The sequence below is a fragment of the Python bivittatus genome, unplaced genomic scaffold (genome assembly GCF_059951505.1).
Source record: "Python bivittatus isolate LINGU-HERP-01145 unplaced genomic scaffold, Pbiv_v1 ctg000080_np1212, whole genome shotgun sequence".
NCBI classification, from domain to species: domain Eukaryota; kingdom Metazoa; phylum Chordata; class Lepidosauria; order Squamata; family Pythonidae; genus Python; species Python bivittatus.
In genome coordinates this window covers 55173275-55301641 of record NW_028277035.1, presented here as the reverse complement: position 1 = coordinate 55301641, position 128367 = coordinate 55173275, and the positions used below count along the sequence as shown (strand labels likewise).

General features: G+C 38.3%; 1 protein-coding gene and 1 long non-coding RNA gene across 3 annotated transcripts; one reads left to right on the top strand and one right to left on the bottom strand.

The window, feature by feature from the left end:
• The first annotated feature begins 8099 nt into the window (after positions 1–8099).
• EFCC1 (EF-hand and coiled-coil domain containing 1) lies at positions 8100–92916 on the top strand. 2 transcript variants are annotated; one of them, XM_088134138.1, is made up of 8 exons: positions 8100–8894; positions 13273–13682; positions 66983–67125; positions 73476–73611; positions 75331–75496; positions 81586–81744; positions 86639–86708; positions 89469–92916. In XM_088134138.1, exons 1-8 carry the CDS (start codon positions 8178–8180, stop codon positions 89600–89602), a joined length of 1935 nt encoding a protein of 644 aa, XP_087990264.1. In that variant the 5' UTR covers positions 8100–8177; the 3' UTR covers positions 89603–92916. The 2 variants fall into 2 exon arrangements, with proteins under 2 accessions (XP_087990264.1, XP_087990266.1); XM_088134140.1 differs by lacking the exon at positions 81586–81744 and having other exon boundaries at positions 8152–8894.
• LOC148216710 (uncharacterized) lies at positions 76931–117050 on the bottom strand. Its single transcript, XR_015794864.1, has 3 exons — positions 117001–117050; positions 87701–87919; positions 76931–81741 (listed from the first exon to the last, which is right to left on the bottom strand). It is a non-coding gene; the product is annotated as an uncharacterized LOC148216710 (long non-coding RNA).
• Positions 117051–128367: the final 11317 nt, after the last annotated feature.

Sequence of the window (128367 nt, the reverse complement as noted above, 5' to 3'; positions counted from 1 at the left end):
CCGATATGTGCAGATTAGATAACAGATGGATTTTTGCATAATAGTTTGCAGAAAGTTCAGAATGGGTTATTATACCTATCTTCCTTTACTTTAATATTCAAAGCATATATCACTTAGTTTAGAGATCCACAGAATGCAAGAACTTAAATACATTAAATAATTGCCGCTTAAGATGTTTTGAGAGCTTTGATGTTTATAGACAGAGCTGCATATATACTGCATAATTGCCACAGAATAACATAGCTACTATGTCAAAATTAATTATTGAATAAAACATTAGGATTTTTTTTAAAATCTGCAAAATATGCCATCAGTTAAGAAAGAAGCCATATATATATACATGATATAAATATGAATCAATTGAATGTTTATGTTAAAAAGGAACATGAATATAAACTTTAATTGGATTACTGTACTCTGCTTTTATAGGCATTTGTTTGGGAAGGCTGATCTAGCTGTTCCGCTACAGGACTCTTAAATTTGTGCAATATCTCAGTGAAAGAAAAAGACACAACCAAAAGGGAAATAAAAAGATTGTATAGTAAAAGTGATAGCTACTCCTTCAATATAATTGCCAACGCTATTGTCAACCACAAAACTCCACTGGAAGAGACATTTATAAAAGATACAATGACAGGATGATGGTGGCCTAATATCCCTGTGACACCATTCATACACACTTTCAACACAAAACAAACAGAAAATAAAAGGTCATGGTACTTACATTGGTGGGATAGCAGGGCCATCAGAACTTAGAGTGTGTGTCATTCAGGAATTCCAGAAAAGAATTTTATTATCTCTCTTAGGAAGCTCCTGACTCATCATTCTTTCCTTCTTCCTTCCCTCCTACCCTTCAATAAAACTAAACTAAGTGCCACTAATGAGAAAACCCCATATGACATTATCCATATAAGCAAATCAGCAAGTTGCGCTCCATAAGAAATCTGCATGCTATAGCAATCCAAGCAACTCAGTCTTTACGTCAGGAACTACTTTGCCTGGAAGTAAAGTATAGATCATCATATCATTCAGCTGGGTCCACAGGCTTGTATTTGGTTGGATAGGTCTGCATGGAAGCACTAACCATCTCAAACATTTATGGCACGCAACATATGTTTTGTTACAGTGGGACCAATAATCTCACACAAACCTAGACTGTTGTTTGAGAAAGCATATGTTTTGCAAAGGAGAGGTCAAGGTATCCATCATAAATGAGAGAAAAAAGGAAGTCCACAAAAAAGAGCAATAAGAACCACCTGATACTATAGTGAAACATTGAGATGAAGACAACATAGGTTTGAACAGAAGTTGGTGACCTCTGCAAGGCAAAGGCAAAAACAGTATTTGATGCAAAAGATAGAAATCATGAGGGCAACTCAGGTTTCCCATTTACACAGGGCATAACACAGAAGACAGGCTCGCAATAGAGTCTAGCCTACAAGGGCATCAACCATGTAGCTCACAAGTTAAACATACATATTAGAGGAGAGAGAATGGATACCATGTAGCCAACCATAGAACCATATGAAGATTCAGCATACAAGGCTGGAGCCTAGTGGTACAGCACAGGCGTAACTTGCAGGAGCTTCAGGTTTCAACCTCTGGCTATAATAGGAGAATCAGTACATTTGGGCTGAAACTTGGCTTTAACCCACAAGAAAGGATATCAGTTCATTTACCAGCAGGAGCAATAAGTCAAGTGAAGCATTCAGAATTAACCAGGCAAACAATGGTTGTGCTCTCCTTTACTTGCTCTTGGGGAAAGGAAATGGATCTTAGCTGAGTTTGAATTTTGGATTTTAAAAAATGGAAGCAGTGGTTCACAGCTTTTATTATGCAATTGCCCTGTCTCAAACACACAATCATGTGGAAAAATGGACAGCATTAATAGATGTGTTCCATTCATAGCCCTTGTAAGAAGAAATGCATATAAAGCCAGAATTGAGAAGACAGCAACAGACAGCAAATGCCACCTCTGCAAAGAAGCTGAAGAAACAGTGGACCATCTAGTTAGCTACTGCAAGAAGATCACACAGACTGACTACAAACAACGGCATGACAAAGTAGCACCAATGGTGCATTGGAATATTTAAAGAAAAACCATTTGCCTGCAAACAAGAACTGGTGGGACCACAAAACAGACAAAGTCATAGAAAATGAAGAAGCTAAAGTGCTCTGGGACTTGAGAATTCAGACAGACAAGCACCTGCCATCTAACACCCCAGACTTAACAATTGTTAATCGGAAAGACAAAAAAGTCTGGGTAGTGGACATTGCAATATCTGGAAACAGCAGAACAGAAGAGAAAGAACTGGAGAAAATCACAAAATATAAAGACCTGCAAATAGAAGTAGAACAACTATGGCAAAATAAAGCAAAGATAGTACCAATAGTAATAGGTGCCTTAGTGCAATCCCAAAACATCTGGAACACCACTTGAAGACCATCGGCATTGACCAAATCACCATCAGTCAATTTCAAAAGGCAGCTTTACTTGGAATAGCTTACATCTTACAACAATACCTTTAACACCACCAAACAACATTTGCTTATCCCAGGTCCTTGGGAAAGACTCGATCAGTGGATAAAAATGCCAAATCCAGTCTAAACATCTGGCTGACTGTGCAACCAACCATAATAATAATGATCAGCACAGAGGTTTATACTAGTGGGCCATTGGCATAAATATAATTCTGAAACTGAAAAGACAAAATTAAAAATCCAGGGGTCAGAACAAAAAGGGATCCAAAACTGAACCCAGGGGAACACCAGCGGGTAATAGAGAAAAAACACAAGAAGCTAGACCATTTCAGCTAATGGAAAATGTGTGACCCAAAAGTTAAGATTCAAGCTAGCCCTGTGCTAATGACCCTAACATTAACTTAATGCTAATTCAAATGGGACAACAACATTTAGTGGTCCAAGGATTCAAAGGAGAAAGTTTCTGACCTTCAATTGTTAGAAAGAAGGCAGATCTTTTGGTTCATACTTCGTGATAAAACAGGCTAGGGACAGCCTGCAAAGCCTGCCTTCTGGAATTTTTTTCAAACCCCCAATAGCAGTTCCATGGCTGGGACAGAGGGGGGCTTAAAGATGGAGTGGCCAGCAGCACTGAGAGCAACTAGGGCACCAGGGGAACATTTTTTAACTCAACCTTTCTTTTGTCAACTTCTCCTGCCATACCAAACTTAAAACCCTTTTGTTCAATTTTCAGAGAATTCTTCTGCTGATGGACCAACAGAGAGGGTCCCAGTTCTCTTCGTATAATTTCTTACCAACATTCTTCAGTCTGGAAAATTAAAAAAAACAAAACAGGAAAAATTGAGCAGCTGTTTATCAGCTCACTTCCTTGTTCATGGTGAGCCGCCTTTCTGCAAAATCCTGGCTTACCATGATGTGCAAAAGCAATGTGTGCACTTACCTGAGAGTAAGTCCCATGACAGTGTCTGAATTCATGAACCCTAACTATTTGTAATATGGTTTGATTCTGCTTAGTCAACCAACTGTGCTTAAGTAAGTTGAAATGTGTGAACCTAATCATTATGGGTAAGCCAGGAAGGAAGGGGCATAATGTATCATAGCAACTGTCTTCTTTTGGGAGAGGAAAAAACAGTGCTGCAAGTTCTCAACTCTGCTGGCTTTCTTCTGGAGAGATGCTTATCCCTCTGTGAGCCAAGCCAGTAGGATTTACTTCTGAGTGAATGTGTATAGCTTTGTTCTTCTAAGAAGATGTAACACTTGTGTTGCTTTTTTGCTTTAACAGAACTAAATAATGTAGCAGTTTTAGTTAAGCTGCCTTTTCGGAATCTATTCTCTCACCGAAATATACTTATTTTCCCCTGAAAAACATATTTTCATTTCTAGCAACAGCTTTCCTTCTTGTAATGCTAGAAATGGACATATAACTGCAAGAAAGTATGCCTTCTTTTCTAACCAACTCCAGCAATGAACATTGGAATCATCCACTTTGATCTTTCAACCAAAATACTGATGAATTTTATTGTGGTTTTGAGCGGTGCTGCTCAAGAAGTTTGCAAACATTTTGGTTTTAAATGCTTGCTTTTATATATCAATCCCACTGAACATTTGAATGAGGTTGCCAATAACTGAGAATGTTTATATTTTCAGGAGTAAAAGGTTTTTTTAAAGGTCCAGTTAAGGAGGCTAAGAGGCACTACATAAATGCAATGTAAGTATTTGTCTCGTAAGCACATACTTACAGTATCTTTACAATTATAGAAAGGGATATACATTTTTATCTGAGATACTGGTAGGTTCCTCCCAGCAACACACAGTAATTATAATGGACAAACTGTATACTTCTGAGAGATTCTTCATGAGAAGATAATCTGGAAATAATGCTGGTTACCTCCTAAAAGATAGTTTGCTTCCTTTCTTCTCGTGCACTATATCCTGTAGAGTGGGCTGTGTATATTCAAGGACAACCTCTCAATTCTCACAAAGAGGTACCATAAATATGGGCTAGGTCCCATGTGACTGATGTGCATACTAGATTATACACCATGCTGAGCCAGCAGCCACTTCTGTGACTTAGCAGTAAGGCCTGGTTTCCTTAACAGGCAAGTCAAGATAGAAAGAATTCTCTGAAGATGTTAAGTTAGAAGCTCTGCTAGTTTTCTAATGCATAGTTTCCTCTATGCAATAAGTACCCTCATAAATGTATTGGACAAGATCTGCGAAAGTTGTTCATCCATGTAGTGATTCCATATTTTCTGAGCATTCAACATAAAATTCTCACAAGCAGCAGATTCCTTATTATATTGGGATTCTGTGTGAAAGATGCTATCTTTGGGAATCTAGGAAGTATTACCATTGATGCAAAAAGGGAACAGGTGACTCTTTTTTTCTTTCAAGATTTTTCCAAAAAGGAAACAGGTGACTTTTTTTTTCTTTCAAAACAATGCAAGAATAATTAGAAGCTGGGTTCTAGGTGTTATATGCTGACATACAGAAACAGTGCTGTGGCCTCTTCTCATGTTGTCATTCCACTACATGCAATTCCATTTTGTTTTAGAACAGCTTGTACTGGATGGCTATAATTTCATGTAGTCCAATATCTTATAATCACTTGCTGTTACTAAAGACCTTACCTTGGTGATTCCATTTTGTTTGTATTTTATTCTGGGGGAAATGGGCTTATTGGGAAAGGCTGGGAGAACCATTCGGAACAAAAGGCGTGATTACTATTATCAATACATCCCCGAGCATAATGAAATGAAAGGGAAAAGAATACTTTCCTCCACTGATTAAATTGACTAGCAATTCCGCTGAGAGAGTCTGCTAATGAATTGCCTGTCAGATTTAGAGAAGCCACATTGCCAGCAATAGGAAAGAAACATTTGCTTGAGCCAATCCAGGGTATGATGAAAAACATACACAATTTTGAAACATACAATGGATACAAAGATCACAGCAATATTTGAGTCACAGAAGAATTCAAGCAATCCCTGTTGTCATCAGTGGGCTGCCTTTTGAGAAACAAGCAGGTGAACATCTATCTGTATTTTTTCTCTCTAGACCTAACTTGGGTGCAGCCAAGACTCATTAAACTTTTTGAAATATTATTTCCCCCAAATATACAAGTAATCTTAAGTCTTGCAGGCCTAAAACTTTCCATTCATTTAGTTGGCTCAGCAGAGTTTCATTTTGCTCTTTGTGATTTCCATGGCCAGAACCCTCTCTTTTTTCTATGACCTGCTTTGATGCCTTGGTTGCATTAAGAATATTTTACCCCATTAAAAAAGCCACTGGGCTGCCCAGCGCATGCTTCCGCATTTGGAGTGGCACAGCTGCCAATCTTTTTTGCACTCTCATTGTTTAGCAGCAAACTTTGTGTCAGTTTCTGAAACTGAGACCAATAGGTTTTAGTAGCCGGTTAAGGAACCCACCACTGGGCAGAACAATGCCACTTAACACCTCAGGCTGACTGTCTCTACCGGCTCTTTTCAAAGCTGTTTGCCCAATTAATTTGGGCCACTGCCCTCTGTGATAACAGCTTTGGTGTCTCTTCAGTCTTCTCACCATCATAGCCAGATTTATTCTTGGGAAACTATTTTCTTGGCTATTCCTGAACAGCAGCATTCTGGATTGCGCCCACAAATCTGGGGGCATTGTTTAGGTGCTTAAAGAACCTTAAATTTAAGGTTCTAAGATAGTAGCCTATGTATAAACAGCATTTTCCAGTGACTTATGAGTAATGAAGCACTTTTCCTCTCCTTTTTTTTTCTTTTTTTGCAGTTATTATTTCTGTCTTAAATCTATCAGGTTTTTTTATTTGCATTCATATTCTACCTTTTCTCTAGAAAAGTGTGGTGCAGAACATATGGGAGATGCAGCAATATTATCTCTAAACCAACAATCTTGTGTTGTCCATTGGCTGAGAAAAATCAGCCCAAAGCCACCCAGGGAAACGTGCAGTCAGGTGGGAATGTGGAACTGGATCTTTGATCTTTATTTGATTTCCATAGTCATCCAATACAATACTGTATTCATCCAGCACCTTCTTCTCCATTTTTGGTAAATGCTGTTTCCTCCTGGGTTTTTTTTTCCTATTGTTAGATTAGAAGATTTAAAATTATGTGTCAGTCTGCATGCTTTCCTCTCTTAAAGTTAATTATTGCTTGTCCTGTTCTTTTGTAAATTGGTGAATCTCTTTGAAATGTAAAAAGCAGTCATATCTGTACTGAACCATAAAGGGGGAAAAAATCCAAATGCTGTAACTGATAAATGTATTATCAGGACCAAGGAAGATGTAACAAAATAGTATATTACCTTTTAATCAGGACAGATATTACAAAAACAAGGAATGATGTCACTCTTGCCAGAATGTAATTTTCATTGTTTTTTAACATAAGTGCATGTTAATTTGTGAATTCTGAGAGCCAGTTTGATTTCCCCCACATTATTGAATTTTTTAAAAAGCTGTTTCCTAAATAGCATAGACATTTGCTGTGTGTGTGATATGCTTCAGATCAAATAACAGCTAGATTAACTAGCCCATGCATACCTGGGACTCTAGTGAACCTGTGATTCAGAAAACTCCAGTATCTTAAGTGACTGAGCAGGTCTTGCGGAGCAGAAAAATCTGAAAAGTGAAAAAGAATTGTTTTATAAAAAGATGTTTCTTCTGCAATGCTACACATTTAAAAATTAGATCCTGCCCTTGAACAAAGAAAGCATGCCTGGTGAGTAAAATTGCAGGCACAGTGCCAGATGTCTTGAAATATAAAAACTACTCTAAACATACTTTGTTTCTTCATCTGAATGCCAAACATCTTCCATGCTTGAAAACTCTGTGTGTGATGAATTGTCTTACTTTTGAATATTTTTTTAGTTTTTGAAAAAGGAAATAAAACTTTGAGAAAGTCAAAACTCTGAGAAAAGCAGTTTTCCTCTCTTTATGAAATGTTCCAATTACAAACATCGCACTTCTGTACAACTGGCAAACAGGCAGCTACTGAAAAATACACCTGCACGCGCACAATTTACAGCAAAAGCAGCACGTGTTGGCTATGCACGAAGGCTCTTGTTATGTTCTAATGTGGTGCTTCTGATGTTTGCCCAACATTTCTTCATTAGGTTGTCACTTGTATTGACTTTCTTAATTAGATTTTATGGTGGCGGCTGCTACTGTTATGATCGGGGCTACTCTCGGAGACGCGTGTACAAATGGAGCCAAAAAGTGACACAGAAATAAGGCAAAGACTTCTTTCAGTTCATCCCCGCTCCTAGAGACGGCCTGGACTCAGCCATGCCGTTTTCTTAAACAGTTCGCCACTGCGCTTTTCTTCAGTTTTTTTACCCGCTTCCCAGTCTACCCTACGGCTCCGGTTTTCCGTTCAGAAATTCTGCTCATTTTCCGAGCCTGGAAGAGACCGTTCCCTTAACCCATTTACACCGAAGAAACGCGACGCATGCTCAGTCGCGCCTCCAGAGCCTTAGAGGAGGCGCCCTCCTACCACCTTCGGTCCTGGGGACGGAGGCGGAGCGAGGAAAGGAGGGCGACGGCGGCGAGGAACCCGAGAAGGGGGCGTGGCTGGCTCGGGGAGCGCCGCCCATCCAGACCCGGGGAACTCGATTCAAGCTGGGGAGAATGGTTGGGGAGAACGGCGAGCTGAGCTGCGAGGGGGCGGCGGCGGCGGCGGGAGCGCCTGAGGATGGATCCGCCTGAGGTGTGGGACCCCTACAGCCGGCCGGCCCGCCGGACCCAGTGGCTGGTGAGCGCTTTGGCTTACCACTACGGGCTGGACCGGGGGGTGGAGAACGAGATCATCGTGCTGGCCACGGGCTTGGATCAGTACTTGCAAGAGATCTTCCACCACTTGGACTGCGAAGGCGAAGGCAAGATCCCCGGCGAGGATTTCCAGACCCTCTGCCTGGTGCTGGGGCTGCAGGACGACGACGAGGCGGCCGCCGACCCGGAGGAATGCGCCGGCCTCTGCGAGAACCTCTCGCCCGAGCTGACTTTCCGGCAGTTCCACGCCAAGCTGTGCGGCTACTTCAGCACCAAGGCCGGCTGCAAGCCGCCGGGCCAGGGCGCCGCGGGGGTGACCAGGCTGCCTCTGGGCAAGGAGAGCGAGCACATCGAGACCCAGATCCGCCTCCGCAGCCCGCTGCGCCGCCGGCGGGAGCAGGCTGCGGCGGGACGCAGGGCGGCGGGCAGGGACTGTCCTCGCAGCAGCAGCAGCGTCCGGACGTGCTCCTCCCCGCCGCCCGGATCGTGCTCCCGGGAGTGCTACGAAGAGATCGTGGCGCTGGAGCAAGCGGAGGATCGCATCGTCAAGCTCGAGGACGAAAACGCCAGCCTGCGCGAGCTAGTGGAGGACATGAGGGCGGCTTTGCAGAGCAGCGACGCCAGGTGCTTGGCGCTCCAGGTGAGCGGACGGGCGGGCGGGGAGGTCCTGCCGCGCCGCGGAGCCCGAAGGGATCGGAGCAAGGAGAGCGCCTTGGAGCCGTTGAGCCTGCCTTGCTGGACCCCCGTGACACGTGACGGTCTTAAGCTGAGCCCCAGCTTCTCGCTGCTGTTAATCAAACGCTTTTCAGACGGGGTTGCAGTGGGGTAAGGGCAACCCTGAATGGCACAGACGCTCGCCCAAAAGTTCCCCCCCCCCGAATCTGAATCCGCTCTGGGAAAGGGCACCTGAAGGCAGGCAGAAGGGAAAAGTGCGTCGGAGAAGGTCCGAAATGCCTTTCCTCAGGCCTACCCTTGGGGCTAAAGGGGCGGCTGCCTCATGAGGCACGTTTTGGGTGTGGTGAACTTACACAGCAAACTATCAGTTACTTCATTTGTTAGCATCGTCGCTTACAGCCGGGGATGGGAGAGAGGCTGCAGCCAATTGAAATGTTCAGAAGAGGGGGGCAAAAAGCCCCCCAAAAAGCACCGGTTTTTCTATTTCTTTTCAGGACAACTTAAATTCAAGAAGGGTGGGGAAATTTTAGGAGGCTCCAGGCTCTTCCACCCAGCCCTCCCCTGGTGGAGAAATAGGCTGTGGGATGGTCTACTGTGTATAAAACATGCACTTTGAGGTAGGTGGGTTTTCCTGAACTGCCAAAGTCAACCCTTGTCACCTTTACATACTAGGGAGTGAGCTTTACTGACTGTAGTGGGATGTTATAAGGGGAGGCAAAAGAGTAAATTGTGACAGAGAATCAGCCCTGTTTTTAATGACAAGTCATATGGAGAATGCAGCTCCTCCATTGCGCTTCTTGTTTGGTGCTGGCATGTTTGGAGTAATATAAATTCTAATTTACTAAGAAAATAGTGGTAATAAGTTCGAGAGTCCTGGTTTCTTTCCACCCTTGAGGGTTAGCAATCATTTCTGTGATGGGAGTCATTCTAAGGAGTTTGTCACTTTTTAATTTCCATTCAAACCTGGTTCGGTTTATATTGCGTTGAATCGTAAAGGCTCTTAAACAAAGGCTGCTTAAAGTCACTGACATTTATTGGCTTTGGGGCTGGTGCAAACAAAGCACAGATATTTTACTTAGCTTTTGTCCTCTCTGAAGTCTTGTTAGTCATTGGCAAAAGGACAACATGGCACATAAACACTATGGTCTTCATACACAGCATAAATTAAGCATGTTGAATGTACTGTACTAGAAATTCAGAGAAGTATGTTTCAGATGGAAGAGTTTAAAATCGCTTGGGTCTACCTGCAAAAATCTGTTTAGAATCTCAGTTGACTTCGGATGTGTTACAAGATCACAACAAAGTAATGAACCTGGTCCAGTCAAAGATAAGCACTTTTGAACAAGTTTCACTCTGAAGCATTCTTACATGGCTTTACTGACTTTGATATACTTCTAAGTGTAACTTTGGTTTCAGTGGGAAATTCATTGACTTCAGTGGGAAAATCTTGCCTATGACTGGATTAAAGGTAAAGTCATAGTATGAAGGGCAAAGATGAAGGAAGAACATGTATTTTTCTATTGAAACAGGATACACTAGGGAAAGTCAGATTGTATTAATATTTTAGGGCTGTATCTCCATTTTCATTCCTGTGCATCCTTTCAATGACAAGGAGATTGACACTTTTAAATAAAAAAAGATTGGGTCCTCATAATTATTTTATTAGCATAGCTTACAGTGATGAATAATTTCATGATTTTAATATAAATTCTACCATCTAATGCAGAATTAAATACACTGATTTTAGTGGGTTTAACAGTGCAGTTCCATATACACGTCCACTAAAAACTAAGCGCTGGTGAGTTCAGTGGTCTTTACTCACAGACAAGTGGGTACATTAGCAGAAATCTGCTTGAGGCTGCTGTCCAATGTGGACTTCTTAACAGTAAGTCTCCTGAATTCAGTAGTCTGTTCTGAAGCTAGGATACCCTGGGGAAAGTCAAATCGTATGACTTTCTTTGATATGTTTGTACTTTACCTTTTGGAATAACTCTGTGACTTACTAATAGATACATAAATAAATCTTTTCCAATGAAAGCCACTTTTTAAATCTAATTTTTAATTGCTTGCTGCATGCATCTGCAGATGCATATATTCGTACCAAGAGTTGAAGAACTAAGATATACACAGACAGATACTTTCACAATGTTTTTGTTGGTTCTTTAGTGCACCTCCTGTCATCAGGGAAGTTCTGTCTTGTGTCTTATGGGACTTCCTGTGGCTCTTCTGTGCAGTTGGTCTCTACTACTTGTAACAGTGTGACTCCTTTAATCTCTGCCCCCCCCATCCCTTCTTCTCTTGGCTGCCTCCTAGGATGGCTCCTAAGCCATCCAAGAGTACCCAAACGGTACACCCACCATGTTTTTGTTATGGGGTCCCCCCTCCAGGCAAAACAGGAAATTACCTTTTATTATGTCCTGTCAGCTCTGTAAAGTTGGCCAGATCTTGTTGCTGTACAGCACCCAGGGATTAACTTTAAATGATCAGTTGAGTCCAAAAACCCCATGAGTTTTAAGATTTCAAGAAACAAAAAGCCGGGAGAACAGGCTGCATATACTGTACGTAGCCAGCTCATAAACAACCCAGATGTTAGCTAATAATAAATACTTAGCTTTCACTATTGGCTTGTTCTTGTGGGACACTATATTATATTACCCTTCTTATGTAATGCTTTAATTTATTTTAGTATGCTATTGTAAGTCAGCATGAGTCTAGCAGATTCAGCAACATACAATTTTGATGCATAAATAAATGAATAAGTCCAACTATAGCATAATGCCTCAACTAAAAGATAGACTCTGTTCTGAAGTCACAATTTATTTCATTTTTTTGCCTTACTGGGAACTGTTGCTAGCTCTTGGTAGCCAGAACAAATTCCTGCTTCTCTTTTCTTTTCATCCACCACCCACCATCCTCCTGATGACCCACCATCCTAACAGCCAACTTTGTTTCCTTAGGCTCCTTTCTGGCAAGGAGAGAGAACTTTAACCTTGTCATGTAGTAACAGCCATTCCTCCTCTCTGAACTCATTACAGTGAATGCCGTGTGGAAGGGAGTGGGATTTCATCTGCTTTTCTTGCTCCTGTCTACACTTAGCCTATTTATGGGTAATCCTGTATGTATACCACCTGTGTAGGCATAGGCAATCTCTGCATGATTAGGCAGTCATTGCCTATGCCTGAACAGTTGGTATACTTACAGGTTACCCACATTCACTTATAGGCAATGTCTGTATGGGGGGGGGGAACAAGGCTTAGAACATGCATGCAGAACAAAGGTTTATACATTCACCTTTACAAGTTAAGTGGGCACATGTGGGAGCAAGGACAGCAAGAGCAATACTTTTCCTCCTCTACCTGCTAACCATAATGCAATGTCCCCTACAATACTCCCTCCCCAGAAAGACCATCCACTCTTGGGTGCCCATGTGGCTTCTTCACTTGCTTTCAACTCTGTCCAGTTTTAGAGAGCTTTTGGGATGGGTTGAAGTCAGCTCTGTATACCCTTTATGTAAAAAAATTAATAAATGCTGAGTTTATGAGTTATGGTGATGTTGGATTGGATGCTGTGCTTTTCATGGTTTGTTGGTGCCTTCAGCATCCCTTTTTAAGGTTGTATAGTAAGACACAGCTTTTCTAAATAAATTATCTTAATTAATAAAAACAGTGTATGTACAAGCAAGACTTGGCTTGTACACCATGCGCACTTAACTATGTGTTCTACATATTAATACTTTCATAACTTCTAGAGCTGTCTTCTCTGGCCTGGTGATCTTCAGATGCATTGGATTTCAGCTCCCATAATAAGTGCAGCACCAAATTAGGTAGGATTAAAATGAAAACTCCTTAATATGTTTCACAATGCCCTATTTTACCAAGAAATTAAGAACCGCTTAAGTCTACAGTTTCTCTTGATGAGCTTTAATACTTATATTGGCATCTATTTTATAATGCAATTTTATGCACGCTGACTCAGAACCAAATGCACCTTACTATGAGGTAACTAGGTGTAGGATCACAGTCTTAATACATGTCGGTGTCACTCAGCCTGGTTTGTTTAATCTGGAACATGTTCCTGAGTTTTTATTGGGAAGCCATTTTGTGTAATCCAGGTCTCCCAAATGGGGGTAAATATCAATTAAGAATATTCACAAAGAATTCCTATGTGAAATAATCCAGACAGAAGAAATTATGGGCGCTTGTGTGTTTGCTTTAGCCATTGGATGATGATCATTCTTCAGCTATTGATGCATCTTTGCTGAAGATGAAACATTAAGAACAAATCTGTTTAAAACTATGACTATTCCCAATTAATATTTTTCATTTTTCTCCTGATGATTATAGGTGGGATTGTGGAAGAGCCATGCACATCATAAGAAAAATGGGACTTGCTTTATAGGCAACCGGAAACAACAGGTGAACAATAGATTTCAGACTTCCAAGTGCCTTCAGAGTGTTCTAAAGGAGGTTGAATTAATCCGGAGTTCTAGGGATGGACAAATTGAAGAAGCAATTAGGTTTAATCAAGAACTGGAAAAAGAACTAAGGAATTCTCATGAAGCCCTCATAGCCCTGGAAGATTGCAACCACAGCTTAAAGAGAGAGCAGGCAGAAATGAGGAAGAAAGTTGAAGAAGCAAGATGTGTTATCCTTAACAGCCTTGGAAAAGTAAAGGAGCTAGAAACTAAAGCCCATAAAGTATCCCAACTGCAGATCTATATCCAGCAGCTAGAATCTGAGCTACAGTATTATAGGTAAGCCTGAATTTCTAAAAGTAAATAAACATAACCCACTGAATGCAAATGTGGTTTTGGAACCCTGGCTGAAATGTCTTCTGAAATGTGGGTAGAGAATTAGCTGCTACTTAGTTATTTTCTTAGTAGGGACTCACTGCAAAGCTTTACTTATCTTCTTTCTAGTTAATGCCACAGCAAATGTGATTTACTAGTAACAGCAGAGACCACCAAAGGAAATCCCGACATGCCATTGACAAAAATCAGCAGATGTCAACAATCTAATTTAAGAGGCATTATTAATGGTATTGTGGCAGTTGATGTTTAGAAAGGGTAATGTGTAATCTAACGGGAGAGGTCTTTTAAAAAAACACAGCTGGTAAGCATTAAGGGCGCTGGTTTCCACAATGCATCTGAGTTTCAAATTAATATTTGCACAACGCTGCATGCTGAGATTTCTTGTGCTTTGGTACTGCATAAATTTTCTTTAAACTGTTCTATAAAATATTTCAGGCCGTATGTCAAATGCTACAATGGTGGTTATGCTATTTAAAGTTTGTAAGGAAACGCTTTGTAGGATAATTTTCAAAAGTGAACAACACTCGTAGGCTTGTCAACTTTACTATCTGCTACTTACACAGTGATAATAATTATGAATCCATTCACATATGTTCAACTTTATGATATAAATCTGATCTGATATGTAGGTATGAGCAATGATTTCTCTATCCAGAGTCAAGATGAAAAAACTCAAAAGTGATACTGAGAAATAGGGTCACAATACTACCTTGGTAGATATATTATATTAGCGCTACCCAATATCAGTTTCAGCTTTGTCTGCTGCCCCTGGTAAAGAATGCTAATACAGGGGGGCAAAAGAGGTCAGATTGAAGAAAACAGTGCTGCGGGGTTATAATGCAAGCCTTACCCCTTTTCTAAGTGCAGCGCAGCATCTCATGTCCCCCTAAAAGGAGCAGAGCTTCCAGCGCAATACCACAATGCTGCTTTTGTCATTTTGATAAAAGCAGCAAGATCCTGTGGACATTGCTGAACAAAAATAGCTTCCACACCTATAATTGAAAAGTAAAAGCAGTAAAAATAAAAAGTAAAAGGATATGTATATTGAAAAGTAAGACCAGTAAATGTCAGCATTTGGTCCTGTTCCATCAGTGAACGTAAGTTCCTATTTTTGCCCATTCTTATACATCTGGAATTGATTTATCTGGAAAAAAAGTAATGCACAATATAAACCATCCATATATATATATATATATATATATATACACACACACACACACACACACACACACATACATACATGTATATATCAATCAGCATTTCTCTACCTTGGCAGCCTTAAGATGTGTGGACTTCAACTCCCAGAATTCCCCAGCCAGCATGCTGGCTGGAGAATTCTGGGAGTTGAAGTCCATACATCTTAAAGTTGCCAAGGTTGAGAAAGACTGCTCTATAATATAAAATGCATACTTGATTAAACAGGCTCCTAGGATTGGACTATAAAGTAGAACAATCAGTAGTTGGTATCCTTCCATTTATGATCTTACCTTTTTAAGGGATTAATCTGTTAAAGTACTTTAATTGTTTCCTTTGGATTAAATTCATTACAATAGGCCCCATCGATGTCAGTGGGGCAAGCACATAAATGTGTGTGAATATGCAACCAATATGCCATGTCTGAAAGAGGTATTTCATAGTTTATTTATTTTCTATCTTTTTATGTGTTATAGGCACGACTAGGTGCTAGATCTGTAAATTTGATGAGGCATGTATTTCTTTCATTATTATTGGCATTGGACCCTAGCCTCTCAGTTTACCTTAAAGCAACAGCGATGGCCAATTATAACAAGTCCATGCCAAGTAATCACTCAATAAAATTTTGCTCAAGATGTGGAATGTCAGAAACCAAAGCCAGAAGTATGATTAAGCAGTTGAATTGATGGCTTTTTAATCTTTGCTATAATGGGGAGCTCACTTTACTGTTTTTTTCTAATTGTGGGAGCAATAGCCAGATTCAGTTGTAAGGAATATGTTAGATCAAGCATGTAACAATACTCTAAGTGGGCACCAATACTGAAATTTCATTCAGCCCTATTCTAGTGAAGCTTGGAAGGGTTACAGCTGCAATAAACCATAATCCAAAATCTGTGGGAACTGCTTCAAACACCATTGACATGTTGTATGAATATTTTGTTTTATTTTTTCTATCTTACTGTGATGTTCAAAAGCAGCACTATAAACACTCTTGTAACTTAAAATAGCCATTTCCTTTGTTAATCTGCTAGTTCCTCTCCATTGGTTTTATAGGATTTCAGAGTGAGTTATTTGCATTGTTAAATCTATTGTGTCTGAAATTGGAGAATGGTTTAAAAATAGCAATCCATGGTAATTATTGCTATTGTAACTGTGTTTTTAAAATTTTATTTAGGGAAATGCAGAAATTAAAAACAACAACAACTAAATCTTACTTTTTTTTTCTCCCATTCATAGATGCTTTTGTCATTGGCATGTTGGTTCTCCTAACTCACATAATTGATTAACTCCATTATTGTTGTTAGAACTTGATTCATATTTAAAATTTCCAGTGGGGATTGAGTAAGAATAACTGCCTTTACATCATGGGGAAGGGAGGATTTATAAACAAATATATAGCACCCTTGGTATTTAGGTATCAGGTTTAATCCTGGATTCTTGCCTACTTGTGTGCTTTTCCAAAGTTTAATTGTGCACGAAGTTCCTCTTTTTGGAAAGGGAGATTGGCTAATTTAATAACCAAATATCGACCCAGGCTCGTCCAGGAAGAACTATTCAGAACAACACCAAGGTGACAATCCATAGCTGGGGAGTAACATGTATAAAGCTTATGATTAAAAGCAATTCCTTGCAATGGCACATCAGTGTGTGTTCAGAGTTCTTTTGGGAAGACTGAGATTTGGAAAATGCAGAATATGGCCTCCAATAATTTAATTCTGTTTTTAGGTATCCTGTAAGCTACTTCAAGTGCTAAGTAGAAAAGAGAGATAAAATTGTTTATATAAATCAAATGCAAAGTCTTTCATTTAATAAAAGAAAGAAAAGCGAAGATGGGGCAAGCTTCTAGTTTTCATACATTGTAGGACTGTGGAAGAAAGTTACAGGAAATAGAAAATGTTTCTCCCTCTATATCATATTTCTTTGTTTATTTTACTTCTAATGTGCCCAGGAGCCAAAGTTAGTGGGGCCCAGATATTTATTTACATTTGTTCTCATTTTGGGAATTCTCTTCCCCCTCTACTCGAAAATAATTTCAACCCATCAGTTTTGGAGTATGAAGAGAGAGAAAACAGGATATATGAATAGCTTACACTTCCTATCTTTTGTGCTGCTTAAGTGTGATGTCCTTTTGTTCAAGAGAAGTATTCAAGCTGCCCTTACATTATTTATTTGTGCATTTATTTCTGATGCAAAGATTATATTTTCAGATATCACAAGCAGAGCAGGCCATGCAAATATCTAAACTTATTTCCAAAAGTCCTCACTCTTGTGACAGCCCAACCTGAGCTTTTCCACAGTAGATCTGTGTGGGTGATGTTCATCTGTAGCTGAAGATTTGTCTATCTTACTTTGTTTAAACTGTCATGAGGTACTGTTTACAGTTAATCTTTGGCTCATTGGTTTGTCTGTAGAGCTTAAATCTGCTTTAGCATCACAGAGATAAGATGAAAGGTACCCTAGAGATTGTTGCAGCCATATGCTAGGCCTACATTGGATGGAAGGCTAGAGAATAAAGTTAGAAGACCTTCAGCTCGTTTTCAATACCATCTGCTGGGTACAATTAACTTTGAGCAGTTACTTCTTTTTCTAAGGAATTATACTCCATAATCCTAGTATTCTGAGTTTGTAATGAGGGATTCAGAGCAGGCTGTTATATTTCTATTCTTGCTGTGGAGTTGTTTCCTTCTTTGAAACCGGCTCTCGAGATTTTCCTTGCTCCTTCAGATCTTGTGTCTTATAAGTAGCTGCAGTAGGAAGGAATAATATCAATATATGACCCACCAGTAAAGTCTCTTGCACTGTATGTTTTAAGCCAATCAGTCATAGGATTAAAGATTTTTTTATAAAACTTTATTAATTTTCAATAAAGAGTAAAATATAAGAAAACAGAAAAAAACAGAAAAAAAAAGTTCAGGAAAAAAAAAAAGATTAAAAGTGCAAAGAAAAAAGAAAAGAAAAAAAGATGACTTCCGGCTTTATCTGTTACAGGTACAAGTATAGAATACATACATCTTTTACTCTAAGAATATAACTAATACAAAGCACTTCTCTAATCTTAAACTCTATTAATTGTCTGACCCCCAAATCAGCATGCCATTTTTGCAATACCAAGCAAAACAGAAAAACAAAAGCGATTTCCAAACAGAAACAAGGATAACCCTCCCCTTTTTAGTCGCAATATAGTCTATTTCACCTTCCCCACTACTTCCATTATTGTTATCTTCCTTTCTTCAATCATGAATATCTCTGTGTTTTACCATCTGTGTGCATATAAAAATCCCAATACTATTATCATATACCATCATCCCTTCCCCGAGATAGGAAAACACTTCCATATTGCTCATATTTCCCACACACGCTAATATTCCCTTATTTAGTCCTAATGACATCCTCATTCAGTCCTAATCAACAAGAAACCCCTCTAATAACTATCAAGATTCACAACCTATACTCATTTTTTCTGATATTCAGTAACAATAATCCTAGTAACATCATCATACAGTCCTGGTCTCAAAAAACACCATTAATCTATCAGAAACCACAGCCTATGTTTTAAACATAATCAAACAGATTTACTTTATACACTTTCTGTTTACTTTTACAGAGTTCAATATTTAGACTAGCAAACAGTGCCCCACAGATTGAATCTTTATCATTTTCTCCTTGTCTTCTTCTTTCAGGAACAACTGCAGAAAGTTCTCTTTATCTCTCAATAATTTAAAATCTTTTTGTGAATCCAAAATAATATCATCATTAGGCTGTTCTAAAGTAACTGTAAGTCCAAAGTAAGTTTCTTTTTCTTTAAAGCCCAATAAGGTACTCAACACTCTTTCTTCTTCCATATCTTTATTGTTGATATTGTTCTCCAAAATATCCAACTTGTCATCAACTTGCTTCACATCAACAACAGTCTCATTTAATTTAGCATCCAGTTTCTTGTTCAAATGATCAAATTTAACCTCCAGGGACTGAATAATTTTTTCTGCAAAGTTTGAAACATAATCTTGAAATGCTCATCCCTGTGATTTCTTAATAGCCATGGTCAATAGTCTTCTCTAGTGTCAAAACTACAAATTACATTTTCTCCAAAGTAAAAAGGGAAAGGAAGAAATTCCAATTATCTTGTTAACATTCCTCTCCAATCAGCACAAAGTAGGAAAACAAAACAGAGTTCACACAGCTCCCATATCCACAGTCCAATAACACAAACCCAAATGCAGATTCTCCATTTCCTCTTGTTTCTTAAAAATTAATTTAAAAATCCAGCCTTTGCCTTTTTTGCTGAATAAACAAATCTACTGTCCCAATCAAAAAAAAAAAAGAGTAAAATATTTCCACAAAATACTGATAATCCCCAAAAGGAGAAAGTATACAGTAGCCAAAGAAAGCCTCTCTTTAACCATATAGAGGTTAAAAAAAAGAAAAAAAGAAAGAAAGTAATCTTAAAAACAAGAGGGTCAACACAAACATTTTCATGGCTTCATCGCAGCTTGGAACCAGCTGATCACTCACCAGTCGATCCCGAAAAATCTTTATTTCGGGATCTTCTTGCTGTGAAGAGCTGTCCAGAGGTTGGGTGGGACAATTTCTGGGATTCTCCTTAACTCAGGAGAACTCTTCAGGCTCCAGGAAGCCTGCCTGAGCCTAAAAGTGCCACAACAATGTCTCTCCGCTTGAAAGGAGAAACTAGCACACTGCCATTTCTCACCGGAAGCCAGGATTAAAGATGATTTCATTAAATTCTCATTCAGGATTCAAAACAATTTAAAGGATGGCGTTGTTGCTGAGGAGCTCAGCCTTGCCAGGTGTACCCTTAAAAGCTTGGTTTCATATAGCCTGGTTAAGACCTTCAATGAAATGGCTGAGAACTCAGAGCGATCAAGACATTGAATACTGGTTATCTCCAGTGTCTTGCAAGCTTCTTTGCTCCCTGTCGGTCTATTCCTTTGCAGTCAAGTCATCCCAGGTACACCTGATTACCCATCCAGAACTCACACCTCATACCAGTATGCACATTTTTTTAAAAAAAGGGCTTTTTATCCCGCCTTTATTATTTTTATAAATAACTCAAGGCCCTTTGGAATATCTTGCCCTCGGAGGTGAGATTGGCCCCCTCACTCCTGGCCTTCTGGAGGGATTTGAAGACCTGGCTCTGCCACTTGGCCTGGGGTGGGGAGGGAAGACATCAAGCGTGGGGATGGCTAGCCCCTTAGAGGCCTGTCATCTGCAACTCTGGAAACCATCAGCCTCCTGGATTTTTTCTTTTTTCTTTTAATAATGTTTTGTACAGTTTTTATGTTTTATGTGATTGTATATATATTTATTGTTTTAATGGGTTATGTGAGCCGCCCAGAGTCCCCCATCAAGGGAGATGAGCAGAGATAAATTTAATAAATAAATAAATAAAATTGCAGCAGGGATATTTAGCTTAATTCATTTGAAGAGGAGAACAGTAGAGCTGGATACTAAATATATCAATAGTGAAGCCAAGAACATTAGAATAAAAGTTATTTTCAGAATTAATGGAACCCCACCAAATAGGCTAAGCACTCATTCCTCCAGTTTAGTGAAAGATTTAATTTTTTAATATGAATTTTATTGAAACTTTTAAGAAAGAAGGAGAAAGCAAAGAGAAAGCAAAAAGTGCAAGAAAAGAAAAAAAGATGAAAAATAGAAAAGAAAGAAAAAAGATACAAAGAAGTGGCTTCCGATATTCTTCATGGCAGTTATAACTACAATTATATTTTAACCTCTCTCTCTAAAGTTACATCATAATACTCTTCTTTCTATGATCTATCCTGTCTAATCATCAAAGCCATAAATCACAAATTTTTTTTTTTCATTTTTACACAAAAAATCCATAAGAGGTTTCCAGTCACCAATAAATGTAGATAGTGGCTTTTCTCTAATCCAAGAAGTTAATTTATCCATCTCAGCAAAATCTGTCAATTTCACTAACCATTCCTCCCTAATGGGTAGTGTTGAATCTTTCCATCTCTGTGCATATAGTAATCTCGCCATAGTAATCATATATTGAAATAACCTTCATGGCTTTTTGCTAACTGTTTATATATTAGTCCTAAAAGGAAAAGTTCTGGCTTCAGTTGAATATTAATCTTTAAAATCCTCTTTATCAAAGCATGTATTTGAATCCAATTTTTTTTAGCTTTTTTACATGTCCGCCAAGTGTGATAAAATGTCTCTTCATGTTGTTCACATTTCCAACATATATTTAAAGTGCCTTTATACATTCTAGATAATTTTTCTGGCATCATATACCAACAATACATCATTTTATAAAAATTCTTTTTATGATCAAAACAATATAAATTTCAATCCTTTTGACCACATCTTTTCACATTGGTCCATCTGTATATTATAACCAAAACTTTTTAGCCCACTTTATCATACATTTTTTAACCTATTCTTCCTCTGTTTCTGTTGTGCAGAGTGATAATCACAAACACTCCTGTTTGTGCAGAGCGCAGCAAAAACTCCAGGAAAATATTAGCCATGAAAGCAAACACATCAACAGCTATTCACAATGCAATATCCATTTCTTGTTTCCCAAAGAAATCCAGTCAAAAAATATATACTAACTGGTGTTTATTGATAAAAATGCAAAAACTCCATAAAATGCAAATATCATACAAAATATAAAGAAAAACACATCTTCTCATTATATTGTAGCATACAAGACTTATTAGCAACACAAGCTTAACAAAATCTCTAGCTACAAACTCTTAGAGAAGAGGTACACTATTTGGTAATTTGTTACAACTACGTAGCCCATAAAACCTACATAGTGGCTAACACTAAAACAACTAACAACTACTCTGAGAGGCTGAACATTTTCCTCTCCTTGTATTATAGCTCTATACCACCCCCACTGGGTACCTAGCATACACACGCCAATAGGTGGCAGTAAATAGCACAATATACAACACACAATACCAGGTGTTTTTCACATGATCTCTGTAGCCAAAATATTATTTGTTATTGTTGTAAAGATAACAGGATGAATCCTTTCCCATGAGAAAGAAAATCCTGACAGTTTCAAATTTCAACAAAAGTTTGTACATTTTAGCAATTACATGTTCATCATCAGTGCACAATTGTACTTCAAATTCTGTCTTACTTTGCTCCACACCATAAATCTTTTTGTCCATTTTGAATCTTCTTGATAACTGCAAATTGGAAAACCATTGACAACTATATCCTTCTGCTATTAATTGTTCTCTTGATTTAATTTTAAATTCCCCTTGATGGTTTTCCAATAATTCCCAATATTTCAACTATTTGTCTTTGTCTGCTGTTTCTCTTCTATGATAAGCTTCTTGAGCTGAGATCCATAAGGATGTTTTTGGGCACAACCTGGGTTTATATCTATTCCATATGCTCAATATGGCACGCCTAATAAAAAGAATTTTGAAATCCACATTGCTTTTAACTTTATTGTACCACAAATATCCATGCCATCCAAACGTCAGGTCATGATCTTCTAACTCTAAAAGTCTCTTGTTTCTCAGCAACATCCATTCTTTCATCCAGACCAAACAACAAGCAGCAAAATACAATTTCAAATCAGGTAAACCCAATCCTCCTCTTTCCTTTGTATCTTGTAACACTTTATATTTAACTCTTAGTTTTTTTCCCTTGCCATATAAATTTAGATATATGTATTTTGCTGTTGTTTAAATGGTACATCAGTTGTCAAAACAGGTATTGTCTGAAACAAAAACATTCTTGGCAAAACATTCATTTTTATCACAGAGGTTCTCCCCAACAGTGACAATGTTAATTTCTCCCATCTTAATATGTCCTTCTTAATTTCATTCCAGGTCTTAACATAATTATTTTGAAACAGCATACAATTCATATTTGTCACAGTAATACCCAAGTATTTTACTTTTTTCTCAGTCTTAAAACCAATTTTCTCCATCAGTTCTATTTGATCTTCTAATTTCATATTTTTTGTTAACATCTTTGTCTTCTGATTATTAATCTTAAAACCTGCTAACATACCAAAGTCCTTTAATTTTCCCATTAATGTTTCTATGCCTTCTAGTGGTTCTTCTAAAATTAACACCAAATCATCTGCAAATGCCCTTAACTTATAAGTTTCTTTTTTAATCTTAACTCCCATAATGCTCTCATATTATCTCATATCTCTATTCAGCACCTCAAGAACTAAAATGAACAAAAGTGGGGACAGTGGACATCCTTGTCTTGTCCCTTTTTGAATCTCACAAGGTTTTGTTAGTTCTTCATTAACAATTATTTGGGTTTACTAAGTAGTATAAATTGATCTTACCCACTTAATAAAATTATCTTCAAGGTGTCAGGTTCAGCCGGCACTGCACGCCTAGGACTTGCCCAGCTGCGCTTTAGTCAATTTCACCGCTCGAGCGCTAGCGCAGAAAGAGGAAATGCGAAACCGCAAGCTAATGAATGGGCCACCTGGCGCCACTTCACTAATCTGGAGCGGATGCGTTGTGTTAACACCAGAGGGCCGCGGGCGCTATAGACAAAGGAGAGAGCCCGGAATTGAGGAAGAGATCAGCGCGGAATTGAGGAAGACAGAAGCCCCAACAAAGGCAACGACCACGCCATAGGCAAAAACAATCAAAGAAACAAGAGAACTGGGCTGAACCTGCCATCCCAGTAGAAGGGGGGGATTACAGGGGGCAATCTGCAATCTAATTTGTAATATGTAACCTAGCAACGGGGCTGCGAGGGGGATTGAGACAACTATAAAGGAGTAATGTAAATGTACCAAGCCAGTCCTGGCTTTGCTTGTATGCATGAGTAAACCTCTTTTGTGAACCACACGTGTCACGGGAGTTTCTCTGTCGAACAGGGCAAACCTTACACAAGATTCATATGTTCCAGAACTCTAAACAAAAAAATCCAATTCAAATTGTCAAAGGCCTTCTCTGCATCTAAGAATATCAGTGCAGCTTGTTTTTCATTAAGTTGCTCGAGGTATTCCAAAATATTCAAACCATTTCTAATATTATCTCATAGTTGTCTTTTAAGTAAAATCCCACATTGATCTTAATGAATAAAATCCCTTAAAATTATCTTCAACCTTTCGGCCAAAATTGTGGTAAACAGATTGTAGTCATTATTCAATAAAGCAGTTTAATGCAAAATTTCAGAAGGTCATCCTGCCCTCTTTTTTCTTTTCATCCTTCTCCCTTTCATTGTTCCTGTGAACAATGATTTGAACATAGTAACAGTGAGCCTCAAACAAAAGAAGAAAAAAATGGAAGAAATTAGAGTATTTATTTTATGACAGGCATATGCATCTCATAATTTCAGTTATTATGGATGTTCTGTCCCTGTAGATCAGTTACGGTGGGCATCTGTGGGAACGATTCAGCTTTGGAATGTCAGTAGTATATAATTATTTGATATCCTGCCTTTTTACTCAGATAAATACTTGGGGTGGTTATCAATGTTTAGAATAATATCTCTCTCTCTCTCTCTCTCTCTCTCTCACACACACACACATACACACACACACATATTAAGATTAACACAAAAGAAGGCCTCAAGTTAAGATTGACTCCTGGTAAGTGCATTCATGCAAATTTGTTGGAGGTGTTATAGAAGTGCTGTACCATTGTCCTCTGGGATTTTTGTTGTTGTTGTTGTTTACTTCCCAGTCTAGCCTACAGTCCTGGAATTCTGCGGTTGTCCCTGATCCAAGTACTAAACAGGACTAACTTGCTTATTTTCCAAGATCAGTAAGCTCAGCTAGATGCTGCTACTTGTTGAGACTAAGACTAATTCATCAACAGTTTGAAAAGTGATGAGTTTTTCCAAATATAGAGAGTCAGGCCAAACACAGTACTTGAGGGAATGTGTTTTGTAGCTGAAGGCCCTCTCTTGCTTGCCAGATAAATGAGCCTCTGACAATGAGGGTATCTTCAGAAGGACCTCTTCTGAATATCTTAACACAAATTTATAATGGCACCAGTCATAGTAATAGATATCAACTCTCCAGAAACTGAGCTCCATATTAAATAATAGCAGAAGCTTCACAGGCTCATTATGGCTAGATAAGTTGCTTTATTGCAGACAAGAATTAGTATTTATTTACCACATTTGCATGCCTTCTATTCCATCTAATGTTTCTCAGCCATAGGGTTTAAATCTTGGGACAACTTCTCCTGCTCTTTCAGGTTAACAGATTTTGGGCTGTTCTTTTTGTACTCTTGAAAATCAGAAACATCTCTTCCATATTTACATGATGATTCTATGTGGTTTGAGAATCATTAGCTTCTGTCTTGCCAGCTTCAACCTTAACACTTAAATAATCAGGCCCTAAGCCTATAGAACTTTCAAGTTAATATTAGCAGTTTACTTTCTGCCTGATGAATAGCTGGCAAACAGTGTACTTTAGACCAGGTGGCAGCCTAACTGCCATATTTTGCACAAATGGCAACTTCCAGGCACTTTTCAAGAGTATGCTGTGGTAGTTAATAGTGGATGTAACAGGGTGTGGATAACTAATGCCAAATCCCAGTGACTCAGAGCAATCAGAGGTGGCATACTAATCATAATTGAATAAATAAATAAGTAAATAATGTACCTGGCCCATTATCACTTTCCAATAATATACCCAGTCTGTTATCAAATTTCAACAGAGTTCAAGGGTACCAATTGGTTCCTTGGATTTAGCTGTAAGTCATAGAGCTGGGTGACCTCAGCATACTGCTGATATCACATTTAAAAATTTTAGTGATCTCCCTTAGTACTTTCTTGTAGATATGGAACAAAAGGAGGGACCCAATGGGATATCATATGTTGATAATGATAATGCCTCCACCAGCTTCTGGCATAAGTCATCCACCAAAGTGACCAAAACAGTTTAAGTGACATAACCAATTATTTAAGCGAATAGACATTTTTAAAAAGAGTACAATGTGCTATATTGACCATTAAGTTTTCAGCTTTCAGGGATTATTTGTTGTCACTCTTACATGTTTAATGTAAGGGCTGCTTGAAGTAAACATTAAAAGTTTTTTCACAATCCCTTTCAGTTTTAAATAATTTGTGAAAGTTATGATTGGCGGTATAGTATCTTTTTGGAAGAAAGCCTGCCAAGCCTTTTGCTATACTCCTTTTTTCTCCTTTGCTTCCTTTTTAAAAACATATTGTGGGATGGCATATTCTTCAGCACTCGGTGAATTGGGAAACACAATAGTATCACCCACAATTCTCAGTGTTCATTGAAGCAGACCTACATTTGCACAGTCTGAGAGATTCCAGAAGCCTGTGTGGGAGCTGTTTGTCGCGCATATTGTAACTGTCACTTAGCAACCAACATTGTGACGCACAATTTATGTAGGCTGAGATAGCAAAGTCTGTGAGCAGTGGAATGGAAAGGAGGGGTAAAACGCCTCCCAGGCCGAAAACCAAAGGGAGTCTATCACAGCTTGGGTGGTAGATTGTTTTACCCTAACAAAGACTCTACAAGGATTGTTTTTTACATGTTACATTTCTATAATTATTGTAATATACATTGCATACCATATGTATAATCTCTTGGAAATGAAACCCATTCCCTCTTACAGCTATGTGGGTTTTTTGTTTAATTTAGAATTTAGGCAACTTAAAGCTGATTTTGAGATTCCCTTCTACACTCTGACATGCAGTAAGGACCAGGTACATTTTTCAGTTCAGTGTGTAGCTTGCCAGGTTTTTTGGCAAAAGATTTTTTTTTTTTTTTCTTTGCATTTGAAGTATTCTGTCCTACCGTAAAAACTGGAATGAAAAGTCATACAGTATTGTCCATTTTGGATTCGTAGCATTCTTTAGCAGCAGCATGTAGTTGCTCCATCTCATTTTGGCCAGGTGGCAGTGATGCAGTTCTAAATGCTAAAAGGGTTAGTACTAGAATACAGTTCTGATATGTGCAGTGTGAGGAGTAGGAGTAAAACAATAGCACACACACAACGCATTTTTCAGTCTTGGAATATTTTCATGTGGCTGGCTTTATGGTATGTGTACTTAGCAAAGATACACATGGTATGTTGACAATTATCCTGCAAATGAGGGAGTAACTGCAGCACTGTAATGCGGGTGATCAATTTTGCATTCCTGTCAAGAATGGATGTGCTATCTCCTTGGTAATTAAATATACCAAGCATGAAATCTATTCAGTTCTCTAAAGTGATTGATCATCAGCATTTGCTACAGAGTGCAGCAAGTATGAAATGTTTAATAGGATATAATAAAGCATGTATATCTCTTCTGACATTTATAGAATTCATTGGAGATTTTCAGTAATCATACACGAATATTGACATTCACTAAAATTTGATGAATGAATATTTAATGATCCAGTGCGTCAGAGGCTGAGAAAAAACAATTAGCTGCTGTTTCAATATGCCACATACGTGAGTTTCCTGGATGTCTCCTTTGGGGATAAAATGCTGGCCTTTTTGCCGAAGGCTGCAGAATGGTTCCGAGGGTCTTGTTCTACAATTATGCTCTACAAATGTTCAGTTTTGCGTAGAATAACAATATTTCCACTAAGAGTTGTTTCTTCAAAACTGTCTTGGAAATGAAGTATCACTAAATACTATTCTGTAATTCTTTGAAAAGCTATGAAGCATATCTGCCTTTCAGCTACAAACTGGCACAAGCCATTATTAATCTTGAATAATGGAGATAGAGAGTCTTAGAGTGAGTGGATGCCACTGGAAAACCTCCCAAAGATACACTTTCACCACGCACGCACGCACATAGACAAAGATTAAGTGTGAGTACCAAGTGTTCTATCTTGACAAAACCTCTGTTTTCACAGTGCAATGTTTTAGTGGATTCTTGTGATGCACATTATTCATAACGCTGAGAAAATGGCATATAAGGAACATCTGCTTGGTTTTTATTCTCTGTACTTGACTTTATGCTGATGCCAAATCTCATTCTATTTGTTAGTAGTTAACCTAACTATAACAATGATAATAATATCAACATCTTAGAGATGTTTAAGACATCATGCTAAGTGATTCACCAACTCGGAGGTAGAATTTTGGAAGCTCTGAGTTCAGCTGCTGACTTCTTGTGGTAAAAAGACTTTGTTCTTAAAAGGATCTGGTCACTATAAATAACATTGTGCCTAACACGAGGCTTAGAAATAGCAATAAAAATATCAACCAACTTTCTCTGACTGCATCCCCTCCAGAACTGTTGCACTGAAACTCCCACATTTCTCAGCCAGCATGGTGGTTTGGCTGTCTAATACATCTGGAGGACACTAGATTGGGGAAGGTTGATGTAAAAGGTTGAACTGTACATAAAGGAAAAGTACTTGGTCTTGTAAATCAGAGAGGACTGCAGAGCTAAACCTGTACTCCACTTGCCTTTTCTCTAAGCCTTCCCCCAATACACTCCTGTTGATATACACTCTTAATCATCTTACTCATGTCACAAGAAAATTGAAAGCACCCACTTACACCAAATCTTGCTTTAACATTTCTAAACAATTTTTTTTCTGAATGCAGAATGGGAATCTCTATTCTAAATTATAATGGCTTTTTCAGTGTCACATATTTAGGCTGTCATTTTAACATTGATCTCTTTCCTTGTGTTTAAGGTGCTTTGTCAATACTGGGTCAATAATTTCCTATCCACCCATTGCTGCTGCTTTTTTACACAGATGTTTGCTAAGTAGAGTTGTGCTCTACTCCTGTAAATTCATGAACATGTCCATGTATTTTCTTAGCAACCCCAAAGAAGTGGGCCATCACTTCTTAATGAGTTGATTTACTATAGTCCTCAAAAGATATGGCTGATTTACAGGTATTATGTTCCCGTGCTCTCTGAAGGGTCCCCTTCCGAATCATGTGTTATCTTAGAAAGATCTCACTAAACTTTTAAAAAATAGATTGAAATACCAATATAAATTAATATCCTTAATATAATATTAAGTTGACAGTAGCATGCATGTGTGACGTGGGAGGTAAGTATGTGTTATATCAAGTCTACAAAAGAACAAGATGAATAGTGTTGATAGAGTTGAGTGTAGCAATCCAATGTTATCTGGTGCATTGGATGCATTTTAATGTAAATGGTGGGTGGACAGTTAAAATATTGAATTCACAGCAGCTAGAAGGAAAGGAAGATGGGGGAAGAAGAAGTGTATCATGCAGTTGCATTTAACTCTTCCCTGAACGTTAAACTATATATTAAATGGATTGTGTACACCAAGATGTTGTTATTTTTAGATCACTGGAGACCTGGGAAAGCCCAGTCCTGACCAGAAAGTTCATCTATCTTTAGGGAAGGCTTCACTTTTCTTTCCCTAGTCACTTGATTTGCAAGTACTCCCCCCTCGCAAGTTGACTAGCACCAAGTTTTTCTTCTTTACAACTTCCACATGGGAGAAGAGGAATTGGCAAACCAAATGTATGTAGAGTATGGCTGTTGATATGCTTCTGGTAAAATCCTGGTGGACAAGAATTAGAATTTTCTGTATTTCTTTGCCATCATCTACCAGCTGCTTGGATTTTGCAGCCCAGATGTGATAGCACTACTAAAGAGGGAAAGTTAAACCTCTTCCATCCATGCTTGGAGATTGTGATGAAGAATAGGCCTCTGAATCTGCTTTTAATCATGCTTTAAGGCTGTAGTGCTATATATACTTACTTGTGACTAAGTCGCACTTAATGGTGCTTATTTTGACATGTATACAGTTTCTTTGTCTTGGTCATGTAGATGATGGAGGCAAGTAGAGGAGTAAATAAGAAAGGGAATGTCTTTTTTTAATGTTTTTGTATAAGTAGTTGCGTGCTGGAGCCAACTCATACAGGCTTGCAAGAGCCAATGGTTAAATTTTCAGGAATTTTGTGAGTCAGAGCTGAGCTATGATGCCTAGTGTGCTGATCAGCTTCATGGTTAGCAGCATGGCATGGCAGTGGCAATGGGTCTAGCAGAGCCAGTTCTTAAACATTTAACAGCATACCACTGAGTATAAGTACAGTATATACGACAACTAGTCAAAGTTGCAAAATATACTTGACTTTCAAGATTTAGCTCCTTCCACCAGACTATGATCCAAATCAGGAGACTATCCTCCAAATCAAATCTGAACTTGATGTAGAATGAGACAATTTAGATTGTTGTTGTTTAATTCACTCCAGGTAGAATAGATGTCTTTAACCCAGTCAATCCCAGTTCAGTATTTTGTGAAGCTACATCACCAACATATATTTCAGAAACTCCAGTATCCTGTAAAGAGTTACAGGTAATCCTCGACTTACAACCACAGTAGGGACCAGAAAATTCATTGTTAAGCAGTGTGGTTGTTACGCGAGGCATCACGTGGCTGCACCCAATTTTATGACATTATTTGCAGCAGTTGTTAAGAGAAACACGCTGTTGTTAAGTGAATCACATGGTTCCTCATTGATTTTGCTTCTCGGAAGCTGGCTGGGAAGGTCACAAATGGCGATCACATGACCCCAGGATGCTGCAACTGTTGTAAATACATGCTGGTTGCTAAGTGCCCAAATTTTCATCATATAACTGTGGGGACACTGTGACAGTCATAAATATGAAGACCAGTTGTAAGTCACTTTTTTCAGCACTGTCATAACTTTGAAGTCACTAAACAAATGGTCATAAGCCAAGAACTATCTGCATGTCATGATAACTATGCCAAAAAGGATCAGGAATAAATAAAAACCTTAAATTTTACATAAATATGTTATGAATTTATGTAAGATTACATAAATATGTTGAATTTATGTAAGATTACATAAATATGTTGGTGAAAAGGGAGGTAAGTACTGAATTCAGTGATCGGTACTTTTATATTCAAGTCAGTCCAGTGACCCTGTGGCCCCACTATTACCTGTTGGATGAGTGATGAACTCTGTGATGTGTGTGTGAGAGAGAGAGACATAGCAGGGGAGGGGGTGTATGCTTACCTTCAGTTGCAATCAACCTTCATTCATGCCTCTTTTCTTTGCTATAGAACTGTCCCTTGTAAATAAACTGAACTGCAATCAACTTACTGTTCTTTTTCGCATTCTCACTTGGCCCTTCTTCAGTTAGTTCTTGGCAATCCAACTTTTCATTCTTTTACTTTCACAATGTATATGTTATTTTGTTTAAAGACAATTTTTCAACGGTATATTACCATTGAAAAATTTGTATATTATATAGTTATGTCTTTCTGTCTTCATTAAAGAGGGACGGAAGGGAAGAACTACACAAACCTGAGAACCATAGTTTTTTCTTGAAGGTGAGGCATAATTTTGCTAATTTATTTATTTATTTATTAAATTTATATGCTGCCCATCTCCCCCAGAGGGTGACTCTGGGCAGCTCACAATTAAAATCAAACATCAAAAGCAGTTAAAAATATAAATATTCACATTAAATTAGCTAAAAAATTCATACTATATAAAAAGACTGTATACATAATTCATGCTCCTTAGCTGGAAACGAGGCAGAACGACTGCATCACAAGCTGATATAAGGCAGATTAGCTGACTTCTAAAGATCAGTGACAGGAGTGGGTTGGCTAGTCCCTGGGCAACTCTACAGTTATATTTCTAAGTGGATACTTTATCTCTCTGTCGCAGATCGGTGTCAGTGTGTAAGATACAGTACAATAAACAGTTGACCATTTTACATAATAAGGAGATTTAGTGATACAGGATATGACAATTATATATTTAAAAGAATAGCTTGATTTTATTGCATTATATTTATATCCTGTTTTTTGTTCAGGAGACAGAGTCCCCTGTCCACACACACCCCTTTTTTTTTTAATCCACAGAGCTGCTCAGGGAGATAGGTTAGGCTGAAAGGTAGTGAGTCCTCCAAGGTCGTCTAATGAGAAATCAGGTGATCAGCTCAGGAAACTCTTGTCTGTGTCTTTCTCCCTGGTCCTAATAGTTATATCTGAGGCAACAAGTTTTTGTCTCCTTACTAGTAAAAGGGTATGCATGTGTGCATGGGAGGGTGAGTGTACGTTTCAGATAATTTTTACATGAATTTATGTTTCTGTTGCCAACATGCTCTGTTCTTTAAAGATGGAAGAAGAATTGAGATCTTGAATTCTAGTTTTGTGTCCTAAGAAGATACTGGTTTTGTGCCTCCAGGAAACCATGGTAGACATTTCTGTAAAACTGAACGTTATTCTTTTTTCCTCCCAAATACAGTTTTGCAAGATCCATTTGGCCTTGAACTAGCTCTGGGTACTCTCCAAATGTGTTGGTATTTCTGGAAATTCTGGGAGCTATAGACCCAACACATCTGGAGTGGGGAAGACAAGTCTGTCCTGACTACCTTGGATGGGTCTCTTTTGAGGAGAAGCAGAAACTGGATAAGGCTGCGGAACCTGGTAAGGGAACTCCTGAAGACCCAGGGCCCAACTCTTAGTTCCTGGAAAAACTGCTTGTGTTGCCACAGTCCTGCAATTGGACTCAGACCCTGAAACAGAGAAGGGGCCATCATACTGAAACTATTAGATCTGAGCTGCAGAAATCCAGTTGTCCATTAGGCAGGAGCAAAGAATTAGACTATTCTGTGTCACTTTGCTGCCATCTAGTGCAATTTAGACCTACCCCAAACCTAGAAGAGAGTTGTTGCCTCTTAAGTCAACACCAGAGAACAGAGAGATGGAGAAGTACCAGATTGCTTGGAAGAATGCCTGGGGAGTAATGCTCTCTCAGATAGTAGATTGTTTCTCCTGAGTAGCCCAGCAATTAAAATCCAGTCTCATCAGCTTCAGCTGTGCTTAAGGGAGGCCCAAAGCATTTATGATAATAGCTTTTGCCATAAACAGGGCTGTGTTGGTTTAGAGGCTGTACTACAATTTGGAGAGGGGTCAGGGTCTTGCCCCTTAAATCCTCAAATTCTCAGAAAAGGGTAAAGTTCAAATTTGGGAACGCCTTCTCTCTGATGGGCATAGGAAGCTTCGGAAGAGGTATGGATGGGCTGCATTTTTTTGTACTCCTACTTAATTCAAAGGTTGGAACAAGGTCGAGGTCACCTTGTCTGAGAATCATGATTTTGCAACCTAGGCATTTGATATATGACAATATTTTGCTGTTATCTTCTGGAACTTTCTATAAATATGATGGTGATAGTTGTTATTGCTGCTGCTGTTTACATTTAACTGATGAGAGGTACCAATAGAAGAGAGATGAGAGGGAATTTATTAAGATGGTTTCTTGTACCATAATTATTTTTTCTCTGCTAGAACGAATAAATCCTTAATCACATATATTAATTTTAAAACAGAACCTATATGAAAGGGTCAAAGATCTGGTGCAATACTCCCTTAAAAGAAATTAAAACAAAGAGAGAAAAAGATTGTAGACCTCAAATGAATGCAGATGTAACTTATCCAGAAGTCTGTAATGAGGCAAAAATTGTATGTTTTCAAAAATGAATGAAGGTTATTCAGTGTGATGTTAAGTTATCACTAACAAATTAATTTTAAACAGAAATACTCTATGAGGGTGACTTTTTTGGACTAGAAATATGTTAACTATTGGGAGGAAGGGGTGTTCTTTCTTTCCTTGTTTTCCACTATCTGGAAAACTTCCCACAACATGCTAAATCATTGTTTTAATCATTGTTGGGCATGCCATAATCTGATGTATGTGCATTATAATGCTAAGCCATGAACCACAGTGTTTAGGTTCACATATCAACCTAATCCAAACAGACAAGCCAAACAAGGGTGCTAGAGGTACAACCCCGGGGCCACAAGTGGCCCACCAGTATTAAGGGGCAAAACAGGTGCTTTATGTCCCCATTCAGGAGCGTGACTCTTGACAAGTTATGAGAAGTCTGGCGCAGCCCTTAAGCTTAGAACGATGTATACATTCTTCTGTCTCCTATTTCCCACTCTTAGAATGTTATTAAATAATGTTCATTGTCAGTCCCATCTTTCTTCTCAAATATTAATACATTTTTATTTGGTGTTTGCTGCCAAGATCCTTTCCCACTTTAGTTCTAGTAGTCTTTCATTTCTACATTCCTAAAATATGTAACAACTTTTCCTTCTGTCAAAACTACTATAAATCCAAAGCTTCATACAGATACATAATTATCTTATTTGTCTACCATATATTAAGCTACTTTAATCATACATGAACCTTGTTTCTTAAACCCATCTCAGTCTACATTTTGGGATTAACAGCACGTCTACTTTGCATTGTACACTGATATGCCACAACATTTATATCACGTAGATCAAGCTAAATAGCAAAGGTCAAATATCATCATTTATTGCATGGATTTCTTTTAGTGATATTGCAATCTTTTGAAGTTCAGGACAAGCGCATGGTAAAAATAAATAAAATGTGGTAAATTCTTCCATTCCTTAATTAAATTGCTGGCCACCTAGGATGCCTCAAGAACAAAAGGTTGCAAAGACTGTTCATATAATTAAAAGTTAATTTAGCTTTACCCTGAGGGAATGGATAGATTATATGGCTTTAAAAACTGGAGTGTCAAAAGAGAATGCAGCCCCATGACTGTTGTAAAAATCTCAGCAGGGTATAGAGACTCTTTTCATCTGGTGAAGTTGTGGCTATTTCCTTTACTCCTTGTCTTTAATTTCCTATGCCTTAGGAATGATGCTAAATTGATATCAACCCATGTAGGTTTATTGCATAATGTGGACTTACATATCCCATCTCTTCTTGGGAATACAATTTGCCACATGTCATCCAGTCTTCACCTCAGTCATCTAGAAAGAAAGATGGTAGATTTGGTGTGAACTGCCTAACCTCCATAGAAAATCAATGTAGCTAAACAATTTAAAGTGATACCTCCATAAGCTGTGTTTAGGTTATACATTCCTGAATAGAAACTGAACACATGAATAGTGGTGAGCAACCTCACCTCTCCAAGTCACAAAGATTTCATGTGTCTGCAAAGATCACTGCAGACAGTCATGCTGCATACACAGAAGCCAGTTCTTCTGTGCCATCTCTAATGGAACTTGGGTAGGGGCTACTCACAACGGTTTGCATGTTCAGTTCTACACACAGAGGAATCATCTGAACAGGACTAGCACACTGAATCCATGAATGGCTGGAGAAAGTGGATGGGGAAATTTCTTTACTACCATGTGTAATTTACCTGTAGAATTTATTACTACACTAACTTAGATGGCTTTGAAGAGGGATTGGATAAATTCATGGAGGACATGTCTATTAAGAGCTAGTCTTGAAAAATCAATGTTGCCTCCAGATTAGGGGTGGTATGTCTCCAATTACCAGTGGCGGGGGGAAACAATGGAAGGGTTCCATCACCATCTTCTGTTTAAGAGCATCCTGGAAGCATCTGGTTGGCCACCAAGAGAAACAAAATAGGTTGGTCTAGGATGAGTCTTGCCTGATCTGACTGGACTAGTCTTACATTCTTACTTTTTGTAAACTGAGCCTTTATGCTATATGTAAACAGGATCTTTGATTATGTGGAGCAATATATAGTTATCTATAATTATATATTCCATTTCTTCATCCTGGCAATCACAGTGAAGTCTTATAGATAGTAACTTGAAAATTTTTACATTAAGTTACAGCAGGGTTGGGTTATCTTTTGATTTTAAAAACCAACCTAATCCAAGATATACGTTCTGAATAAAATAGTAACAGGTACTGATTATAGTAGTTGATAAAAGAGGAATAAATAGTTGTTACAAGTAAACTAAGCACAGTATAGCTGTAAGTCTTTACTGTTGTAAGTAAAACAAAGAGCCAACCTATCCTGAGAGAGAGAAAAAGAGATTTGGATGTCTCCAGCCTGAGATATAAGATCATAGTCTGGGTTATTGTTATGCTAGTGTAAACAGAGGAAGAGGTCTGTCTCCTCAGCTAATAACTATAGACATCTGGCTGTCTCCTGCGTCAGTGTCCCTGACTCAATTGAAGCTGTAAACCAAACTCAACATTGTTCTGTCACCATGCTGCAATGGGGCCACTGTTTTGCAAGTTCCTGCCCACTGCTGTTAAACTTTTAAGGCTAAAAAATTCCTTGAAGGGCTGTATTACCTTAGAGAGAACTGTATTAGTAGCAGATTTTCATGAACTTGTGAAATTGCTAACATAGATGAACTTTAAAATTTTACACAGCTAAGGGTGATAGTGACCAACTGGTTAAATTGGTAACATACTGGCAGCTCTTTCTTTTCCCCAGAGACTTATTTTTTTAGCATTATCAAATATTTGCTTCATATTATCTCCACAAACACTAGATAATTATGCAGCATCATTCTGTACCATTTCTCCATTAGACTTAGTTTATTCTAGTGTCTAATTGGGGATTTTTCTTTATCAAAATATTCTACTGCTCAGCATTGTATCTTTCTTACTCATTGTAAGAAAAATGCTTCATTTTTACAAGATGCCTTTCCAAACCATTAACATAAGATAGAAAGGAATTTTATCTTGGATTGGTTTCTTGTTTAATTCCCATCAAATTATAAAGTAAAAACTCAAAAAAGCAGTTTTGGGGTAAATGATACCTCAAACTACTGATAGCATCTGATTTCAGAAGAAAATAAATTGTTAAAAAAAATTATTTCTCTCTCACCGACGCAGCTGTGCATGAAAGTGTTATTTTGGTCTTTGCTTCCTGATGCTTGTTAGTGCTTTGTTATTTATATGCTTAGCCCTCCTTTGATTGTGGAGATCAGTCTGAACAGTATCTTGCTCTTTTTAATGAAAATAGAAAGAATAAGTTTCGTTTAGAAATGTGCGTATTATTATAATAAAAAGTTAACATTTGTAATGAGAAATGTATTTGTCACATTTATATAGCGCTTCGGTCTGAAAAGACTTAAGTGTCTTCATAAAGAGCAACACTAATACAACACTAGTGCAAAATAACCTAGAATATGGTACAATAAAACATCATCCATGATCATCATGCCCATTCATCAATGGCAAGAACTGCAGTTAACCAGTCTCTGATGGGCTTCTGAAACAGCCATGTTGTATGCAGCTTTCAGAAGATCATGAGAATGGGAGCCACTCTTACCTCAGTGTGTCCCCACAGAGGAGGGAACCTGCCACAGATAATGCCTGCTTTCTGGTCCCCTCCCATCAAATCTCCTTCAGCAGGCATTTTCTGCCCAACTGGGTGGGCAGAAAGGCAGTTTTGTAGGTACCCAGGTCCTGAGCCATATTGGGCTTTACAGGTGATAACCCAAGCTTTGAACTGCACTTGGAAATGATGAGTAGCTAGTGCAGTTCCCATAAAAGTAGTAGTATATAGGGGTAACTGGACTGTACCATAAGAAATGCCACAGTGCAAAGTCTACTAGGACCTAGGAGGAAAGCCTTTTCTGCCATGGCCCCCACCCTGTGGAACATCATTCCCCTTGAGGTGAGGCTGGCCCCAACCCTGTTGGCCTTCTGGAAGGCCCTTAAAACATGAATTTGTCAACTGGCATGGGGATCCCTTGATAGAGGGCGGCCTGCTATATAATAGTTAATTGAATGCACTCTCTTGTATGCTTTTCCGCCATTTTGTTTTTTATCTTTTTAATTTAAATTTGTTCCTTTTTAATGGTTTTTATGTATTAGGACTATTTTATTATATATGCCATGCAGAGTAACTACCTGAGATGAGCAGCTGTGCAAATGTGATAAATAAATAGATACACATATATAGGCAGTCCTTGTTTAACATCAATTCATTCAGCAACCATTTGAAGTTACGACAGCACTGAACAAATGGACTTACAACTAGTTCTCAAACTTCCAGCCATTGCAGTGCCCCTGTTCATGTGAACAAAATTTGGGCCCACCTACATTTATGACCACACCCCTGCCGCTGTTGCCCCCCCCACCCCCATCTGACCTTCATTGTCGTCTTTGCCTGCCTCCCCTCCACTGGGCTCATCCCAGCCATACACGGGGGAGGTGCCATAAAAATATCCTGCAGGCTGGCGGGTGAGAGCACAGGTGGGGAGCGGGTGCCATGGGCAGGCAGGTATGTGCCCTGCTGTGCCACACTACTAGCCAGAACCTTCTTTTGTACACCTTTCATGCTGGTACAGCCGGGAACTTTTGTGCACTGGCCGTGGCTTCTTTTCCATGAAAAAAGGCCCCAGCTGGCATGAAGAAAAAGGCTGGTGTGAAAGAAGGTCCCAGCTGCACTGGTGCGAAAGAACAGGGCAGCAGGGTGGTGGCGGGTAGGTGGGTCCAAGAATGGCTTGGAGCTGAGTGGGTCCTCGCCTAATGACTGCATGGGATTCACTCAACAACAGCAACTGGGACTGCCAGAACTGCCATTGCTAAGCAGGGTGGTCACATGATGTTTTCCTTAATGACCATGTCACTTAGTGATGGAGTTGCCAGTCCCAGTTAGAGTTAAGTGAGGATTATCTATATATATATATACATATCCATATGCAGAATATATACCCAGACCACTTTGTAGCCTTATTTATTTTCAAAATGAAATTCACACCAAAATATAGTAGAAGGGCAGAAATGACATATGGAACAAAACATTTCTTCCTTGGCTTGTATGGTCCAAAGAACAGTTCATACTAAAGATCCCTGAGCCAAGGGAAAGGGGATATAGAGCAGTTAAAAGCTGCCTATCCCACAATGGATGTCATTTTCCCTTATTAGATGTTAGGAACAGAGCTGTCCTTGTGGTGAATTACTGGGTTGCAAGGGGTAGCCTGCTTACAAAGTGCAGTGCTGGAGTAGCTTGGAAGGTGTCCTTTTTGTGTTGAGCTTTAGTTGAGCAACAAGATCTTCCTGAGCTCTGAAGCAGACATGCTAGCATAATATAATCTGAAATCTTGATGTTGTTATTGGTAAAGTTAGCTAATTTTCTTTTTCTTTTTTTTTTTGTAATTTATTAAAGTTTACAAGTACAAAGATAAAAGACTAATGCAAACTAAGAATATAAAATGTGAAGGAAAAAAAGAAAAGTGCAAAGAGAGGAAAAGAAAAAAAGGAAAGAAAAATATATAAAAGAATGACTCCCCCTCCCTCCAGGCAAGTATAAACAACTTCAGTAAGTTAACACCTTCTCTAGTGTTTCAGTAAAAAAAAAAAAAACTTCCCATATCTCATCTCTTATCAATAAATTGTAAAAACTCATCATTCAGTCCTATTCAGCAAGAGTCCATTAAGATCTACCAGAAATTATATATATATATATATATATATATATATATATATATATATATATTAACCGTAATCAAATAAATCCATTTTGTATTCCAATTTATCACTTTTTCTGAGGAATAAAGCAAAAGAAATCTCTCCCCATTCATAAACAAATCTTTAAAGCCTCGTCATTCAGTCCTGGTCAAAAAGAAATTCCATTAATAGCTATCAGAAACCACAACATCTATATTTTAACCCTGGTCAAATAAATTCACTTTGTATTCCTTCCATTTACTTTTTAAAAGCTTGATCTTTAATCCCCTCAAATAATATCCTACAAGTTGATTTCTTATCATTTTCTCTTTGTCTCTTCTCAGGAACAGCTTCAGTAGTTTGACACATCCCTTTTGTAAATCCAAGATAAGAAGGCTATCCAAATCACTCTTCTGATTTATTATTTGCATGTCCCCTTTAGTTATTAAAACCTCAGCCAGTTTCCATTGTGGCATCTTTTTCCATATCACTCTTATAGTCTATCATTTTTAAATCCATTTTCAAATCTACATCATCTTTTTTCATGTCATACTTGTAGTCTGGCATTTTTTAAAAATCCATTTTCAAATCCACATTCAAGTCAGCCTCAGTCTCTATTTTGTCCATTAGAATCTGTTCCTCTTCTGTAGCCTCTGTTAGATCCATTTTTACAGTGGCAGATAATCTTAAAAGTAATTTCTGAGTAGATTGTTCCACAAACAGCCTTAATTTCTTCTATAGGCAGATAATATTGCTCCATTGTATTAATAGGTCTCTTCTCCTTTAATTGTAATCCTTAGTTCTCTCTGGTTCCCGCTAGTCAACTTTCAAAGTCCCCTTTTATCATCTATTTATTTTCCAAACAGCAAAACCTTCCCACTGGAGGATTTCTTACAGTTAATTTCAAAATCTTCATATATACTTTTATAAAATTTTAATCAACCCACAGGAAATATCCTTTCAAGTCCGTATGGTCCCTTAACTTTCCAAAATCAACATTTTAGTCCCTCTTTCACTGTTTTCCAAAAATTAATTTTTTTCTTTTTAGTCCTTAAACTTACATGAAACTTCTTTCATCCAGGATAGAAGGACGCTCTCCTGGCGTAATGAAACTTGCCCTTCAGAAGTTCTTAACGTCCAAAAGATCAGTAACAAGCAATTTCTTAAGGTAATTAAGAACCCAGTGTCCTTTTGAAGGACCTGAACTGTGGCTGAGATGGCTGGTTTTCCCCTGGCTCCCATAGCTTTCACCTAGTGGAGATCGCTATTCTATGATCTCTTCAAAGGGAGCCTCTATATGAAGCAAACTTGAGGGTGATCCTAATCCTCTCCTTAATCTGGAGAGGGGTTCCAAGGAGCCAATCCATCCACTGTCTTCTCTTTCTGCTGTGGCCATCAGCTCCACTCTTACGGAGCCATTTTCAGTCTGCCATTGCTTCCCCAACGTCCAAAAGTTAGCTAATTTTCAAATGGCAGTTCATCAGAAAATAATTTGCCATAATTATCAGGGTTGTGGCTGAAAATGTTGGTTTTGCCTGCTGCTTCTCCATGTTGAACTGGGAGAACTACAGTTTGGAGCATCTTCCTAGTGATGAAAGGGTCTTGTGACCACATGGATTCCTCCAAAACATGGAGAGTTCTTCTTGGTTTGAAACCTTACCAGAAAACAAGGCTCTTCTCCTGATTCTAGGGAACTGTGGCTGAGCTCCAATGCCTGGTTCATTATTGTGAATTGCTTATGTCTCAGTCTTGATCGCCAGAAGGAGCACTGAGTGTCTTCCGAACAGTTTAATTCTCTTAGCCTCATCTACTGCCAGGTTGTTGAAAGGAGAAAATGGGAGGAAGGGAAGCCTAGGTGGTACATGTCTTCCTGAGCATTTTGGAGGGAGGCTGGAAAACAAAAGTAATAAAGACAGCATGTTTTATTTTGCATTCCTTTCTTTCACAACATGGAACAATACGTATGTTAGATTGTGCTCTGGTCTAAAAATAAATGAAATGTGAAGATGAGTGGGTGGATCTCCCAGTGCTGTGTTTCCATGTTTTTCCCTTTATAACAGCCATGCTATGCTTTTGATAAAGGTTTAAGTCTTTGCACTTTCTTCACCCTCATTTAGAAGTATCTGCTCTTAATTTGGAGTTGGGAAATGGTGTCAAGAGAAAGAATAAAGTTCTCCTTCCCTCAGCACCACTACAGTGTAGAAAATTTGGGAGGTTTACCTTTTGAATGTTTCAGCCCTAAAATCCTCATCTTTGCACATTCATTCAGCTTGAATAGATGGTGCACTGAATTCAGATCTGTCACAACATGTTACCTGACAGCTTGGGGAGAGGGCAGAAATAATCACTGCATGAGGTAGTGCAGCTTTTCTTTTCTCTTTCTCTCTGAATATAAGAAATAGTTCTCTTTCATTATTTTTTTTTAATAGTAAAGGGAATTGGTTTGAACAAGGACTGTAGTTTTGAAAATGTATGCTGATAAATGACTTAGGCGTGACATATGGTATCTGGAAAATCCATTTGAAAACAGAAACAGAGCAATGAATCACACTTTTAGCAGCAGGGTTGCAGACTTTCAATGAAAAGTAGCATGTTTCCCTTTTTCTACCCCATTTTGTATTTACAACCTTGGCTGGATTTGACTTCTCTGCTTGTTTCATTATGACTTATTTTTATTGCAGAGGGATAGAAGTCTCTCTCTCTCTCTCCCTCCCTCCCTCCCTCCCTCCTTCCCTCCCTAATAGGGAACCAACGGTTGTCTGAGCTAAAACAGACAGCTTAAATATTGCAATCTTCACAGAGATTTTATCAAAGACATTTAAGAAGCTAACTTGGGGTATGTGTTCAGCGCATTTTGCTGCATATAATTGTACCATCCAGTGTGGAATATGGTACCTAGTTATGAATCCAGAGATTATGGGTTTAAAAAAAAACAACAGATAAAGTTTTAATGGAATAAACCTGAGCACATGCAGACTTGGTCTGCTACACACCGTTAAATGCAGGAGGTTTTGGAAGGAGCTTTATTTGATCAGAGAATATGACTTTGTTCACTGAAAAGAAACCACTTTTTGTAACTGCTTCAACTTCCAACACCAGAAGAGATCAGGTGATCAAACAGCCTGGAGTTGTTCTTGTTTGACCCTTCTGTCCTTATGCCTGGGGAGAAGAGGCAGTACATCACCCAATTATTCACATTTCCAGGAAAACTCTAAACAGTGGAAACTTATCCAAGGTTACCAGGTGATTTTCATTTTTTAAGAAAAAATTAGCTCCAAATTCTCCCAGTCCAAAACTTAACTGCATTGTAAAGTATTTTTGGAGATATTGAACTCCATAATTTTAAGGATAATGAGCCTTCTTCCATCTGGCATGTTGGCTAAGAATTCAGGAAAATAAAATCCAACTCATCTCAACTTCAAGTAATCTCTATTCTCTGATGGCTTAGGTAAGCTATATTGTTAGACTTGCAAATGAATGGAGATGAGTGAATGGCTGTTCCCTGTCTCCTGAGAATTATTCCAGATGCAATAGCCTGTGGTAATCATTTATAGAAGTGATTAATTAATGCCAGAATTTCAGCTATTTCTGTTCATCACTCGCTGCTTGATTATTTCAGGGAAATGGGTTGCAAGGTTGAAATCATGCTTTCAGCAAGCAAAGATTAAAAATTCAGTTAATAATTTGGATCACATTCCATCAGAATAGAATAGGGCTATCAGATCTGGGCTGAAGAAAAACTGGACAGGTAGAATTTGAAAATATAATATGAAGCTTCTTTAAAATAGTAATTAGAATTTCAAACTTAACAGCACCCAAAGAGTTGCATACAAATACAGACACTTTCTCTGCTCAGAAATTAGTTTTCATGTAATTAAATCTGACTTATTAGTAAGTACATATAGGATTATAACTTTGATGACTCTGATTTCTTGCAAGCCACAAGATCTTGGGATAAGGAATTCATAGCAGCTATTTTTCTTTGGAAAGCAGATTTATTTATACTGTCATTTTCAGAAATATTTTGATGTCTAGCAAAATGAGGGAGTGGCTGTGCCGTTCTTTGGATCCTGGCCACTGCTGCTTACTAAGATCCTTTGGGGTTATAGGATTCATTAAATACTAATACTGGGTTGATTCAATGCACAAAGAAGATGCACTAATTGTTACATTAAGTATGTTTAAGATTATAGAATTGGAAACCTTGTCAGGTAAAGAAAAAAAATGCTCCAGTCTAAAACAATTAAACATAGGAATGTGAGCATAGGAAATAAAAGTATACTTTCTATTTGTAAAATGAGGTACCTGCTAAATAGCCTTCAAGTTAAATTCTTGCATGTAAGTTTGCATCACTTTCCAATTTTGATTACAAATACATTCTTTTGGAGGAGTAATTCTATCCAATTGAAAATCCATAGCAAGATTTAGATTTCTGCAAGAATTAAATGATCAAAAGACATAGTAAACAATATTGAAAAAAATCTATGAAATGCTTCCAGATTGTTTTGTAGGGCCGTAAAAGTTTACCATCCCCAAATCAAAATCTGAAGAGAGCAAAAGAGAATCTTGTAGGCATAGTGAAAACAAAATCGGGCAAGGGATCTGACTCTTCAATGTCAGCAGGTAAACTAATTATTTTCAAATGCCTGTATGTTAAATCTCCTTGTATTTTTATAAGATCTCTTTTATTCTGATCAGTATCATTTGCATATGTTTGAATTTTAGACTCAGCTGTTTTTATCCTTGGCTCATGAGATCGTGCAATAGTGTTCTTCAGATCCTCCAGCTCTTGCTGAAACTTAGTATTTCCGGTCTAAATCATTTTCACTTCATTACAAAGAGATTTCATGTTGCTATCCAGAGTAGTTATAATCTTATCCAGTTGACAAATATCCTTATAGAAGCGAATATGTGTAGCTCAGGGTTGAACTGTGGAGTCCTTGGGGTTCTCTGAGCTTGGTTGTTTTCTTGCAGACATTTCGTTACCCGGCTACCACGTATCTTAAATATCTTAAAATATATATCTATCAAGGAATATTACTCCTTGATAGATATATATTTTAAGAGGTGCCCCAATGTTAATTCCAAATAGGTATAAATTTGTGACAAGATAGATCACCATGGATTTCATTAACTAAACTAAGATTATGTCTAGAAGAAGGAAGTTTTAATTTACCAGACATTCAGATATATAATTGGGCTTTATTTTATCATGTATATTTACGTGGAATGAGAATTTAACTGAATATCAAGTTCTATGGGCTAAGGTCTTTCATTTCCTGGCTTACATGCAGCTAGAGTTATTTGGGCTTTATTGGGACATAGATTGGTTTTTGAAAGATAGGTGGGAAGATATTCTCTTGGAAAGTATGGACATACATAGTTACTTTAAATCAATTACTCTGTAATGTTTTTAAGGATTTTCAACAACTAAAGGTAGAATTTTCTTTCCCTAATACACATAAGTGTCAATATAATCAATTTAAGAATGTTTTGATTACTGTGGATGGAGTGAATGCTTTAGCTGCCTCAAAAAAGGTTCAATGTTATCTTTTATGAGGTAGTGTGTTTCTGAATTTAATGTAAAATTATATCAAAAATTGAAAAATGTATTTAAAGTAAAAATTATTGATATCTATAGAATAAATAAATTGTGATATTTAGATAGAGTTGGAATGTCTGATAATGGAATGTGGATTGATCTAAATTATAAAAAATGTTAACTTCTTTGACCTTGAATTTAAAATTAATCTGTTAAAAGGTTTTATTCTGAGTCTGTTTGATCCCTCAAATAATGTATCAGAAAGGATGGACTGTAGATTTCTTTGTTGGCAAAATAAGAAATTTGAAGATGCATTAACTGATACAATTTAGTCATATCCAGCTTTGATTTCTTTTTGGAAGAATATTGTACCAAATATAAGTAACATGTATAAGTAAATGTTTAACATCTGTAACTTGAAAATATTTACCCAATGTTATCCTAAAACTGTGGAAGGTGACCATATTTTAGAAGTAGTGGCTATATCACTGGGGGAATAGCCAAAAGAATTATTGAGAGATTGGAAAAGTATGATTACTATGAATATCAAAGACTGGATTCAAGAAATGAGTAATTTATCCATTTTTAAAAGGGATTTTTTGTACTAATAAAAAAAAGCAACCTAATACATTTGTCATAGATTTCATAATATTTTACAAGAATAGGCAGATTTTTATATACAACTTGATATATTGTTATTACATGATTAAATGATATATGTTATATAGTTAGGTGATTTGTATTAAATTAGTATGCTAATTTTTTTAGTTTTTCTGTGTCTTTATTTTTTAATGTTAATATCTTTTTGTTTCATAACTAATTAATTTGATGGATATTTGTTATTCTTTTCATTTGTTTTCATATTTCTCATTTAAACATTGCCATAAAATTATAAACATTTTAAATGGTTCATTATAGATATTTTATCATTTTGGATGTTTTGTGGCAAGTCAGTCTGCTCCTAGAGTTTTGCAGGAATGATTGCCTTTAAATTGTTCTTTGATCCTGCATGGCCTTTAACGAATTCAGGCAAACACCAGATTTAAGTTCAATGTTTGGGGCTCACATAAACCAATATATGAATTGCTTTCCATTCTTACACTTCCACAAGTGGAGTTTGGAAGTTGAATGTGTAGTCCCAGCTCTTCATATATTAACCAAAGAAAAAATGCTTTGAAAAATTATGAGAGAGTTCAACCAGTGACTTGAGGGATTTTGTGCTGTTTCTATAATATGATCTCTTTTCATTACTACTGGGTGAAAAGAAGCTGTTCATAATCTGATTGGAGCTTTGGTAAGATTAGAGCAGTATTATATAACCGGAATGATGCCTTTAATCTATCTCCTAATGTGGTACTTGGTTTTTAAAGACTTTGAAACAAAAGTCTAAACATTTCATATCAGAATTAAAAATTCTGCAGGCAGAGTGCACATTTCACATTTTCACAAACTGGCCAGTCTATAATCAAGGATACCTGCCAACAAATACTCAACAGAAGTTAATTGTAGCCATGTTGGTTAGTGGCGCCCCATTACCCATAGTAGACAGGATGCCTTCCTTTTAATATTTCCTCATTTTGAGCCAGGACAAATACGAAATGCCTTGCCTTGAACACGGCTGATGGAAACCAGATTTCTGCATGCTTGTACAATGGCTTCATGGATCCTTAAAGGAGATGAATTTTACAGCTGGATTTAATTATAAGCAGTACATTCTGTCTTTGAAATTAAATTGTTTGTGAATTGGAATTTATGTAATATCCCATTCAGGTTGCTTTTATAAGGCCTGCTTGATGGGAAGATGTAGCTGTAAGGGCAAGATCTAAGAATTAATCCCTGGTCCCAGAACAAGATCAGCTTACACAACTGCTATTGTACACCCCATTTAAGATGCAGTAGTCCTATGCAATTTTTATGAGTCAGTCCCACTAACACCCAGAGTTTTCTGATTAAACATTCATAGGACTGCATTGTTGGATTATTTATCATCCCTATTCCTTTACCTTTGCCCAGGTACCCATTTTAACTAAATTCTTCCAATATTATTATCTAATATTTTTAGCCTATTTTTAGCCTATTCTAGTCCAGTCCTGTTCTATTTCTCTTAAATACCATACCATTAAAATACCATTTTCATGTACTCTGTCACCAAAATATGGATATGTATTTTGCAAGCAATACCTATGTGGATTCCTCTAAATTATTTGAAGCAGATGCATAGATTAATGGTTAATTTTTTATGGAAGGAACTGTGGGGAGTTGGAATAAGAACTCAGAATGCATTGATGTAGTATTACATATGTGACTATGCCAGTTTGTGCCTGGTGGTAACTAACTGGTTACAGAGTTTGTGCCTTAAAAGAAAGCAGAAGGTTCAAGGATGTATACTGCTGTGCCATTTATCTCCCTTCTTCCATTGTAAAGTACAGGGACAATTTATTAGAATAATAGAGCCTGATATCTATCTTCTATCGATCTGTCTGTCTGTCTGTCTATCAGTTATTATGTTGCCTATCAAAAAATGTGTCTGTAATGTTTGTGCACCACGAAGGATATTCATGTCTCCTTTTCTGTTATCGTGTCTTCTTCCCAAGTGTAAAGCAAATCTTTCACTTGGGGTCCCCTATTAACATATATACATGCTCAAACAATCCTTGGTCAACTTTCAATATTAGGCCTAAGTGACTCTTGCTCTTGGCTCATCTGTGCAAAAGACCAATGATTCACTGTAACCTGACAGCTCGAGGGGGAAAAAGATCATTTGGATCCTCTCCATTGGGGTTTTTAGATGCGTTTTTCCACCACAGAACAAATACCCAGGATAGAAAAGTTATCATTTTCATACCAATTTCAAAGACCATTCCAGTTGCTTGCCTTGAGAGAAAATACCACTCTCCAAATGCCCCACTGCCTGTCTTTCTTTGACTAAAAGTGCTATGTAGGACCTAGAGATAGAAAAATAAGGAAAAGGAGGGGGTGTATGGAAGCCAGTGTCTTCATTTCCCCGTTTTTTACTGGAAAGAGGAGGGGTTTAGTAGAAATAAAGGAGATTGGAAATCTTGGGCAAAACTATATATACATGGAGGGTGTAAGTATGCTATCTGATGGAGTGCCTCTCTCCCATAATTTATGCTTGCCTCACAAGATCTGGTAGAGCAGTCATGCTTTATGTCCCTTCCAGTAAGTCATCTAGAAGGTGTCCTTTCTCTGTTGCAGCACCTGCCCTCTAGAATACCATCCCCATGGAAGTTTTGCCTGCCCTGAGCCTGAAAGCCTTTAATGACCTCTGAAAACCTGTCCCCCCCACCCCCAGCTCTGGGATAGATTGGAGTGTGTCTGTTTGGTATGTAATGTTTGTTCAGTTAAGATATGTTTGTTTCTATGCTGTGTTCTGTAAGGTTCACTTCTATATGCTTTTTAAGGTACTGCATCTGTTTTTTAACCTGTATGCCATCCAGAGTCAGTTTTGAATTGGACAACATTAGAAATCTAAATGATAAATAAATGTTATTCCATTAAGTTGTCCATGATTACAGGTGATAATTTTTTAAGCCTATCCTCATTTTGATATGGAGAGGTACAAAATTGGTATACATCTTCCAAAAACTGTAACAGAGAACACTGCAAATATTGTATGAGAAATTGATATAATTTCAATATTTTATGGATTATAAAAGGGAATTCAGCATTAAAGAAATCCAGCTTTATCTTCAGAGTAGATAAAAATATATTTATAATGGAAATGGGTTAGGGAAATGGAAATTCATCTCTCCCTTTTTTTCAAAAAGTAATATGCAGTTTCATTGTTTGCTTTTATTTCAAGAGTTACCTGTGATCCGTCACTTCAAGGATATTTATTTCATATTCTCCAATCTCTATGCTTTCCTTTTCCGACTGTTGTTTTTCTTTTCTTATCCTTATTTCCTACCTTTCCTGTGTATGTTCAATAAGGAAGCTACCTCAAAACAGGAAAAAGATGTGTCTGAAAATCTGTGAGCTATCAAAAAGTTTTCTTTCATAATTTCCCAGATAGAAATCCTAGTTTTCTTTATTCATAAACTGAAACTGGGAGAACTACAAAGGCATATTCTTGATTATGTTAAGAATTTGAATGTTAAAAAACAATTGACTTAACATTGCCTATCAGTTGCAACATTGGGTTATCTCCAGTGAGTAATTTCACTGGTTCCTGGTAGATACTTTTCCCTCAAGAGAATTGATTCTTAATACTTTGTGTCTGAGCTCTGCAGAAATTTGCAGTTTAACATTGGGTGAAGCCACTGATCTATGCATTTCTCATGCACATCTAACACAAACATTCATTTAACTATTTGTATTAATATTAACAGACAAGATTCACATCTTTTTTCCAAGTTGATTGTTTTATTGATTATAAAATATGAATAATACATTCTGGAAAACAGATAATAACTGAGTACAGTGGTATTTATACAACAGAAACTGGAAACTGTTAGCACTATGATGAGTTAGATAAATTAATTTCTAAGATGTTAATAAACATAAGGTTGCTTAAGTTGTATAATTAATGCTGAATATGACATTGATAAGAAGTTGCAAAATGCATTGAGTTATTTTATAATATGAAAAAGGGTTATACCTTTAATACTTAATATTGCAGTCTCCACTGTATTATTATTTATTGTTATTTATTAATGTTAAAAGAGAGAAAAAGAAAAAGGGAGAAAAAAGGAGCTGCTTGGAAAAAGCACATCTTGTTCAGTTTGGATTAAGTATGCCGGGTCATTCCTAACTACTGTGGTTTGTAAATCATGTTATTTTTGTGAAGGGTGAAGTGTTAGTCTAGCCAACCACTCAATGGTAATATTAGCATCAGTTTTTCCTTTTGATGCATTTTACTTTGGAAAGAAGCCGTCTCAGAAGCAGGGGAGGGAGGGAGGGAGGGGGGAATCCAGTGTTGAGCTCCTCCTCCTGAAGTTGGGGGTTTCACTCTAACCTTGGAGAAGGAAAGCTAAAATCCTCTGGTTCCAGGAACATCTTCTAAGGGACCACTGGACTGCAGCTAATAGTTCCTTTGGATATCACTTTCTGTCAGTGATTTCCATTCATTTTGTGAATGATAGAAATACTGATTCAATATATCTAGAAGTTGTCAGCCAGGTTTACTACCCATGTTAATCATTAATTCTCACAAATCAGCCACAGTAGGACCAACCACCTGTACTAAATGCATGCGTTTATTTATTTATTTATTTATTCTCCAATTTCTAGACCACCCAACTCCAAAAATGTTCCCACTATATATGAATGTTTTAATGCAAGATAGCATGTGAAAGAAAAGTTGAATGGATGTACTTTATAGCCAGTGTAGATTTTTATTGTACATTCATGTTGTAGACCAAACTAGTTCTCTGTGCAAAAACCAAAGTTACAACATTTAATAGATAAAAGTCATCCATTAAAAACACGTAACTAGACAACAAACATCAAATTTTAAACAATATGCACAGCAGATTGCAACACTTGGCCAGTTTTTTCTGGGCTTGGAAGCTAAGCATTGCTAGATCTGGTCAGTGGCTGGAAGAGACCATCAGATAATACCAGGTTAGCCTAGGAATTAAACAACAAAAAATCGACATCCTGACAGAAGACAATGGACAACCACTTCCAGGCTGCTGCCAAGGAAATTATGTAGACATGTCCATGAAATCGCCAGGATTAGTCCAAAGAAACTTTATCTTTACATGTGGACTGGACACATGGGTTTTCCTACTGATGACTGGAAAAAGGAATGTGTTTTTTCTAAGGGTCTTGCATGCTAAAATAGGCATCCATTAAAAAAGCAGTCATATTTTTTTAATCAGCTGTAAAAAAAAATCATATGATCAGTAAATTAAGATTTCTTTAGTCAGGTGATAGCCTTAGCAACCACTACGTTAGTTTGCATTTGAATGTCGTTGCCTAGTTCACATTCTGTGCTGTGCCAACAATATGTGACTGAAATCAAACACAACTGTAACTAAGCACTGGGAGAAATCACAGAAAAAAGGTCCTTGTCAGAAAAAGATGCACCCTGTAGAAGCTGATATTTACTCTTTTTTTGCTAGATAGCATAATTAAGAGTAGATGTGTTTCTTCATAGGCACATCTGAGAAGTATTATAAAATCTGCCCAGTGTTAGATTTTAGTTATATGGCAAGTATAAAAATTGACACACTGTCTACCAAATGGATTTGACATGAAGTAAGCTCTTATCCAAACCTCTTCTCTATGTCACAGTGATGGTCCACAATAAATATACCTTATACCTTTCTCTATTACCCATAGCTCAAAAACTGCATTTTCATTTGTATTTACAGCTTAAAGTACATCGCCTGATGTGTCCACTGTCTTCACAACACTCAGCCAAGTCACGCAGGGCAAGTGTCCTAGGAATATTAGGCTAAATGTTTTGTGGTTCTTTCTCTGTGTTTTCGCTTGGCATACCCCTTCCTCTTTCAGCTCAAAACAGCCTGAGTGTTGAGTGAGTGGGCATGGGTACTTGTAAATTCCCTCTGAGTTTCTTTGATGAAAACTATTGCTGTTTTTACATGCAGATTTTAATCCTTGTATTTCAGTTGTTTTCAGTTTGAAAGTATCCTCCCACCTGCTTTTCTATCACCAGATTTTTTTAAAAAATTACAAGTGAAAATAGAGCTTTGGGGAAAAAAGTGAGTAAAAATAGTCAGAGGGCAAGTGCTAAGCAAGCTTTAGAGAAAAGAAGTATTAGACTAATAGATATAATAATATACATTTGTAGCAATCCAGGTAAACAGATTCTTGTTCTCAATTTTCCATGGAGGAAAAGACTGAATAAACTTTCATGATTATATCCCAGTTTTCATCACATTTATTTCTAGACAGCAAGGAGCTCTTCCTTCTCTGCTGACCAGACGCATTGCAGAAAAAAACTGAGCACTCTATACACATATGAATAGAAAGAACAGAAATATGTAGTCCTTTCAGGATGAAGACAGTAGTGGACATTTAAAGCTCTTTTCCAATATGATTTCACTGACTGAGTATACATGTAATCAAATTCAATATCTGTAACTGGACTTTTCAATCTAATTAGATTTATTCTTCAATACTTAACGTTTAAGTACCAGTAATATTAGAAGTGCTTTTAAAGGTTTTGTTTCATTATGTTCTCTAGCTGTATTTGTCATCTTCCCTGTTCAAACTTTGAAATAAAAAAAAATTAAAATCATGGGACAAGATTTCTGAAGGGATTCATTTTTAGACATGAAGATATTTCAAAGCCAGGCCCGAAATATATCATAGTCAGGAATAAGGACTTATATTTTTGCAAGCCCTCCCACTTTCAGTGCGCTCTCTCTCTGGGTTATATACAATACGTCTAACTCACATTTTCTTTAATGCATTCTGCAAGATTCATGTTACCACCATCAGTTACAATTAAATCAAACTCTATTCAGAAAATATAAACAGAAGCATTTATATAATTATGGTGGTAGTCAATTTCTGTTCAAGAGAATGGAGGTTATTTTGAGAAAACAAGCTAAAGCTGTCACTGATCAGGCCCCTAGGACAGCTAATGCAATTCTGCTACTTGCAGGTAGCAGAGGTGGTAATTACATGCCAACTGCTATATCTATAAAAGTGATTAGGCTTCTGTTTTATGGCTTCCAGATTTGCTCTTATATAAAACCAAGGCCTCTTGAAGACCATGAGGTATCTATATTTACAAAGATCAGAATTGTGCAAGCTGTGGTATTCTCTCTGATACTCTATGGAAGCGAAAGTTGGACTTTGAAAAAGCAGGATGCAAAGAGTATTGACACTTTTGAACTTTGGTGTTGGAGAAGACTCCTGAGAATACCAAGGATAGACAAGAAAACAAACCAATGGATCATTGAACAAATCGACCCAGAGTTCTCATTCAAGGCATAAATGACCAGGCTCAAATGTTCCCACTTGGACACATTATGTGAAGACCTAGCTCTCTGGAAAAGACACTAATGCTGGGAAAGGTGGAAGGAAAGAGAAGAAGAGGACAACCAGCAGCAAGGTGGATGGACTCAGTTACAGTGGCAATGGGCGCAATGTTGGAAGACCAGGTTAGGGACAGATCGTCATGGGTAAAATCTACCTATGTGGTTGCTAGATGTTGAAAACTGCTTGATGGCATATAATCAATCAGTCAATCAGGTTGAATAAATAAGGGGAGAATATACAGCCTTATCTCATTCCTTGGGCAACCTGCAGCTAGTCTTTTTCACCATATTCTGTCCATATTGTGGCTTCCTGACCTGCATATAAGTTTCTCATGAGGACAATGAGATATTTTGGGATTCCTATTTTTCTGAGCACTTTCCATAGCTTGACATGATTGACATAATCAAAAGCCTTTCTACAATCAATGAAGGTGACTTCTTTTTGATATTCTTTGGCTTTCTCAATTATTAGCATGCATGACCAATAATGTCTTCTTCAGCCTTTTCTAAAGCCAGCTTGAACACCTGGCATCCCTTTTTCCATGTAGGGGTCTAATCTAAGTTGGATGATTCTAAGCATTATTTTGCTAGCATGTGAAATTAAGGATTTTGTACAATAGTTTGCATACTTCGTTGTCTCTCTGTCTCTCTCTCTTTTTGGTATTAGAATGTAGATTGACCTTTTCCAATCTCTTGGCCATTGTGTTGTTCTCCAGATTTGCTGACATAGCTTGGTTAGAATCTTTACTGATTCTTCTTCTGTTGCTTGCCATATTCCAATGGGTATCCATCAGTTTCTATAACCTTCTGACTTGCATATAGCACTCCTTCTGGAGTGCTGAGCTAACTTCATCTTCTAGTACTAAATGTTCTTGTAAGTAGGGAATGTCTTCTAAGGTATCTTGAATATTGGCATCTCTTTGTTTTTTGTACCTTTCACTCATTGTTGACTCCTGGTGACTGCCTGGACAAGTCCTTGCAGTTTTCTTGGCAAGATTTCAGAAGTGGTTTGCCCTTGCCTCTTTCTTCCTGAGGCTGAGAGAAAGAGTGACTGGCCCAAGGTGACCCAGAGGGCTTTGTGCTTAAGACAGGATTAGAACTCATGGTTTCCTGGTTTCTAGCCTGGTGCTTTAACTACTACTCCAAACTGGCTCTATTGGCATCTCTATTCTATAGTATTTCAGTAAACTCCTTCCATTGTTGATCTCCTTTGAATCAGTTACTATCTGTCCATTGGCATCCTTTAGCATACCAATTTGAGGTTGGAACCTCCTTCTGAGTTCAGAGATCTTTTGAAAGACTTTCCTTGTTTTTCCATGTCTGTATCCATCCTCAATGTCTTTACAGAAGTTGTTGTAATATTGCTTTTTGTCTCTTCTAACAGCTCTCTGAAACTCTGTTAAGTTCCTTTCTGAGATTTTTTTTGTCTTTCTTGGCTTTGGCTTCTCTTCTTTTAGCAGTTTGATCTAGTTTGAGTTTGGTCTAGAGCCAATTTGGTCTAGTGGTTAAGGCTCCAGGCAAGAAACAGGGAGACCGTGAGTTCTAGTCCCACCTTAGGCATGAAAGCCGGCTGGGTGACTTTGGGCCCTCTCACCCTCGCTCAGCCCAACTGACCTCACAGGGTTGTTGTGGGAAAAATAGGAGGAGGAAGGAGTATTAGGTATGTTCGCTGCTTTGAGTTATAAAAATAATAAAGGCGGGAGAAAAAAATCTAAAAAAAAAAAAAATTCCATGGTTTGTTCTGACATCCAGTTTGCTTTCTTCTGTTTCTTCATTTTTGCCAGTTTCTTTTCACTTTCATCCTTAATAACTCCTTTAAGTTCATTCCATAATTCCTCTGGTTCTCTATCAACGCAATTCAGGACTTCGAAGCAATTCCTGATGTTGTCCGTGAAAATGGTTGTATATATTCAATATCATAACATGGAAACTGACTGGCTTTCTTCTTCTTTAGCCTAACTTGGATATATGAGAGAGAAAAAGAAATACACATACACACATATATACATACACACACACACATACTATATATGTAGGCAAATAGAAAGTGGAGCAGTAGCAAATTTATCTCCACACAAAGAGTTTCAAATTGCTGTGTTATATGAAAAGTATATAACAAGTTCTTTTTTTCTTTCTAAACGTGACTGCTGGGGAAACTTTTCTGTGTGAAATGATGTTTGTGTGTTTGCAGTGAGGTACCCACAGTTGTTGGGAGTTGAGCAGCATACAATTTTGGTAAATAAATTAGGACTGAACATGCTACATCCTCCTCCTTGAGCTATTCTCTTTCTCTCTCTTTTTGATTGGTAGATCTCAGAGTTCTAATGAAAAACAAAGTAGATCCCAAAAATACCACAATATTGTGTCTGTTTATAGACAAAGTAGAAAGTGTTACTATTTTCTTCAAATTTATTTTATTAGGTTGAGAGCTTGCTCCCCATACAGATGCTTAATGGCAGATAAGTAGAATCAGAGCCTGGATTTCTCTCCATGTTCCCACAGGAATTATAAATGAATTGTCCTTTTTATTCGTTTGTTTTATTGCTGGATGTTTTTATATGTATTTGCTGGGAAACTACTTTCAACAGCCTTTCACAAGGGCATGCTATGCATAACGATGTATTCGTGATGTGAGTGCTCTTCGTTGTGAACTAATTTAGTCCTATTCAGGCATTCAAGTGAACATGGGAAGAGCAAACTGGATAGAGTAGGGAGACATGCAAATTGCCCTGTCCTCTATTCTCCTTGACCCCCATAAATAGAAGAAGCTGGTGGTCTGAAGGAGAGTGGTACCCATGTTTGCATAAAATCAGTTGAGCACAGCTTTCGGTACAATCCAAGGCAAGATCCAAGATCTTATTGAGAGCCATTCTTGCATTCTTCCAAATGCAAGTACAATTCTTTCCTGACCTCCGACTGAATACTGTATATGGATGTTGGGAAGAAAGAAGCTTGCATGGACCTCTTGCCTACCCAGTTTGAGCCTTCCACATATTCACCCAAACAGGATTCCTGAGCGTTTTGTATACTGAGAAGAATCATACAAATAAAGTGACTGAGTGACGAAAAAATGATCACTGTGGAAACTAAGAAAAATATAAATGACTCCATATAAATTTAATCCACAGTAAATGATGCTATGTTTGTAAGGCATATTAATTCTTGAGAAAATGAACTTTGAGAGGGCTGCTCTTGCTAATGAAACTAAGCTAAGGACTAAGGACAGGAGAAGAATGCAAGAAGAAGCTATGTATACAAATCCATATATTAACTGCTTGGAATATCTTAAGATGTATATTGGAAAAGCAATTCAAATAGGATTGCAACATTCAGACAGTATAAACTGTCAGTTTAAGATTAATGAACTATAGTAGAAAATATTTGCATAATGGCCAGATTGTGGTCTGGAATTTATGTCAGTGGTTTTCAAATTATTTTCTGGAAACCTCTTGGGTTCCTCAGAATCTTATCTAAGTTTCTGCATTGAGAAGATTAGAAACAGCAGATGGGGCTGCCTGAAAAACAGCTTGATTATCTCTACTCATTTTATCCTGCAATATTGTGCCCTCAAGGGAACACTTTTAGACAGACCGTTGCTGAGACCCAGCAGAATCATTGGGGCTTTGCAAAACTGAGATCACCTCAATGTCCAAGGCACCCTAAAGTATGCAGAGTTTCCTTGGTGAGAAAAGGAAAAGCTATTGTGCAAAGTGACTCTGGAAAGTAGAGGTGTAACTATGCTGTCTTAGCAGAAAGATGAACAGATGTTCAGGGGAAACAAAGCCCCAAAGCCTATAGATTTTGCATACTTTCTTTTAGAGAATGGCGAGGAGAGATTCTGCATCCACAGAATTATACAATGAAGAACTATTAGATTTCTTAAGCAACTGAGAATCCTTAAAATGTGGGTGCTTATTTTCCCATTAGAAATAAATTCTGTGTTTTCAACACAATTGGATTTAAGATGCTCTTCCTTTTCTATCCAAGTGGACTAAATTATGAGAAACTCATGATGATATTTTGCAACTATTTCCCCATAGGTGTTAATCTTTTTTTTTTTTTTTTAATTTCTGGGAGCTGATAAGTAGTGTTAGAGTAGAGCCAGCAATATTCTGAACACTAGATTGCTGGCCCAATTCCTTCTCTGGAATGGATAATATGCCCTTGTGTAATTAGGTTTTGCAGTTTGAGATGTGGAAATGTTTGCATTCCCCGTGTGACATATTTCCTCAAGATTTCTGTCTCTAGTGGCCCTACCTACCCTATTAGATCCAGCAGGAAGGGCATGCTTCAGGTCCCATCTATTTAAAAATGCCATCTTGTGGGACCCAGGAAGTGTGCCTTTTCTGTCATAGCACCTGGCCTCTGGAACAGCTTACCACCAGGGATCAGAATGGCTCTGACCCCACTGGCCTTCCAGAGCACTGAAAACCTAATTGTTTGCCCACACATGGGGTTTAGACAGTCAGTGAAGCCCAGGTGGGTTAATATTATATCATTTTTAGTCTTGGCTGCTGTTTCTTTCCTGAATTATGTTTTAATGGTTTTATATTATGGTTTCTGTTTAACCTTTCTACACTGTCCATAATTGCTATGGTGAGAGGGGCAGCCATATACATCTAAATAATAAAATAAATAAGATGTACAAGTCCTAGTGAGATATTTGTATACAGAAGGGAGAAGAAACTGATAGGAGAGTCAGTACCACAGAATTAGTTCAACAAGTTGTATTGCCAGACCCCAAAATACTTACGAACGAAAGTTTTCTACAGGTATTCCATTATAGATTTTGCTTGAATACTTCTCTTCATGAAAAAAAATTGCAGAACAGTTTACACGTGAAGAACAATACTAAGACAATACTTTTATAAACCTATATATTCAGATCACCTGGTACAAATAACTTTAGGAAAATTTGAATGTTCCATAACAAATACACCGTAATTAAGATGTCCTTACCCAAATCTTTGACATTAAGCAAAGAAACTATAAAGGAATTTCATAAAAGGTCTATGCAATTTTCTGTTTGTGGCCATTTTCTGAATTTGATCTGACTCAGATTGGATATCTTAGATACCACTTTTCATTTAGGGTAGGAAATGTTGATATGGCATAAACTTTGGAGACTGATGGACATATATGAACCAAACTAATGGCATGTAATCTCACATTTGAGGAACAAAATTGATGCAAAACATAATTGTAATTTGATGTATTGGTACGTCGGGCCTAAATGTTCCTTTGAACTAAATACTGATATAGAGAAGAATAAGCAAATTTCATGGGCATCATTAGCATAGCTCAAAACAAATGTAAGCTATTAGCATTAAACTTGCTGTCTTGTGGGGAAAAATGTTCTTCATAGAGGAGGGTGCTAGTTGAGTTTATGGGAGGATTACCAAGATGGGGAGGAAGTCTGGAAACCAAACCCTATGAAGAACATTTAAAGATCTGGGAATATTTAGCCTACAAAAGACATGACTGAAGGAAGATATGATATCTGAAAGACTGCCACATTAAAGAGAGAGTGAGTTTATTTTTTTTATTAAACCCAAGGGTAGGACCAAAATCATTGGATTAAAACTACAAGGAATCAAGTTCATGTATGCTGTCAGCCAGTGGAACAGGCTGCTGCATGAAGTGGTGAGTTCTTCCTTATTGGAGGTCTTGAAGCAGAAGCTGGATGGTCATTTGTAAGAGATGCTGCAATAGATCCTCCACTGAGCAATATTGGACTAGATTACCTCTAAGGTCCCTTCCAACTCTATGACTCTAATTCCTATTTTGTCAAGCTAGAATTTCAGATTCCAACCTCATATTTATGGCACTCTATGAGAAGCAGAATGATTGACAGTGCTAATGGTTTAATATTTCCTGACCCAAAGCTACAGTAGCTATTAGTTGTGAAGCCAACCTCATACTCATTTAAACAATGTTATTGAGGCATTTTGTAGTATATCCATTTGGATGTGAGTCCCAGCAGGATTTCTTTCCAAGCAGATGGCATCAAATTTCAGTCTTGACCTCCACCTCGAATAGCCCTCTAGAGAAATCCAGCTGATCCTCAGTTTGAGCAAAAGTAAATTTTTATCTCCTGGGTTCCAAAAGATTTGCAGTTTTTTTTAATATATTGATTTATGGATTAGCACATTAGAAGTAACAAATCTTTTCACAACTAACATACCATGATCTATATAAAGACTTCATAGTATGGTTTAATTTAATACACAGACAAGGAATATATTTAGGAGACTAAGAAGAAAAAATCTCGACTTTTCTTTTTCATGATTATTATCTGAGTAATATGCTTCATACTAGACATCTTGGCTCCAGTCAGACAAGCTATGTTTGGAGTTCGGATGATACATTTTAAATATTAGTTATAGAAGGCTATTTCTAAGAAGAATGTACTTATGAATGACTGATGAGATTACAGAAAGCTAATATGTACATGATTACATTATCTGGCTGATTACATTGTTTGACTCTCAGAATAATAAAATGTTTATTCAGTTTCTAATTTTTATTCTAGTATGCTTTCTTTGAGATATTACTAAAAACTAGTCAAGATAGGGAGAGTTTGTCCTTAAGTCATTAGGAATCAAACTTGACTCGTGGCACTTAAGTAATTAACTAAACCCCTCTACAGCATTCACTCAAATTAATATCAGTGGCAGAGGAGACGGAAGGAATATGCTCTTGTATAAAATAGGCATGCATCAGTCTAAAATACTGCATGCTTCAGTTTCATTGTTCAGATATATATATACACAGTGTGGCAACTCAATAGTTTAAATCTGGATAGAAAATAATATTTTTGTCAGTAGCCTAAAGCAGTACAGGTAGTCCTTGCTTAGCAGTTACCAAACTCAGTTGCTAAGTGGAAAATCATGTGACTGCGACAGGCTTATGACCTTACTTCCCCTTCAGTCATTAAGTGAAGTGCCCTAGTCGTTAAACAAAACACCACATGACCACAATTTATGATTTTACTTCCATCTTCTCTGTTAACTCTGCTTGTCACAAGCCAGTTGCGAAGCGTCTGAATGGCAATAAAGTGACCGTGGGATGCTGTGACAGTTGTAAATGCATGGATTGGTCACAAAGCTATTTTTTTACACTGTCATAACTTCAACAGTCACTAAACTAGGCAGTCAGTAAGCGAGGTCTACCTGTAATCCTATGCACGCTTATTTGGGAATAAGTCCCACTGAAAACATTGGTACATACGGCTTAGGTAAATGGGAGAGAATCATGCACAGGCTGTATATGTTAGGTATAGTGAGGTAGTAGCACCCACAGCATGCTGTGCAGCTTTAACAATGGTTCATTGATACATAGATGTGCATAGGTGTGTAAACCCATTTAATTTCAAAGCCACATCCTCCCACAAAACAGTACTGCAAAAGAAAAAGAAAAGAGAAGAAAAAGGAGATGGCTTTTTTTGCCAGGTAAATGGCAGAAAATATTAAGCTGAATCAGTATTAGGTTTGTTCCCTTTTTATTATGGATGTAGGGTGGGAGTTTGGAATTGGGTGTGAGGGGTATGGAAAGGAGTTTAATTCTTTCCAACTTTTCATTATTCTGACAAAAATTATCTCCTTCCTCTTGAAGGCCTTGATGGATAACTCATGGTTGTAACGGAGGCCACATGTCACTTCCAGAGCCCTTTCTTTGCAGACCCCAAGACTCCCAGAATAGAGCTCCCGAAACTGGAGGGCATATATTCTGAACCCTGTTGACACAATTTTCAGCAAGAAATAAAAGGAGCAAGATTTCTTAAATATTTGGGCAGGCTTGGTGCACCTAAAACGGCCTATCCCAAGCAGAAACCCCCAAAGAAAGGAAAACCAGAGATGCTTGTTCTCAGGGGCATTCATGGGGAGGGATGTCAAAAAGTCAAGATGGTGGTCATGACCACTCCTAGGTGCTTGGACTCACTCCTGCAGCCACTCACTATCAAAAATAAATTTAAAATAAATGCATACAGTTCCCCCACCACTAGCAAAAAATGCCTGTCCCTACATTAGGCAAATGGGTGTGTCACTCCTGGTACTAATGACTTTGTGGTGTGATTTTTGTCAATACTGCAAGGAGACAGGAAAAGGTAAGCTCTCTTTCTGGCCCCGTGGTTACCTTGATTGTGTTCATGCCATTCTTTCTCCCAATATATTAATTGTTTGATGCATTAACATAAAAAGTACTCATGCTTCCAATCTTGAATAATTGCTACCACCATTTACTCTGGCTAATGTGGATGATTATGCAATATAATAATCTGGTTAAGTTTACTCCATGCTCCCCCCCTACACCCCGATTTCTCATTTAGCCTTTAGTGTAAAAGCAATTGCTTTCTTCATTTTTTTTAAAAAAAGGTTTTGATCTTTTCTGAACAGGAAAGCTTTGAAATAATGGAATATTTTAGCCTTGCATGATGCTTGAAGGTAGCTTTTTTGGTAAAATGCACAATCTTGCACAGCTCTTTTAGACTAAGGTACATCACATCAATGCAGCACCAAAAAATTGGGCGCCTGATCTGTTAAACTATTCCATGTTCTCTCTCCTCATCCTCCAACATTACATTACATTTTTACATTTACATACATTTATTTGCAACCTTAGGTTTTAGCAAAATCCAACATTAAAATCTGAAGCAACTTTGAGGAAAGTAGGGAAAAAGGTTTCCCAGAATAGTTCCTGCCAGTGAAAAAATGTACAAATAAAGAGTCCCAGCCCCACTGGCCCCATAATGGATTAGGGGACAGATTGGAAATAGAATAAACATGCAAACAGGATATGGAGAGAGAGAGTTTTCTCATTCCTACAAATTTCCCTCACAATTCTAAAATTTCTGTAGGCTTGAAAGTTGCTCTTCCTCTTTCTTTTTCTCTGTTGATTAAGTTCCAAAGATCTATAAGGGAAATGCCAGACTTTGAATTACTTAAATGATCCCAATCTTTCTACTGACAAAGGAGAGTAGCTTACAAAATAATAAAACACAGAAATAAATTATTGGAGACCACACTCTGAGTTCCCAAATCTTAGAGCATGTAAAGAAAACTTTATGAATGCATTCCCCAGGACTCAAGGTCAACGCTAGACCTTCCTGGCTTATAATATCAGTGTTGCTTTCAATTAGGTTCTCAGACTTTTTGTATTATAATGTGTTAGCAGCCCTGAGAATTTGTTTGAGGACAAAGCAGATTAATATACAATCAATTGAATAAGGTTCTAACTAAATTACTGACATTCCAAAATGGATTCATTCCCATTAACTTTGTATTATACATACTGTACCTCTAATCAAAAACATGCCAGAGCAGATGTCCATTGGAGGTGACACCACAAAAAAGCAAGCATCCATTGTAACTGAGGTTACCAGATGCATTTCCATATCATGAAATAGAATCCTTTCTATACATTTTCTAATTATTGTACTTGAGGTTTGCTATTTAATATGTAACTAATAATTAACCCTGTTCAAATCACTGATCCCAACAACCGTGAAAAGAAACAAATTGACAAGAATAGAAAGGGAAGGACAGATGTCTAGAAAAGGCTGGACTTTTTGTGTTAACAGTTGAAATATTACACTAAATATGAGCAATGAGTGCTCCCTTTGGTGGTTTTTCCATTAACTCTGAAAAATATCCTATTTTGAGTGTTCTTTGCTTCACTATTCATATATTCAGTCCCTAGTACCTCTCCTACTCTTTAATTGCTCTCTCTCGCTCTCTATATTTATTTATTTATATTTATTTATATATAGGCTATATTTATATATAGGCTAAATGTTCCTATAGTCTCTACAGTTTGCCAAAAAAAAAAAAAAAAAAAAACCCACAACCCTCTAATGTTTATCAATAAAAAATTAAAGTTGGGCAAATTTAAGTTTTCCCTAAGCTTGGCTCCTGGTTGCTTCACAAAAACATCCATGTGGTTTATGGAAATGGTTTCCTATTGTCACCTTTTGGGATGATGATGATGATGGTGATGATGATGACGACTACCACTTCCCAAATGGGGATACCTGAAACCATCCAAAAAAGATTATGCATATTCAGTGAACTCAGAAAATGTTAGTGAAAAATAATGTGAAAATGGGCAGGATAAACACACTGGGTATAACATGTAGTTGTGTCCATTGGAACAAGGAGACAAACAAGTGATAACCAAATAGATGGCTAATAATTAAAATGGGAAGAAATTACACAGAATCTTGCTGACCTTGGCTGATCTCAAAAAAACTAAGCTAGCACAGGTCCAGTTAGTACTTTGATGGTAATAATTAAGAAATTCTAGGGGTCTAGGATAAGTCCAAGAAATCAATATCCAGGAGGAGGCATTGCCAGGAAAATTCAATGGATGAGCTTATGAAATCACCAAAAGTCAAGTTTGACTAGAAGGAGGCTTTATATTTTATTTTATGGGAAACTGGGTGAAAAGGACTGTTAGGAAGAACAGTAAGCATATGTTATAGAAGGAGTTCCTTAAAATCATTGGAGACCAATAGGAGCAGGAAGGAACTCTATAGGCCAGGGGGAATATTTGGGAAGGAGGCAATGTCAAATCATTTCCAGCTTCTTGCCAAGGAAACCATAGGGATGTAGACATGTAATGAACTCTGGGTTAAGGTAGATTCATGGGAATCTTTACCTTCTGTATAATAGATGTGTGGCAATCACATTATGCAGCATTTTCTATAGCCCTTTAAAAATATATAATGGATTGTGTGTGTGTGTGTGTGTGTGTGTGCGCGTGCGTCTTCAAGGCAGCCTTGACTCCTGGCGACTGCCTTGACAAGTCCCTGCAGTTTTATTATCAAAATGTTGGTAGTGGTTTGCCATTGCCTCCTTCTTAGGGCTGAGGCAGAGTGACTGGCTCGAGGTCACCCAGCAGGCTTCATGCCTAAGGCAGAACTAGAACTCACAGTCTCCCAGTTTCTAGCCTGGTGCCTTAACCACTGCATCAAATTAGTCCTCGCATATAATGGATCATTCCATTACAAAGGACAGCTGAAATCAGTGATGTCATTTTTGTTGATGAAGAATTGTTTTAAAAAGCAGAAAAGATGCCTAGAGTATTATGGCTATAGAAGAAAATATATATCCTGTTGGTCTAGTCAATTTAAATACGCTCACTAAGTTCAGCAAGCTGCATTTGATTTCCTGCTGCAACTGCCCAATTTGTCTATTTCAGATACAGTTTGAAAAGTCAGATTAAAAGTTTAGGATATTATTTATTACTGTGTAAAATGCTAGGCTCACATATGTGTGTGTTCTGTCTCTTCCTCTGCTTCTAGAGTTGGAAAGAAGAAAGGACATAAAGACATCACAAAAATGCAACCATATGCTGTTTAGGGGATGAAGCCATTCACTGTTTGAGTAATATTTACACCAGTTGTGGTTCATTCACTTTCTGCTAGAAGACCAGGTGTTTAAGGAAGAAATGTATTGCGGGGCGGATCTTGACAGGCCACACACAGATGCCACTCCAGTTTTATTACGAGACCAAACTATTAGCATTTTGAAAGTGGCTAGTATAAGCAGAGATGAAATCATGGGTAACCTTTTCCTAAAGGGGTTTTGCATTAAAAAAAGAGATTGACAGCTATCCTCAGATTTGATGTTTGGGAGATGCTGCCATCTAGCCATTGTATTATATAAATTAAATTCACATTACTTACCACTTGCTATATGGTCTGTTCTTTAGAGAATCAAACCAAAGAGCCCTTCAGCTTCATTCTTGCTCCAGTTGGAGGCCTTTGAAGGCCCACAAAGAGCCCATGATGCAGATGTCTGAGGTAGCCGTCCCCTGGCGGGAATCTTTGCTAATTACCCCTGATAGTCCAATTCCCTGTAAACACATACACCTATGTGGAAATACAGGTTTTTATCCAGTCCTGCTAACTCTGCAAACTCTTTTAACTTTAAGTGATAAAAGCCGTTGTTTCAAGTTAATTGTAGTTAAAAGTTTTCTGATCGTGAAAAGAGCCTTAATTAAAAAGCAATTAGTCACAGACATTATTTTGAGGTCACAATCTATCCAGTCGCTCTGCTTCTAGACTTTCTCTCAAGCTTCCTATTATCTTCAGTGGAAAGTCTTTAAAATGAATGTAGTCTGTTGCATTCTCCATGGAAACTTTGTTACAAAGCGTGGTAAGACATACTACTTCCCAGGCTCCTAAGAGCCACCCTCCCCTATAATTTTTGCTTCACACAGATGTGCTGCTCAGTCTTCTTCATCGTTTATTCAATGTTTTATGAATGCTAATGAAAAAGGGCCAAATCCAGAGTAGAAGTTTCCGTGAGATTGACAGCACTTGTTTTTACATCTAAAACAGAAAGCTAAGGCTCTTCGTTAAAACAGAACTACTCTCCTTCCCTTGCAATGAGAGTTTGGAGATAGGAAAACAGCCCCTCTCCCGGGAATATACTGCCCTTCTCACTTTGGAGTAATCCAGAACCTGGTGATTTACCTAGGCTGCTTCAGGCATATGAACCAGGATTAATGTCTGTTGTGAGAGCCTGAACTAGGTCTTGGAAGGACACATACATTGAAAACTATGTAGATTATCCCTCCTTGGAGCTAGTATCCAGCACATATGAACACATCTTCCACTGCAGGGATTCGTCCGTGTGATCGAACCAGATGCATCTCAGATACATTATTTACCCAATTTGTACAAGGCGTTGAATTTAATGTTTTATTATTTATTTATTAAACATATTTCTCTGCTGCTGCAATCAAAACGACGCTCGGCAGCTTACATAGAGAAAATACAGTGTAAAACCTACCCAAGACAAACTAAAAACCCAACAGCGATACAAATTTAAAAAAATTAAAAAAAAAAGATGGCAACATCAAATCAAATCAGGGGAAGGCTCTCTGAAAGACCAGCAAAAAGGGGAGTGGTTTGATCTCCACAGGGTTCCATAGTTCCTCCTCGCCTCAACTCCTGAACGTGGAGGTGGGATTTGTAGCAGTTTCTCCCTAGTAGATCTAATTGGTTGGGCCGAAATTGACTAGAGAAGGTGATCCTGCAGGTATCTGGGGGTCAAGCCATGAAGAGTTTTGATAGGTCAAAAGCAACACCTTAAATTGGAGCCAGAAATCAATTGGCAACCAGTGCAGGATTTGCAAAACCAGTGTTATATGCTTGGGCCTCAGAAGCCCAAAAGTATACTGGTTGCTGCATTTTGGACCAATGGTAGTTTCCAAATATTCTTTAAGGGCAGCCCCAAGTACAGCATATTACAGTAGTCTATGTGGGTGGTGATAAGGGCATGAGTTACTGTTGCCAAACAAATCCCAAAAAACCTAATGTATTTTACCCTATGTTAATCTGCTTGTCCCTTTTTTATTTTGATTTATAAATGAGAGAATGAATTTAAACTAACAAAACCATAAGGATAAATAAAAACAAATGTAAGAGGATAACTGAAAACTTTGTTGTATCCTATGTCCTCACAGGGCTAGTTTCCTTTAAGCATGTTCTAGGTTATTTTCTTAGAATGTTTTTTTTTCTTTACATAGAATTTCTACACCTTTTAACTCCTCTACCTGTGATAAATAAATCTTGTAGGAAGTATTTTATCCACAATAGTTTAAAAATGTAGATTCCTTATCTCAGGATATAATTTGAGATACCTAGTAAAGGATGGACCCAGTCTGCCTAATTATCATTAATTGGGGATACCAGTAATTAATATTTTACATGTGTTAGACTATCTGTATATTTTTACTTATTTACTAAACTTCTACCTGAGTTAGGTTAACAGAAAATGAAGGAAATATTCAGAGAATTAAATTTCAGGCCTTTGAATTGTAATCAAAGATCACACACATGTAAACATGCTGTTTAAACAATCCACAACATACTCTAGAATACTTGAGATTTTTGTTGTGGTAGCATGTTTGTTTGGCTAGCCTGAGTGCTTAATGCTGAAAGATAACTTTCAGACCGCCATGATTTAAAGTAATACAGTATAGTAAATTACATTTCTGAACTATCAGTTGGTTCACTTTGATTATGAGTAGATAAGTAAGTCATTTAAGGGTAAGGGAAGAATCTTGTATTATCTAGATGAAGAAGAGGATTCTTCTCAAGATCCCTGATATATTCACATCTTGGCAGCAAGTGTGCCTGTCCTTCAACTCACCGAGCTGAACAGAAACCAGCAATCACATTGGAGAGGGCATTTTTAGGAGAATAGAAATAGTTATGTTTTTATAGCTTGCAAAGGGTTCAAAAACAGATTAGTGAAAGTGAAGTTCCTTGATCGCTATGGAAGAATAGCCCATACTTAAACTGTGCTTGGTGATTCAGATTTCTTGCTGTTTGGTTAATTCTGTTGGTTTGTTTGTTTTTTTCAGATCAGAGATCTTAAAGTGTCCAGTTCCTTCACAAGGTAACTCAGAACAGAAGACAAATGCAGCTGTGGAAGGACAAGATATCTTATCACTTATACAGCAAGATAGAAGTTCACCAACTGGTGGTGCAGGAATATTGGAAAATGGTAGGAAGGTGACAAAAATCTTCGGCTCTTATAGAGCTCTTTAGGGGGGGAAAACCTCTAAATGTCAAGGGTGAGGATTCTGCCCAAAGAAAACCTCAGGTGGTACAAGTAAATGTCCACTAACCCCTCAAGAGTTTCTTCAGAATATGTTGACTATGTTTTTAATGTCCTCGTGCTATTATGGAAAACTTGGAAATGGTGATGTTTCTTTCTTTCAAATGATTGTACAGCATTGAACATATGTTGCCTCAGCCAGTACTATAAACACAACAATGTGGGAAGACTTTCTAATAGGGAGGCGTGCACTATAGTGCTAATTTTTACTCATGTATTTGGATTCATTTAATCTTCCCTTTGTAGCAGAACTAGAAAGACATAAACATAGTTTCTGGGTGAATTATTTTTATCACAAATTGAAAAGGCACAGCAGTTTTGTTTTCCTGGGCCTGCAAGCATAGAATCCCCTGCAAATGTGGATCAGCCATTACATGATAAAAAGGGACAGTCAACTGAACTTAAATGGAAGAGTTTTACATGGGTCTTTTAAATGGGGCAGTGTTTCCTCTATTGTGTTCCTGTTTGCTCTTTGTTCCTGCTTTAAAAATGGTGAGATTTAAGTGAGTGAGGATAATCAGTTAATCATTTCTGTACATTTGATCTTACAGTAAACACTGTAGACCATTTCCTGTTCCAGAAGACTTACTTCTGGAAAACTACTAGATCACTCCCTGGAATGGCTGGACTAGCACATTCTGGAAGAAAAGTGGAACAAATGTTCCATTTCCAGAACAGGATTTTTTCACACAACTAGAATAACACTGTTACTGAAGTCTTCTGCACAGAAATGTTTGGAATGTTGGCTTTTGTTTCTGTAGAATGAAATCCCAGGCCTGTAGTTTATCCTCCAAGATTATAAAAAAATGTACTCAGACATGAAGTCATAAAGTTGGAGTTTTTCAAACTGATTTAAATTTGACTTTTTCACTTTTTCTGAGTTAAATTTGTCCTTCATCAATCTTTTTTTTTTTTAATGTCATTTCTATGGTGCCTCATCATAAGACTCTGGGCGGCTTATAAAAATAAAAAAAAACAGAAAAATGATAAACAACATAGTAGTGAAAACTATGAAAATGTAATAAATACAACTAATAAAAAAATATAGTGATAGCAGCCCCCACTGTACATTATGACCCAAAGCCTGATGAAAGAGGATAATCTTTCTCCTGAAGATTAACAGGGAGGGGGCCCTTCCTTACATTGAAGGGCAAGCTGTGTTTGTCCAGCTTCTTGGTTCTCTTCCTACTTAGTTGGAAGTGGGAATCCTGCAGCTTGCTTCCCTAGCTCAAATGTATAGCACAGGAAGATTCAGCATGAAGAAAATAGTCCCCAGGATAACTGGGATAACTATTCCAGAAGAGTGTGGCCAAAAACTCAAGCTCTCTTCCACTATCATCACATTAGGTAACCATCTACTTGGGAAGCAGTGGAACCACAGTAAAATAGTGCCTTCAGCCCCCAGTCCTCACAATGTTATCAAAGACTGCTGATAAACCTACCTGGACCAGAAGGGATGTACTCTCCCAGTCAAGGTCCAGGCATAGGTCATGCACAAGAATGATAAGTGCAGTTTATGTCCTATGTTTGGCCTGAAATCTGACTGACAGGGATCTAGATAACCAGTTTCTTCCAAGACTTTCTGAGGCCCTGTTATCTACTCCGAAATCTTCTCCCAAAAGAGAATGTTGGAGATGAAGCAGAAATTAGCCAATACTGCTGGGTTAAGTGATGGCCCGTTAAACAAAGCTATTGGATGGCATTCTCCCACAACAGTGTAGGCTCACATATAGATTTGTACCCATGATCATGTTTGCTCATCATGATTATTGCATTTCTCTCTTCTGCTTCTGCATCTTCTAAATATCCTTGGTGAACCTATTAGCACCCCTTGATCAACAGACAAAGAGGATGCTTGAGGCTATCACATCCAGTGCTCTTTCTGGGTTTGAATTCCAGAGGTTAATGAAGTATGCAGTGGAATTACCTATATCATTAGGAAAATCCACACGTACCTGCAGATTCTTTCACCTGGGACAGACCATTCTAATTGCTCCTACCACTCTGCAGAGGTCAGATGAAAAGTGATTTCACAATGGCAAATTATGGATGGAAATGTCTTCCATTTTCAGCTCACAAACTGACTTCTCTGAGTTGGGCCAGGTATGACCTGGAATAAGCCATGACTGTTACCATGGCCATGAGATCCTGGACCACTCCTTATCCTTCCCCTGGGCATGGAGTTCTCAAGTAATTGCGTATCTTACCCCAACTCAACCTGACCTCTGTATTCCACAAAGTGACTGAAGTAGAACCTTTTCCCAAAATAGTGTTAGGGTAGCTGGGATGTAATGGAGTGTATAGAAGAATCTAGTGATAGTGAGCACATGCAACTGAGTATTTATCACAAGTGTCTCCTATTGCCATGGGTTGAAATACAACCCCCAGGTATTCCAGTTGGGTCACCTGCTCAATGTGGCATCTGTAAGATGTTTTTTTTTAATCTTACTTTAGGGCTTTTGTAATTCACTAACAGCTGTTCAACATTCTTATTCCTACCAGGGATAGTGAGAGAATGAGAACATCCACACATAGCCAAAGATATAAAGGCTTGTTTGCAAGCATGGGATGACTCATAAACTACTTTATTATATGCTTTTTTCTCAGTGCTTTGTAGCTTTTGAGGTTAAATGAACTGACTTAATTATTAATAATTTAATTGCAAAGCAGTATAGCAATGACTAAGTACATCTGTCTCTTTTAGGACCAGCTTTTGTTTAGTATATAAGATACATAGTTTTTCCTGTGGGCTTTCTTTTATATACTAACATTAAAAAAAAATAATTAGATAAGACAGAGTTTGGTTTTAAAAGTCAGAGACTTTAAAAATTAGAGATTTAAGAATACATGCTTCTAACAAACATCTAAGACATATATGACCAAGCATATGACCAAAGTTTCCTTTAAAAGATCATGAGCAAAGACAAAAAAGAAATAGGGTAGATCCACTTATTTTCTTATGCCTTCCTGTATGCACTCCCTACAACTTCACAAGGAGCTTTGGTCTTAGATCATTCACTTCTTTAAGGCTCGTCTTTCGTTTCAGACCTGGGTGCATCTGGGTACCAGCATCCATCAGCGTAACTGAAAGAGACCAGAAATGCTATCTCTGCTGTTGAGTCAAATAACCACCAGATTTAAGCTTAAGGTTTGATGTGGTTTGAACCAGCTCCAAGGCTAGTGCAAAAGCAACATTTAAAAGAGACAATACCACCCCCCCAATCCCCTGTTGTTTTGCTTATTAATATATTTCACAAATCCCATAGTGATTGTGATTCTTACAATTGGGTAGATACAGCATCTGCTTATTAACGAATCATCTGGGACAAATGATTACGTTCAAAGGAAAGCCTTGAAGTTGAAAGCTCATACAAAGAACACGGATATTTGAGACAACCGTGTGAACTTACGTTGGGAAATAAGCGTTTTACTAATAGTGGATTGTCTATTTCGCATAATTAGAGCTAACAACCCACCACCCCTCCCCGCCCCACTGCTGTTATTGTAGAGGAGAAGGACAACTTTTTTCACAAGACCTTCTTTCTAAGCTTGTCATCTGATTGGCATTTTCTTTATTTTTGGTTTTACCACAGTGCCCTCTGCTGGACCAAATGGAAACCATTCAACCATTGTTGCAGCATTAGAAGCAACAATGTTTGTAGAGCAATATTAGAAGTCCCACTTGCAAATTGTACTTCTTGCTAGCAGAGGGTTGTGTCCTTTCACCCTCTTCTCAAATACCTAACCCAGAGCTGACGCAAAATAACATGTCTTCTGATTCAGTCCCTTATATGCTTTCTCAGAAGGAAGACCCAATTTTTCTTAGGAATAAAATACTGGCTTCTGGTTAGAGAGAGATGCCTGATTTTAAAGAGACATCAAAAGAAAATACTAAGCCAGCCAGCTTAGGCAGAAACAGTAGGAATTTAAGCAGCAGCCGATGAACCCATTCTTTTGGCAGCAATTCATCTGTGCGGAGAAATGCGCTTTATTCCCCTAGTGACACATACAGCGATTAACTGAAAAACCTAACACCTTGGCTTGCAAAATAGCTACTTGCAACAAATGTGTGAAAAATAGCCAGCAGCAGTCTTTACAAATGCAGTTTGTAAAGAAATTTGTGTCAATAAAACAGACAATCATCTAAATTATTCAGCCAATATCACTCTCCCTTGCAAACGTACTCTGGAAATGTGATTAAAAAGACTGCCTTAGCCTAAAGCTCTTCATTTTCTCTAGGTGAGAGTTTCAAGTACATGGTATCAGTGCAAAAATAAATCTCCTCTGCCTACATGCCATAAACAGCTAGTAGACAGGACATGTCCTGCAACAACTTTTCTCCCTGAACTTGAGACTCCTCCATGATTTTGCCCCCATCGTCCCTCCATTCTTATATCAGACCCTTTCCTACCTTTGCCTTTGGCTGGCATCTCCACCATCCTCCCTCCTCTGAAATAGCTCAGCCTTCCAATAGAAGAGAATATCTGTAGCTCAGGGTTGGAGTCCTTGGTGCTCTCTGAGCTTGGTTGTTTCCTTGCAGATGTTTCATTACCCGACTAGGTAATATCATCAGTGCTGGTGAGTGTGGTGTTTGCTCCCTGTTTATATACAGTGGCTTGCCCTGCCAGTGTTGGTGGAGGGTGGTTTTCTCCTTTGTAGTTCCTTGATTAGGGTATTGTTTTCTGCTTGATAGTTTGTCTGGTGCTTAGCTCAGCCTTTTCTTTGTGTGTGTGTGTGTGTGTGCGCCTTCAAGTCATTGTTGACTAGTCTCCGCAGTTTTCTTTGACAAAATTTTGGAAGTGATTTGCCATTGCCTGCTTCCTAGGGCTGAGAGAAAGTGACTGGCCCAAGGTCACTGAGCTGACTTTGTGCCTAAGATGGGAGTAGAACTCCCAGTCTCCTGGTTTCTAGCTTGGTGCCTTAACCGCTACAACAAAGTGGCTCTCACTTTTCTCCTTTGCTCCCCCCTTTATTGAAACTGCCTTCATAAAGGCTCTCTCCATTCCTTCCTTTTTCCATTAAGCCTCTGCTAATCCCCAGGTCTTCCTGTAACAGTGGGACTGCTTCTGCACAAGATGCTGCTCATGCAATTGTGCAACTTCAAAAACACAATTTAATGAAAGTTCCAGATATAATTTATTTCCATTTTTTAATATACTACTTTCCCCATTTTTTCTTTACACACAAATCTGTTCAAGAGGAAAGCACAAGACAATCCTCTGTATGCAGTGGTGGGTTACACTGTTGGGGATTAGCAAGGTTTAATAAAGTTACTATATATAACAGTTGTACAATTAGCTATTGAGCATCTTCTTCTATCAATAAATGTTAAGCTCCTTAAGGAAGGGAACTTTCTTCTTTACAGAGGACTATACATAGATATGATGCAAAGCATGTCTTTAAAGAAAACTCACAGATTTGGGGATCATATTACCCAATTCTAAGTTCTACAGCTATGGAAACAAGCATATATGTGGATAAACTACATAATTTGACATAGATTGAAATATTGCCTAATTTGCCTGTTTATGAGGAGGATGAGTTCAAGGTTGAGTTACTTATGATTTGAGAAAAATGTAGGCAAATATATTCCCAAAAGAAGGAGAGAAATAGTGCGAGGCGATTGAGGTAGGATCATCATGGGTAGGGCTGCAGTCTGTGCTTAATGGAAAAAAAATACATTCACAACTAATGAACATGTTCTCAGGATATTCTCTCTTTTTAATCTGTAGGAGAAAATGACATACCATATATAAGCTGACTCTCAAATTTTTAACCAAAATACTATGAAAAATGTACCACCCCCAGATACGCTGACCTACATTTTTCATGGTATTTTGGTTAAAAATTTGAGAGTTGGCTTATCCGTGGATGGGCTTATATGCAAAGATATACAGGATATATGGGTACTTTTAAAAAGTATTACCATATATACTCATAGATGAGCCCATCCATAGATAAACTGAACCCAATTTGGGGGGTCTATTTTGGCACCTAAAATTCTCAGCTTATCTGTGAGTATATATGGTATATCTGGCACGTTGTGTGTGTGTTAAGGTAGCAGATGATGGAGGACGATGTCCTCTTGTTTGGCGGTGAATGACTGTAGTGTTTAAACTAATTATTCTGAAAATTGTTCTTTCTTAAACTGAGTTCCACAAAAAATATTGCTACTTGAGTAAGATAGTTGTAGTGATTATCGTATTTGGGGAGTTATTGTTGTTCTTTGTTTCCAGTGGAAGATCAGATGTTTCGTTCTGTGGAAGGCCAGGCTGCGTCTGATGAAGAGGAAGAGAAATGGATAGGAGACCAGCAATCCCAAATGGCTGAAGTGAAGAAACTCCTAGCTAGTTTTCCTTGTTGCAGTAGTGGGTATGTCTCAGTGTGCATGTGAAATCATATTTCTAACTTTTGTTCTTGCTAACCTTTCTGAAAATGTTATTGTGTGATGTAACAAAATGTTACAAGTAAAGTAGCTTTGGAATATGTGATATGTTTATACAGGTGGTCCTCGTTCAGCAACCACTTGTTCAGCGACTGTTCAAAGTTATGACGGTGCTGAATGAGGGGACTTACGACCATTACTTGCAGTTGCGGCCATTGCAGCATCCCTGCAGTCACATGATCACAATTTGGGCACTTGACAACCAGCTTGCAATTATGACAGTTGCAGCGTCCCACAGTCACATGATCGCCATTTACAACCTTCACTGCTGGCTTCCAACAAGCAAAGCCAATGGGGAAGCTGGCAGGAAATCACAAATGGCAATCATGTGACCTCAGGACGCTGCAACTGCATGGGATTCACCTAACAACAGTAACTGGGACTGCCAGAACTGCCATCATAAGTCAGTGTGGTCACATGACATTGCACTTTACGACCATGTAGCTTAACGATGGACTCGCTGGTCCCAATTACCATTGTTAAGTGAGGACTACCTGCATAGAGCAGTCATTAGTAATTGTCCCCCCCCCTTTTTTTTTTTGTGCCTTCAAGTCAGTGTTGACTCCTGGCAACTGCCTGGACTAGTCCCTGCAGTTTTCTTGGTAAGATTTTGGAAGTGGTTTGCCATTGCCTCCTTCCTAGGACAGAGAGAATGACTGGCCAAGGTCACCCAGCTGGCTTTGTGCCTGAGGCAGGACTAGCACTCAGGGTCTCCCAGTCTCTAGCCTGATGCCTTAACCACTAGACCAAGCTGGCTTTCTAATTGTCCCCTACAGTCTGTTAACTGAACCATCTGATTCAGAAAAAAATATGCTAGGGATGAGGATAAAGCTTCCCGCATTGCCTTCTCTGGCATCTAAAGAGTTCAGATGATAAATGCAACTACCGGGATTCAGCACCAGTGAGAAATGCCAAAGACTATAATCTCAGAGAGCATAACAGGCCTATCAGAGCAGAACTACACATTGTGAACCAAGATGACTTGATGGCTTCTGTTGCAGTCTCTAATGCAACTGAAGGTATGAACATTGGTTTAAACCTTAAAAAACAGCTTGTTGATTTGCCATGTTGATGAATGGTTGCTATAGAAACTTGATAGACATTGCTCCATGAGGGGAGCTGGAGCTTTCTGGGAGTACACTTACAGTCCCAAGTTGATGCTCTTATCCTAGTCAAAACATCCTTTTAGAGATGCACATCTCTAAACTCCATGGTTGTAACAATTTTAAATTAGTGCCATCATAGTTCCAAGTCATAAAAATAAAGCAAATAGTAGTAGTAGTAGTAGTAGTAGTAGTAATAACATCAGTCTATTGCAAAAGGCAGCTTTACTTGGAACAGTTTACATCCTGCAACAATACCTTTAACACCATTAAACCACAACATCTGCCTATCCCAGGTCCTTGGGAAGGACTCAATAGGTGGATAAATCCAGTCTAAACAACTGGCTGATTGTGAAACCACTACCACCACTGATGATGATGATGATGATGATGATGTCGTCTTTCTTATACAGGTGAATCATGTACCCTGAGTTGCTATATAATGTTTAGCAAATGGTTTTACCTCCTAATATGTTAAAGTTGCATATCATTAGACTACTTGAATCAAGGAAAATTCAGTCAGCAGAAATTCTCTCTCTCTAGATGTGATGACACAACCATGAAGCAGCTGAGATCACCCTTCGGAAATGCCAGTAGCAGTGGCCATGAAGACTCCCTTGTGAAATTAGTCCAGCGACTCTCAAAGTTAAAAGAAGACTTTGAGATGAAAGGGCAGGAAGAGAAGGCCCTGGAAACAAATATGGAAGAGGTAAGTTCATCTTGTATTCTGTCTTTTCAGGAGGTGTGTTACTTCCAATTTGTTGGGCTGCTTATCTCAGAATTTCTTTTTCTTATCAGACCTGCTTAAATTTGGTCAAAAGCCACTTTCATTGATATCACCTGCACATTTTAGGACAAGAAGTTTCAGCTGTTGATAATGTTCATCTTCCATCCTCTGAAAGCTCAATTCTTACACAGTTCTTTAATTCAAAGATACTGCCGGTGCATAATTCCATGGACTCTTGTACAGTAATCTATTTACTTACTATCTCTTTATCAGCAAGCCTCTAAAAATCCAATTATGTCCTGTTAAAATATGGGACCAGTGTACCTCCATATGTTATCAGATCGCAACTACTAATCAGCTCCAGCTAGTGTAGTCAGGGATAGTGGGACTTTTAATTTGACAACACCTGGATGGACATAGGCTACCCATCTTGGTCTTATACCACACTTTGTAGGCTTGTGGCTCATACTGTGTATTTATTGCAAGTGTAACTTTCTATGTAAATACAAATAAATACATATTTCATTGTAGGAGGAGTATGTTCCTTTCTTCCACTGCAAATTTCACCTTTTCGATTTAAGCTGTTAATATTTCTGAAAATGGAAATCGGATGCATGAGTAGAATTAGCAATTTCCCAATTGCCACTTTAGACCTTCCCTTCCTTTCTTTAGTATTTTATCCATTCTATGCTGTTAGGAGGCATGGTTCATATCCTGAGGAAATCGGAATTACTTCATTTGCCAAGTGGTAAACCTTTTTACACTTCCAGAAATAACTTCTAAACACCTCTAGATCTCTGAGCTTCTGAGACCTGAATAGAAATTATTATAGAATATAGTTTATAATATATAAGAATATATTATAGATAGAAATTAGAGCGCCAGTTTGGTGTAGTGGTTAAGGCACCAGGACAGAAAGCAGAAGACTGTGAGTTCTAGTCCTGCCTTGGGCATGAAAGCCGGCTGGGGGACCTTGGGCCAGTCACTCTCTCTCAGCCCAACTCACCTCACAGGGTTGTTGCTGTGGGGAAAATAGGAAGAGGAGGAAGGAGTATTTGGTATGTTCACCGCCTTGGGTTATTTATAAAAATAATAAAGGTGGGATAAAAAAAATCTAAATACTGTGTTCCTTATAATTATACACGAGTATTTTGGGTTAATTCTGCACCTAAGTGGTATGGCAGGCTTAGTTGTACATTTAACACCAACTCTTATAAAGAAGTATAAAGAAAAGAAGCAAAGTAGAAGTCATTTCAGCTCCAGGCAAATCAAGAATAATGGGCATCTGAAAGGATCAATAATTGATCCAATCTTTTTCATCTTCTATGATTCTACAAAAGCCCAAAGATGAAAAAGGCTGTTCGCTTTGCTTCCCTTTTAAGTGCATTCCAATAAAGAGCTGCAGTTAGACAGCTATTTTGCAAAGAAAGTTTAATGAAGGTGTCAGATAACAGATGACATATTGAAGAAAACATTAGTAAACTCTAAAGATAAGTAGATATTTTACTAAGCCTGGAATTACAAAATGTTGCTGGCAGCATAGACATCTGACTTTTGCTAGAGTATAGTTATTCATTGCCCAAGAAATGTGCCTTATCTATAAGGAATTAACTGTAAACATGCATTTTCTAGTGAATTAAATACATGAACACTGGAACAGCTTTTACAAGGATTTAGATGATCTTAATATAGACAAGGGATTGGTTGAGACCTAATGATAATATAGTACATTTAAAACCAGCCTGTAGTGTTACATATATTCCAAAAGAGTTTTAAAGTTGGATAATAACAGCCTATACAGTAATTGTAGCACATTTACGGTGTTGATCAGGAAAACAATTGAGGCTGCATTAGTAGCAAACCCACTGTAATAAGATCCTGGGAACCTTTTGCAGAATTTCTCCACTGGTTTTGTTATTTGTGCAAAATGCAGGTACCCGATGAGCTCACAATTACGGGATACTTGCTCAAAATCTTCTTGTTGCATTCATTTCTCTAACAAAGAAAAAATGGGCTGAAATAAATAGAACACTCTGGAATAGCATTGCAGGAAAGTGACAAATTTCAGTCTTACTTTGGATGTAGGCATGTGCATTATACAGGGAGCCAGCGCTGATTATTACAAGAATGCTGTTAGCCGGGAAGGCAGGAACAAGATGGTGCAGTGAAAGTAATCTACTGCAGCTTCACAGTTGTCTCAGGAAAGAAAAATAATTTCTAAAGCAGGCTGCTGATCAGATGGTGGTAATGTGATTGCTGACAAGAACAGGCAGTTATTTATGTGCTTTTTTGCTACAAAAGGAGCATGGATATAGGAATTTAAGTAACATATTTAATAGTTAGGAGAGCTATGTCATCTTTCCATACTGCAGACTGATCTGGAAGTCAGAAGATGATTTTATTTCAAAGTAACAGAACTAAGTTAACTTTCAGCTGATGCTGTCATATAGCCAATTAAAATATATTATACTGTAGCTCTGAAAGAAATACAGGAGCTAGGTTAGAGAAAGGATCCTAGATTATTGCACAGTTTATTCAGATAACATATGCTGTTCAGTTACAAAATATTGATTATGGTAATATTTCCTACCAATTTTAAAGCCATCTTTAGAAATCAACAGCAGCCTTTCTTTTCAGTTCCCTCTCAAGGGACTCCAGCTATGGCTGGAACTGCAATAAAAATGAACAATGCTTACAAAAAGGGATTAACAAGGACTAGAAAATGTAAAATGCATCCCTCCGGAAGTTTTGTTTTAAACTGCAGTAAAAAATCAATGGATTAGACTTCTGTTTTGTTACAAGCAATTGCAGAGAGTGATAATATTTAAGGATGCAGCAAGGATTCTCATTGCTTATTACAGCAAATCAGAATGAGATTTAGTCTGAATTGTTAACGTGTAAGCAGGGATTCAGACAGCAAATCAATGTTTAAGCTAGGCAATCTTCCTGCTTGGCAGGCTATAATATCTCAGGCAACACATCAATAGAATCCTAATCTATAGGATGTTCTTTCTTGCATTAATCCCAGTAATTCCATCATGCCATGTATGAATTGTAAAGGACTTTCGAAGTCATCTCACCCACCCCTTGTTCAGTGCAGGAATGGCCAGGTCATTCTGTGATTTTGTCCTTTAAGGACGAATTCCCCATCTTAGTGTCATCTGCACATCTAATCAGCGTGCTTTCCATGCCATCTTTTAGGACATTCATGAAGATGTTGTCCATGGCTTTGGAACAAATCAAACTAAAAGCCCAAGTGGGGCAATAATTGCATAAAGCCAACACATAAGAACTAAAATAAGTATGTGCAGTAGGTTCAGTATGCCTTCACCATCATGCAACGGATGTGAGTTGGAGCCAACTTAGTGGGATTTATTCACATGATATACTCCAAGCCTTGTGAATATATTGACATTTTAGACATTTCCACGTTTAAAATTTCCCCCTAGTAAGTAAAGCTGCTTAATATTACAGTAATCAGAATCCATTAATTATAATCCAGATTACAGTCATTCACAGACAAAATCCCTGTTATATTATTTAGTCAATTTATTAGCCATCTCAGTTGCTGAATATTAGAGTATAACTAGATTCTGAAATACGTGCATTGTCAAGAAAAGAAAAAAAAACACATAAAAGTACTTTTTTAAAAAAGTGAAAATAACTTTTTCTTTTTTTTTCATTGTTAAAAACAATAAAAATAAATAAAAAAGAATCTAATTAGATTCTGTGCAGTGTACAGTGCTCAGAAATTTTGTATCTCTCTTTGTAATCTTTGTATTAGTTGACTCCAAATGTTAATATTGCTGTAAGTTAAGCTTATCAGATACCTGACATCATTTTGACCCATTTCCATATTTTTAACTAATTGATAAAATCAATACAGAATATGAAGTAAATGCGAAACTGGGTTGTTTGGAAACTAATTATGGCCTGATTTCCATTTCAGGAAATCAAAATAATTTGCTCTGTGTTTTTGTGCAAATCCTGTAATTTTTTTATCTTGGTTTCCTTTATTAAACAGAGAGACTAGTGTTGCTTCCACATTAGCCCTGTTTTCTGGAATTGCCATCCTTTTGTTCAGTCTTTATGGAGCATCTGGACAATTCCATCCATTACTTTCTAACATCTTCTGCACTGTTCTGCCCTTACAGAAGGAGGATTAGTCATGAATAACATCTTCATTGTTCTTTAAATAACATCTCTTCACTGCCTCAACATTTTGTGTTCCAAAGTGGAGTTATTGGGGCTTTAATTACTGGGTTCCCCTAATTATTTTTCTTATCTATCTATCTATCTATCTTCAAATAGCAGACTAGCATATTTCACTATTTAAAAAAAAAGAAAAGAAAATAATGTCAGGAAACTATGGATTCAAGCCCCTCCTCTCACAGGCACAGAAACTGTCATTGGGATAGCCAAAAGAGGTTATTTAAGGAGCGGTTAGTAGGCAGTGCATCACTATTCTTCCTCTTACTCCTTTCGAAGCATCAAGAAGCATTAACATGGGCTGAATGTAAAAGGGGGAAACTTGCAATCAACATTGCTGAGAAGTTTGCTGAAGAGGGCATATTTATAAGCAAACATTTATAACTAGGGGAAAACTTCGTGATGGCTGGGATGATGGGAGCTGAATATCTGGAGGGTCACAGGTTTCTTAAGATAACCAGGATGACTTTAACCATGTGAAGAAACATCACTGAATAATGCATTGATTTCTTAGATAATTGGGTGGAATCTCTATTTTAATTTTATTTTTAGTATTCTAATATGGTATCAACCTACTACATCCATCTTATTCATTTTCCTGTGACTACAAACTGTAGTAAAGATGCTACCTTGTAACTAAGGAATTAATACTTCAAATTATGATTAGGATAGCATTGGTAAGGCATGCTGTTTTTTATCTGTTACAAATTAAGTTGAATTCTGATGTTCTCCAAGTCAATAGAAATATACAGAAAAGGAAGGAAACCTTTGATTGCAATGATTACCTGTTTAAAAATTCACAAGATTGTTCAAACTCTCCATCCTGAAGATCACTGCATTATAAGCCATTTAGCTAAATGGAACTTAAGATTTGCATCTCTCTTGTGAGATTAAACCATATTCCTGAAGGAATGGTATATGTTGGTGACGAAGAAAGATTCTTGGAATCATCTGGTAAGAATTTTCAAACAAAGAAATACTTGACTGTGTTCTTAAGGTTAACCTTGTGTCAGCCTTATGCACTATACCTTGTAACCAATTTTTAAATCATAATTACTTGGGCATGCAAACAGAGTGAAGCAAATATTTTCTCTTCTGCTTCATAGAATTAGAGTTGAAAGGGACCATTTATGTGTTGGACTCCAACCCAGTGGTCCAAATCAAAGCATCCCTGACAAATGGCTTCCCAGCCACAGCTTGATCGTATAAAATGAAAGGGAAGCCCGCTTCCTCTCTGAATAATTGGTTCCATATTCAAACTGATCTTAGTGTTAGGAAATTTTTCTAACATTTGGTAGGAATCTGCTTTTCTGTAACCTACATTTATTACTCTGTTTATTGCATTTTGGGCTGGTAGAGAACAGGCCTTGGCCAGTGACACATTAAGTGATGCATTTGAAGTAATCAAAGGTTTTTCACAGAAGTGCAGGTTGGTCTGCATTTAATAAGGTTATTCTGAAACAGTCATGGTTGAAGGAGAATTATTTTATTATTGCTTCAACAGGAACTCCAGATTTATAGGGGCAATGAAGCTGTGGAATAGAATTAATGGTAGAAGGCAATTCTGGGTATATTGCTTTCCTTGGAAATTATACGTGCATGTAGAAAATATATTTGGAATAGCAACATTTAAAATCCCCAGTTGATCCTAACTACATTAAGTAGTCAGCAAGATACCAATAAAATAGGAAATTACATATTTGTGCACACATCCTACTGACTATATTTTTCACTGACACATTCCATTTAGTAAAATTAATTTGAAAACAGACTTCTGAGGCATCCACCACAGATACAGGCAGAGAAGTCAGACCTTATTTTTGTGCTGCACAATACTTTTCATGTCATCTGTTGTTGTCCAGACAAAAGTCCCATTGCTAGGGGAACTACAGCAGAAGGCAGAGGAGTCTGAATTGATGAAGATGGAATTCCAGATGTTGGAGACAGAGAGAGTAAGGCTGTCACTGGTGGAAGAAAAGCTTTTGGATGTTTTACAGCTGCTTCAGCAACTCCGGGACCTGGTATGGCAAAAAAAAAAAAAATAGTGGGAACAGCAACAAGCTTTGATGCCGCTGCTTAGTATGGATGGACAACCTCTGTAGCTTTCTGCAAGGTCTTCAGTAGGCAGACCTTATCTACTATCACACAGGATTGCTGCAAAAAAGCTCTGTTGTAGAAAGCTGTATTAGAAAAGGAAAACCAAAACATCCAGGTGAATAACTTTCCATCAGAGAGATTTCAGGTGCTCTGCAATTTAGAGCTAGGATGGTTTCACACTTGTTTAAAGTAGCTGTTAATATTTTTCCCATTGAGAGCATTTGACTTTGTATAGAATTACTGTAAGAGCTTCTGATCCAAATCTTACCTCTGCCATGAATTCTCTTGGTGACCTTGGGCAAATCATTCTCTCTCATATTGCTGCAATATGGAGCACAATAATACTATCTTTTTAATATGGGCTATTTTAAGGCTACAGTTAGATTATATAAATGAAGAAAATGCTGTTCAGTGGTTAAATATGATAAATGAGCAAAAAAGAAACAGGGCAGAAAAAAATAGTCATAGAATTATTTCATGCACACACGCGCACACACACTTCATACCTGGCTTGTAAATTAGCAACAGAAGACTCAGCTTTTTTCTTTTTTCTTTTTAAAAAACAAAAATAGCTTTGCTATTAGCATTCCTAAGTTAATAGGCTTGTCTAACTGCACACATGTAAAACAAAAGGGTGGTAGCATTCTACTTTCTAGTTCCAGATTTAGTTAATTTAAGTCTAAGAGAAAAGTTTCCTAAGTTTATGAAACAAACCAAATCTAGCTATGAGCAATTTTCATTCTGATCAATCTATTTTTAAATAAATACAGGTAGTCCTCGACTTATGACCATTCGTCACGTGATTGCCATTTGTGACCTTCCTTGCTGGCTTTCCACAAGCAAAATCAATGGGAAAGCCAGCAGGTAAGGTTGCAAGTTGCTTTGGTAAGTCTCTCCTGCCACTCCCAAGGAGCCTGCTATGAGTACTCTATAGCACACCTCCCCACCTGCCCTCTATAGTCCACATGCCTGCTGCACTCCCGTCTTGCCTCTGGCCTCTACCAACCTATGCACAGCCTCTGCGGCCCTTCCAAGGCCTCCACCAACCCACCTGCACTCCCATGCTCCTTGCTTGGGATTCCTGTCTCTTCCCACTTAATGACACATGTCCTGGGGTTACGACAGCAACCAGGACTGCCAGGATTGCCATCACTAAAAGATGATGTCATGCTTTACAACCGCATCACTTAGTGATGGCAATCCTAGTCCCAATTGCCGTTGTAACCTGAGGACCCTTGTCCCAATTGCCGTTGTAACCTGTACATAATTCTTGTATGTACTAGAAAATACAATGCACACCATTCAAATAAAAGAGATGTTGTTAAAGAAAAGTACATGATCTTTAACTGATAGGGTATTGTTATAGTTTTTTCCCATTTTTAAAAAAAATATAAGTATGTAGGTAGATAAACTGATACGTGAAAGAGGCAGGCTTATTACCCTTCCAGACCTGGAAATATAGACACCCAGACTACACTTTGGCATTATATAAACCAAGATTGAATGTGACCTGAATACATAATCAGTATACTTCATATAATGACCTGCAAAGTAGTCTCTAGATTAGAGATCTCTATCTGGGATAGAATAGTGTGATCATGCTTATGACTTTCCAGTTGTCACATACTGGCCCAAATGTGCCCAAATTACCAGTACTATTCTTACCATTAGCAAGGAATGGTGCATGTGATACAGGTACAACTAATACTGGTAACCTCCTCTACATCTTCTCTATTTTATTAAAAAGCATTATGTGAAAACCTCAACTGACCAATTGGTAACAGAAGTCAGTATCTATGGGACCATCTGGTGACAACCTTGTCATGTGGAAATTGTGACTTGGATAGTAAGAGGAATAAATGATAAAGAGCATGAATTAACAAATGAAATGAAAGAAAAAGAGATACATTGTACAACTGTGAAACTAAAAGAAAAGTGAAAGATGTAATAGAAATGTATAAAAACAGTATCAGCTTATAGGGTGGAAAATAAAGAGGTAAGTTTAATTATGAATCAAAAGGCTAAAATGTATGCCAAAAATTTGAACTGGTGTAATTTAGGTCCTATGGGGTATGTATGAAAGTGGTAATTCACAGATTGGTGATAGTTGCATGTGCGATTCTCCAAATAGGGTGCACTATTCTCATGATGCTTCGGAAGGCCTCAGAAGATTTCCAAAGGCTTTCTGAAGCATCTCAAGAACGGTGCACACTATTTGGAGAGTGGTGTGTGCTATTTGGAGAATGGCATGAACAGCCTCAAAAAAAATGTCTCACATAGAGCTAGCAGCTGCCTCTCATAAGGCCAGGCTGGTGCACCTCATCAGCAGTGGGAGGAAGATGGCGAAGGTCAGCTGGGCACAGCAGGGCCTGCAGAGCATAGGGTGGTTGGGGTGTCTGGGGCTTTGCTCTGTGGTGCTGGGGTGGTTGGCCACAGTGCAGGGCTTGAGGCAGCACTCCTCAGCGCTGGGGCTGAAATAGAGGCCCAGGGACAGTGGTGGATAGTTGAGACTGTTGAAGGGCTGGGCCTCTACTTCAGCCCCAGTGGAAATTCTGGTCCCAATTACCATCGTAATTTGAGGACTACCTGTAGATAGAGAAAGTCATTGGACGAAGATGGTGAGAAATGAGAAATTTACAAAACAAACTGTAGTGGGTATGAAGAAGTGGTGGACATGGTGGAAGTGAGGAAAGAAATGTAAGGAGAGGTATAATGAATGGTGCTGTTAAAAACTAATTTTAACTATGTTTCCTTTTCTTATCTCGTGACTCTAATATCCTTGAGTTAATTGTTACTTTTCTGCACTCTGCATAACATTGCTTACCCTGAAAAGGAATAGCATGATAGATACACGTACATATGATAACTTTAAATTTTAAAGGATTTTTGTTGCTTACTGGCAGAGAAATGAAAACAGATGCCTTAGAAACAAGGAATCATAAAAATCAAAAACCTGTTTGCCAAGTTTACCTGCACTGTATCTGTTTTTTTTCCCTTCTCTTTTGTTTCTAAATGCATTTAAGGCCACTATTTATTATGAATGTAGTTATATCTAGTGAATGCTGATCTGATAGCTAAATTCAGGCTGATTTGATGCCCGAATTCTGTTGATAGCTCTTCTGAATATATGTAGCATTCTCCTATTACGTTAACTTTCTTCCATACCTGGCAGGCTTTTATGCCTTCATTATGGCAATGCTTGTTCCTTGAGTCAGTCCAAATCTAACAAAGCATAAGCTAATAAAGTGCCATGAGTTATTATGATTGGCAAAAAGCATCATTGCATTCTCATTGTCCATCGCCTTGCTGGAAATCATTCCAACTAGGCAATCCATCAACTGACATATAACACCATAGTGAAAATATTACTCTGAGTCTTGTATGTTATCATATTTCATAACTCTAAGTGGTAATAATATGATGACTTACCACTCCTTGGCCTGAATGTTAAGAATATCTCCTGTAGAGTTTAGGAATCTATACAGTAACAAAGATCACGGTAGGTTCTGTTTCAAACGTGGAAGGGAAATAGTGCCTATGAAATCTCCATGAGTTGAGCTCGATCTCACAGAGACATTAACTTTACTTAATTTTAAAGGTGACTCACTGCTAGAGGAAAGATGAGACTTAAATATGATTAAAACATAAATCTAACTTTCGTGAATGAATGCAATTGTTTGAATGCATGAGGAGCTAGAAAATCAAATGCCCAGAAGTCAGAACTATTTTTTCAAGGATTTCAGCGTCATGCACGGCTCCCTGTCCCCACAATATCTAGTATCTGATTTATTGTCATTTAAGGCCCCCTCTCCACATCTCATGCTTTCACTTCTCCATGACTAATTATTTACACTTTGCTCAAATGAAGAGCAGGCTGTTAACATGTACGTTTTATGTGGCCTACCCATTCTTTTTGACTGTGTGTAGAACTCCAAAGCTGAACATGTACAGGTTGATAGGTCTAACTATCCACCCTGAAAAAGGGAAAGATAGAATGTATATAGAGCCTGTTCATAAGGGCATGAAAATAAGATCTAAATTGTCTTCTGTTGGGTAAATAGATACAATGTATATCTGTCTTGTTTTTCAGCTATATTGTGATGGAATGGAATTATGAAGGCCAGACTCAGGGAGAAAAACATTTTCTTACAACTCCTGAGGAGCGTGGAAGATACAAGAGGATGAGACTGGCACCTCCCTGAGGAATTCACAATGTTGTGGCTGGCATTACTTGGGAGCTGGGGTTTTCAGTCTGGGAAGATTGATGTCAGGCCTAGCCCAAGGAACTCCAAGAGACCATGTAAATTAAGTCCAGCTATGTTTATTAGCTACAACCTCTAGCAAGAATCTTCCCAGACTGAAACCCCAGCTCCCAAGTAATGCCAGCCACAACATTGTGAATTCCTCAGGGCGGTGCCAGTCTCATCCTCTTGTATCTCTCACGCTCCTCAGGAGATGTAAGAAAATGTTTTTCTCCCTAAGCCTGGCCTTCATAATTCCATTCCATCACATATATACACTCTTTATTATGAAATTATCTAGCTATCTTGTGGAATACAGTATGTTCTGCACACTCACCTTCTGTTTGTATTCTGTTATCTGTCTCTTTAGCTATCTGTCTGGTGTGTAATTGCGCCATCCATGTGTATGATTTCTCTTAATTGCCATCTTGTCTGTTGATCATAAAGGATGTCAAAAATAAATCCAATAGATGCATTTTATGTGGATTTTCTTTTTGATTTTGGAAGATGATTGTTAATATATTTCAGTATTGACATGTGCAGATAAACATCCCTAATATTATTTTATGTTTTAAAGAACATTTCTAAGCGCACCTTGGGGAAAATCTTACTGAACACTTTGGAATCCTGCTGTGACTCCCAACATGGTAAGAAAGTACAGTAACACTTGGCACAGAACCTCACGGCTAGGCTGGCAAGACCACTGGTTGCCAGGAAACTTTTCTGGATGGAAGAGAATTAGCAGTGCTCTAAAATATAATATACTCTGTTGCTCAGCAATGGCCATTGATCAAGCCCATAGATCGTTAACTGGACTTAATGATCTTAGAGAGAGAGAGATTCCTGACATGTGATTCAGGTGTCAGGAAAGTTATCCTAATAGCTATCAGTAAAGCTAAGAAAGGATTTCAGTGAGTGGAGGCATAAACCAAAAAGTACTCACTCCTTTGAACCCAGATTATTGTTCTCTGACATGGCAAGAAAATGGGTGAGAAAAATGACTTCACATCGGGAATGAATAGCTGGTGATGTGGTAATGATTTTGGGACAGTGTATCAAAACATCTAATGCCGCCTTGGTGTAGATCTGGGGGGAAAAAACTATTGTAATTTATTCAATTGGTAAAAGAGAAATGAAAGGACATTTAACTGAAAAAAACAAATATTGCTTAAGTTTGAAAGAAGTAAAAATCTTATTGAAATTTTAAACTTGAAGAAATGTTCCAACTTTGGAATTACCTGGAACATCTATGCAGCTTAACCCATCCTTCAGTATGTAATTGCAGACATCTAGGCCAGATCATATCTGATTAGTGATATAGCTCCATTCCTAACTGCAGATAGGATTTTTTTCCCCAGTAGCCTGATCCAGCTCAGAGGCTCAAGCTTGCAATTTGCATTGCCAGAATAAGTTTCTTCATCTCAACTTCTATTTTCTAGTGACTTTGTATAGGTTTACAGGGAGGCAGAATACATGCCCTCTAGCCCAGCTTTTCTTTCAAATATTATTTCAGCTACTTTAGATTTCTTTTCTTGCCTCAATGCAAAGAAAGAAAATACAGAAAAAAACATTGTCCTTTAGTAAAGAAAGTAGGTCAGATCTTCAATATAATAACCTTTCATCTTTATACAATACACACATTTCTTGAGTCTTCTCTTCTCTCCAGGCAGTAGTCCACTGTGCAGATCCCATTGTTAGGAGATTTTCAGGCTCCGAAGGTTGTTTGATGGCTTTGTTCTTTATAGCAAAGTGTGGTATGTGCTTTCTTTAGTTATCTGAGGAAGGCAATATTCCAGATTCTTCTTGCAACCCCCAACAAAATTACATTTATTTCACTATGAAGCAAATAAATATACATCTAGAGAAAGAGAGAGAGGAAAAATAGGGATCTTTAGTTCCACTGATCTGAGGTAACAAAAAATGGTAAGATCTTTAAATTTTAACAATTTTTCAGTTTACATTTTTATTTTGTTTTATACTGTAAACTGCCTAGACTAATCAGTTGACCAGAAAGGTATAATATCAATTGCTTAAAAAAACCACATTCTGTATTTATGATTAACAAAAATATATACATTTTAAGAGTATGTAGGTACAGTATCATTATTTTTGCACCAGTAAATACAATATATTTCAATCCTACTAAAAGGAAGGAGGCTACCACGGCAGCACGAGATGTGACTTTCAAAGTAATGCATTTAGCATCCTGTCTGTTTTGGCCACAACTGATATGATTTGTTAGGTTAGAGCTCCTGTTTGTTTCCTCAGGCCAAGGTAGTAACACTTAGAATGAACATTATGATTTATGTATGTATGTATGTATGTACAGTATGTATGTATGTATTTGATATATATTTGGTATATATAGTGGCCCATCTCACAAAACGTGACTCTGGGTGGTGTACAATCATATTAATGATTAAAACCATAAAAGAGACAAACTTAGATAAAAAGTATAAAAACCCAAGAATGCGGGAGAACAATAGTCATTTGACATCACATAACCATCTTGTAGGCTCACCACGGGATCCCCAAGGTTGATGGTAAAACCAGGTTTTAAGGGCCTTCCAGAAGGCAGACAGAGGTGGGGCCAACCTCACCTCAGGAGGAATGATGTTCCAGAGGGTGGGGGCCACGGCAGAAAAGGTATGTGGTCTGGGTCCCACCAGATGGAACTCCTTGGGAGACAGTACCCGCAGCATAACCCTCCTGCTTAACCTGATGGGATGGGGAGATGTAATTGGGAAGAGGCGATCCCTCAGACAACCTGGCCAGCATAAGACATTAATTTATCTGCAATACTAAAATATTCATTTCTGCTCCTACATGTGTAGCATCTTTCCTGGATTAGAACAATTGGGACTTAACTCCACCTTGACAGTTAAAAATAAAAAATAAACCTATGTTCTGACATTATTACACATAAATCTTACTAATGTGTTACAGAGTGGATTCCAGTGATAGTACTATTAGACTTCAATCCTATGTACACTGTAATTCCACTGAATTTAAGGAAACACACCAAAAAAGTGGCTCATGGGGTGGAAAATGAACATCATGGCAATTTTCAGCATAAGAGATTAATTTACCTGCAATAATAACATATTTATTTCAGTTTCTACATGTGTAGCAATCACCAATGATGTGAGTCACTATGTCTGTATTTTATCCCCCCCCCCTCCTTCTCCATCAATTTGCTTGATCTTTTTGTAACATTGCCAAAACTAGTAATCTTCACAGGCATCTTACAGTTAGAAAAGCCATCATTTCTGTATGTAAGGAAACCCTCCCTTTTGTTCTCACATTGATATACTTTAAAAAATCTATAGTAGGCTTTGGCAGTCGTAGAGTTCCAATTGCACGATTTTGGTTTTGTTACTCCAACAAAATTTTTCTTTATCTTAAAGGAAAACCACCTATTGTTGAAGTCTTAGATGCTCTCTACCATGAACTGGCTGCCTGCAAACTCACTGGAAACAAGTCCCTTGAGAAAACACCAGGACACCAGTCTTTGTCAAGCTCTTTGGTTATTTCCTGTTGAGCAACATTGCCCTCTATTGTGTGTTGTGATCATCACCATGGGTTCAAAAATTACAATGCAAAATCATGGAGTGTTCTGCCATCTATGAAATGGTCCAGTGCAAAAGATGGAATGGTAAAAGCAATGGTATAAATATAAAGAGATAGGCAAATGGAACAGAAAGTCCAGGATTATCAGTAAGGACTGGCAATGGGATGAGATTTTGAGGGATGAGTCTTTTGTCCTTTCTCATGGGTCTTTATACAATTGGATATGCTTGGAGTTTAAATCTGAGAACCTATACATGTACAACATATATCTAAAACCTGCTATTATGTACAATATTCCCAAAGTCTCAAAAATTCTCATTTAATGTGTAAGTAAATTTTATCCAGGTGATTGCTCAGTTCTCATGACATTATTTAAGTGGCACCTGAAATCTTCATCTTACCTGTATCATTAATACACTACAGGTAGTCCTCGCTTAATGACCCTAATTGGGACAGGCAACTCCATTGCTAAGCAAAGTGGTTGTTAAGTTAAACATCATGTAACTGCCCCACTTAGTGATGGCAGTTCCAGCAGTCCTGGTTGTGATTGGTAAGCAACCCACGGTCGTTAAGTGAGACACCATGTGACCACAACTTGCAACCTCCTGCCAGCTTCCCCATTGACTTTGCTTGTCGGAAGCTGGCTGGGAAAGTTGCAAATGGCGATCACGTGACCACAGGGACACTAAGACGGTTGTAAGTGCAAGGACCAGTAAGTCACTTTTTTCAGTGCCATTGTAACTTTGAACAGTCACTAAATGAATGGCCATTGAGCGAGGACTACCTGTAATCCATCATATGCAAAATAATACCATGCTGTTATTACCCCATAGAACTTTACTTTTCTGAATATAGTAGAGAAGATTAATTTGCATTTTTAAAAATTATTTCAGTACAGTTATTTACCTTTCCTTGAGCATTTCCTTGGTGGGCAATGCTATGCATGAAAAAAATAAAATAAAATAAAAAGGTACCAAGAGAAATTATACCTTAAATGAGGAATAAAGCTGACTTGAAGTCTGCAGGAACTACTTTAGGGCTACCAGATCTGGGCTGCAAAGATTTAGACAATGATACCAAAAAGATGCCATATCTATAGTAATGGTAGCATTACTTTGTTTTTTATTGGAATCCTAAGAACCTTCCATTGGAGTTAGGTGCAAAATGGGAGCAGGAAGACAGGGAACAAAGTGCTTTGGGGGAGGGGGTTTAAAAGAAGCAGATTGTAATTCTTTCATGCAAAAATCTACTCTTCATTTTATTTTACATTTGGATGAGAGCCACCTTAGTTATGGAATTAAGGGAGAAATCCTGTTCATCTACCACAAACCGCTCACATCTATCCCCACCAGTACCTCTTGATCTACCTTCTGTCCATCCTTGCCTTACAGCAATCTATAAAATAGTTATAGGTTGTTATAACTGCATGTACCTGGAGGAACTATGCATGTCAGAATAATATGGCTGAATGATGCACGTGTGGCTTCTTGTAAACATACAACTTATTTGATTCTAGAATTATGTCTGCATTTTTTCAACTGGAAATTTACAAATGCAGTATGCACTGGTAACAGCTTTTAACTACTGTCTTCAACCATAGTAAAATTTATGTGGCTATACTGAAAGCCACCTTGATTCTTTTAAAGTAGGGTCAGTGCAACAAAGAATTTGGGGTACTAGGAGCCAGACAGAATCACAGTAAGAAATATCAACAGTCTCTGATTATAACTTTGAGAGTATATACAGTAATTGGATTCTTTCAGTGGTATTCTTTCCCATTGCCCACCTTTGTTGTAATAGCGTGGTCTCTGTCTGGCCTAATTTTTCAATCAGCTCAGAGCAGACACTAGCTCTATTCAGTCATTCTTCCTTGGGTAGTTTTGCTGGCTTTTCTAGGATTCTAGATCCTTGTAAAACCTGATACTAAATCATGTGAGATTGCAGGAGGAGAGCTGTGATAGTCTACAGTAACCAAAACATCAGAAGTCTTGTAGCAATTTTGCAGACTAACAAATGTTACTAAAGGCATAAACTTTCATGAACTGGCAGTTGATGGCATATATCACATTAGAGGAAGAATATGGGACAGTGCCTCAAACCCTGTAAAGTTGTTGGGGTCAGTGATGGTGCTGTTAGTGTAAATGTGAGGTCAAGGTAGACATCTGAGTTTGTTACCTGCAACACCCCTGTATGTATGTGATATATGCCATCATCTACTAGCAATGCTTCTCTGGATTCTACCTAGGGCAAACAGGCCAGACTTGCTCAAAAGAATTAATGGATACAAGTTTGACATCAAAATTCAGAACAAGGACAAAGTAATAGCAGAGCACCCATGACAATCCATTATAGATTTCAAAGTAGCTATTCTAGAACTAAGAAACAATACCAGCACAAGTGAGTGAGACACTGCTGAACTTGCATATATCAAAAGGTTTCAGACTGTCTCAGAAGGTTTTAACAAACACAGCTGGTTTTTAATACATTGCAATTGTTACTTATGAGCTACCTGTATTCTCACATGTAATCTTTATATTTGTAACTACCCTGTCTCCCCCCCATCCCAATTTAGATCCTATATCAGTTGAGCTACTCCACGTAGCTGATGGAATGAGCTACAGTTTACAAAAACTTAACGCCTTTTAATAAGATGTGTTAGTCTGAAAAAGTGCTATCAGCTGCCTCCTGATTTTTTTTTTTTTTATTTCATGAGAAATCTACATGAAAGCATCAGAATTCCTGCTGCAGAAGTTCAAGTGATTGTTGGCAATCAGATGTAGGAGAGAAGCCAGTGGCCGTGGTCCATGCTCCTCTTGTCTCATTACATAATTAGAATTTGTGAAAATGGCCTATCTCCAAAATATGACAAATGACTCAGTTCATTGTTCGTAACTGAATGCTTGACTGTCTCAATCTGTAATTATTTATCTGATTTGGAGATCATGCTGCCCCATGGTTTAACCATGGTACCCAACTGGCTGAGTTTGGTCAGTGTGCTATGCTGTAGACAACTTTCAGTACAAAGTGGCTGAATCACACAACTTGCAAACCTAAACCCAATATTACAGATTAGCACATACTGATTTTTTTGTCCCTCCTGCAGGTGCCCCTGGCAATCATTGGATAACAATGTGAACTTATAAGACATGTATTAAATAATATATTTTCCTTCTCCCCGCTCTCTTTTCTTTCTGTATATTTTAACCATCTTCCTTCATGACGTGTCTGGAAATTCCATTGTGTGCCACAATTTTGTAAGCTTTTGGATGGACTAATAAAGATATTCTCTCAATATGGGGTTTGGATTTTTTTTCTCATGGCCAACATAGCTATTATTTGGGTTTGCATCATCCTTTAATTAATAACTTAAGGCAAGTTGCTACTATTTCAAAGCACTATTGCACCAAAACAGTATTGCAGCCTTAAGCACACTTACTTGGAGATTGAATTTCTTTAAAATATTGGATTAAGTGATTGATTAAATTTTCAGGATAGTGGGGTTCTACAAGTCCTGGCTTCATGTGTTTATTGTGACATTATAGCCTCAGAGGGAAAGTACTAGAGCTGTTCAGATAAATTGTTGTTGTTTAGTCGTTAAGTCGTGTCCGACTCTTCGTGACCCCATGAACCATATTGCGCCAGGCCTTCCTGTCCTTCACTGCCTCCCTGAGTTTGCTCAGTTTCATGCTCATTGCTTCAGTGACGCTATCTAACCATCTCATCCTCTGCCGTCCTCTTCTCCTTTTGCCTTCAATCTTTCCCAGCATCAGGGTCTTCTCCAAAGAGATCTCTCTTCGCATTAGGTGACCAAAGTATCTGAGCTTGAGCTTCATTATTGATTCTTCCAATGAGCAATCAGGGTTGATTTCCTTTAAGATTGACTGGTTTGACCTCCTAGCAGTCCAGGGGACTCTCAAGAGTCTTCTCCAGCACCACAGTTCAAAGGCATCAATTCTTCGGCGCACAGCCTTTTTTATGGTCCAGCTCTCACAGCCATACATTACTACTGGAAAAACCATAGCTTTGACTATGCGGATCTTTGTCGGCAAGGTGACGTCTCTGCTTTTTAATATGCTAGTTCAGATAAATGCTTCTAGGCTAATAATCAAAAGACATTGTGCATCTGTTCCACCTTTTCCTTCTCATTGGATTTTTTCTTAGCATGAAAAAAAAAAGAGAAAGCACTAGAAAAACATGGGAGATGTCAACATCTGGACCTCTCATAGAATTTTATGAATGAGAGAAATTGGTTTGCACAATGAAAGCCTTATTTGGAAGCATCTTGAATATGCCTGTTACTTCCTGTTGCTCCCAGCTCTTGGTTTAAAATGCAAATGCTATTTTGCAGTGGGAGAATGCAGCTAGCCATGAGCTTGGTAACATGTTTCTTGTTTGCTTGAAGCATTGTGCTGGAATTCGACTACAACCCTTGCAGAAATTGCTCTTAGATCTGGCAAATGGGCTCCTGAATTATCAGACTGAGCCACGGGTTACGTAGCCCTATTTGTCCCACACACCTGGCAGAATGAGCTAGTTCTTTGGGGTCAACACTGATGCTCGTGTTCCAGCAATGCCAGAAAGGAATGGTGATCTTCAGTATCCTCCCAGTAATCTCAAAAAAGGCTGGTGGGTTTGGTTCTTTTTATTTTTTAATGAAAAAGTAAATCTGCAGTGGCCTGATCTGGATCAAAAGATCGAGTCAGGCAGCTTATTCATCCACCTATCCCTTCCCATTTGCTAATCCCCTCTGTCTCAGGAGTGGTGTGTGTGTGTCTGTGTGTGTGTGTGTGTGTGTGTGTGTGTGTGTGACAGAGAGAGAGAGACATGGAGCCTTGTTTTGCCTATCCTGCTGCAAGCAGTCTCCATACCTTAACTATCTAGGGTGATTACAGATATAGTGCTGGCATCACCCAGATTAATAGTTCTGGGGGATTCCAACCTCTGTGGAGTGCCCACATGGACCCCACTTGAAGAGATTCATGGCCCCCATGGCAACCATAGGACTGTCCAAATGATTACTGCCCAGATTTATATAGCAGGAAACACTCTTGACTTGTCTTTTTGCTCAGGACCAGAAAATGATTATCTGGGTATTGAGAGCCAATATGTGGCCTCTTTTTTTAATGGACAGATCACTAACAGTGACTAGAATTTCTCTGTGGCTTTCTGACTGCATGGGGGGATGATTCTGTGCCTTCAAAACAGTGATTCTGTTAAGGACCTGGTCAGTCTGAGGCAAGGAAATGATCCAGACAGTTAACAGAATTGCTTTTGAGGATCCTCTCACTTTCTAATGGAACCAAATGAGACCACTGGTTGTCCAGGAAGCTCAGGACACCAAAACAGCAGGGTTGGCAGCTAGAACAATGGTGGAGGAAGACTTGAGATAAAGTCTAGCACAAGCTAGAATCCATGTTAAGGCCTCTGCCACAACTTTGAGGAGAGCAAAGAAAATGCATTTGCTACTAAATTGCATCTGCAGATGACCTATTCCAGATTGTAATAGCCCTATTACAACAAGAACGGAGAAAAGCTAAGGTAGGCAACCTTCCTGCCTGCAGTGACTTGTTTGAGAGACACTTGGTAGAAAAAAATGACATTTACTGCAACTTGGACTTCTTGGTTATAGAAGACTCTAATGCTGTATCTCCAGCATCTGCTTGTTCTGGAGAAGCCCTTCTCTATGGCACAACTTGATGAGAAGACAAAGGGTCTTCTCAATAGTTACAGCCAAACTATGAAAGCTACCAGATTAGCACCATCTCTGGTGGTATTTGTCCATGGTACAAGACTTTCTTCTAGAAGAATGCATTTACTCAACAGACAATGTAAACTATTTTTGAAAACATTAAGACTTGACTCTATATAATTATACGGATCTGGTATTAAAATATGCTGGCTTCACATGCATCATTCATCACTTGCCCACTTGCCTATGGCTATAATTTATATTAGGGATTTTAATAGTTTTTACATTTTATTTTTATTTATTTCTCTCCTAAACTCTTAAATTTTGGATTGATTTAATTCCTGTCTGCTGCCCTGAACAATGTATGTGTGTTAGAAGTGTGTGATATAACTTCCATATAAAAAATATCTCTGAGTCACATAGCAAATGCAGAAAGGATTTTAACTAGCAAAATAATTAAGAGGGGAAAGTTTATTTCTTCTTTCCTGGAACTGTAATCCACCTAAAGGTTGGGGATAGGGTCCTGTTGACAGACTTGCTATGATTTTTCTGAGTTCTAAGTCCTGGAAGTTATTCCTGGTGAAGAAAAATCAGAACAAATGTGGAAAACTGGACTTTTATTATTAGGGATTTCTGAAGTTTATTGACTATTCCAAGATTTGTGTAACTAGTAACAGCAGTTTAATAAATGTGGAGAAAGGGGTGTTCTATAAATAATCATACTGAAGAAGGAAATTACAATATTCTAAATGTAGAAAGGACATTTCCCTTACAGATGTAGTAATTTCTTGCAGATAAGTTATCTATTAGGGTATAGTATATTTTCCATATGTGAATGCTGTGTTATTTCATGGGCATTGGCCATTACAGGGAAATAAGTAGCTGATGAGATTTTTCCTCTATTACAATTATGTAATGAATATACAGTAGATAGTCAACTGTTACAAAAGTGGGAATCAGAATTTATAGCAAAGTTGCGTATATCCCACATCAAAAAAATCCATTCATTCAAAGATCCATCCATTCATATTATTTTTTTGGACTAACCTGCAGAGTTCTCTTTAGTTAGGCTACATTGTTTATGTCTTGATAAGCTCCTTAAAAGTATGTTACCTAAACTTTCACAAAATCTTCATCAGTAGTTTTAGCTATGACAGTGCTTGCTCAGATGGGAAAAGAAACAGGACTTGTTCCTATTCTAACATGCTTTTTATAACAACCTGCTGTGAGGGAAATGGGCTGCTTAGGGAGTCTCTGATTGCCTCCCCATCCCCAAAATAATAGCCTTGTGTTCTTTCTCATATGGCAGGTGATCCTAATGGTCTCCAGAGGAAGACAGAGAGGCTCCTAGACAAGTTGGTAACAACAACAGTACACAAAAGTAGCAATTTAATACTAGCTGCTTATTCTTTCTTCCTCGTTGGGCAGATGGTTCCCATGGCTTCTCTGAGGAGAAAGAAAGGGATTCCAAAAGCAAGTGGAGATGATCACACGTCACGTTGCTTCTTCACCTCCCTGCTTGACAGCTGGTTCCAATGATTAGTCCTGCCAGATATTTTATTTAAAAAAAAAAATTGTCCTCTCATTTACTTCCAAACTAAGAAAAATAGGACAAAAAATTAACACGCACCTCACAACCCAGCTGATATAGCCACCATACTTTCCAAGGTGATTCTAGAGATCAAATGCCAGATGGTTACATAGGATTCCAGATACTCAGTGCATACTCTTGATAACTTATTTAGTTCTTGTCACTATAAAGAGAGTTGTAGAGTGAATAATGAGTTTCCAAAAAGGAAATGCATTTTCACACAGGGAAGTCACACCACATTAATTAAATAGATTGGATATATATCTTGATCTGTGCCTTTTAGGAATGTCACTTCAAAAAGAAATTGACTTAAACAAGATTGATAAGGTGTTGTGAAATTCACATTGGTTTCCTACAAAAGAAGAGATGTTTGCACTCAGTGTATTATTAAGAAAGTGTCCAATTCGATTAAGATGAAGTGGCATGACCACTTTGTGTATCTGTTCACATATTCTGAACTGAATTGTTTCTCCAAACTTTTAGAATGGGCAGATAGTAGCTGATTTGGCAATATCTGATATGTGGAGGAGAAAATGGATGGATCTACACATTTGATAATAGGTTAAAACTACAGTGAATAATAAGAAGAAGAAAATAGAACTATAGAAATATGTCTAGTCCTACCAAAATGAAATATTCAAGGCCTACATATCTGTAGAGCCCTACATGGAAAAAGAGATGCCAGATATTCAAGCTGGCTTTAGAAAAGGCCTAGGAACCTGAGATATTACTGTGGACGCACACTGGATAATTGAGAAAGCCAAAGAATTCCAAAAAGAAGTCAGTTTGTGCTCTATTGATTATAGAAAGGCCTTCAATTGGGTCAATCATGTCAAGCTATGGAATGTACTCAGAAAAATGGGAATCCCAGAACGTCTCATTGTCCTCATGAGAATCCTATAGCTAGTCCTCACTTACTGACCATTCATTCAGTGACCATTTGAAATTACAACAATGCTGAAAAAATAACTTTACAGCCCATTTACAACCATTTACGACCTTCACAGCATCCCTCAGTCACGTGATCACCATTACAGTCACTATGTGTTTTCCTGTGCCTGATCTGTGTTTTTTTTCTCCCCCCCCCCCCTTTGCAGAGCAGATTGATTAGAGAGAAAGGGATTGCAAGAAAGTAAGCTGTTTGCTCTTCTACACATAGAAAGCAATGTGATCACTCTGGCAGCCCAGGACTGGGAGCTGCAGGTGCACTATGTAAACAGCTTACAGTATTCTCTTGAAATCTCTTTCTCTCCAATCTCTCTGCTCTGGGGAGGGGGAGCAAGCAATTTCTGTAGGCAATCTCTCCTTTGCCTGCCCTCCCTGCCACTACCGCAGAGCAGAGAGATTGGAGAGGAAGAGATTTCAAGAGAATACTGTAAGCTGTTTAATAGTTCACCTGTGGCTCCCAGTCCCAGGTTGTGGTGTGATCGCATTGCCTTCAATGTGTACAAAACAGTATGCAGGCACTTGAGCATTCCAAAGGAGTGGTTAGGAGGCAAGCAAAAGCTAAAGGTGTGAAACTAACTAGTCTTGTTTCTTTCCAGCCAGAAAGCACAGTTGCAGTCATATGATTTCCCACTTAGTGACCGCTTCACTTAGTGGTGGAGTTGCCGGTCCCAATTAGGGTTGTTAAATGAAGACTACCTGTATATACAGGTCAGGAAGCCACAATAGGGACAGAACATGGTGAAACAGACTGGCTCCAGGTTGGCAAAGGAGTGTGACAAGGCTGCATACACTCCCGTTATATATTCAACGTACAGTAAATGCTAAATATATATCAAGGAAAGCTGGATTGGAAGAAGATGAGCATGGCTTTAAAACTGGAGGAAGAAACATCAATAACCTGTGCTATGCTATTGACACTACTCTGATAGCCAAAAATGCAAAAGATCTGCAAGCCCTAGTACTAAACGTCAAAGAGCAGAGTGAAAACATGGGACTAAAATTCAATATAAAGAAGACCAAACTAATGACAACAGGCTGAACAACCAGACTTAGAGTAGGCAATGAAGATATTGTTGTGGTGGATAGCTTCTGCCTTTTAGGATCCACCATCAACAGTAAAGGAACAAGCAGTCAAGAAATATGCCGCAGACTAGCACTCAGTAGAGCAGCCATGAAGGCCTTGGAAAAGATGTTCAAATGCCATGATGTGTCTATACCTACAAAGATCAGAATTGTGAAAGCCATGGGATTCCCTGTAACACTCTATGGAGGTGAAAGTTGGACTTTGAAGAAGCAGGATAGGAAGAGTATTGACGCTTTTGAACTTTGGTGTTGGAGAAGACTCCTGAGAATACTGTGGACAGCCAAGGGGAAAAAAAAAAACCAATGGATCATTGAACAAATCAACTCAGAGTTCTCACTAGAGGCACAAATGACCAGGCTCAAATTATTCTATAGTTCAGACACATTATGTGAAGACCTAGCTCTCTGGAGAAGGCTTTAATGCTGGGAAAGGTGGAAGGAAAGAGAAGAGGACAACCAGCAGGAAGGTGGATGGACTGAGTTGTAGTAGCAATGAAAGACCAGGTTAGGGTCAGATCATCATGGAGAAAGTCTATCTATGTGGTCATTAAGAGTCAAAAATGACTTGATAGCACATAAACAATCAATCACATATCTGTTAGCCAGGCATAATGTATAGGGGCGTTATTCTTGCATGATGATAACTGCTGTTGTCATTCCCCATAGTAATTATAGTTTAACAGGGCAAACACAAAACTAAGTCTTTTGACACACAGGAATAACTTTTTCATTCTCTATCTTGTGCTACCGTCTGGGAAATAATACATTGCAGTCCTATAGGAAATTGCCCTCTAGCTCATCCTTCTGTACAATGACTGACAATATATCCATGCAAGGTTTCAAGCACTATCTGAAGATTCAGTTGAAGGTGGCAAAATATATCTTCTGGTATCTATCTCTAAATCTCCCAGGAAGAGTTTTCATCTGGCTGACCTGGGTCACCATTATGCTAGACCAGGGTTTTGGTTTACTAAAAGAAGTCATAATAGGTTGTTTCACAGCACATATGGAAATTATAAATTATGATTAGCAAACTGTGACTGGGTTCCCATAACATGGTAAACTGGAACCAAAAAACCATCTTAGAACTTAGCACTGAGTACCAACTTTATTTGCAATGGTATCTTAAAGTTTGGCCTTGGCTTGATTTACCCTTACAAGTGGCCTGCTTTTGTTTCCACTGTCATGTTTGCCTTGAGTTCAGCTATCTTCCACTGTTGTTTCTTGTGTTTAAATACTCATCGGTCTGGAGCATGACCTGGGAAAAATATTGTTTGGTCCTTCCGTTATTTATCAGGGGGACAACATAAGACATAACAATGCATCTAACTTTCTAAAAAAAAAAAAATCAGAACATGGCAAAGCCTGTAGGAATGTTAGACTAGAGATGAAACATACCAAACTTTTGCAAAAATTGTGAGAAGTTACATGTTCTTTTTGAGGATAGCAGCCAGTATAAGGACAAAAATGAGGAAGGCAAGCAGAAACATCTCCATCATTAGGAGTTTACAAGTTCATACTCTAAGAAAAATATTTATTAAATTTATATGTCCTCCCAATCATCTGCTACAGTGTCTTCTCTACTTCTCAGACTATTTCTGATGGTCCCAACCACATCCAGAAGCCTGCTGTCCCCCAAGCCACTTGTTGCTGGCTCCTCCAAAGGCTGTAGTCACTTCAGCTTCTGTTGTTATTGCAGGAAAAATTGTAAAACACAGCAACAATTCCACTGACACCAGAGAATAGTTCAAATCTTCCATAATCCTCATCTCCATCCACCAATTCTTCCATATGTATTATGTCACCAAAATTCTAAGCCTGTCACAAACCTCCATCTTGCCTTGGTGCCTCAAAAAGAGAATGATTAACTAAGAAAATAAATTGGTTGATTGCAAGAAAGAGCACCACCAACCATAGTGGAAATTATAGTGAAATCTGATTTATAGTGAGAATGAAATCTATATATAAATCACTCTCTACCACCCACTTTCTTGCCATCCAACTAAAGGTACATTTGAGACATCCTATTGAAAGGATTATTCTGATGCGAGGACAGATCTGATGATCTCTAAACCTTCCTTCCTCTCCCCACCAAGGCATTTTTCTTGGGCAAACAACAAAAGGTGCCCCTTCTTTTTCTATTCTATAGCACCAAGTCCCAGCTTTCTGAGCTCTTAAGCTGCATATTGGAGGTGGAGTTTTACATACCATTTTGAAACTTATACTGGGCAAATCAGACAACTGTGTCCTGTTGTGTTTCGAGCTTTGAAGGAGCATAGCCTTACTCCAACTACATGTTAATGAGTCATCTTAGCAGAAGCCTATATAGGCTTGTTGTAGGCTTATACTCATTAATTGGTTCCACTTGGTTTCAATCATTCTTAATTTTGTTTTACTTCTTGCTTCATAATTTTCTCCACATTGGTTGGTCTGATTTGCTCTTGCTTTAAAAAAACAAAAAAACTCTTGCTGATGATATTATATGGAGATTGTGGGAATGAGGTATTAAGAGTGCCAAAGACTTAGGGTCTTTGCAGGGTTGTCTGAAAGAAAGAAAAAATCCTTCTACTTTTCTCCATCCTTTTTATTTACACAGTTCCTCCAATGGCCATTGCTAAAAGGTGCGGGAGTGGAGTGGCATAGCCACACAGTTGGTACCCTGCTCCTCTGCACAAACCTGAATTACCATGCCTGAGTACTTGGACTCTTTGGGTATCAGGGTCAATCTGCTGCCTCTCTTGTCAGCTTGCCTTGCTGCAAACTTGGCTCTTATCATAAATGCGCCTGGATAAGAGGCATTCACGTCAGGAATGTCAGTTCATGCACAATCTGCATTTCTATCATTGACTTAAAAGACTTAGCGTATCAAGTGATGATTGCCACAGTTAAGGGCATCTCAGCTGTATTTTATTAGCTACTCCTGGTAAGACACACCATCAACAAGTCACAAAATAAAGGCCATTTCCTGCACTAAAGGAGCGACATGCTATTGTAGGCATATTGAGTTGTATCCAAACTTAGGTATATTTGAAATCAACCTACTGAAATTAATAGGACTTAAGTTAGTGACTTAAATTATTTAAACATTTTTTTCCTTCATCATTTAAATAACTCCAGTTAGTCCTTCGTGAAGATCCATCACATAATGTCTTTGGCCATACACATTCTGATTTCAGTACTGGAGGCTGGGTGGAGAGAATCATTTTACAATAATAGTACATTACACAGAATTTCTCAGCAGATCCTTATGACATTAAAACTCCTAGCATGTGTATGCATGACAAATCATATTACTACCTGCATGGTTTTCCCTAAGAAGAGTAATTTCATGGACATTTCATGCCTATCCTTTCACATTTTCCATCAGCATACTTGCTGGATAAACTATCGATAATTCCATTCAATGCTAAAGCATTACAACTGGAGTCTTAGCATTTAATTGAACATCATATTTCTTTCTACAGTATTTGACTTAACTGAGATGGCTTTTCTACTTTTTTTTTTTCTCCAATATTTCTCCATCTCATATAGCATCTTTCTGCCTACTATTGTGTTCATGAGCACAAAGGAAAAGAGAGTATTTTGAAATGTAATTTCTTCTGAAAGAAATGCCAAAAAAATATAAGATGGATGGATAGATGGATGGTTGGATGGATAGAGGTAGATAGCTGGTAGAGCTATCAAAGAAGAGCCAAAGTAAGAAAAAAGAAAAGCACACAGAAAATAAATGCTTAAAAATTGCTTTAAATTGGATTAAAGAAAATTGTCCTCCAAACAGAGGGGAAAAAATAAGGACCTCTATAATAAAAGAAATAGAAACTTCTGGGGGAGGTATGGCAAACTAAAGATGACTCTGCGAAAGTAGAGCTGAAGACCATGGCAAAGACCAAGGAACCAGGGAATAGATCAGTTCCTTGGAACCTCTCCAGATAAGGAGAGGGTAGAAGATCACCCACATGTGCTCTGGACCACTGGTCCTCATATGAGACTGCAGAATAGCAATTTTCCATGGGTTTGCACACTGGGAGATGACAGGATTAGCCATCTTGCTCACAATCACGGTGGAGCCTTTTAAAGGACACTAAGTTCGCAAACCTCACTTTCTAATCACTTTCAGAAATTTCTCATTAACTATTTCTAAGCTATTAGAGACCTTCAGGACAAGTCTGAAAATGCTGAGTGAATCTGCCTTCAATCCTGAACGAAAGAAAATTTTAATCATAAACTTAAGAATTTAAAGAATCTGAAATAAATAGCAAAATGCGAAATAAGATTTTGATCTTAGAAAGTTACTAGACAACCCGTGACCTGTTGGGTCATTGTTTTAGAAATATTTCCTTACCTAAACAGAGAAACAGAATGACCAAGGGCAAAAAAGCAGTGGGAGTGTCAGCAACTTGCTGCTGGCATCCCCATTGACTTTGCTTGTGAGAAGCTCGCAGGAGCATCAGAAATCTTCCTTCCTTCCTTCCTTCCTTCCTTCCTTCCTTCCTTCCTTCCTTCCTTCCTTCCTTCCTTCCTTCCTTCCTTCCTTCCTTCCTTCCTATAATATATTGCACCATTTGCCCTCCCTTCACGACCCTCAGGAGAGCTCTGGTGAAGCCACCTCCTCCTCTTCCTCCTCCTCAGCTGACCCGTGGAACTGACTGCCACTTTGCTGAGGGCAGGCAAACAAAGGGAGCCACGGACCATGAGGAAAACTGTGCCCCTGTTCTCCATTCCGGTGTGTCCCCAAGGGTCCTCTCCCTCGAGAGAGGAAGAAGGCTTACCCATCGATCACTGGCATCCCCCAGCCAGTCCTACCTTGCCAGCAGGCATCCGAGTCACTCCCTCATCCTTCCTTCAACACCCACTCCATTAAGACATTTCAAATTTCTGCCTCATTTCCAAAGCAGCCAATCGCCACTCACCCATCAGGCCTTGCTGCCAGCTGATTGGGTCCAGGGGACAGAGGGAGGCAGGAAAGAGGATGGAGATATGCCCATTACAGTTACATGACCTGGGCTGACCATGGCAGCATGGCAGAGCAGCAGTGCTGAAGCAGCCACAAATCTCCCAAATTTCAATCCCATTGGGCACATTCTGTAAATTAGCCCATTTGAGGTACCTTGGTTCAAAAATTGTTGCCCTGCACTGTTTCATCCAGTTGAAGGTTACAGACATGAGAGTTTTAGTAGTATAAACAGATTGAGGGTCCAGATAAAATTGGAATATTGAAACTTTTACAATACAGTTTTGCAATTAATTATAAAGAACAAACAGCTTCACATGAGAAATAGATTCTGTTTTAGTTTTTATAAGACATAACAAAGATAAGCAATTTCATGATTTCAAAAACTGGACACTAGAGTTTTTAGGTAGAAAAAAGATTTATAAGCCTATTATATACTGCAAGACGTTATAACAATAAAAATACTGAAGACGACTTTTGAAGAATGGAATCAGAAAATAGTAGTCACAATATCAACAATGTCAGTAATGATGTCTGCTGCTATGGATAAATTATGTCCAAAAGATGTTATTGAAGAAATGACAGATGGAAAACCATTTTTATCTAGATAGAGATGGTATTGAAAATGGATTAGCAACTGACAGGCCAAGAGAATGACTTAGATCACTGGATCTATAAAAGAAACTGGCTTAGGTTTTAAAATTTAAAAGGGAAATACAAATGACAAATCAAGAGAGTGTCCTGTTAAAGCATTGAAGATCTCTTTGTGATGGGACAAAGAAGAAATGAAGAGAAATCAAATCCTATGACAATATTTGAATGAACTAAAGATTGTTAGAAGTAAAAGGAGGGAATATAAAGTTGGTTTATTTGATCAAGATTAAAACAAGATACAGTGGTACCTCGGGATACGAATTTAATCCGTTCCGTGACTCTGGGCGTATCCCGAGTTGGTCGTAACCCGATGCAAATTTCCCCATAGGGTTCAATGTAAATCCGGTTAATCCGTTCCACCCTCCGAATTTGGTCGCACCCCGAAGCAAATTTTCCCATAAGGTTCAATGTAATTACCGTTAATCCGTTCTGGCGTCCGCGGACCACGCATCGGGGCGGAAAAATGGCCGGGCGCCGCGCAGCACGGCGGGAAAACGGCCGGGCATGGCGTGGCACGGTGGGAAAACGGCTGGGCACGGCACAGCGCGGTGTGGCAGGAAAACGGCCGGCGCGGCGTGGCGCGGCGCAGTGCGGTGCGGCAGGAAAACGGCCGCAGACCATGTGTCAGGGGCGGGAAAATGGCCGCGGACCACGGGTCAGGGCGGAAAAATGGCCATACCCCGAGGTGGAGTTCGCACATCAAGGTAAATTTTTGCGGCCGGAGCTGGTCGTAACCCGAAAAGTTCGTTAGTAGAGATGTTTGTATCCCGAGGTACCACTGTATGTTACACCTGGCAACCCTTTAGGGATTTTCTGCTGACACCAGGACTGAAAAGATGATGTTTTATGCGTTTTTTTAATAGATAAAAGATGGGATATGGGATGAAGAGATAAATGTTTGTAATCTTAGAGGGGGTGAAAAATCACTAAATTTATTTATACTTGTTGAGATGAAGGTTGGAAGTCACTTCTTTATATATTTCTTTTCTCTTTATTATATTTTTACTTTTCTCTTTCTTCTTCTTTCTTGCACTTTTTACTCCTTTCTATTCTCTTTTCTTTCTTTAAGTTTAGTTTGTATTAGATTTTACTATTATAATCAAAATTCTTAATAAAATTATATGTAAAAACTATAAAATGTAAGCTTTTATAAAAATTTAAAAATGTAAAAAAATTATATGTATTCATAAAAGAAATAGAAACCTGGAAAATTGTAGGTAAAACTGTAGATAAAGAATCAGCGAAGCATTTTGGTACCCATCCATCTTACTGTATTGCTTCTGATCTGTTGGCTGCATTTTTATCTCAGCTTCACTTTATTGCTATTTTTGTGAAACATCTTCTCTTATTACATGAATAAAGGCAGGGTATAAATGAGGAAATCCACTGAAGTTGAGGCAATAGATAAATCCTATACCTATCCAACTAAATATCAATACATTAAAGTTGTAAGAAAAAAATAAATGTTAGTGAAGAGTGCTAATTTATTTTGTATTGCTAAAATTGGTAATTTAATTCTCAACTCTATCCTCAGTTCTTGGTGCAATAAGAATAGGCTTGATTGATATGGAAAGTTGCAAAATTCCATCTCCTTTGTACAGATGAGGCTCTGTCAACATTTTGGCCACTCTAGGTTGTGGAGAACACCCAGAGGGTTGATGCAAAGCCCTCCATACAGTATCACTTCTGCACATGACCAGGCCTCAGTTGCCACTTCTACCCAGCGGCAGCACTCTCATATACTGTTGTACTAACCCCTGCAATTCAGGTAGTGAATATACTCTCCTAGCATAAGGTGGTTTTTTTGCAAGGAGGTGAAGTTCAACTGTCATGCCATTCTGATTATCTTGATCCATTGTCAATCTATGTTTTAATGTGGATTTGGTCTATCCTAAAAGGATCACCAGCACTAGAAGGAAAGCTGATGGAGTCCAACCTGCTGGGCCTTTCAGCAGCTTCAGTACCACTAATTAGAACATCTTTCTGGAATGGCTCTTAAGCACAGAGGTAAATTTCTTCAGTGGCTCCATTCCTGTGGATGTCCAGTTCAGAAAGGTACTGGTGGGGTATCATTGCTTGATCCCATGATAATTAACCAAGGTGATTAGCCTATGCAAAATTGCTGGGTGAGGTTGTTGAGGAAGCCATGCTAATCTGAAAAGAACTTTGGCAACATTCTTCACTGACATTTTCATGTTTTGAAGATTAATGATACAAACATTAACATGAATCCCTCATCTCAGTAGAAAGCTTGCAGTGTTAAAAGCAATATCATCTAAACAGCAGTTTTCCATTAGAAAAGAGGAAAATAGAGAAAGAACCCTGGAGCAAATTCCTGCTATCATAGCAGGCGTTTAAACATAACCAGCCAAGTTAGAAATCAAATTCACAACATGTTCCGTTTATGTCCTGCTAGCATGGAGAAAAGCTGTCTTTTTGTCTTAAGAAGTTTGCAGAGGAATAGGCAAGCTGTCATGCTGCAGAGACAAATTGCTATTTAAATAGCCAACAAAACAGGAGATACGTTTGGGATAGCTATTTAATTTTCAACATTTTTCTAGCAGCCCAAGACATCAACAAACCTCACACATTTTAAATTAGTAGGATTTTAATTTCATATTATACAAGCTGTTTTACAAATTCACACTTTTAATTTCAGAGGGGAAATAATCTCATTTGAAAAGATGACATTTTATATTAAGATTAAGGAGAGCCACTGATTAAATGAAACCGTTTGGGGAAGGAAAAAAAGCCTGGGATCCTGGATGCACTGATCAAAGTGAGATCAAAGTTCAACAACATACAACAACTTGCAGTATAACACAGTAGTGCTCCTATGAGATGGACTTGATCGAAGGTGTGTGTTTAAAGCACAAGTCTTGCATTTCCAGCAGACAACAGTTACAACAGATCAGTCTGACAATTCATGCACCATTGAGGCATTCCTTGTATAAAGGGGAGCAAAGGCAAAACCAGCCATGTCACCTTTGAAATCTAGCTGCAGAATTTACCAAAACTGTAGTCAATAACTGGCAGCCACATGAGGTGTCTGTAAAATGTTCTGTGTCAGGCTGTTTTTGAAAAAGCCCTTGGAAATGGCAACTTTCCTGGATCGTGATTGCTCAGGGTATTCCATCTGAAGTGCCACTTTTAATCTTTAAAGCCCTAAATGTTTTGACACTGGGTATTTTAAAGAACATTCACTCCCATATCAGTCTTTCTACACATTCAGATGATTTTTGGAATCTGAGATTTGGGTTTCCCATCATCTTGGGTACTCTCTGGATTATCTTTCCCTGAAGAGAGATTTGCCTTGCCTGTTAATGATTCTTCCAGGATTCTGCTGTTTGTTGCTACCTCTCCTGCAAAAACGTGGGGCTTAAATGCGGAATAAAATTATTTAATAAACAGACAATGATAAAGAGAGAAACACTATATGTCAGGGATGCAAAGCTTACATTAGTTGATACAGCTTACATTAGATGAAAGCATACACTCTATCCACATGACAAATCAATACGGTTAGTTATTTCTAAAAACTCGGTTAATGCCCACTGAGATTTTCTTGCTTAGAAAAAAATAGCTGCTGACAATTGAAAAACAGACAGCCCATTCAATTCATTTTCAGCTTATTGTGGATATCAATCCTCTCCCTTAGGAGAAATGTGCAGCTGGCACTTCAATGCCTTTTCCAGCCATGTGACATCTTTGCAGTTATCACCTCATGACACTTTTGCTCGGAAGAGCCACAAGAATCCAGCCTTTCGAAAAGCTGATTGCATTTATGCAAGTGCCAATGTACACGAGGGCTCCTGCAAAAGCCAAACATTCTTTCTTCGGGGCAATTTCAGAAGCTGCTTTATGCCCAGACGTCACTCTTGCACACACAGAGCTGTCCTTGACATCACAATAAAGGAAGATGACAGCACGTGTCAAGAGTATCAAAACTGGGCTTTCTGCAGAGATGTAGACTGGAGTAACCATGAATACTCTTCATTTCACTGGTGATAGGAACTTTCTATTATACTATGTCCTGAAAACTTCCTCAAGCAGGAATCACTGCAAGCCTTGGCTACTCTCCTGACCTACCCAGTAAGAAAGTAAATTATAGCTGGCCTACTGTCTTGACTACTCTCTGCTGGCCAGCATGCTGCAGGGATTTATTTAAAACCTACTTAAAAGTTTTGGGAGAATAGGGTCCCTTTTACCTGATGTCGAGGTAGAGGCTGGAAACAACTCCTCCTTCTCCTCCCTTAGATGGAACTTCACATCTGGAAGCTGTTCTCGGTGGACCCAGCCTCTCCTCCTGGTGATTGTAGGGGTGCCAAAAAGAGGGCTTTGATAGTTGTCAGGTATGTTTTGCTTCTGTTATTTCAATACTTGTCATGTAGGTCTCTGTAGGTAAGTTGCCAGGATCTTAAACTGGGCTCAGAAGTGGACCATTTCAATATTTATTTTCTAAAAGTTATATCAAATGTGCAGGAGTGAAGGAATGGCAGTTCAAGCCCGTGGATGTTCACAGATAGGAAACTGGACTAAAACCAAGCAACTGGTGGCTATTAGCAGCCTCTCCAAATCTCCTGTTTGTTCCAAGTTATAAAGAAGGTATTTATATTCTCAACACAGTAAATGTAGCGCAGTTTTGTTCGTCATGGACAGCAAGTTAATTATGGAGAATAACCATCCATATATCCATACCCCATAATCAAAAGGACTCCAGCATAGATCCCAATCTGATCTTTCTGAGGGATGCAAACCAGGGTGATCCATAGAACTTCCATTCAGAGAGCTTTTCTTTTATCAAGGCTGAGCTTTCAGATTTCTGCTCTTCACCAATCCCATTACCACCTCCAGGCACTGGCTCAGCCCCTCCACTGAAACGTAGAGCAGCCATATGCAAAGGAGTCCTCTGAGATAATTAAACTTGATAGTGCTGGATTTGAGCACTTGAGCATCTACTCAGAAAGCTTAAAATAATTTAAGGAATCTTTCACACTGGCCACATTCAGTTGATTATCCTAACAGTTTGCCTAATGGAATTCTGGTGACTTCTTCATTTTGTGAACACGAAGGTGTTTTTTTTCTTGCAGTGCATGACTCAAGCAATATCTTTGGGTCAGAAGAGTTTAATACGTACAATGAAAGATTAGATGGAGGCTTCTAACTTAGCAAAGAAAAAAACCCACACAGCTGGAACTGGTGTTGTTAAGGGTTGGGGGTTTTTGGTAGCTGATTTAAACTATGAACAAATAGAACTGACCGAGCCATGTTTCCATCATAAAATCAGAGTGAGAGAGACCACTCAGCTGAATCTTCAGTAGGCAACAAGAGGAACCACTACAGCAACCATAAGAGTTTATTATGTGGCTTCTTTTTTCCCCTTCCTTTCTTTTTTCTCCTCTGTCTGCTTTAGAATAATTAATGCTCCAAGATGTAGAAACACATATTTTGGGCACCTGGCATCATTGTTAAAATGAATTCTAAACTGAAACAGCTGCAGTTCCATAAGACAGAAATTCATCTTGTCAAAAATGTGACCATTTACAACCATAGAACATGTAGCAGCACTGACCATTGCACGTCTGTAATTTATAAAATGCTGTAAGACTTACCGTATACACTTGTGGATAAGCCGAGAATTTTAGGTGCCAAAATACACCCAAAAAATTGGGTTTGGCTTATCCGTGGCTGGGCTTATCCGTGAGTATATATGGTAATACTTTTTTAAAGTACCCATATATACTCCTAGATAAGCCCATCCACAGATAAGCCAACCCTCTGATTTTCAACCAAAATACCATGAAAAATGTGCCACCCACGGACAAGCCAATTGTGAAAATTAAAACATGTGAAAACTTTGAGGCTCAGCTTATCTGCAGGTGGTGCATTTTTCATGGTATTTTGGTTAAAAATTCAAGGGTCGGCTTATCCATAGATGGGCATATATGCAAGTATATACGGTAGTTTAACCTTTTGTTGTTGTTGTTTCTAATAAGTAGAATACATGAATTTTCATCATATTTTGGACTAATTGCAATTTGCACTGAGGAAGGACTATACAGGAAAAGTAAGGGGTACTTGTATTTGATATTGCATAGAGGGAATAAGGTTTTAGCATATTTGCTATAAAACATTTGCTATCTTATTTTTTACAGTAATAATTGAGATGTTACAGACAATTCGTATTTTTGCATAATGAAAATTATTAACTCTATTAAAGAGTAATATAAATGTTAACCACAAATATGAGAATATAGTTTTAGGAAAATGTTAAACTCCCTTCATGATGCATCTTTGTTTGTAACTGAACTCCTGTGATCATACAGATGCTGGTTTACAGTTCTGATTATCCCTCATCATCACCCTGCTGGTAAGGTTGCAGGGAATTACAGTTCAGCAACATCACAAGTTTTATTTACTTTTATTTATTATGCAATTTGCTATAAACCAACTTGTTCCCCATGCATTCCTCATTTCCTGTCATGATTTATGGGATGAGAACTTTCTCTTTTGGCTTGTTATCTTGAATTACAGTACATATGCCAGAAAGAAAATTCAAGATCTTCTTCATTACCATCATCATCAAAGGAGTCTAAAATTACCTCACTGCACAAGTGATCAAAAGGGAGTGTTCTATTCACAAGTGTCAGGGCGGGGGTGACTCTTCCATACAAAAAAGAAACCCCTAGAATCCTGTGCTGCTTTTCTGTATTATGTTTTATGGATGTATGGATGTATGGAAAAGATTGGAACTTGTGTATAGTACAATATTGCTCAATGTGCTGTGGCAATTGTGTATGGAAAGGATCACTGGCAGACATTTTTGACAGTCTGCCTATCAGTTTCCTCATTATTATTATTTTTTCATTCAGAGCTTTTTGAACAATATTTGGCAATATATGCCTGTGTATGGGAAAGCAAGACCCCTTCTAGTCAAGCCCCTCAACTCCAAGTGATTCCTGGATATGTTGATGAAGTTTTCTTGGGATCAATATGGAAGTCGTTTGCCATTGCCTTCTTCCAGATTTTCCAGATTCCCAGGATCTTGTGGTAGTCTCCCATCTACATAGCAACTAATCTGACCCTGTTTAGTTTTTGAGATCTTTCTAAGCCTGTTGGATGTTGTCACTTATCTGGGCTCCATATTTGAAAGAGGGATAATTTGCTGAAGACTTTCCTCTTTTCTCATAGTTTTTGCCAGGGTTGGGCAAACAGGCAGGGGCTGCTCTCAGTTCCCACCAAGAACTTGTTTTCCTGGGTGCACCTGCAGCAACTCAAAATTAATTGTGCTTTTTGGAGAAATATATCAGTGATCTCTCAGCTTAATCTGTGCATCAAATAAATGCTTGTGTAGGCCTTTGGGCTTCTAGCTTGTTTGCAAGACTTTTACTGTAATCTGAATTTGGTTGGTTAATATTTGCTATATAAATGCATATTTATCACCTGAATTAATTTCACCAAAGTTAATGGGAGTTTTAATGTGAATCATGCTATTATTTCTCACTCAGAACTCTGAAATGGGCCCAGTTGGCTCATCGCCGTTGCCCTTGAAAAGCACCTATCTCCTCTTTTCCCATCAGTGTCTCAGCAGGCACGACGATTGCTTGTGGGGGCTCAACAGAAGAGGGCAGGAAGTGCCTGGCTGGAATAGAACTGTACTACTGTTTCTCAGTGGGGCTAAGACCCAGGACCATGGCTTCTACCATTCTGTTCAAGGGGGGCTGCAGTAGCTCCTGTGGTTCCAGCAACATATTTTCCAGTTCCCCATATCACTGAAGCTCATTCATTTCAAGGAATGGAGTGCAAATGTTATGATACTTCCCGGATGCATGCAGGAGATTTTCTCTGCCCAGCACGTCTTTCACTGTGTATTCATCCTTCAAAAGTCTTCAGCCTCCTGGATTTTCCACGCTTCAATTAAGTCTCAGGGGAAGGCATTAGGAGAAAACTCTTCCCCCTGGGTTTTTCAGATTAGAAAGCGTGGGCAACTAGGGATGCCTCCTAAGGAAGGAAAGGCATATCCTGGAACAGAAAGCAACAATAGCCAGTAACGCCTTTCACCAGCAAGGACAATGAAGCTCAAAAATATTATCAAGAGAAATTCAAAAGTAATTCTCAAGCGTCCACTAAATAAGGCAGAAAAATGTATCCCTTTTTCACCGGAAAAGAAACTTTGTGAAATTACAAGGCCAATTTCAACACACCATTAGTTTCAAATAATAACATAAAAAACTCCCCATTGCATATGCTAAAAATGCAGCCTGCTTATTTATATTAAGTGAGGAAATGGTTTTAGGCTTAGGTTACTCTGGCAAGTATCAATGTATCAGTCTCTCTCTGTATTTATAGGCAAATGAAGAGCTACTTAGCTCTGTGGTTTACTCTTCTATAAGAACGCGCACAGCACCATTTATATTAGTAACCACAATCTGTAAAGAACATTCAAATAAAAAAAGAACCTCTTAATTTTGTTAAAATACCTGGATCCTTAAAAGTAAACAATCAGCTACTGTTTCACTGGAATCACTGAAATCAACCTTCTCTTTATTACCTAATACAACTAAAATATGCTAAACGTGAGCCTCGCTGATTCCATTTTGTCTTGCAAAAGGACATTGGAAGGAAATATTTATTTCTGGTGTTTTGTTGGTAAATGTGATCAGCAATGAATATTTTAATTTAAATTCAGACCATCTCTATGCTGCAACCATTTTAGATCATAAAGGTAACTTAAGAGAAAAACCAGCTGGACTTGATTTGAGTTACTTGTGTCAACAGCATTTAAAATTTGTTTTCCTGCCACATTGTCAAGGTTATCCTGAAACCTCTCTGTCAGCCCTTCTACACCCCTCCTCCCAATGTTTGGACTCATGTACTTTGGTTGTCACAGATATTTGCTAAAACCAGGGCCTGCAGGAGTAATTTTGTTTTGCCTTTTCTTTCTTTGCCAAGGTGATTATATTATTCATTCCCTTTCTGACCCCATGTAGTTATTTCAGAAGATCAGTCAGAAGATACACCAAAGGAAGGCAGAAGGAATTTTTTTCAGAACTTCTTGCAGAGATGTGACCCAAATGCTAGTTACAGAAGATAAACAGCTTATTAGAAGTATAAACTGGGAATGGATCTGAAAGGAGCTTATTATGCAGTCATGGTTGAATGTTGCACTGAAACATGACCTGGGAGAGCACCTGAAGATGAGAAGGTTCAGCCCAACTAACAAGGAGCAGGATTAGAAAAGGCATTTCCTTTTTAAAGAAATAGAATCTTCCACTATTATTAGATATAATAGTAGTAAAAATAATACAATAATATAATAGTAAGAATCAGCACCCCCCAAAAAAATCCATGAGTACATTAGTGACATCATCTCAAAGTATGCACTTTCAAAAACATGCACTTTTCATTTAATTTCATATTTCTATTCCCCAGGGATTGCCATGAATTTCAGAAAACAAGTGAAGCCAGTTCAAAGTAGTAGGGGTTTGCTATGATAAGCAAGAAAATAACTTGAATCCTAATAATCTGGGTGCCCAGAGCTGAAATTTGCAAGATGTAGGAAAAAGGCTTCAGATATAAGAACAAATAAAGGGAAATAAGGTAACTGATCACAAGGTAAGAGGTTCACCAGATGAAGTGGGTTCTGCAAGGAATTGGGGAACTTCTGAAGGAAGGGGAGAAGTCACCCTGAAGAGGTGAGGGGATGAAACAAAACTTAAGAGTTCAGAAAATATATAAAAGATGTGGAGTTTTGGGGTATAAGGACACAGACCAATGGCCTTTGTTTGACACAAAAAAGGTTTGATCCAAAGAGGCCAATTCTGGAAGAAATAGCTAGGAAAAGGAAGTGGTTACTTAGCAAGGCAAACTTGAGATATAAAGGAGGAAGAGATTTAAAGTAAGTCCAAAGATTACTTGAGGACAAGCTAGAAAGGAAGAAAAGGCTTAAAGTAAGAGAAAGGTTACCTGTGAGTTAAAGGCAACTTAAGAAGACAAAAGGGAGGTAAAAGACAAAGCAACCCAGTTAGGAAAACCAGTGAGGAAAAGATAAAGGGAGAACACACCAGATGTTCCTGCCTGGCTGGGTGCTCTGGTGGGGGTGTCTACCTGCAACTGGGGTCCAAGGAAGGCAGATCAGCGAACAAATTCCACTTCTGAACAGAAGGATCACCCAGTGCATCAGACTAAGAGTGTAAGGAGCACTCAGTAAGTAATGGCTGGAAGAGTAGATGAGGACTGGCAGAGCCAAGAAGCTGACAAGATGCTGAATGGATCTGGAAGACTGGACATGGAGCAGGTCTAAGAGAGGGCAAGTTGCTAGAAGTTAGACTTTTTTTTTTTTTTTTTGCACAACAGCTGTTGTTCAACAAACTTGGTAAGGAAAAAGTTGGACTATTGTGTATGCAGTATGTACTGTATCTATGTACATAGAGTGAGAGGGGAAATGCAGGAGGGGTGAGGAAGACACTGAGCAAGCCTGACCCAATGGCATTGGAAGAACTTTAAAGAGGTAGCAAGTCAGGACTTATCTATACAGAAGCCATGTTCATTCTTCTTTTACAAGACTTGCCCTGTTGTAAGCTTCGTAATGTTGTTTCTAATAGTGCATTGCCATTATTTTCACAATTTGCCTGGAATAGATAATAAATAGACTGGATTGCATTTTCCTGGATTCCATTTAGGTCCTTTTTTTCACATTGCAACTTGCCAGGTCTACTTGGATTACTTTAGCCATTTTCCAGTTACGTTTTTTGTAGAGAGACTAATACTGAGGACAGATATACCGTATTTCTATTAGAAAATAATCAGTTTCATATGAGAAAATTATTTTTGTTAGAAGGTTGGAATATTTATTTATTTAAGGACTCCAGTGAATATCATCAAGATCTGATGATTTATTTTCACTTGCCTGTAAGGACTCTAAGAAGACATAATTTTTTGATGGTTGATGGCCAGGTTTAATATTTGCAGAGAATGAACTCCGTAGCCATAATATAAAGTGGCTGGAGCTTGTCTCACATATATACCGTTGACTTTTCTTTCTTTTTTAAAAATCATGTTAAATCTATTTTAGGGCTTACACATTTTTCATGAATTTTCCAGCTCAAATTGGCAGAATAGTTAATTGTTGATTTTTAGCCATCACATTTTCAAAATATGAAGGTGTTGTAGCGTTTGCTCCAAGGATCCCAAAAGTGGGTTCCCTAGGTTGCCCCTCCTGGTCCACAACATCTTTTATCACATTTCTTTTCTGAAAATATCTGCTCAGCTGTGGGTATTTGCTCTACATCTTCTATAAGATATAAAAGTCTTTTTAAAGCTTCTCTGCAACTATCTAATCTCTTTAGCTTCTTTGTCATACATGATCCAATTTCCCGGAATCCCTGCATTCACACCCCATAATACTGCCTTAATTCAAACCTGTGTTTTGTCTGAGTCCCTGGCTATTGTGCAAGACCAGGAAAAGGTTGTCTTGGCGGTGCCTATCCTGGATCCCAACTACTTTTGCCAACTTCAGAGCCAAACCCTGCAGCAGAAAATGTGTTTCTTTCCCGTTGTGTTTCTGAGCTGGCAGAAGTGAAGCCAGTTATGGGTCATTAGAACAATGATTCTGGCAGAAGTACAGTGCAAACAAAGGCAGTATGGAGGTGCCCTGGATCTACATGTGTCTATGAAAAAGCGATGGAGGATACACACAAACACATACAGAGATACATGCACAATTATTTTCAGCTTGCAGTTGACTGCAAATCAATTGCAATAAAGCCTCTAATAACTATAATGAATTGCTTTGTTGGCACTCCTTGAATAGTGGTTAAAGGGACAATCTACTCCATGGTTTATTTTTTTCTGAATTAGTACTTGTATAGTATTCTCTTCACTAAGTATCTTCTTGAATTGCTCTGAGAACAATCCTAAATAGGGCTCTGAATATGATGTAAACTCATAGACCCCCCACCATTTCCCAGTCCCTGTTGAACTCTGCTGATCCAGCTGGTGGTAGGGTCTCCAGAGCTATTGGTTATCGTCCTTTTAGTTCTAGGGGTAGCCAGCTTTATAAGGGAATAGTTCATTTTGTGGCCTGTTGCTGACAGAATACCACTGCTAGTAGACTTTCACCTGCAAGGCTTTCCGTAATCATAACTGAGGTTTCCAAAGTGGACATGCTTGTCACCTCATTCTAACCCCAATCAGCTAATGGATTTATGGGTCAGGATTGCTATATATAATACTCAAATTCATGATTTAATAAAAGCACAGCTTTCCAGAAGCCGACTTAACAATTTTAATGAATGTTAACAGGCAGTTCAGCGAAGTGTTCATCTTGTCCTTTTTTTAAAAAAAGGGAAAGGAAAGTCTTAACATTCATTTTATATTAAGTCAGAAAGTTACACTGCATGCACAAATGTCTGCAGAAACACACAGAAAATATCTGAAGGGAGCTCATCTTACCTTGGAAAACTGGACGGAAGCCCTTTGAGATGTTGTAACGGGTGCTGCTATAACTAGACTTGCGGCAGGCATCCTGCTAGCCCAGAATTATAAGACTAATTCTGATGGATTTCAGATCCATCCAAAGGGCATATTGTTGACAGAAGGGGATAAAGTGGTCTCCTTCCGTTCCAAACATTTTTTTTTTTTTGAGAGCTGATTACTATTGGGAGTTCTGTATCTGACAGACTACAGAAAGACAATGACATGACAAATGGCAGCCTCTGGCAATCTGGAGTTATCAACACTGGCATGGCTACTATTATAAATAATCTCCAAATGAGAACAGCAGTTTCCCTGCATTTTCAGCCAGCCTCCTTTCGTTGGACAAGAGGAAAGACAGAAGCAGGCACCGTGAAAGCAGAAGCAGACTCCAGCAGCATTTTCAGTGAGTCCGAAAAGCCATTTCAGAAAAATCAACTTAATTGTTAGGACACACCACTAGCGGTGCTGTAGGAAAATAACCATGACTTTAGACTCCCAAGGATATGGTGTGCCAGGCAAACTGCAACTGTAACACCAGTCTGCCTAGTGAGCATAGCGAACAATTATTCTTTTCAGGGTGAGATATATACAGTAAATACACCTGAAAGGAAATCCCATTGGATGCAGTGAGCCTGACATCTAAGAATTTATGTATAGGATTGCACTGATAGGCTTCTGAAGCACTCCTAGGCAATTAATTAACATTGCAGGATCAACCCATTTTACTGATTTACCATGAGCACAGAAATATTAGTCTCTTAATTAACTAATGCCAATTTCTCTTAATGAGGTAAGGAGACTTCAATTCTTGATTTATCATTATCATCATCATCATCATCATCTCTCTTTTCTTCATTTTTATCACAGTGCAACATAATCCCACTAAAATATGAAAAAAATATAAAACAGTTAATTAATTGAAGCTTCCCATCTCCCCTGCAGGAAAAGACATGGGCACAATTAAGAAATCTTTCTTGGGAGACAATTACTAATCTTTCATCTTTCATCAATGCATATGAACCAAACCTAAGGGTTCACGTAACTGGTAACTTTTGCTTTTTGAATATAATATTTATTAAGAATTTAATTACAATAATAAAAACGAATACAAACTAAACTTAGAGAAAGAGAAGAGAATGGGAAAAAAAGAATAAAAAGTGCAGGAGAAAAGGAAAAGAAAGAAGGAAAAGAAAAGAAAGAATAATAAAGAAAAAGAAAAGAAATAAATAAAGAAATGACTTCCAACCTTCATTATACGTATAAACAAATTTAATAACTCTTCACCCCCTATAAGGTTACAAACAGATATCCCATCCCTTATCTATAAGCAAATCCATAAACTGTCAGCTTTTCAATCCTGGTCACAGCAAAAAGTCCACAAAGGGTTACCAGAACTTTGAAAAAAAAATGTCTTATTTAAACCTTGATCAAATAAACCAACTTTATATTCCTTCCTTTTACTTCTAACAGTCTTAATCTTTAATGCAATCACATATTGTCATAGGATTTGATTTCTCTTCATTCTTATTTATCCCAACACACAGTCTGTTTTCTACAAGAAGCTGTTTATTTTTTATAGTTAATTCCAAAATCTTAAAGTAAAATCAATATTCCAAATTTATCTTAACCCTTAGTCCATTTATAACTTTCTTAGATCAAAATCTTATTTAGCTTTTTGCTGTTTATTTCAAATTCTTTAAGTTCTTAAGCTTATAATTAATTTCTCTTTTGTTCAGAGTTGAAGACTTTTCAAACTTGTCATTGCAAAGGTCTCTAATAGCTTTAAGATGGTTAATAGGTAATTTCCAAAAGTTATTAGAAAGTGAGGCTTGAGAACTTCGTGTCCTTTAAAAGGCTGTGCTGCAGTTGCAAGCAAGATGGCTAATCCCTTAGTCTCCCAGCACTCAATCCTGCGGAAGACCACTATCCTGCGGTCTCCTCACAAGCAGCAGCTGCTCAGAGCACATGTAGGTAATCTCTTGTCCTCTCCTTATCCGGAAAGATTTCGAAGAACCAGTCTACTCACCATTTTGCCATGGTCATCAGCTCTGCTTTCATAGAGCCATCTTCAGTTAGCCATACCTGCCCCAGAGGTCTAGCTGGTAACTTTTGCAGAACAAGTCTTATGTGACAACTTAGTAATCAGATATCAGTGACAATGGTGGAATGAAGTAGTTTTTACAATCTCTCAGAAGTAAAACCTTCCAATTTCACAATTTAATAGAATCCAAACACTTGAAACTTACCATAGGTTGGCTGATCTTAAATGATCTTTAGTAGGGTAGGACTCAGTTAGTACTGAGATGAGAAACTACCTGGACATCTGAAGGCTATAGCCTAGACTGGAAGGTCCCCCAATGAAAGCAATGAAAACCACTTTTGTCAATAAAACCACGTGGACATATGCATAGACATCTGCAGGAGGGTCAATGGGGGCAAGTGATGAAATGTGTATTATGACATCACACTGCAAATACAAAAGGGTGGAGCTTGAGTTGTGGTGTCATGATACATGTAAAGGTATCTACAGAAACTAATTATTTCATCCAAAAGACAAGTATCACAACTGGAAATGCAAGCTTGCTCCTTTCATGCATGCATGCAACATCATTGCACATAGCACAACACTAATTTCATCATTTGTCCCCTTCTGCAGACACCTCTGGACATAAGTTTTGTAAATTTGGTGCCATCACAGTTAGGAATGGACTCCTATACACTTACTGAAGGAGTCACCAGAAGTTGAACTGGAGTTGGGAGATCTTTACCGAAACAGCAGAAGAAAAAGAAAAATCCATCCACCAGTAGAGTTTGTAATAATGTTCTGGAAAAATACATTCTCTTTAAATCAAAAGTAATGTGAGAATAGCTGGTCAATTAGCTTCTGTAAAGAGGGAAGTGACATTCATAACCCTTTGGATACAAAAATAAAATCAAATGGCTTTTAAAAATGACCTGGATCATCACCAAAACCTTCAAGTTCCAAGGTCACAGACCATAGCTTTTCTGATTCTCGCTCTTTTACATCATCCATAAATTCATTCCTAATTGCTGAGGAGGACAAGAAACTGTCAGGACAATGGCATACAATCCTTCAGGTTATAGCTCATCAGGCAGAAATGTCAGCAATGTTTGTTGCCAGGGGCAAAGCCTCCATTTGTGCCAAGTTCTTTTAACAAAATCAACAACAATCTGTTCCAAGTGCTCTCCAATCTCACCACATCTTCTATAATCTTCTATAATCTAGTTGTTATTACTATTCATTCAGTGGGAAAATTAATTTATATAACCTTGGGACCCCTTCTTTTCTCCACTTTCAGAACATAAAACTGACTTAGATTTAACTGAAGCAGCAACCCAAATCTTAGTGGGTTTCATACAATGTTTATTTTCAAAACAATCCTATTTGATTAAAAAGGGCATTCTTCTCACATATACATGCGATTGCAGCAAATTAGCTGGATTAACCTTTCAGACTAAATACGTTTTAAGATAATTATCTGATGGGGGGAAGCAATTTGGAGGGATAATTATGGAACTAGGCAAATATCTCTATGCGCTGCACAGCAGGTGATGTGCATGCACATAGGGAAGATTTATGTATTACAAGGATCTTAGGGGCTCCTGTCAGCCCCTCTAGACAGATCAGACCAGGAAATCAACTCCACATGAAGGCTAAAAATACTTTTATCGAGACTGGTTATAATAACAGAATCTTCCAAGTCTGGTCGTGCTGTACCTCCTTCTCCTTTTTATAGCTCAGTGAATTAGGGAGGTGTCTGTTTGAGCTGCTTCTGAACATTAACTGGATGTTCTGGGTTTAAAAAATATTTCAGGCCCTTTTGTCTCAACAATTGCATCTGCATATCTCCATGAAGATCATCTTTCTTACTCTCTACAGCTCCAGAGATTAATTCAAGGGCCAGCCCAACCAGGAAATGGATTGCCTCAACTGGCGGGTTTGGATGTATGGAGAGGAAATATCAGCTCAATATCAGTTGTGTGTACCAAGCACCCTGGAAAGGGTGCATTAAAATGGGCTGCTGCCCTCACCCTATAGGGAAGAAAATGCTGTCCCATAATCCATGGGGAACTAAAATGTAATCACCACCATGGTTAGCTTTTGTATGTGGAATGGGGTGGGTGCCACTATATCTCCCTCTTAACTTGGACTATCCTAGCGCTTTGCCATTCACCCAGAGGAGCTCCAGTAACAGACTACGCAAGGCAGGATATTTCATTATTATTATAGAGGGAAAGAAGCCATTAACTTATTTGGGAAAAAGTAAAGGGTTGAAATCTGGGATCCCACTGGGATAATTGATGTGTAATTTCCTCTGCCTGGTAGTCCTCGTTTAGTGACCACAATTGGGACCAACAACTCAGTCGTTAAGCAAAACAGTTGCTAAGTGAAACTGTGACTGTGCTTATAATCTTACTTCAACTTTTCTTTGCTTTGCAGACCTGTGAAGGTCATAAAATGTGAGGATCGGTTGCAAAGTTACTTTTTCATCATAGTTGTAACTGAATGCTTGCTAAACCAAGCAGTCGCTAAATGAGGACTACCTGTATGTGTATTTAGACTCTTCTGATCTATCCCAAATATGTGGAAGGCATGCAGAATAGCTGCTGGATGCCTCAGCAGATATTAGCCTAAGGCAGAGAGAGGGGAATGTAATAATATGTGCCATGTGCCTGACAAAGCTCAGCATGACATAAGTACTCTGTGTTCTGTTGGAATAACACTCAACATTTTTGGAGTGTTCTGGACAAAAGAACCACTAGGAATTACTGCTTCCTTGTTCTCAGGGCCTTAAAAGAGAGCACCTTGCTCTCAATGGTGATCAATGCTGAAGTTGCCCAGCCTCAGTCCCAGAAATTTTGTTGTGGGGTTGATTTTTAAAACATTTTTTAATGGAAACAATGGGAACACACTACTCTCATCAACATAAAACATGAAATGAACAGATAGCAGTCTTTTCTCTTTCTGTAAATAACTCCACTAGGTCAATCAGCCAATAGATCTAGAGCAAAGAGAACCATTTTAACATGGCTTTCAGTTAGCACATCTTCCTTATGAGCTTTCTCGATGTTTTGATCTCTCTCTCTCTCTCTCTCTCTCTCTCTCTCTCTCTCTCTCTCTCTCAAGGAATCTATCATCTATCTGTATCTATATCTATATTATCTATCTATCTCAAGGAATTCCTTGATCAATATTTCTATGGGCACTGACAGCAAGCTTTTTAAAAATCTCCCTGCCAGGTACGAGGCCAGAAAAAGAAACTACGCTGCTCATTTTTGATATTCTGGATTGTCAACAGGGGTGGATGCTGACTATGAAAAAGAGGGGCTGTTTGTGCTTTTTAATTGCATGAATAATGTTAACATTACAAGAAGGCACAAGAGCAGCATTAAGAGGATGTAAGAATATGCAGAACACATGTTCATAGCAAAGCTTAATAAACCAGCTAAACCAGCATGGTTTTAGTAGTTTTTACATTTACACCTCAACACCATTAGCAGTGCTTGTCGCATCCATACACACAACCCTTTGCATTATCTACCTGCACAAAAAAGTACAGCACAACACAATGTGTCCTTCTGTCATTTTTTAAAATTGCCTTGGGCTTAGTTACCCACTGTAAGTGTGCCCCTGTTCCCGCAGAGCCAACTTCCGAAACTATCCATTTACTCTGCACAAACCTGAAGCCACCCATTCTTCTGTGCTGCACACTCCACCTTGAGTGCTTATCTCTGCCCCATTTGATAAACCCTCCTGCCCTGCGTGGCTTTTGAAGGGGGAAGACCAGATAAAGTGTTGGGGGGAGGGGAGTGAGACAATAAAAAACTATAGAACAGTATTTCTCAACCTCGGGAACTTTAAGATGTGTGGACTTCAACTCCAAGAACTCGCCAGCCAGCCATGGGGAGTTCTGGGAGTTGAAATCCACACATCTTAAAATTCCCAAGGTTGAGAAACACTGCTATAGAAAGTCCAAATATTATCCCAGTCAAACAGAAAGGACTGTAATAACATGCACAAGGGATATATCCTTTACATGATCTGTATGCCAAATTCTCCATGTTTCTCCAGCTTCACAGGAGAAGTTCAAGAGGCCAAAATTCTTAACTTTGCTCCTTTTAAAGAATAGACACATCATAACAAGAGGACTTTCTTTATTTCAGCTGCAACAGAGAGAGGGTACATCTACTTCCTGAGTGCCAGGATCGTGATATTGCTTGGCCCCTACCATGGGGTAATGCTTTAAAATGTTTTAATTGCCTAGATGCAGTGGCCATTTCCACCCTATGTATTTCAAATTCCTAAGGCATTCATAGCAAAGCAAAATCACCACACACTTACTTTCTAGGACATTTTTTAATTTCAGCAAATGAACTCAAAGAAGTGCCCCACCACACAATTAAGATAGCAAGTAAAAAATCCTGCTCCATAAACCAGTAGAAACTCAGGACTGGTTATGTAAAGTGCTGTATTAAAGAACTATTATTGACAAAAAGGAAAACAGGATCTACCACTCCATTCAGCGCAAACCATCGATGCTTCTCAGTAGGAGACTGACTGCCGAAACTTTCAGCTACAGAAACGCACAACAGGAACACTAACATTATTGAATTCTTTCCTCAAGATTATCGACCACAATCTAAGAGCTGTAAAATGGAATCTAATTATCTCCATAAGGGGCACCAGGATGAAAAAGGGTTAAATGCTATTTTGGGGGGGGGCGGAAGAGGGCAGAAATATTATCCTTGAGGTCAGATCTAGAGACCACATCCTTGACCATGGATCCTTCAAGGGTAAATTACTACATAGGGATCATCAATCTTTCTATCTGAAAGTTGTTCTGACTATCATTCTGTGAACAAGGAGAAAATAAAAAACTTTGCCTGAATTTGGGTGGAAGCAGTCTATTTTCCAGAGGATACACTGATAAAAAATATCAAAGGATCAGAAACCAGGTTTGGCTATGTACTAAAACAGGTACATGCAATGTTTTAGTGGTCTTCGGTACTTTTTTTTTTTTCCTGAAGGGAACATAGTGGTGAAGCACCACTATAATATCACAGGAAGAGCTGAGAATGATATTTTTGACCTGCTTTTTCAGTGCAGAATGCACTAAGGAAGGCAGTGACTTAAAGTACTTTTTTTTTTTCACAAAAAGAAAAATTATGTCACTGAATTTTTTCCTCATTTAACCATAACAAAGCTGGATCTGGAAGGCTCCATGAGCTTCCCCACCCCAAATGATCTGGGGCAATCTATATGCTGCTGACCCACAGATCGCCTATTTTAAAATGAACACTGTGGCTCAGAGAAGGCAGCTGGACTCAGTCACAGTGGTGATGAGTGCACCATTGGGGGACTTGAAATAACAGGCTAGGGATAGATTGTCATGGAGAAGATCTATCTGTGTGGTCGCTAGGAGTCGGAAATGACTTGATGGCCCATAATCAATCAATCAGTCTGGCTCAGAGAAGAGCAGAAAGGAAGCTATAACGCTGGGACTAACACTATGGGAAAGCAACTCCATGTACTATTTCTATGGATGCAGCATTTCTCTGACGTGCATTTTGTTCTCCAGGCCATTTCTATTAAAACAATAACAACCGCTGCCTACCCATGAGACAATATAGCGCATATAGTACAATCTAGTACATCCAGGACTATTGTGTCTTTTTGCAAGGAAAAAGAAACAAACAAAATGGGTGGATTAAGTCAAGGGTGCATAACACTGTGTTCTGTATCTCTTTCCACCACCTAGTAGTGGTCTGGAGCTTTCCAGCCCAGATCAGAAAGCTCTAGTTTACAAACTTACATAGATACCTATCTTATGCATGATTATCTTAGGTGGTTCCCAACAATATTGCATAAAAACAAAGTAAATATGACCCACAAAACTCCACATCAACATCATATATTTCATCACAAAGCCACAGCATCTCACCGATTCTACATTTGCATTTGCTGGGCTCACTTTCATCCTAGCCCAATGCCTGGGTGAAGAGCCAGGTCTTCAGTACAGTGGGGGCCCTCCAATTCTCAGAGGGGAGGCTATTTCAAAGAGTCAGGGCAGCCACAGAGAAGGCATGTATCCAAGATCCCATCAGATGGCAACATTTAAGGGAAATGATCTGGAGCATGTTCACTCTGACCTAGTGAGATGGGCAGGTACCCTCAGGGAGAGGTGGTCCTACAAATAACCTGGCCCTGGGCCATATAGGGCTTTAAAGATGATAACTAGCACCTTGAATTGCACACAGGAAGCAACTGTAAGCCAGTGCAGCTCACACAGCAGCAGTGTAACAAGGAGTGCCCAAAACTGCATCCTGCTGCATGCTGGACCAGTTGTAATTGTAACTTCTGGGTAGTCTTCAAGAGCAGCATGTACAGCATGTCACAGTAATCCAGCCAAGAGGTGATTAAGGCATGAGTGACAGTGACCGATGCAAGAAAGGGTGCAGTTGGTGCACAAGATGAATCTGTGCAAAGGCTCCTCTAGCCCTGGCTGCCACCTGCTCCTTGAAAAAGAAGTGCAAGTTCAGGAAGATCCCCAAACTGCTCACCAACTGTGTCTGGGGGAGTGCTACACTTTTGAGAGACAAGGTTGACAACCCACCCAACCCTGGAGGGCCAAAACCACAAAGCCACTCTGTCTTGCCAGCGCATGAATCTAAGCTGGTTCCTCCCCATCCTGGTCTTCATGGCCTCCAAGCACTAGGTAAGCACCTGAATGGCATCACCTGCCTGGCATGGGGTGGAGATGTATCACTGAGTATCATCTGCATAATGGTGTGCTGTCAAATGACTTCACCCAGCAGCCTCATGTAGATATTAAACAGAAGAGGGGAGAGGCCTGAGCCCTGAGAGCCCCCACATAAAAGCGGCCTGGAAGTGGACTTCTCCCTCGCTACCAACACTGACTGGAATTGGCTATAGAGGAAGGAGAAAAACCACTGCAAAACAGTGACCCCCACTCCCAACCTCCAGAGCCAGTCCAGAAAGATACCATTGTTGATGATAGCAAAAGCCACCAAGAGATCCAGGAGGACCAGAATGGAAACATCACCCCCATCCTGAGCTCTCCAAAGTCATCCACAAGTGTGACCAATGCCATTTCAGTACTGTAACCCAGCCTGAACACTGAACGAAAAGGGTCCAGATAATCCCCTTCATCCAAGGCCTTCTGAAGCTGAGAGAAAGGGAAGGTTGGAAACTGGGCAAAAGTTGTCCAACATGGTTCAGGCATAAACAACCATGGTTCTCTGAGGAAGCCGTAGCGGTGTGATTCATACATAATCCTAAACCGTTATGAGTAGATTTCTACACCAGGCTAGGCCAAAAACAAATAATGTTATGGTTTAGCATTTTTATATCATGTCAACTTGTATATGATTCCAGCATCTAATCAGCTCTACCTGATCATACAGAATAGAGGACCTTTCAGGGAGTTCAAGTTACAAAGGGAAGATTGTTTTGCATGAAATGGTTCATCTTAAGAGACTAATAATTTAGCATTTAGCAAGATCAACTCTTTTATATGACAATTCTGCACACTCCTACCCTTCACCATACCCAGCATCTGCAACTAAATAGGAGTAGATGGTAGTAATGCATTTTATTCCTTTTTTTAAAACAAAAATCATTCCTATTCCTATGAAAGATTGTTTTCCTACACAGAAAAATAGAAGTGGGCCTAACATATATTATTGCACAACTCTCTACATATTTCCTTCTATAAACAAAAAGATTTTACTGACACCTTCTGGAAGAAAATTGAACAGTAAGGTATTTGGAGGAGTTAGAAAACAAACCTAATTGAAATTTCTTAACTTTACTTTTTTTGAGATTAAAAATTTCAGCATTAGAAGAGAACATTTTCTGTATAGTAAAAGAGGAAGACAAGGTATGAAATGCAAAGTTTCAATCCCATTTAGGTTTATCTTTTATATTTGGCCCTCTGCCCTTAATAAAACAAACTCTCCATTGTATGGAACCTTGTTAGATCTGAGTTAGATCTAGGGTTGCAGAAATACAAGTGCTAGGACAGTGCAAAAACAACTGAATGAAAAGTAATGCCTCCACTTCCATAACTTTAATATAAATAGGGATATTTTTAATAAATGAAACAGGAAAATAATCCTTGAAATGGGCTATGTTATTACCTGTATTTACTTTTCCACATAACCACCACCCCTTCACTACACACTTCGGCCAACAATGGACAAGCTTCTTAAAGCTATCATCAAAGAACTCCACACTCTGTATCTTCAACCACATCCTGACAATCGTTTTCACTCTTCATTCAAGTCAAACAAATACCTGTAAAGGTATTCTTTCAATTTGGGGAAAAAATGAAAGTCACATGGCAGCAAAACTGGATTGTGTGGTAAATAAGGTAAGATGGTGAGATTCAACTTTGCAATTGCCTCTTTGGTAGCCTAGCATTGGCATGATGCAACATTTCCTTCTTGGGTTTCCAAATTATGCTTAATCATTTTTTCAAAGTTTTCAGTGTTGCAATGTGGTCTGAGTTCAAGGAAATCCATGTAAATAACACCATCTGTGTTCTAAAAAAATTGTAACTATGAGTTTTCCTGCTGAAGCTTTTGTTTTGCATTTTTTTTTTCCATAGGTGAAACTTTGTGATGATATTCCATGAATTGATGCTTTATTTCTGGGTCATAACAATAAACCCATGATTCATCAGCTGTTAAAATGCCATGAAGAATTTCCTCACCTTCATTCTCATAGAGTGACAACAAATGATGGCAAATTTCAACTCTTGTAGCTTTCATTTCTGCTGCCAGCATGCGAGAAACCCATCTTGCAGAAACCATCTGATCTTGAACAACATCAATAATGTGATCCACATGTTCCTGTGAAATACCAAGCTTGACTGCAATTTCTTTCTGAATGATCTGTTTATTGTACTTAATCAGTTCATTAATTTTTCTCATGTAAAACTCATCAGTTGTAGTCATAGACTGTCTACTTCATTCTTAATCATACAAATTGGCTCTTCATAGTTTACCATCTTTACATTTTTTGGCCCAGCAATGCACAGTATTCACTTCAACACAGTCATTGCCATAAACCACCTGCATTTGATTGTGAATTTCATTTGAAGGGATTCCCTAGGCAGTCAAAAATTCAGTCAAATGTGCACTGACAACTACTTCCTAGCCAGTCAAAAATTCAATCAAATGTGCACTGACAACTACTCAATGCAGGCTTCTATTCCACAAATAATAGCAACACAATATTTTCTCACAGCAACTTCCCACTAATTCAACTGAAATAACAGATGCTAAGAAACATGTCAA

Bases quoted from the DNA above. Each gene is read 5' to 3' on its own strand.
- EFCC1 (XM_088134138.1), top strand. From the start codon at position 8,178: ATGGATCCGCCTGAGGTGTGGGACCCCTACAGCCGGCCGGCCCGCCGG. The intron at 73,612-75,330 runs GTATGTCTCAGT...CTCTCTCTCTAG, and splicing joins TTTCCTTGTTGCAGTAGTGG to ATGTGATGACACAACCATGA. The intron at 81,745-86,638 runs GTATGGCAAAAA...TATGTTTTAAAG, and splicing joins TTCAGCAACTCCGGGACCTG to AACATTTCTAAGCGCACCTT.